Source organism: Trachurus trachurus, assembly GCF_905171665.1.
Source record: "Trachurus trachurus genome assembly, chromosome: 21".
NCBI lineage: Eukaryota > Metazoa > Chordata > Actinopteri > Carangiformes > Carangidae > Trachurus > Trachurus trachurus.
This window is the reverse complement of record NC_139899.1, coordinates 27,504,154-27,619,547: the sequence shown is the minus strand read 5'-3', so window position 1 is coordinate 27,619,547 and position 115,394 is coordinate 27,504,154. Positions and strand designations below refer to the sequence as shown.

Here is a 115,394-nt window from a genome sequence, read left to right as displayed (position 1 = left end):
TCTCTGTGTCCGGTTGCTGTCCCCGACCCCGACCACCAGGGGCAGGAAGTGGACCTCACACAACCCTCCGATGGCCCGCTCCACCAGACGGCTGGCACCGCTAGTGGTAATTGTACCGCCACGCAGCGCCCCACTTGCCAGCCAACTGTGTCCATTACCCATGAGCCTCTCTGGCCCGGCTTGCCGGCGCTTCAGCTGGTTCTGACAACGGCCCTTTAAAGCCAGAGTCAGACACTCGTCACCTGAAGACATAGAGAGGAAGAGTTCAATTTGGACTAATCTGAAAAGGTAAAAATGTCACTGTAATTGTTGTATTGAGTGTCATTAGATTTAGATGTAATGTTGTCATTCAGTTAGGCCCCCTTCTTTTGGGCCACTTCTATGATATGCTTTCATGTTTATTTTACTTATTTAGAACAGATGAAGATACACTTTTAGGTTAGAGTATATGCTTCCATCCCCAAATAAAGATGTATTCAATCAAATCTCCAGAGGCGTACAAAGAGTTTGAAGTCAGGTAGTACCCTTACCACAAGTCCCTGACTTGGGCTTTTATTAGCGGACCAGCAGCTATTGTATTGCTACTGGAAAACAATGTACTAAACATGAATGACCTGAGGACTAAAGTTTTGAATCAGGATAATCTGTAGCTCCACCGTTCTGTGGAAACATACAGTATGTATCATTTATCCTCTTCACTTCTGCTTCCTCTTCACCTCCTCACATCTTCTCCTGTGCACCAAACCTCTTCCCTCCACTTTCTCTTTCCTCTCCAGGTTAAACGGGGTCTGAAGAAGGTTACGCTCTAAAATACGCTGGTTGAAGTCCATCTACAGGAACCCAGCAGGGGGCACAGTGCTCTTTGTGTGTCTGTATGAATAATTGACAGGTGTGTGTTCGTGTAACACGAGGCCAAGTTCACCCCAACATCTGGCCCTAACCTCTCTCACAGCAGGAGGTGAGGAACTTGCACTTTAACACCCGTTGCTTTTACAGAACCTGTGAGGACTGCTGCAAAATACACTCACTTCCTGTCCCCTCAGACCATTTCTACATGAGTGAAGCACTTTGGAAACACTTCGTTTACTCTCCCTTTGGCCATTTACTCACAGTGAGGCTGATGTTTGCCCCCACCAAAAGTGGCACTTCTTATTTCTTTTTTTTTTTTAGAAACACTGTTTGATGGCTAACCCTCTCACAAATGAAAAATCTACTATGGTTGTTGCCTCTACTATTTTTAACTCTGCTCAGTTTGGGAGACTGCAGGGTTCAAGAGAAACCTGAGAACAGGAAACATTAATAGTTATACAACCACACAATGAGCAGCAAAAACATGTTATAACTCATACAGCAAGAAAAATTGGTCAATAAAACTCCAGTTAAAATTGACTGAATGATCAAATTGCCAAATGTGTAAAATTACATTTCAAACATGCAGGGAAATAATCACTTTATCTCAGCTCTGAAAGACTGGGGGCATGTTCAATGAAGATGCTGAAACCATGTTCAGAAAGGTTTCACATCCTTCAAGCACCTCTATAATGAAAATAAATATGACTAGGCTATATGAAAAGAAATAAATATTAATAGGATACAGTTTATGTGTTGGAAAAAGATTATAGATCATAAAAACATTAGATAATAAAGCTTGAAAATCTCTAAGGAAACTAAAAGAAAATAGATTGGTGGCAGTTTATTCAGTTTATGGCATTTGAACCATGAATACAAGCCAAGAAAGTGCATCTGTATCTGTTGGCTCACCCAGGTAAAAGCCATCCAGGTGGGAGCATCTCTTCTTCGTCACGTTCACATCCACGTAGAAGAGGACCACAGGGTGTCCAAAGTTTTCCCCGGGGCTCGGATCCAGCACCAGCACAGCGTCATGGGCTGTGGAGCCGGAGGAGAACGCCTGCTGGTGTCTGAGGGGACCGTCCCCTCGGTTCATCACCTGGCTCACACTGAACCCCGCTCTGGGTTTGGAGCTCACCACCCCACCTGAGGAGTCCGGCAGGATGGCCAGAACTTTGTCCGAGTTACCTAAAGGGTTTAGGAAGAACAGATTTAACTATACAAGGTTAATACTACATGAGACGAACTAGGTTATTACATTTATTATGGTTATTCAAAGGCAATATAACACAGAACCCAACCTCAACACACTTTAGTACCAGAAAGAAAAAGAAGTCCATGTCTACAGTGTCTTCAGGAGTCATTGTGATAAGTCAGTGCCCGTCAAAGATACTCACACTAACTCACAAGTTTTTTAACAATATAAAACCATATTGGGGGAAAACAATTGCTTTAAATACAACTTGGTCTCCGTAATATCGAAAAGCATAAAACTGGTAAAATAAAAACATTTGGACTGATGAATACTGTTTTACATATTCTGAAAAATGGTATGATTGAAATTCTATTTTCATTAGTTTAAAGTCATTTTATTTCATAATTCTGCATTGTCTAATCATTTCAGATTTTAGATTCTGAAGAAATCTTGACCCATATTGTTGTTTATCACATTAATATTGATTCTAATCTACAGACAAACCCACACAAATATGCTCCCTCCTATAAAGTTCATCCAGGTAACAACGCTTTTGAGGATTTCATATGATTCAGTCGAATGTTTAACTCTGTTTGAATGATATGATTCTGAATTTAAAATATCAAAACACTACAAGTTTACAATTTCAGTGTGAAACAGACTCTTTCACTTGTTTTTTAAGGCAGTCGACACAATCTGCACCATTTAATAGCTCATTTTCTTCCATATTAATTCCATCATAATAATTATCATTATACAATAGACTTAGTTGTATTTCCCCCTCCCTATAGATAAACATGTAAACACATCTTGAATCTGTTTTGGCCATTACTGTAAAATACCTAAAACACTGCAGTGATGTGTGACCTTTGCCCCCTCCTCCTCCTCCTCCTCCTCGTACCTGCAGCAGATCGAGGCTCCGACACGTAAACCGCCACGCTGGACAGAGGCAGGTGTGCCAGCTGCCGGCACTCGGCCTCGGAGAGCGAGGACATGCGGAGGCACCGGTCCAGCTGGTCCCACTGCAGCGACTGGAGGCCCGAGCGGACCCAGCGCTCCAGCCGACCCGGGGTCATGCTGCCTGCGGAGGCGGCCGCCAGGACGTGGAGGACGAGGATGGAGAGAGGAACTGCAAGAAGCACCAGCAGCCTCATCGTCCCACCTGCTGTGATCGACCTGCTCAGCTCCTGTGTTTGGCTTCAGTGGTGTTTTTTTTAGGTGTGACTATTCCTCTTTTTTTCTGTTTTTTACTCTTCTTTCTTTCTTTCTTTCTTTCTTTCTTTCTTTCTTTCTTTTGATTTGTTGATATTTCTCTCTTCACCTTTCCTCTTAGTTCATCCTTGTCCCCCTTTTTGCACTTTCCCACTTTATTATTCCTTTTCCTTCTCTTTCTAGTTTTCCCCCCTTTTATCCTCTTCACTTAAGCCACTTTACAATAAACCTGAAGTTGATCCCTCTGTATCCTTTTTGTTCCTTGATTTGACTATTCACTCTTATTATTTATCTGGTTTTCTTTCACTTTTTCTCTGGTTTGCAAACTTTTCTTCCTCCTTCGTCTTTACCAAACTGGAAATTCAGACTGTTTCAGTTATTTTCCTTCTTCTCTTTCCCAATAAGTTATTGAAATATCCAGAAACTTCAAAAAATATATATTTTCTTGGGTTTTTTCTTCTTCTTCGTTTCTTTCTGTATTCCTCTTCCTTCTTTATCTGGTCTTGAGACACTGGAGTTCACACAGACGCTGGTCTACAACATCTTTGTTCGTTAATATGGTGACTGGGAACTCCTCTTCTCTCCTTCACCAGAATCTTGTTACTCTGTCTTTATTTTCATCTTTATATCTCCTCCTTTTATGTGCATCTGCATGGATGCTAGAGAGCCCATCATCTCCTTTGATTGGTTTGATCCAAAAATGAAATCTCTCCTTCTTTTCTTGCTTCACTTTTTCTTCTTTATTCCTTCTCCTTCTGGATTTTAGGGGTGAAATATATCCAACGCTCAGAGGCACCACTTTAGACCTGTTTCACTTCTTGTCTTTTGGAGATGGAGTGACTTTTACTTCCTCTTCTTCTTCTATATCCTTTCCTCTCTCTCTCCGGAGGATGATTTATAGATGGTCCAGGTTTCGTCCTGATGAAGGTTCCTCCTCCTCCTCCTCCGCCTCCTCCTCTTCCTCCTCTGTGGGACCTGGACTCAGTCTCTCAGTGACACTTGAGACCAGATCATCCAAAGCTCTGACGCTCTCCTGCTGCTCAGCTCGCTCACTGCTCAGCTTCAGTCTGCTCACTCTCCCCCGGTCTCTTTATCTGTCTGTCTCTCTCTCTCTCTCTCTCTCTCTCTCTCTCTCTCTCTCTCTCTCTCTCTCTCTCTCTCCCCCCTCTCTTCCTCTTCCTGAAAGCTCTGACATGCCAGAGGGAAAAGAGGGAGGATATACATAAAGAGAGAAAACTCCAGGAAGGAGGAAGGGATGAGTAAATGGAATTGGAAAGGTGTGAGGAAAGGAAATAGGAAATAGGATGAGAGAAGGCGAGGAAAAGAAAGGGGAGAGATAAAGAAGGAAGGAAAGGGAAGATAAATGAAGAAGAAGGGGAGGAGAAAATATGACAGGAGAGAAAAGGAGAAAGGGAGAATAGAAAAGTGTGAGGAAGTGTTGAGAGGAAGAAGAAGAAGGTTAAGGAGGAGAGGATGAGTGAGAGAAAAAACTGAATGAGAGAAGAGGATACGAAACATAGAGGAGGAGGAAAAGTCACAGAAGAAGGAAAAATAGGAGAGGAAAGGAAAGATGGACAGGAATCAAGGTGCAAGAGGGAAGAAGAGGGCGAGGAAGTGAAGAAGAGGCAGAAGAGGACATTGCAGGAAACTGAGGAAATAAGAAAAGAGTGGAAGAGGAGGACAGGAAAAGAAGGGAAGGAGTCAGATAAAAAAAAGGAAAGAAAATGACAGAAAAAGAGAAGAGCAACAAGAAGATGAAGAGAAAGAAAAGACGTGGCATGAGAGAGGAAAGTATAGGAGGGTTGGAGAGGATAGCAGCTCATAGAATCACATAAAGGTAAAAACATGTCTCTGCGTGGTATGTTTTTACCTTTATGTGATTCTATGACCTGCAACCCGAATTGCCCTTTGGGACATGAAATAAACTGAACTGAACTGAATTGAACTGAACTGATAAAAGGATGAATGAAAGAAAGAAAGAAAGGAAACTGAGGAAGTTAGAAAAAAGAAAGAAGAGGAAAAACAGGACAGACAGAATGAGAGGAAGTGAGAGAGGAGAGGCAGGTGGAGGACGGGTTGGTCCTCAGGTCTCCTCCACTGAGCCATCTAGTGATGGAAGGAGAGATGTACAGACTCGGTAAAACACCAGAGAAGCTGAAGTTCAGACTGAAGAATAAAGTGTTGTTGTCGCAACAGATTCGTCAGCGTGAGTGAAGTAAAAGCTGTATTTTTCTCAGGGGCACTCAGGTCGCCAGAGGTTTTGTTTATAGTTCAAGCTGAATAAGTGAAGACAAATAAAGTGCTTTGAAAAAAGCAAGTCAACAACACTGACACATGTCGTCGACTCAGGCCGGACCTGAGCTCTTGTGGTTTTCTATAAAACAGTCACGATGCGTCTTCATTAGTTTCTCCTTTAAAATCAAAGTAGTTGTGGTTCCTTGTTTACAGTATACTGATAAGTTTTCATTTTCCCTGGCAGCTTTTTAAAAAAAAATTGAAATGGGTCTCATAAACAACCACAATACCCTTCAGGATCGGCCAACTAAAAATATGATGCATTTGTAGCAACAGCATTTAATCCACAATGTTTTTGATTTTTTAAGTGGTAGAAACATTATAATACATGTAATAAATTGATATACTAGTGAGAGAACTGTTTTCTTTTCCACATCTTGTGTTGTAGTTTGTAAATGTATCATGCAATTTTATTGTGAGCTTGTAATATGAAAAGTTATGAGTATTTTAAGTTATTAAATAAATGTATAAGAGTAAAGAGTGTCATATTTTCCTTCATGATACAAGGAAAACGTACAGAAAAATATGTATTTAAGAAGAAACACAAAAGAAAACACAAGATATGCACAAGTACAACCTAGATATTTCTAAATGAAATAGAATATGGCTGCACTATGTAGGAATAATTTGGCATAGCAATATACATTCATACAGTGGTTGTGATGTAACAACCGAAGTGACCAAAATGTGACAGTGCTATAATGCTGATCGTGCTGATCTATGACATATGATAAATACTACAAATAGTAGGTACAAATACAATGTACAACTTATGTTAATTATTTAGATAATTTCCACCAATAAAATGTATCAAATAAAGATTAAAAACCAACCAAACAAACACAAATATTTAATATTTAGCACTATTGAGTTGTGGTTAGGTTAAAAAATGAAATAGAAAATGTCACATCCTTTAATAAAGAACACATCCTTTTTTTCAAAGATGATGCCCCCTCAAAAATGTCAAATTTGTTAAAATATAGCATTACTTTTGGGCAAATACCATATACACGGTTGTAAATGGAAAAGTCAATCCCCGTCAAAAATCTGTTTTAAAAATGAACTAAACAAATATCTTAGTACCTTAAATTTACTGGCAGATGGAAATGAAAAAATTAATGGTATGATGGAAATTGCAATACAATGTAATTTGTTTAGTATCCACCTTTTTCCGAACGTCAAAAACGTAGCCTGTTTTGCCGGTTTTGCTCTTCCGGTGGAATTTTATGTTTATGTTTCCATGGTTTCAGTAGTCGCGGTAAATGCATTAATTTTTTTTTTCTTTTTCCAATGAAAATCTGTAAAACGCATGGATCATCACACCAGCTTTTAACAGTGGATATCACACAAATTGACATCCGTGTTAAAAGCCAGCGTTAATAGATCCATGCGTTTACCGCAACTATGACAACGACTGAAAACCATGGAAACGTAACTGTACAATTCCACCAAACCGGCAAAACCGACTTCCGGGTTTGCCCATAGATGACGTTCGGAAACTTGTGGATAGAATAGAATAGAATAGATTTGAATAGAATAGAATAGAATAGAATAAAACTTTATTAATTCACTTTGTCACAGCAGCAACAGATACAAGACAGGCACACAAAAAGGTAACCTATCACTAATAAATAAAATAAGTTGATAAAAAAATAAATAAGGCTTATGAGTTAATAAAGTGCTTCTGTGTGTGTTTGTGCATGTGTGCGTGTGTGCTCACGCTCAAGCACAACAGTCTGATGGCTTTGTGAAGAGTCCCAATTAAGTACAATGCCTTCTTATTTTATTTTATTTTTATTTTTTTTCTCACACATTTAAAATAGAGCTATTTTAAATGTGTGTTCATCATGTGTTCAATTAAATCTACAAGGCTTAGTACTGAATAAGTAAATAGCTCTATTTACTTATTCAGTACTAAGCCTTGTAGATTTAATTTTCTATTTTTATTGTAAGAAAAGTAATGTCTTTGGGGGGAAAAAAAGAATGCAACAGTTTCTTGTTTGAGAATGTATGTACATTTTGAACACAATAAAGTAAGAAGATAAAAAGTTGTGGTGGTGCAGTGCCAGGGTTTGGCCGCTGGGGGGAGCTGTGACTCAGACTCGCCCAGCAGAGGTGGCGGAACATCGGCCCCGATAGACGATCTTCGGCGGCCGTGATGTGTCACTCGGACTTTTCAGTTCGCAGCTACTTCAACGCAAAGAAGGTGGACTAATTAGTAGCGTAGCTGTTCATTAAACCTACGAGACAACATGTTCGGGACATTACGGGACACTAAACTGGTATGAATATACTCTTATAAACTGATATCAAGGCTGTGTTTTTATCGTGGACACTCGACGCTGTCATGATAAAAACGCCGGCGACGCTCGGTGTGGTGTTGTGTTGTGTTTGTCGTTGTTGCTAAGCTAACGCTAGGTGGACGTTACAGCGGTAAACAGAAACAAGTTGGACATGTTAGCCGCGGGTTTCTGCCAACTCATTATAACCGTAAGGACGAGTGTGGTGTTTCCAGGAATACGTTTAAGCCTTTAAGTAGGTGTTTTATAATTTTAAACACTTTGAAGTGACAGACTTGTCAGTTGCTGGTTAGCTGACTAGCTGACATTAAGCTAAAGCAGCATGTGGTGGAAACACACGTGAAACCAGCTGCGGTCTGTGCAGCTGTAACTTACAGACAGGAGCAGGGAAAGAGGACAGAAAGAAGACTAACAACTGGCAACATCTGTGAATACGTCTATGAGTATTAACGTTATATGCTAGATAATTTGCCTGACTGTAAACGGTAAACAACATACAACAAATACTGATTTAACTCGGTAGGGGAGAGACTGTTTTGACACTTCTGTCTGTATCTTTTAAGTCACTGTGTTCAAAATATGATACAAACTAGTTACATGTGTCTACTATTAAATTACGTAGCTGTTATCTCTGCAGCACAAACAGAAAATGCATGGTTCAGTCTAAAACAGTGACATGTTACAGTTCACCACCCCATAGTCTGGGTTGGTTAGTTGTAACACGCCCTGGGGTGAAATATAACAGACAAAATTATGACAAAAACTTGACATGAAGAGCTTTTTATTCAACACTTGAATTACTTTTTCACATTATAGACGTGTGGGTGTCTCAAGTATGTTAGTTACTATCAGCCATAGTCTGATCCTAACCTAAAGCCTAACACATTTGTCATTCTCTTTCATGACATAGGCATACTGAAATTCAAAGAAAGCATAAATGAAATTGAAATTTGGGTTGTAGTAAGTTGTAACATTATTAATTGATGTTACAACTAACCAGACTATTGTTGTTACAACTAACCCAGACCCTTGTAGCCAAGAACTACCTTACAGCTAACAACTAAAACATTAGTACTAACAACTTGCATGAAAGATATCTACATAGACAGACAATAACCATGATTAAAATAAAAAGAAAAATATCAGGTGATTCATAACTTGTTCCTGATTGTAAACTTGGTCAGTTGTAACACTTCCAATTTCCTCAACCATCCCATGTCTCCTCTAGTTGATGAATTAAATGCTTTTATTATGTCTTTTAAGTAGATGACTGATATTTATCTATTTTCCAAACATTCATATTATGAGAATGTGCTATTTTGTGACTTGCTTTCTAAAAAAAAAAAAAGAGAGAGCAGGCTACTTAATGTTGTTTTTTACTACTTACTACTGCTGTGTTAATTAATAATTGTCCCTCATCCTGACTGTGTCTCTCTGTGTAGTTTCAGTGGTGAAATCGGGCAGTTTATTGCCTCCCCTGGGAGTCACTGAGGATGATGAAGAGTACTCGCTGAGCTCGAGGTGTTCCTTCGTGCGAGCCAAGTGTACAGTGTTATGTAGCCCCAGACTCAGATTTCATCTCCAAGGTAGTTGAGAAGCATCAACTAATAACACACACGGCGTCTTCTTGACCCAGCCCTCGCCCCCGCTTCGACTCTTCAGTGTGACTGTTGGGACTAAACCACTTTGCCTCGGATAAATAATAAAAACAAACCCCTATGTGCCTGTCGGAGCCTCAGGTGAAGGCTCACAGGAGCTGACGGCGTCCTGCTGAGCAGCCGCTGCACAGGTGGAAGGACCAAAGTGTTGTACTGCTGCTGTCACTCAGCGGTGGCAGGTATGAGTGCTGTAGGTCAGGATCTGTTAAGAACTCGTAGCTCATCCACAGCGACCGGCGGAAAATTTACAACTTTACTCAGCTGGAGCTGACATTTCAAAAAGTCATTCCTTCTGTCGAGGGGAGGTGGGGGGAGCAGCAGCCAGGAGACCTTCCTTCCTTCCTTCCTTCCTCCATCTCAGGCTCGTCGACTGTTAATTCCTGTCTCACCTATCGAAGTGAACCCAAGCCCCCCCCCCCCCCCCACTGCCCTAAACTCTCAGCCCTTTAGAAATACAACACATCTCTGCCGGGTGGTGCCATGCCCACGAACCAGTCCTCCCCCTGGGGTGGGGGGAGGCTTCGGGCCGATAGTCCCGCCGCCACTACGACTCCTGTCAGCACACACGCCAAGACAGTCGCCGCCACTAAGGTGCCTTTTAGTCAGACGTCCTTAGAGTTATCCAGGCGAAAGGACCAAGCCAAACCTCTCTGCTCTGCCGTCGCCTCCTCTGCCGCCCCGTCGAGGCAGACAACGCTGCTTCCCTCCGGGGCTTCTCTGTGGGAGAATGGGGACGGACGCAAAACCAACAACCAGAGCCAATTCACCGCCGTGCCAGATTGGTCTCCAACCCTGCCACAACAACTTAATGGGATTCAAATCCCCAACCAGGGCCTGGCAGCAGCAGGACTGAGGCAGCAGCAGCAGCAGCAGCAACGGCCTGGCAGCAGCAGCAGCAGCCCCTCGGAGACCAGAGCCCCTTCCTCCTCCTTCCCCAGGAAAGAATGTCAGCAGAGCGGGTTGAATGGCGTCGTGGCGATGGGTCAAGTGCACAACTCCTCCGCGCCTGAAAACGTTTTGGCGATGAAAAGACGTCAGGATGCCACAGGTGACGCACCGCTGGAGTTACAGGCTCTGTTGTCACTTTGTCATGAAGACCTGTTCATCCAAGGACAGTCCGCTGTGCTGCAAACTAACACAGTGGTGGTGAGTACCGACGTTTCATTAGTGTCTGTATTACCTGTTTACTGTCTGATTTTTTTTTTTTCAGTTCCTAAATATTGGTATAAGCACGAGCCTCTGAAATTCATGATTGGTTAGATATATAAATATATAAAAAGCATTGAAAAGTTGGTTGAACTGTGAATATTTTAACTGAAAATTATATAACTGTTACGTATACAGCTGTTGATGTATTAAAACTGTGCTGTATCTGTTTTATTATTGCAATACAAGTCAATTAAAGGTCCAGTGTGTAATAATTAACAAGGTTTATTAGCAAAATTTGAATACTACCCATGAATATATATTAGTATAAGCGTAATTGCTATACAATTAAATGTGTTTGGTTTTCTTAGCCTTATAATTATACTTTTATATGTACATATAGCAAGGGTCTTGCTTTAGAGAGTGTCGCCATCTTGTGCCGCCATGTTTGTACAAGTTTTTTGTCCTCGGAGGCCACCGTCACTGGTAGGGGTGAGTGCAAGTGAGTTAGCGCTGCAAACTAGAATCTGAACACTAGATATCACGTTTTTTTCCCCCTCATTTTACACGCTGGACCTTTAATGCCTGTATTGTGATTTATAAGTGTGAGACAATAAAGATAAATCTCTGATAATATTGTATATTGCAGGGGACAACATTGTTTGCCTTAGGTCAGCTTGTTGAGTCCCACTTGTCTTCACATCTGACCTCTTCCTGTTTTGTCTTCCCAGCTCGAGGCTGCAGACTGTTGCTCTGTGCCGTCAGTGCCTCCTCTGTGCCTTACGCCTGGCGAACATCGGGGGGCAACATTGGGACAGGACGCCCCCGGCGGCGACAGCACAACACCAGAAATAAGAAGCACAGCAAGAGAAGTGTCAACGAAGAGGTGCCAGTCGGCTAAAGCGGCCGCAAAATGCTGCCAGACACAAAACAGTTGCACAATAATAAGTGATTTAAACAATCAGTTGCAAGTCACGGGGGGGCCTCCAGCAGTTCTGGCTGCGACTACAAGCGGCAAAGCCCCAACAATGGCATCACAAGATGTGAGCCACCAGGCCACAGAAAGTCAGTATCCAGCAGGAAGCTCCCTGTCTTCATGTAGAAGAACCGGTCCACCTGAGGTCAGTCTCTGTCCAAGTGGCCCCGTGCCAACTGTGCTCAGTGCCAGTGTCAGTGCCAGTCAACAGCAGCAGCAGCAGCAGCCAGCGCCGCCGGATATCATCCCAGGTAATGGCAATTATGGCTTTACTTCAAATTGATCTGTAGATGAGAGGAAGAGTTAGATTGTCTTGGTCACTGAATTTGTGGCAGCTGCAGAGTTGAGAAACTCAGACATTTAATGAAAATATGGTTGTGCAGTATTCATGAGCAGGTAACAACAGGGATGTCGAGTTACACAATGTTTGTTCAACACAATGTTATGCAAATGAAGGCTGTCGTGTGTCTCTGAGGCTGTCTTTACTACTTTACATGGTTGAAGTGGCCCAATTCTGATTTTTTCCTCTCGAGTGGGCACGTACCGGATCTGTAACACGACAAAAAAACGCATGATATCGGATATTATCAGATCGGATTCAGGCCCCGTTATATGTGGAAATAAACCATTGGTACTCAACCGCGTATATGCATGCGGGTCGCTTTGTGCAAGCAAAGCAGGTGTCAATGCAGATATCAGATATGGGCAACTTCAATAGAACATGTGAACAAACGGACGAAAAAATCGGACATAGGCAACAACAAATCGGAATTGGGCATCGAGGCCTGTAGTGTAATGACAACCTAAGATCTTACCGTGGCTTAGAGAGAACGCCGCTGCTTTGTTGATCATGAATATTTCAGCGTGAGCCACTACAAACACAATCCAGCAACAGTTTCGCTTGGTTTGTTAAGAGAAGCACAGAACTAAAACATGAGGGCAACATGTGAGCTTGGGAGACGGCTGCAAATTATCCTGGATAGGTGTGTAATTCCATCTCTGCAGCACATCTATGGGCTGCTGCCGCTTCTGAGCCTCCCATCAGCCGACATAAAAAATGTATCGTAATGTGTGGTGACAATGGGGAAAAGAAGAGTTTGTGCTTGATGTTTCTTTTGCTTGAAAATCAGAATAAAGTGCAGACAGGAAGCTAGAAATGGTTTTTAAAGCGTACGGATGTGTGACTGCTCCTCCTCTGTTGTAGATGTGAGCTCCCCTCCTGCAGGAACCTCGGTGGGTTCAGTGACCACTCAGATCTCCTCCATCCACCTGACCAAGCAGGGGCAGCCCGCCTCCACGTCGTCTTCATCTTCATCCAACTCTTCACACTCGCCTTTGACGACAGAGGAGCGTCTGGTTGGAGAGACTCAGGCATCAGGGTGAGGAACGAACGGTCGATCGCTTCTGAAGTTTCGCTCATCGGCAATTGTCAAAGTGTTTAACCCTGTTTTTTTATTGTGTCCAGCTCCGAGTGTGTGATGCAGGTGGATGGAGGTGAGGAGGAGCTGCCTGATGAGCTAGAAAATGCCTGTAGTGACGACGGTAAGACGTGAAGACAAACACAAACACTCAGAGTTCTTCAAGCTCCTTTAAACACCTGTTAATCAGCTCTGTTCATTTTCATACTTATTTATTTTTATATCTCTTTTCAGATGATTCAGACTGTTCATCCATCAACGGTGCCTCGTCCACAGCATCCATCAGTCTCCTCTCTGGGTGAGACACCGCACAGCCACACACAGTCCGGTCTTTTATTTCTGTTACAAGAGCATAAACACAGACTGAGGCAAAAATGGATCAGGGAGTATTGGGCTCCATGTGAGAGCATTTATGAATGACATAATAAAGACGGAAGAAGCCTCTGTTCCTCCACTGCTGCCATCTTGGCCAGTGTCTGACCCCGCCCCCTAAGTCCCGGCCTAATACAAAAACACGCAGAGAGACGAAGAGAGGGTGTGTTGAGCTGATGGCAGGCTGATCCCGGCAATCTTGACGTGTTCAGATCACCCACTGGGATATCGCCGTCACCTTGCACCAATCAGCTGAGCCAAAGCACGATGGATGTGGCGCTGCACAGCTGTAGCTTGTGTGTATTGTCCCTTTTCCACCACACAGCTGTACACTCGGCTCAGCTTGGCTCAAATCCTTTTCCATCATAGTTCCTCTACGGCCGCGTTGTCTCGCTCTCTTTTTTCGACCCTCTCGTCAGCTCCAAACTCATTCGTTTGCACCACAATTGGCCTGGTTTTCCACACAGCAGTCATTTAGCTCGGGTGACAGAATAACAACAGTCTCAGTACAGATCGGTGGACGCTGCTGCCGGTTTGTGTTTTTAAAATTAGCAGGTTTGATTTATTTATTTTAGTGTTGTCTTTTTGTGCTCCCCCCCTCCCCTTTCACCTCCTACCAGGCCATTGCCTAAATAAGAATCTTTTCTTAGCACTTTTGCCTGGTTAAATAAAGGTTAATGAATGAATGAATTCTATGTGTTATATAACATCGACAAAAAAAACACCATCGTCGATCGTCCCTCTCAATCGCCGATAAACAATCGGATTGCTGATCGACACAAGTCTATGGCAACCTGTCAGTCAGAGCTGCAGCTTAAGGCCATAATCAAATCTACATATACTGTAAAAATGTGTCATGAAGAAGGAATTAGAAACCAAATTGCTATAAAGACGTTTATTATTTGTGCTGTAAGGTTTGATATTTAAACATGGGAGTCGATGGGAACTGACTCACTGTTGGAGTCGACCTGGAACAAGTGCAGTTTCTCTCATCATCTCAACGTTGGCGGCGTCTTTCAGCTGCTATTTATGCACAATCATTCCTTCTTGTCTTCTTCGTGTCCTTCGTCAAGCAGATACAAATCCAACAGTCATCCTTCTTTCCAGCTCACCTGTCGTTCCCCTTTTGGTTTTATTCAACAAAAAAAACAGACGGATGTAACGTCCTCTAACACCGGTAAGAGTTCATCCCAGTTATGAGCCCGTAAATACAGTTTTAGTCTCTTTTTCTCTTGTCGCTTGGACAACTTGACCCAACAGCTGAAAAGGCCACCGTCCTCTCCTTGAACTGCGTGACACCACCGTCCGGTTTCCTGATCGGTAAGAGTAAAAAATATACATCCATCAAATCCTGCGGACTCTCTCTCTCTCTCTCTTTCTGCCTTTCATTATCTCCCCCTGCTTTGTTGAAAAGGGGCTGAAAGCAGCAGAGCGTGGTGGAAAGGTCCGCTGCATTGTGTGTCACATTGTTCTCCACTGTGATGGCCTCAACAGTAGAACTCCCCACCAAAGACTCGGAGCTGGTTCTCCTCTGAAACAGCCTGGATAAGGGACCGGGCCATTGTCGCGTTTTATGGTTTTTTGTTTTGTTTATGTGTTCATTTACATACATACCTCCGCCCCCCCCCCTGAAACCTGGAGCTGGCGTATGTATAGTATAGTGGTGGTATAGCCGTAATGTCACTGTGTAGCCGTCGGTGGTGGGAGGATTTCATTCGAGGGAAAACATCTGGAAGAGGAGTATATCGTCCTCCGTTCGTCCATCCTCTCGGCGTCTCTCCATCCGTTCTATATGACTGTCATGTGAGTGTTTTCATTTGGATTTTTTGATTTGAGCTTTGCCATTTTTACTTTTTTCTCCTTTTTTTTGCCTCTGCCGGATCACCAATGTTTGATCTTTGTCTTTCCTGACACGTTGATGCTTTGATCATTATTTATCTGGACTCTCGGTGTTTCTTACTCGCTCCCCGTGCGATGTCTCCAACCATAGATTCACACGGGGCATCGCGTTACCACAACACAGCGACTTGTGTTACAAACCCCGGCGACCGGATGTCAGCTCCCGTTATTTAGAAGTCAGGCAACGTAACTCAAGACGCATTACTTTTTAATCTTGTTGTGAGACTTCAATTTGCTTGTTTAATCGTAACAACCTGAGCTGAGCTGAGCTGCGGCGCTGAGGAGGAGAGGAACCGGGAAGTCCTCGCCACAAAACCTCAAGGATCAGCGTGGCCTGAATTTACAACAATGTTCGCAACGTATAGAAAGAAAATCCATGTGGTTGCAGCAGCTGTCCATACAGTGGATCCTTTTGTGTATTGTGTTGGCAGTTCCATCAGCTTCTTGATGCTCCCTCTCTCTCAGCTGACGTGGAGGCCGATCAGAAGCACGTTTTTATTTTGTGACATGAACAGAATTTCACATTGATAATATCAGTTTTTGGATTAAAAGAAAATCTAGATCACCGCTCCACATCCGATCACCTGTGACGAACCATCGTCTGCCTTTTGAAACGAAATATGAGGATCTACATGTATGTGGATGTCTGTTACTCACCCGTCTGTTTCTGTTTCTGTCCGTCAGTGTGGAGGAGCCCATGTCTTTGGAGGCAGAAGATGATCGTGAAGAGCAGCCGGCGCTGGTTCCCAGTCTGTTCCCCTTCATCTCTCCGACGCTCTACTTCAGCACGGCCAACGAGAAAGGTCTGAACGCACGTCTGTCACATCAAACACTGTAGTCTCATATTAGAGGATCAGGAGCTGTCACCTCCAGGTCTTTATGAAACTGTAAAACTAAGCGAAACGGTGTCGACACAAAGATGCTGCTGAGTTATTTGTGATTGTTTGTTAGTGCACATTTATAGGTCAATGCTGATTTTTCTTTGTTCTTCATAGTTTGTGTGATTATCATGTTTTGTCCTATGTCAGATTCAAAATGTGATGATTTTCAAATATGAGCTGAACAGATTGACCCGAGTTTTACCGTTTTATCTTTCCATGGAAGTTATAAACGGCATTGAACTGACTGAGTATTTGCATTGAGGCTCCATGCTATGATTACGATCTGTATAAGAATATAACAATAAAATACACACACTGTTTTGTGTTGTGTGCTGCACAGTGGAGCTGCTGCCTGTGGAACAAAGACGACTGTTAAAATGGAAGATGAGCCCCGTCACCCCGAACGTGGTCAAACACACCGTCGGCAGGTCGCACTTCAAAGCCACCAAGAGTAAGTCATTATACTGAGAGTGTGTGTGTCTTTCCCTGCACCACATGCATCACGACTTTGTTGAGATTCATAATACATGCTTAAATAAACCTCTTATCTGTACAACTACATCTACAACTAGAACTAGTTTTGTATTTAAACATCTAATCTAACATGCTCATGCAGAATATGAAATAAGTTTGTCTCTGTCTTTGTGTAGAGAGTCACGACTGGCTGGGCTGCTGGGGACACCACATGAAGTCTCCAGGCTTCAAGTCCCTCGATGAGCACCAGAAGGTGAGAAACTGCAGATACACAATCAGCTGAAAATATGAAAAAAAAAAAAAAAAAAAAATCATATTTTACATCCTCTGATTTGACATTTAACATGTTTTGTGTTTCCCAGTTGAACCACTTCCCTGGGACATTCCAGATCGGCAGGAAGGACCGGCTGTGGAGGAACCTGTCCAAGATGCAGGCTCGCTACGGGAAACAGGAGTTCAGCTTCTTCCCCCGAACCTTCGTCCTCCCTCAGGACATCAAGCAGCTCCGCAAAGCCTGGGAAGACGGCGGCTCCAGACAGAAGTGGATCATCAAACCCGTGAGTTCTGTTTGGAAATGTTGATTTTTACTGTTAAAGGGGATAGTTCAACATTTTGGCAAATTAGGTTCATACCTTTTATTGTCGGTGCAAGCTATCTTTAGAACAGCGGAGCAGAGCCGTGAGCTGCTCAGAGCTACGCTACAGAGGCTGATGGGATTTCTTGGTTTCCCTCATCAAACTAATCAAATACACAATCCAACAACTCCAAAACGCTCTGGTGGACAAGTTGTGACCTGCACATTCACCACGCTATGAGACAATAACGGAACGTGACGAGACGTAGTTGTTTTCGAGGTAAATTCATGCAAAACTGCTGATGTGTGTTCCCGTTTACCTCGAAAACAACTCCTTCTCGTAACGTGTCGTTATTATCTCATAGACTATAGGGATTATGGCAATGGGTGAATTTGCCAGTGTTGAAATATCCCTTTAACAAACACGAGATGGAAAATCAGTTCAGAAGGTGAGCTGTTGATTTTTGTAAGTTAGTTACTGATGATTATAGGTTCAAGCTACCTTATAAGGTGATTAAGCAAGTATTTTGGTGATTATTGTTCCAGATGAGTCATTCAGGTCAGGATACTGAATAAGATATTGAGGTTTAAGTAAATTTATGTTGTTTTTTTCCGTCTCTAACAGCCTGCGTCAGCAAGAGGAATCGGTATCCAGGTCATCCACAAATGGAGCCAGATGCCCCGTAAAAGACCGCTGCTGGTCCAGAAGTAGGTTAATCCTGACGGAGACCTTGTTCCAGCACCTGACACCTGACCGTTACCCATCAGCCACCGGGGTTAACCGTTACTCTGCTGGTTGTGTTTTTGCAGGTACCTTCACAAGCCCTACCTCATTAGCGGCAACAAGTTTGACCTGAGGATCTACGTCTACGTGACGTCCTACGACCCGCTCAGAATTTACATTTTCACTGACGGACTGGTTCGATTCGCCAGCTGCAAGTTAGTTTTAACGTGTTTTAATGTGTGATGAGAGTGAGAGAGAGTGTATGTGCTGTTAGTCCCTATTGTGCACTTTATGATTTGGCGCTCCTGTTTCCCTGCTTTTATTAGTGCATTCTGTCAATTTTTTAAATATTATGGTTATTATGTCCTATTTCAATTAATCTTAATATTGTATCTGTTTAGCACTTTACCTGCCCAGGGACTACAGGCGGAAATTAGCAATTGTTGCTATAACCTGGCTCAAAGCATCTCTTCTTGTTTTACAAGATTAATGTTTTTTGTGCATTGTCCCTGTTTTAAATAAATAAATTCATTCATTCATTCAACGCTGCTGCGACAACCATGGCAACCAGTGAATAGTAGAACCAGACTAAGAAGGATTGTAAAACGTGTATGAAATGTTTTTTCTCCTCAGATATTCGTCTTCCATGAAGACTCTGGGTAACAAGTTCATGCACCTGACCAACTACAGCGTCAACAAGAAAAACTCTGAGTACCAGACCAACAGCGACGACAAAGCCTGCCAGGGACACAAATGGTGAGAGAATAAGAAAAGAAGAATATGGTTTAATTATTATTAGACTTAATTTATTTGTCTCTTTCCAAATAGTTTGACCAAACCAACAACTACAGTTCTGCTCAACACACTCTCTAATAACTTGTGTATGTGTGTATGTGTGTGTTTCCAGGGCTCTGAAGGCTTTGTGGCAGTACCTCGGTGCCAAGGGAGTGAACACCACTCTATTATGGGAGAAGATCAAAGACATTGTGATCAAAACCATCATTGGGTATGTTTAAGTCCGACACAGTTCTATCTCACTCACTGGTGTCTAAGTATAAAACACTTTAGTCAACAAATATCTTGATATTAATTCTTAATGCGACTCATTTTGTTGGTTCGACACCAGCAGAGCCTCCGGTACCTGAGTAGATTCTCATATTGCAGAAGAAAATGAAACTTGTGCAGAAAGAGTTGGGAACATTAGGTCGGTTCTGCATCTAGCATGAATTTGGAAATTATGAATGTACAGTGATGCATGATCAGGGTTCCTACATGTCCTGGAAAACCTGGAAAATGGTTGACCAATTATCCAGTCATGGAAAACACATGGAAATTGAGAAAAAGGCTCAAATGATTTTTCTGGACAACTCAAGCTTTTCCAGGACATTTATCACATGGTGACATCAGCTACCAGAGGTCTGTTTGTCTTTTTCTGACCCCACCAAGGATTTCTTTTCCAAAGAAGTGTCTATTGAGAAAACTAGAGGCTTTGACTTGATGAGTGTTTCCAGTATGGGACCTGTTGTCTCCTCTGCTGAGTGACAGATAGTGACACAGAGAGCTGTTTTGGGTGTGGTTTGAAAACAAAAACAACATGTTTTCGCATTGTTCTATGAAAAGTTTGTTTTAATTTCTAAGCACGTAAGAAAAATAATTTATAGATGAGTTAGAGCCATAGGTTGCACATCTTTAAATCAAACTTCTGGGAATGAGAGAAAAGAATAAATATAGAAACAAACTGGTTAAATGTACAGAAATAAGGTTACGGTACAACTGTCAAACTACAACTTCTCCAAAGCTTGAATGGGACAGGGGGGATGTATAATGGCCTAATAACATGTCTGTCAGACTGTAGCAGCTAAAAATGTCCTCGAAAATGATTTCAAGAAAGAGTGTGAACCCTGATGATCCACAGTGATGAACGGAGCAGTGTGTGTCTCTGTGTGTCGTCCATCAGGTCAGAACCGTACGTGAACAGTCTGCTGAAGATGCACGTCAAGACGCCGTACAGCTGCCACGAGCTCTTCGGCTTCGACATCATGCTGGACGAGAACCTCAAACCCTGGATCCTGGAGGTGAACATATCACCAAGGTAACACACCAACGCAAACACACAGCCACACACACACGCACACTTGCAGGTTTTCTTAAACTACATCCTGTAACTGTTGTGTTTCTGGTTCAGCCTCCACTCCAACACGGCGCTGGACGTTGCCATCAAAGGTCAGATGATCAGAGACCTCCTGAACTTGGCCGGCTTCCGTATTCCTCAGAGAGAAGAGGTGGTGGCGGCTCCGTGCAGCAGCAGCAGCTCCAGCTCCAGCAGCAGGTGGGGAAGAGGAACTAACTACACCTCTGTGTCCTGTCATTGAAATAAGATGTAATCAACCCTTTGACTGTGTGTGTGTGTGTTTTGTTTCTAGCCTGTGTGGAGGGCACAGAGAGAGGAGCAAACCAGATCTGTCGGCCGATGAGAAAGTTAAACGGGCATTTTACCTCACGCAGCGCTTCGCAGACCAGGTACATATGTACTTTATATATACAGAATCAAAGAAAATGAATTTATATTGAAACGATGCTGAATCGCAGATAAATAATGTTTAACTCTCTTGTTTGATCAAATTGAACCAATCTGTTCCCTTCCTCCATCCTTCCTTCTTTCTTTCCTTCTTTCCTTCCCTTTGTCCTTACTTCTTCCTTCCTCTTTTGATCCAATTCTGTTCCCTCTCCCTCCATCCCTTTCTTCTTTCCTCCCTTCTTTCCCTTCTTCTTCCTCCCTTGAACAAATCTGTTCCCTCCCTCCATCTTTCTTTCCTTCCGTTTTCCCTCCCTCCCTCCCTTCCTTCCTTTTTGACCCAATTAACCCAATCTGTTCCCTCCTTCCTTCTATCTTTCCTTCCTTTTCCCCTTCCTTCTTTCCTCCCATCTTTCCCTTTGTCCTTCCTTCCTTCCTTCCTTCCTTCCTTCCCTCCCTTCGTCCTTCCTTCCTTCCTTGACCCTGGAGGACGACAGGAGGGTTAAAACAAAGTGCATTTGTTTTAACTGGCAACAGAAGCAGCTTTGAAGTCAAAGTTTTTTTTATCAAAAAGGCCACAACAAATGTTTTTCATGTGCTATCACTGTTATGTGCTAATATTGGGTTCATTATTCACAAGAAAACCTAAGTAACTCTGTCTGTTTCCTCTCGCCCCCCTCAGGACTTCCTCTCCTCAGTGTTGGACGTCTTGACTCCAGAGGACGTCCGCGTGCTGGCAGAGACTGAGGACGAGCTGACCCGCCACGGACAGTTTGAGCGGATTTTCCCATCGCCGTCATCGTCTCGCTACCTTCGCTTCTTCGAGTGTCAGAGATACCTCAACATCCTGCTGGATCAGTGGGAACAGAAACACTGGAACAACAGGACAAAGGGTATATATGTCTCTTTTAAGTCCAGCATCCTCCTCTCACTTTAGTTTAAAAGAGGGAGTAGTGAACAGCATGGGAGGAAACACTGACTCTGATTTTATAAATGGTGTTTTCTGTGCAGGTATCAGTCTGCTGACGACTCTGTGTCAGAAAGGAGTCCATCTGGGAACCAGCGACCCTGCTCATATAGTAAGGAGCTGATTAAACATTTAAATGGTCTGAATGAAAGGTGAATGTGATGCTTTTATAATCAGAAAATCAATGGTTTGATATAAAACTTATACACAATTTTTTTCCGTGGTGGTGTTTTTATCTGTTTAGTGGTCCAAGTGCAGCTACGTCTCCAGGTTTGAAAGCCACAAACCAGACCTTGTGAGCCCATCTAGATCCAGGTATACATGCACACACACAAACACACACATTCATGCATGCATAACATTAACATGTCAGGAGTCAGGAAGGACAGATACTACTTTTTATATCCCTAACAGATAATGAGAACAAAATATTAAACTGATTTTGGCCAATACAAGTAGAAAACTTATATTATTCTATTATCTAATATTAAGTTATTTCTAATCTGTATGAATAAATCCATAAATGTGAAAAATCTGTTTCTAAATGAGACAGACTAGTGTTGGATTTTAGAGGAGGTTAGAACAAGTCAGTAAATGTCTCCTGTCTGTGTCTCAAGGGTGGTGGTCAGCCATATTCACCGCCCCTCCCATCACGGTGACAACGAGGACAGCTTGGACAGGGAAGTTGCTTCGGTCTCCAGTTTGCCCGTTTCCCCGAGTCCTGGATCCAGCGTCGCCAGTAGTGCCTGTGGAAGCCCCCAGCCCAGCCCCAGCCCCAGCCAGAGCCTACTGCCACAACAGTTCGCCTCGCTCTGACCATCTGGTTTGCACACATGACGCTCAGCACCCAGGACAGACACCAAGCTCAGGGTCTCATGTAGCCCTGCCCTCTTCCTTAGCACCCCTCTGAGAACCTACGCTAAGCTCAAAGCCAAGTCTTAAGGCAGGAATTTGGTCTTATACAGATTTATACTTATGAGACTGAAGCAGTTCAGTCACAACAGTAAGAAAGGAAGAGTGCTTTAAACGTTGGGCTGACTTAGTGCTAAAATCTAAGCTTTTCCTTTCTAGTCTTAAGATTATTTAAGATCATTCAAAGTATCAGACCTCTTTTTTTAAGTTTAACCCATTTAGTGTAAATCTTGGTACATGCCAACCACTTTCCAGCTCTTTGAGCTGCCGGTGGTTTCAGGTCATTTCTGTGCAGTATGTAAATCATCCTGCAGAGACTTGAGCTACGCTGTAGTTCCGTGTTTAACTGTAAAGCAGCCCGCTTTACATCTGCGTTATATGTTAATGCAATGCAAAAGTTTCCAATCTAACATTAGCATAACGCTAATAAAGCAATGATGCATGTTTGACAACAGTAAAGCAGACGTTATAGTCGTGACATCAGACACAGTATAAACTTTGTATCGTTAACATTATTAGCATGTGAACATGCTTGTTGAGGTCCAGTTTTAAACCTTTATTAAAACAGCATGGAAGCACTTTGAACCGTACCCAGTCGTACAGCAGAAATATTAAAACTGGCTCAGCGTGTCAACTGGCACGGAGCTGCGTCGGCCAATCAAGTACGAGCCAGTTGCATCGCTGATGTACGTACATTATCAGATTTTTATGATGGTTCCAGAGTTAGCTCATAGTATTATAACCCACTGTGCAGTGACTTCAGAGAAGTCTCTGTAGTGAATCTAGATGGTACTTTTCACCTGCTCCATAAGCTGCACGCTACAAGCTGCTACGTACTTGTGCCAATTTTAGTCCAACAAGAGCAAAATCTTCAGATCCCATCAGCCCGTGCGTGTCGATCCTCACTGACCTTTGGTACTAAACCTAAACTGTGAATAAGACATGCTGGGCTTCCTCACAGCTTATACCACAAAGCCATGTTGGCAGAGGTGGTAGATCTGCACACACGAGCACAAAAACTTGCAAAGCCAACATAAACCTTACAGGACGATACAGTGGCCCAAAGCTGAGGTGATGAATGACACAATACTGTGATTTCTCTGATCTCTTAAAATCTTAAAACCGCTGCTGGTTTGGTGTCGAGCAACTGATCGCACAAAAAGTGTCACAGTCTTAGCCTTATGGACCTGTGTGTGTGTTTGTTGTGTGTATGTGTGTGTTTGTGTGAAAATATAGAAGAAAAACATGCTCAGTTTAAAAAAAAAAAAAAAGATAAAGGGAGTAATGGGGAGCTGATGAAAAGGAGCTCTGACCAGATGTTCTGTGATGTTGAGGTTCCTGCAGCTCATTACAAACGGGACTCGTCAGGACTTACTTTTATTTTCACTGGTTGACGGTGGTGTGTTTCACAAAACGTTATCTTGATTCATGATGTTGTTTCACAGCATGTTAGAAATACTTGAAGGTGACACTTATATTCTGCTCTGACATGCATGTTAGTGGGGGAAAAAAGATCATATTAACATCACAATGTGACAGTTAGCAGCAGAATTGATCCTGGTTTGATGTTTGGTGTTAGAATTGGTAGGTTTTGCTATTGCTACCAAACTAGCATTAGCATGAATAGCTGTTGACAAATTCTAGAGGGTGGGGTACAAGTTTGGCTTCAAATGTCATGCCTTTACAGGCCAACAGCTGTTTGCAGCTGGTTTGACTTGTATTTCACACTTCTTTGCAAACTGAAGCTAGCATGCTAACCAGCTAGCTTTTGAACTGCCCAACTGTCTCGTCCTTTTCTGAGAAAGTGCAGCTTCCAGGCCTGACCTGAACAAGTAGCACTTCTCTGAAAGCACATTATGACTTGTTGACTTGCTCTTTCCAAGACTGGTAACTAAGCAAACAGCTGTTTACGCTAATATTAGCTGTGTAGCAATAGCAAAACTTCCAGGAGTTCTTACTGCATCCTCAGGAAAAAAGGAAATACAATACATCCACTGTGAGGACACTCTCCCTTGTGTGAACATATGACATCCTCCAGAGTCACAACAATGCCTGCAACCATGGAGATGATTTGAAGTGTCATTATATTGAGTCATTCCTGCTGTCAGAAGTTAAAGGCGTGTGGAAGCTAACCTGTTTACAGTTAAAAGTTTTAATATGCAATTTACTAACAGACTGCTGTGCAGTGTCAGTATGTAGCGCACATTTATAACTTCAAGGAACTTTTATTAACACCTCATTATTGTATATGGGATAGAAGGGGAAAAAAGAATATAAATGTATTAAAATGCTTATTTAAAAATAATCATTGCATTTATGTGATACAGGTAGTGATGTGGAAGCTAAAGGTGGCGTCTGAAGGTAACCTGATATGTGTGGAGCTACACAAGGCAACACCAGGGGCCCATTCACACAGAGAAGCATCAATCTGAGTTTCAAACAGAGCTGCAACTACTGATCATTCCTGAACAGTTCATTTATTACCATTATATTATAAATTAGTCTCATCACATTATTCATCACTTGTGAACACAACCCTGCATTTCTCTGTCTGAACTGGGCCTCACACAGTATTAGCCTTGCACCGCTAGTCCACCATTAGGAAGCCAACACCAACAGGCCATTACGGGTAGTTTTGTATATTCTTGTTTTATTCATGATTTGAGGAAATAAATATACACCCACAACTAAATCAAAACTTGTCTTATTCTGTAGTCAGTCATCAACATTAAACTTGCAAACTAACCATTTTTCTACAGCAAAGTAGTGATTTGACTACTTCCCTTGGATGAACAACAGTATCAGCTATTCTAAACAAAACCGAAACCTTTCTTTGGAAGTCAAACCATCTCCAAGTTCGCCATTATTGTCGAAATTAACCTTTTAAGTTATTAGAATAACATGGTGAAGGAAGCTTTACTTTCCAAACCTTTTATCAAAATCCCGTTTGACACCTTTTAATATGAAAAAAAAAGTCATGACTCTCATTATCTGAGTCTCTGGTCTGTGGTGTTCCCCATGGTTCTGTCCTGGGTACCCTTCTGTTTGGGTTGTACTTGCTTGCTCTTTAGTAGATATGTTATCGCCCATCGATATTATGCAGACGATGTTCAATTATACATTTCATAGAAGCCCTACATTGTTTCACATCTGTCTTGTTACCTCAGGTCTTTAAAAGACTGGATGGTTGGTGACTGTCTAAGGCTGAGTACTTTTTACCTTTAGTCCAAAAGGGACCTCTTCTGACCTTAATCCAAGTGTTTCTTTACGTTCATAAATATTGCTGAACACAGGAACATTGACCAATGGCTGACACAGCTGTGCAGGTGTGGGGCTCAATTTCTGTAACTCTTTTTCACTTGTTTTTATAAATCGTCCCTGCAAGCTTCTCATTAAGTTCTCAAAAAGTCTTGTTAAACTCCTCTCCAGATTTCTTACCACAAACTCAGTATCCAGTTTTAGATTCCCGTTGAGAGTCTTGCCCCTGCCCTCATTTAAAGAGGCTGGAGCCATGTGAAGCAAGTCAAAGTTCCTCTGATCAGGGATTATTCGTTGTCCCTCGGTCCAGACTAAACTTTGGAGATCTCTTCCTTTGGACACAGAAACCTTTCAAAAAGCATTTTAAAGACCCATTATTTATATTTTTATATCCTCTCACTTTGTGGCATCTGCTCATAGAGGTGCTATATAAATAAAATGTAACTACTGATTGACCATGTTAATTTTCAGCTCTTATCAGTCGTACTTGAGTCTTAATGTTGTAAAAGAAGTGACACTACAACCACCACCGTCATGTTTGTTGGCTGCTTTACAGAGTTTTTTTTTTCCATTATAACATGAGATAATACACTGCATTTGAAGATGTTGTTAATATTATTGAAATGTTCTAAGTAATCGGGAGATATTTTTACTAACATGACTATTATAAGATTTCTATGAGAAAGGGCTGTATAAGTTGCTCAGGATGACTATTTCAAAAAATAAAAGTTATTTGAGGTGCATGTCTCATGTCATGATGGATCGTTGTGTTTTGTCAACAAGATGTTCCTTTACTGCAGACGTTTCACCCAAACGTTTCTATTGATCAGTTATTCATTTCCAGCTAGCCTCTGAAAAGTACAAACGTTGCCATAAAATAACTTTCTCCACGATTGACTGCAATCAAAAAGAGGTTTTAGCTTCTTCAGCTGCTCCTCTGTCATGAAAGTTTTGGAGTGAAGTTGTTACCAAAAATTCTGTGTTTTGACATGAAATATAAAACCTGTCCTGGACTTGAAGTGGAAAAAAAAGCAAGAATTAAATTTTTTTTACTATATGTAAAATAATTTGCCACATGATTGGACCTTGTGTTTGCTTTTATCTGCATTAAAACAAAATATTGTTAAAATCTGGAACTTTATTTACTAGGAAAACTGTGGTGCTTGTCTGTTAACAGCATCAGGCTAATGGCAGTCGTCTAATACAGTCACACATTATTGCTTCATTTAAAACATTTTCACATGTTGCGACACAGTGACATTAAAGTGGTGTAAAAGTTCAAATTTCAGCAGTTCGCCAGGCATGAAGCTACAACTACGGTGGCCCAGAGAGATCAACACACTGCAGCTTAAGAAAACATATTAAAGCAGAAGTAAGCGGAATTTTTGTGTTAATATAATTATTATTATTATAAGTCTTAAATAGTTATATCTTCCGACGGCAATCACTTACATAGAGTGTTTAGTCTGAAACGCGGGTCTGTCAGTCACTCTGCTCTGCTCTGAGCCGAGGAGAAAACTTTCCTTGTATCCTACAAGCTTTATCTAATGAGGAGAGAGAACGGCATAAAGGGGCGGTCCTCTCTGTGTGTGCAGCCAAGGGATGCGCGTGAATGTGGTGACGTAGGGACGAGGACCAATAGATCCATGACGAGGGCGGGGGCTGCTAACTCCATCGGCTGACAAGAAGTTATGGTGCGTTCAAGGCAACCCGTAACTCGTGTTTTTCCGACCTGTGAAGTCGTACTAGTTCGATCTGGTACGAGTTCACGGGTCGGAAAAACACGAGTGGCCGTTATAGTGACTTTCACAGGCAACAGGTCAGAAAAACACGAGTTACGGGTTGCCTGGAACGCTACAAAGTCGTAAGTCGTGACTTGAAGCCGTAACTTACGGTTTCAAAAGCCTGCCTGGAACGCAGCATTAGCCAAAATGACCGGATCGCTTACTTCTGCTTTAAGCAAATAAACAAAAGTGCTGCACATTCAGAAAATATCTTGAAGGCGTAACTCCAGCCGCCCGGTTTCAAAGCCAACCTGTGACCTTTTACATCGTATCACTCTCTCTCCCTGTAAGGGAATTGAGGCCAAAAAGAAAAGTGTGTTGAATCTGCTCAGACAAACTTGTTATCCGATGCCTTCAAAGGTCACCACGCTGAACAAGTGTCTGCAGCTTCCTCACTTGTTACCCTCCCCTGGTAACATGCGTGCTCTCATGCATTGAAGAAGAATTTGCAGCACGTTTGTGTCTTTGCATGTGTTTGGGGCCAATTTATGCAACAACCCACATTGTTCATACACTCACTGTACACTAACACACTCTGCTGTGGACAGACTTGTTGGAAGCTCTGCAGGAGTTTAGACACAGAATCCAGACTGTGCTGCTGCTGTGAATGTGTGTCAGGACTCTAAACTATTAATATCTGAGCTCCCGTCTCTCAGCAGCAGCAGCAGGAACAGGCTTGTTTGGATAACTGCATTTATTATTAGTGCGCTCTCTCCGTCTTCTGGCTTGAGTTGAGGTCAAACATCTGGAAACAGTGAAGAGTTTTGGCCAGAGGTTCTCAGCATCAACAAGAAAGAGGCGACTTAACTGAGATTTGCTCTGTGTAATATTCAAAGCATTTTCATTGTTAATTTGTATTTTTGCACAACTTCGTCTTGACAGAGAATGTCCTGTTGGAGTTAGGTAGTAACACAACTAAACTTAAATATGATGTTTGTTTGTTTGTTTTAAAGGTTTATAAAAGTACATTTTAACCATGTTTTTTTCAAAATGTTATCTGATTGGTATTTTAGTGAATTGCTGCATATGAACTCAGCTGTGAGAAGGAGGGGATCTCTACTAGAGTTCAGTGCCTATAAATAGTTTGACATGTAGCGGCCAATGAAACTTGAACGTCTCCCAGTAGGATTGGCAAACTCTTAAAGCTGCAATGTCTCTCTCTCTTCAATTAACAATGGATCAGAATTAGGTCTATCAATTAAAACTGTGCATGGCTCCGCAGCGCCTCTCGGTATTTTAGCTTATTTCAGATCATTGTTTTGGTTTAATCTCAATCAAATCCAATCTCTGCTTGACAAAGGCCTGAGGACCGAAGCGTGTGTTTTTTTTTCATATTAAAGTTTTTTGCAAGTGTGCGCGGCCAACTTTTTTCTTCCTTACATGGACTCGGTGCTCCAACGCACCTGTCCGCAAAGGCCGCAAAGGTGTGTATCAGTCCCACTTTACTTTTCCTTCAGAAATCGCTGTTTCTGGCCGACAAGAGAATGTTAGCAACTAGCTAGTGAGGCATTTAGCTGCTAAAGTTTCAAAGTTTAAAGGGATAGTTCAACATTTTGGCAAATTGGCCCATCGCCATAATCCCTATACTTTTAGGAGTAGGTTTGTGACCTTTAATTGTTGGTGCAAGCTGTTTTTAGAACGGTGGAGCAGAGCCGCGAGCTGCTCAGAGCTACGCTACGGAGGCTCATGGGATTTCTTGGTTGTTGAAATGTTGAACTATCCCTTTAAGTTTATTAGAGTAAATACTGAGTTTATGTCCTTTGTAGCCTATGTTGAAAAAGACAAATTCAATAATTGATTAATAACAATATTTCCCTCTGTCTGCTGGATGTGTTGCTAATTAGCCACAACAACAATGTGGGATTATTAGATAATTTGTCACATTTTATGTTACAAGTGGCCAAAATAAAAACAAGTTATTGCAAATTTAAAAAGAAAGAGTGGGGTTTTTTGTCGTTGTTTAGCAAAGGTGCAACCAAATATGCATTTTAGTTGGATGTGAACCCACCGTAGCTACTGGATTTATTTTTTCAATATATGTTTTGGACCACACAATGAAATTATTGCTTTTAGTTTAATAAGGTGAGTTAAAGCAGAAGTGAGTGATCCGGTCGTTTTCGCTAATGCTGCGTTCCAGGCAGGCTTTTGAAATCGTAAATTACAGCTTCAAGTCACAACTTACGACTTTGTAGCGTTCCAGGCAACCCACTCGTGTTTTTCCGACCTGTTTTACCGGTGAAAGTCACTATAACGGCCACTCGTAACTTCCGACCGGTGAACTCGTACCAGATCGAACTGGTACGACTTCACGGTCGGAAAAATACGAGTTTCCTTGAACGCACCATAACAGTCCTCGTCGCTACGTCACCACATTCACGGCGTTCCTTGGCTGCACACACAGCCCTGCATGCCGTTCTCTCTCCTCATTGGATAAAAACTGTAGGATACGATAAATGTTTTCTCTTCGGCTCAGAGCAGAGCAGAGGGACTGGGAGACCCGTGTTTCAGTCCAAACACTCTATGTAAGTGATTGCTGTCGGAAGATATAACTATTTAAGACTTATATTAACACAAATATATCACTCACTTCTGCTTTAAATCACCTTTATTTTACCTTGAGTCCAATAGAATAATTTGTAAAGTGTCTTTAGGAATGTTTCAGTGTGTTAGCATATCGTAGCTCATTAACTTCATATCATGCGCATTAAACATCTTACCACTCTCTTATATTTCTTCCAGCTCATACTGTACCTCCGTGATGTGGTGTCTCAAGAAGATATTCTACGTTCTTGTGAATTTGCCACCGTACAAACATACCGGGCCTCTGTCTTGTTTCCAGCCCCCCCCCCCCCCCCCCCCCCCCCCTCACCCACCTCTCAGCTCCCCCACCCCCTGTACATGTTTCCCCTCCCACTCTCCCTCTCTCTGTGAATACCACAGGCCTCTCACCCTTTAGTCCAGATTTAGACCTCAGTCTTTCCCAGACATCCAGACCCAGCTGTCTGGAGCTGGCCGGTGGAGCTTCTCTCCTCTGCCTTTTGTCTCTTTTGTTTCTTCTTCTCTGCGCTTCCACTCCTTCGCCATGCGTGGACTCTTCCATCACTTCTTCCTCTGACATGGTCGCAGGTCTTCACAGATGTTTCAGGCGGACATTGTGCTGGAGCGTCACACTCTTTGGTTTTGATGCCCAGATCTTCTCCGGTTGCTCTGGTCCCACAGAGGCTGACGTCGTGCTCCTCCTCCCCGGCCATGGAGCCTCTTCCTGAGGTAAAAGCTGCAAAAGCTCTGTGCACCTCTGCTCTGCTGGGTGACTAACTTCTCTGTGTTGGGATTTGATTTTGTAACTGAGCAGCTGGAAAGAACGAAACACTCGGTCTACGTTTACAGTTCTTGTCCTGAAGCCCAGCTCTTTGCATCTTTGCATCTTAAGTTCGTCATCTGCTCAGCGTACTAATACTCAACTTCTATAATGAAGCACATTCACAACCTTTTTGCATGTTTACATGAATAAACTGACAGAAAAACAACCAGATCACAATCAGCACTGAGGAAGTTGCACTGATGCTGCAAAGTCAAGCAGGAAAAATTCTGCATGCTGCATGTTGCATTTGTTATAAAACAAATAAAGTAAATAATCACCACACCCCTCTATGTGGATGCTATAAAAATTTAAACCGTTTTATAATCTGTATTTTGTTTTTATAGATTTGGTTATTGTTCACATTAGACTTTGTAACTTATACACAGGAAGATGAAACTTAATCGCCGATGTTATTACCGAGGCTGTGAACATGGAGACTCTGACTCTGATGTCACAGACCTCGAGCTTCAAAAAATAAATAAAAATTGATATTTGCAAATTAAAAGTGAGGTGATGTGAAGCTTAATTATGAAATCCCATTTCTACTCACTCATTGTTGAATTTAAAGTTTAGTAGCTTTAAATCACTAAACTCAACTCTTTGACAATTTTACACTGAACTACAGTAAAAGCCAATAATTTATCATTATAACATGCTATAGTGAGCGTTACCTCATTGATCGGTCATACAGCTCAACCATGTGTGGGTCTGCTGCCTGGATATCAGTGTGTGGCGTCCAAACAAGAGTGTGTGTGGAGGCGCTGATACTAATTCTGTAGCTGTTAAGCTGTGAGTTGTCAACAGAGCCACTGAAACCTAGATTTTCATTTTGTTACTATTTAATCAGCCACTTCTGTTACTGACTTACGTCCAGCTACGCTCATATTTTACGATCTCAAGAAGTTTGTCCTTTGCCAAAAACCAAATGTGAACCTGGATCTGTTTGAAACGCCGTGTTGATAAAGTCTGAGCCCATGCAGGTTTTTATTAGGAGCTACTGTGGAATCTCTGCGGATATATTTTATTGTCCTGCTGCTCATCATATGACTCGATCAAGGACAGAGTTTGAACTTTGAGACGTTTGTTTTTTTCATCCCTAGAAAGAGGCTTCAACTATAGAGCTGCTTCTGTGTGACTGATGGTGACACTTCCAGGTAGTTAGGTCAGCGAATGCAGCCTGCTGGATATAGTAGCTGGGCCGACCTCTGCAAGGTTCAGATTCATGTCAGAAAAGTTGTGATCCACACAGAATGTTCTCACCTCACTCCACGCTTGTGTCGGGTCGTGAGCTCTCTGTGCGCTTCAGGTCAAATTTAACCCACCGTGTGTGAAGTCCAACCATCTCTAACATCTTAATTACTGTTGGTAACCACCCCACTGGCCAGTTCTTGGCCTACACACACACTCCTCGCAGCTGCTTCCACAACAAATGTTGTCAACGCAGCCTGTTCCAGCTCCACGTCCCACGTCTGCCAGAGCACAGGTCACACTTATTTAGCTGCAAGTGCTTTAAATCACAGAGGACAGGTATTCAGTCTCATCCACTTCCTGCCCCAGATCCCGTTATTTGAGATGGACCAGGACGACGATGAGGAGGAAGATGTTCTCTCAATGAAGACCAGAGGTAACGAGGAGCTATACCGACATTTATCCAGATAGTTTCCGATGGTTTCATCTCCTGTCATGTTGTTTTATTGATTATTGTTTGTTTCCAGGTGGCCTTGCACAGGTGACACACGCTCTCACGCCTCCTGCGGGCACCGACCCCGACGCCTTCATATACATGAACTTCATGAAGAGTCACTGCTGCTACGACGCCATCCCCACCAGCTCCAAACTGGTCATCTTTGACACGACGCTGCAGGTGTGCAGCTAACGAACCCTCAAAAAAACACAAATACTTTTGACCAGGGCCGGTTTTAGCTATGGGCAATATGGGCGACCGCCCAGGGCGCAATCTTTGTGAGGGCGCACGAGCGCTCTCCAAAAAAAAAAAAAAAAAAAAAAAGACAAAACAAAACTCGCCGTCAAGTTAGTGGAGTGGTCGCTGGGGCGCCCCTATGTCACGTCAACTTGCTGCTGAGAGTCATAGGCCTACTACAGGTTGTGTGTGTGTCAGGAGAGGAGAGGGGGGACGGGGGCGGGGGGGATCAACTCGCGACTGCTGAGGTCTCACGTCGGATGCTCCGCCGGCCCAGAGGGCTCTCATGCGGGGAAAGAAAGGAGGGTTAAGCGCTAAACTCCTCGCCCTGAAGTTGGCTTCATTTTGGTAATGTTGCTATCGGGATGCCCAGCAATATTCCTCTTCTTCCTCTTCAATGTCCGGTCTCTGGTAAACAACACGAATGAACTGCGACAGGATCATGTGTTAAAAAGGATCCTGGACTGTCATGATGTTTCTAATGAGCAACGTCACGCTGTTTCCAAAACCACACCGACTTCAGCAGAGAAGTGAGTTCTTTATAAAGTTTATGGTTTAAGCACATTTTTAGTTTAGCCTACAGATGGAACAGTGGTTCCTTCCTGTCATTACTTTATATTCAAAATATCATCATGTTGCTGGCCCTACACTCACAAACAAAAACTATTTTAAATTGTGTATTTTTTTAGAGGTTCAGAGGTAGTCAAGCTGCTCAGTTTTAATATAGCCTAAGCCTATACTTTTATGTGATTGGTTATTTTAAAAAATCATTTAAATATGGCTGGATGATCAATAACAAATTAAACTGTGGTTTGACAAATTCAAACACATTTATTGATGATTTAATTTAAAGGAGCCACGGTAGCCTAAGATCATGTGTAAGATCAAATTCAGTGTTAAAGGCGCTCAGGCAGGTGATTTTGAAATACGCTAAAAGTAATCCAGAAAGTACTATTAGTATTAATTTACTTGAGTAATCGAAATGCATTACAGATTACAGATTTTGGGACATGTAATCAGTAATCTGTGGGGGAATACATTTGAAAAGAACCCCCCCCCCAACACTGATTATAATATATTCTTGTGTTTGTTTGTTGGTGGGGTTTTTTTTTTTTTTTTGGGGGGGGGGGGGGGGGGCACCAAGGGATGGTTTTGCCCAGGGCGTAAAACTAGCCAGGACCGCCTCTGCTTTTGACTTTTACACAAACTGCATAAAAACCAACCAAAAACGATGGAAAACTCTGTGTGTGTGTGTTTTGTCAGGTGAAGAAGGCTTTCTTTGCTCTGGTGGCTAACGGCGTGAGGGCGGCACCGTTGTGGGACAACAAGCTGAAGTGTTTTGTTGGTGAGCCATCAACGCCTGTCCACATCTGTGTCTCTTATATGCATACACACTTATCAGATGTTTTTATGTTATGCATGTTACAACAGGTGAATGTAAATGATCTACGGGTGTGGACTCCACAGGGTCAGTGATCATGTAGCTTTTTGCACTGGAGCGCCCCCCACTGGTGACTGGAAGATGTTACATTGGACTGCCTGCTCAGCCCTAATGTTACAGCTTTGTCTGACACATTTTTTTTTATTATTGAAGCAAGAATATTTCATTTGGTTTTAATGTTTTTAAAGGGATAGTTCACCCAGAATTGAAATTTCACTCATTATCTACTCACCCTCATGTCGACTAAGGGCTGGGAGAAGTTTCAGAGTCCTCCATGTTTTTTGGTGTGTCTGTTTGTTACGAAGACAGTTGGTATCCATTTGCAACCGTTATATGGACATGCACTGCTACGCCGAGACCCCCTGTAACTCAGAGAAGCCACGGATAACTCTGAAACTTCTCCCAGCCCTTAGTCGACATGAGGGTGAGTAGATAATGAGTGAAATTTCAATTTTGGGTGAACTATCCCTTTAATCAACAGACTGACTGTACATGTTTTGGACTTCCACTTCCTGGTTCATCTCAAGTTTCTAAGAGCACATGCATCATTCCTGTGATGTGCAATTCTAGAAACCATGAGAAGTATGTTTCAGTATAATCTAAATATAATAATAATATACTCTAAATCAAGCCATGCCTGAATGAGACAGTATTTATTTATTCATTTTAATAATATATTTATTTACAGCTCACTTTTCAAGACAGGTCGTAAAAGGCAACAGAGCTAAAACAAGAAGCCAATAAAACCTTCTTTTGTTTTCTGTTGCAATAACAAATAATGAATGTAATGTGTCAGAATGGATCATTTAGGGCCTGTGAGGTAAATTAAATTTTAGGCTGGATGCCTACAAGAAGAAAATCAACCAGAGAAACATCACCGATCCAAAAATCACTGAAACAACAGTGCAGTATTTTTCTAAAGTGCAGGTAGGTATAAATAAGTGCTTCAACGTAGTCCAATGTGGTCGAGGCAGATGATACGAAAGATGTAAAAGCTGAAAATGTCGCGCTGGGCTCCTTCCTGCTGGAGCTCAGGTCTGAGGGCTCAGGTTTCGTCGCGGTGGACCAGTGGTTTCATATGATGCTGGCCCAGTTTGAGCTCTAACATTTAGATGAAAGCAGCTCGACCACATAACATTAGTGTTGCGTTACAAACACGGTCACTTAACACGCGGAGCTGATCTTCATGACATTTAGACCAGGTCCCTTCATTCTCTGCTCGTCACCAAATAAATCTGCACAACTTACAACCTTTAGAAGCTGCGCACATCTGTCCAGGTGCTGAGTAAAGAAAAAACCTGCAAATGAACCAAAGATCCTGCAAAACCCACACCTGTTCTTCTCCGTTAAATGAAAAACTGTAACAAATCTGAGAACTAATTTTATCTTGATTCAAGCTTCAAGCGAAAACCTTTTCGCGTTATGAAGAAGAACCTTTGTCAGACATGAATAACTCCTCGTCACTGTGTCTGTGTGTCTGCAGGTATGTTGACCATCACTGACTTCATCAACATCCTCCATCGTTACTACAAGTCTCCTCTGGTGAGCTCTGCTTCTGAATCCTACTGTGACCTCTGACCTTTAGATGAAACACTGAGAGCAAGTAGGAAAGCAGCAGTGACACCATCCAGAAAAACAGACAAAAGCATCAAATTAGCAATTAAAAAAATCATATTGCTGAATGTTCACTGATGATGATACTGGATCTGAGATGTTTGCTATGTCCACAGGTTCAGATCTATGAGCTGGAGGAGCACAAGATAGAGACATGGAGAGGTCTGAACAACAAAACATGTCATAATTAAAATCTTAGTAAAACCTCTAAATTTATTTAAATTCATCATTCTTCAATTGATATTATTAGTAAGTTGTGTTTCTCTCTCTTTTTGCAGAGATCTATCTGCAGTATTCCTTCAACAGCCTGATCAGCATCGCTCCTGACTCCAGGTGAAGACACTATAAATAATGCAGTGTTTTATTGTTTATTATCTTTAATTTATTGTGTAATGTCCTGTTTTAAGCAACACAGCAGCTGCAGCTCTTATGAGATCATACAGTGGCTCTGGTTTCCATGAGGGTCATGTCCCATCAGACACTGACACTGTGGTGGATTTAATAACTAGTTGAACCAGTTTTGTGTTTTGTGTTGTGGTCGTCCTGCCAACAGTGGTAACTGCCATATTTCAAACACAACAATCTCTGTTGGGTTTTTAACCCTTTCAAAGCAGCAGATGCCCAAGACTTTGGGTTTTCATTGTTACAATAATAAGTATGCAAACTGTACAAACAATGGCCGTCTTACTTTCATTGCCATAGGTACTATAATGACAGTCAGGTCTTGGTTTGGTGGTTGCAAGAAAACCACTTGGTTATGGTCGAACAGCACTGGAGAATAGAACCAACATAAAGGGGTTAAGGTTTGGTGTTTTATTGAGCCATTCATTCACCCCAACCTCCTTTAACGCTCTGTAGTAAAACAAACCACCACACTTTTACAGTACTTTTGCTCCTGTCCTATCACGGTGACCACCAGATGTCGCCTAACAACAGAGAGTAAGCTGCGAGAGAGCTGCTGCACAAATGACCTAATGGTTGTTTTTTTACAGGACGACAATCTGCCGAACCTGAACAGAGAGTAAGGCAGAACCATTGAAAACCTGTAATGTGTCTTGCTTTTTTCCATGTGACAGTCCTCAGGTGTGACTGTTCCTAATCACAGCTGTTGTCATCTCCTCAGTCTGTTCGATGCCATCTACTCCCTGCTGAAGAATAAGATCCACCGGCTTCCAGTCATCGACCCGGCATCGGGGAACGTCCTCCACATCCTCACTCACAAACGCATCCTCAAGTTCCTCCACATCTTTGTAAATTTAAAGCCAGTTTCTTAATGTTCCGACTCCATCTGAAAAGGATCTTCATTACACAGTTTGAGTTCAATCACATCCTTGTATTTTCTTCTCCTCCAGGGATCCATGATTCCTAAACCCAGGTTTCTTCAGAAGCGGATCAGTGAAGTCGGGATCGGTACCTTTAAACAGATCGCAACAGTCCATGAATCAGCCACTGTATATGACGCTCTGACCGTTTTTGTAGAGAGAAGAGTGTCGGCTCTGCCTGTAGTCAGTGATCAAGGTAGTTCTACATTACGTTGTTATTTGCTGGTTTCAGAGTCCTGTTTGTAAAAGTCCTCTAACTTTAGCCATAAAACCTGAAAGTGAACATTTCACTTTCACTTCATCAGTTAGTGGAGAGTGGATGTCTTTAGATAGACACAATAGTTGACGGTACATACTGTACCTCTAATGTCTGTCCATCTGTATCATCTCTGGTCTGTGCGTCTTTCTCTGTAGGTAAAGTGGTGGCGCTCTACTCCAGGTTTGATGTCATTGTACGTACAATTCACACCAATTTTCTTCACTGTAACAGCAAAATGTAAATGTTGTTATTCTTGTTAAATCTAGCTTAAAAGAGTCATTTGTAAGTTTTGCTATTGCTACAAAACCAACAATAGTGAGAGTGCAATTTTAAATCATCAATCCCTCTGTAAAGTAATTGTTGCCTTCAGTTTTGTGTTTTGGCACAATAACGTCAATATGGCCACTTTGGGTGGCACAGCATAATTGATATCTAGAACTACAGTCAGGAAATACAATATCTGTTTGCACCTATAGAAAAGTGGTCCAGGAAGATCACAGTATGACTAATAACTGTTTGTTTGTTTTTTATCAATGATTCAGAACCTCGCAGCCCAGAAAAACTACAACAACCTAAACATGACAATGCGTGAGGCCATCACCTCCAGAGCTTGCTGTGTGGAAGGAGTCCTCAAGTGTTATCCTTATGAAACTCTGGAGACCATCATTGACCGCATTGCAAAGGCTGAGGTATTACACATGCATTACTGGGATATGTCCTTATGAAGGTTTGGTTTAGGTTAGGATGTTCCCACTGTCTAAAACCTACAGTATGTGATATATTTTGTATATAGTGACGGTTGTTCTGTCGTAAATGCTGTGGTTTTATCTCATCAGGTGCATCGTTTGGTGTTGGTTGACAAGGACGATGTGGTGAGAGGGATTGTTTCTTTATCTGACCTCCTTCAAGCGCTGGTCCTCACTCCTGCAGGTATTGATGCACTGTACTCCTAACTCCAACCCCCCTCCATCCATCCCTTTTTGCTCTTTCTCTCAACCCTCTGGTTATCTGCCTTCAAATCCTCGAAAGCTTCCTGCTGCTTCTGGCGATTCTATGCTCCTCCCTCCACCTGTCACCGCTAATGTTTCCAAAACTCTTCTTCATCCAAGTCTCCATTCTCCTGAAGACAGTGAAGGTCTTTCTTCTCTTCCTGTGACATTGTCTGGTTCCAGTTTTCTCCCTGGTCCTTCCAGCTGCACTTTTTATACCCCTCATCTGAAACCCTCTGCTTCTCCGAGATCAACCTACAACCTTAAGAGCAACTAACCATCTCTTCTAAAATCCTCTGCTCCTTTGTAATAAGCCAAACACATGTTCAGCCACCTCATGTGGAACAGCGGGCTCTTACCAAGGTTCTTACTCCTTCTATAAAACTCTCCTCTGAAGCAAAATTAATCATGCTCCCCTGAGGTACCTCCTGCAGAATCATCAAAGGCTTTCTCTAAAACCATCTGCCCTTTAATAAAGCAAACTGAAACCTTCTCCTAAACCTTCCAGCCAAATGCTTTGGATCGTCCCCTAAAACCTCCTGCTTGTGCCATCTAATCCTCAAACATCCACCCCAGCTTCAGTATCTATCAGTTCCTGTGCCTCTACCAAATTCCTGTCATCCTACCGAACAGCCAAGCAAACCTTCCAAAACCTCGTCTGAACCTCCCACCTATCAGCTCCAACTCTCCACACTTTCTCCAAAACATACACCCTTTCTTCAATCAGCCAATGTCTCCATACTGCAGTACCTTCCTTTGAAACCACCACGCCACCAGCACCTCTTAGTCAACACACCTCAGGTAGGAAACCCAAGATAATTCTGCTGCTGGTTGCCTGTCTGAGCTTGCATCTTCACTTTTCCTTCAAGCCCCAAGGTCTTGTTGCCGCCTGTAGTGGTTCTTCTGTACGTTCTCCAAAGGGGGAACTGGTACCCATGATCACAGCATCTCTATTTATAAGACACCTTTCAAAAATGTCTGTGTGTGTGCCTGGTTTATAATCCCAAAAAAAATCTTGTAACAATACTATACAATCCTTAAAATGGGCTACACTGGCCTCAACAAGCAGTGAATCCAATGTGGTACCATTTCCACCCATCTCTGGTTGTAGAGTCTGTTGACATCAGGAGATATTTGTCCATCAACATGTTAATGATGGCTGAAGACAAAATGTCTTCACTCATCATTAATGTCTGAAGTGATATGCCTTGGGAATAAATGTGATGTCACAGGAGATGATTGTTTTAGTTAAGTTTGTTTAGTTGTTTGTCTAGCTGCTTTGATATTGCTTAGAAAAAAAACTCTTCTAGCCTGACATGTCTGAGTTTGATAATGTCAAATTCAAAAACTTGAAGTTCTTTGACTTTGGAAAACTTCAGTTTTGAGGAAACAACCTCAACACAATGTCCATAAGTAACTCCTGAGCTTTTGATCATTTTACCTGATGTATATGGCCTTAAGGACCAGGAAAACTCAACAGTTACTGTGTAATCCCTAATGACATGTTAGGCTTAAGACCGTGTCCATGGCAGTCCAATAGTGTGAACACCTTTATCGAAGTTTGTCTGGTTCCTCTGATATGATGTGAACATGGCTTTGAGTTTCAGCCTTGATGAAACAGTCTGTAGCTGTAGACTCTGTGTTTTAATGCTTGTCGTCTGTCTGCAAACAGTGTAAATATTGGACAAATTATAGATTTCGTCACCTCTAAAGAACAGGCATCTTGATTTGACATGACGTTGGTTAAAATTAGACTTTAGTCACAATATAGTTAGAGAAGTTCAACCAGGTTTCAGAGTTTCCTCTCTTCATGTTCATTTTCTCATTTCTTCTTTTACAGATATTTTTTAGAGGCCGTCGCTTCAAGACTGAAGGAAACAAGATAACGTAGAACAAGATTGTGAGGTGGCAGGGCAGGATGTGGCAACCCATAACTTCTGGCCAAGAAGTTATGGGTTTCGGTCCCAGAGTAGAGGAAAAATATAAGAAGAAAAAAATGGAAGCAGAAACTCTTTGACCCTCCTCTGTGAGCTCCACTAACGTGCTGTACATGGAGCTCTTTATTCCCAGGTGGTCGCCAATAGAAAACTGCTGGAAAGCTGTGTTGAACTGTATCGTGTGCGTTTGCAAAACAGCAGCAAACTGATGTTGACTTTTAAACTGAATATCTTTTTTTTTTTCCAAGATGTGTTACTTACTAAAAAATACTTGTTCTTAACTCTGTGGTCTTAGAATTATTTCAGGTTAGTCTTTCATATACAGAAAACTGAACCAATTGAAATTATGTTTTTGTAAATGCACTTATGCTTCAGTCACTGTGAAAAAAATAAATGTCATGTTCTCTTTTCAATCGTATTAGAGTCTGATGGTGACTGTTATACTTGGCTTTAGGATTGCAGTTTAAGTCAGTAGAATGTAACTTTAATGTTGTGGTATATTGATTTGTTGATATCACCGCCGACCCAAAGCCCTAACCTTATATACGTTCCTAACTCCAAAACTCCACCTTCTCCAAAGAGAAGAATGTACCTGACCCGGGTGGTCATAAATTAAGACAATATCTAATCTGTACAATTTACCCTCTGGCATTTACCCTCTGGATCAAAGAAAACATGGGTTCAAAGAAAAGTCACATAACCTCTAACCCAAGTGTTTAGCCTTTAGGCCAAAAAAACATTATTTCACGTTATAACGGGTCATTTTTCTTAGCAAAGAAAAGAACACACATGAAGAAGAAAGTAAGATAATTCAGAACATAAAAGTAAAGAGTTTCAGGTGGATAATATACTACAACGTAATTAATAGAGTATAACCTGTAGGATAAATATGAGAGCACTTTATAATATATTTGTAATATCATGGTAATTATTGTAAAGTAAAGATAAGGTAATCAATTTGCATAATATGTGACAAATGACAGATAAAAGATAATAATGGCATAATAAGCTTCAAGTAATATGAATTTCATGTTTTCACAATACAAACGTAAACATGTTATTAGTGCACAGCTACATGAAGATTAGTTAATGACTGATTGACTGACTGACTGATTAATTCTTTAAACTATATCACAAAGGCCAGAGGTCATTTCCTAGAAACACAAGATAACACATATCAGGAATAGGAAGTTTATCACTATGTGATCGTTTTTTGACACTAAAACTAATTAAAATGTGTTAAATTTGCTTTAGTTTGATCAGAAATGAGGTTGGACATGTATTAATGTGACCCTGGTCATGTTGATCAGTGACAGTAAGTGACAGGCCACTCTGTCGGCTGATTCGACAGCAGGAGAGTGTGTCTGACTGACACAACTGGGGCGTGAGCTGCTCTGTTTACCAGGGGTGGATTTGTTAACTCTGCCAGTTTCATACATCCTGGTCACATGATTAGCAGTTTCCAGGTATATACACACACACACACAGACATTAGGTAAACAGCTTCAGAGTCAGCGGCATGTTATCTAACCAGTTACCACAGAAAAATGGATTATTGGACAACAAGTGATAAGAAAGAAAAACAGATCCATTACTAATATCGTAATGAATACTTTACATACAGTGTTGCAAAAAAAGAAAAGAAAAAAGCAATTTCTGCAATGTCTGCTATCACTGAAGACAAAAATATATGTATATATACAATCAATACAAGAATCTGTAAAATCAGCAGAAACACAAACTATAACAAACTAAAACAGGGAAGTTGAGTTTTTAGAGACTCTTTGGCTCTTGAAATCTCAAGCAGATCATCAGGGGCGAATGAAGAGGGTCTCTCTGCTTTACTACTTCATCCTCTGAACAAACACTTCAACCACCAATCACTTGAGACAGCTGTTCAACATTTTGCCTTAACGTCTGGCTGACTCTCTCTGGCAACACACAGATACACAAATATACACACAGACAGACAGACAGAGGGGATGCAGCTGAGCATGTCCAGACACTGGAGCCGATGAGCAACGTGACCTGACTGCAAGGATGGATCCCAAACTGAGGTAGGACACCTGCTCACAGCACTGATGCTTAGAGTTCAGTCAACAGACTCCTTCTTTACTTACTGTGTTTTTTTTTTCATTTTATAAAGCTTCTTTCACAAACTGACAGTATGTTCAGTCTCACACATGTAGTTTAGTTGCTCCTCATTCATTTCATTGAGACCACAATTGCAAATTTCTTGCAAAAAGATTATATAATTAACATTTTTAGCTGCTGTAGTCTTTGCTGCAAATTCAGCATCACCTGAAAGTGCAAAACCTTTATCAAATGCAGGCAAAAACACATTCCAACACACACTAACTTAGCTGATGCTAGTGTATTGAATACATATTAATCCATGGCAAAATAAGTCCCCAATGAATGCACTAAACCCTCCTTCCTGTTGACATCACTGAGCCTTTTTTTGTGTCATCATTAGAGCCACAGACTGACAGATAAAATCAGACTGGAGACACAATAATTAAATAATTTTAGTCTTTTGTGGGATTTTTTTTATCATCAGATGGAGAATCTGATATTTTATTGATCCCAGAGAAGAAATTTGTGAGTTATAGTTTCTTCACCAGAAAGGAAAAGAGAAAATGTTGTCGATAGGGAAAATGTGATATGAATAACGTGAATCCCTATGAACTCCAGTTATACACAAAAGGTCTAAGTCAAAGACAAAAGAGAGTTGGATTTGAAGTTTTCTTTGGATTAAGATCCACACTGAACATCCAAGGATTCATTTTTTTCAAAACGTCTAAATATAAAACATGAGCTTCCTACATTCTTGGGTAACTATCATTATTCTGCTGGACTCACAGTGTCAGTGAACTTTAGAAAAAAAGTGGTGTGAACTCTTTGATTCGTGAGTACAGTTGTGAAAAGGAGCAGGGAGGGCAGGTCACTTTTTATTTAAACCACAAACTAACACAACACTGTAAAGAAAGTGAAGCAGTGGAACCGCAGCTGGTTAAACATGGAGAGAGATAGGCTGAGAATATTTTCTTTGGTACGAGGGGGAAGGAGCTGAGCTCAGCGGTCGGGTTTTAATCCTCGAGTGCACATGTATTAAAAGCCCAGACTGGGCACGAAGTGGGGAAGAGAGTGAGGCTGTTGGTGAGGATGAGCTGAAAGATGTTTGGATAAGTCTTTATTTACAATCCTATCAAGATGATGAAGGGACTTCGGGAGAAGGAAAGGCTGTAAAAGTCTGAGCAAACTGGGAAGATCATTTGACCCTGGAAATAAGCCAGGGCCGTTTATACCAAAACCAGCTGATGGTAGAAGAGAAGTGTCATTCAGCTTTGGCTGGGAGAGGAATCATGTCGTAGCGTCGGCAAAGAGAGGAGAAGCTGAAGAATCAGAGAGACTGTGAGATCTGAGTCACTGAGGTGGAAGTGAGGGTCCTGAACCTTCCTGGTGACTCTTGGTGAGAAAAGGAAACTTCTCTGGACCCGAGCAGGATGGATGAGCCTGAGAGTCCAGTGACTCAGCCGCGGTGAGGAGCTCCACTTCAATTTGTAAACTTTTTTCAGTGTAATTTTTGGGAATTTGAGGCATTTTTAATTGATAGGATAGGAACCTTGTATAGGCCTAAAAGAAGCCTGTGTTGTGTTTGGAAATCTCAATATTTATCCTGGAGATTTTAGTCACTTCTGGACGTTCGTTTCCTGTAGCAACAGACTGAGAAAAATCTGGTTTCTCAACTGTTCCTGAACAAATTTATCTCCACAACTTGCATAATTACATGATCACACAGTCACATCTTATATTTTATTTATTTATTCATTCATTTTTCTTATTTACTGCAAAAGAAGATTTGCAATAGTTTGTACAATTCAAAGACTAAATACCCCAAGAATTTGAACGCTATTTATTTTTCTTAGGATTATCTAAACTCACAGTGTTCATTAAAGGGACAACGAGGAGTTTCTCCATCGACAGAACGAAAAATTCCGCGACAATAAAAAAGTCTTGTATTAAAGCAGAAGTGAGTGATCCGGTCGTTTTCGCTAATGCTGCGTTCCAGGCAGGCTTTTGAAATCGTAAATTACAGCTTCAAGTCACAACTTACGACTTTGTAGCGTTCCAGGCAACCCACTCGTGTTTTTCCGACCTGTTTTACCGGTGAAAGTCACTATAACGGCCACTCGTAACTTCCGACCGGTGAACTCGTACCAGATCAAACTGGTACCACTTCACGGTCGGAAAAATACGAGTTTCCTTGAACGCACCATAACAGTCCTCGTCGCTACGTCACCACATTCACGGCGTTCCTTGGCTGCACACACAGCCCTGCATGCCGTTCTCTCTCCTCATTGGATAAAGGTTGTAGGATACGATAAATGTTTTCTCCTCGGCTCAGAGCAGAGCAGAGTGACTGAGAGACCCGTGTTTCAGTCCAAACACTCTATGTAAGTGATTGCTGTCGGAAGATATAACTATTTAAGACTTATATTAACACAAATATATCACTCACTTCTGCTTTAATGTGGATGAATCTACGTCACCCACACTTGTTAATGGGCCCATTTTCGATAAATATATAGTTTTGTCTCTATCATTATTTTGTTATCATTAGTGGTGGCGGTTTACTTACTTTCGGTTTTGCGGCGAGTCATGAGAATAACGCCGCCGAATCGGCGTTTATGGTCGGGACTACGGCGGTATGTGATCGTCTTCGAACCTCTGACTTTAATTCTTGATGAATGAAAACATTCCGGTCAAAGAATTTCACGGTGCGCTGAGGCTCATAAATGTAGTGTGAAAACGCTTTGCTTTTCCAAAACTCCTCGTTGTCCCTTTAAAACAGCTCCTATATCTAACTCGACATATTACGTTTTCTCATTCTAATGACTTTTAGTTTTACAGTAAAATAGATTTATGAATTTGCTCATTCAAGCTGCAGAGATTGGTTGATTGTTTTTAGCAACAAATGTGGAAATGTTCCATATGTGGGATTTTTAATCACAAACAGACATGGCTTTTCACCAATGATGTGCAAGAATCACACATCACAACAACATGTGTGTGTGTGTGTGTGTTTAATTATTATCATCATCATCTACAGAGAAAATTTGGTTTTGATCTATATGAAAGTGAACTGTGCTACATTTAAAATACTGAGAGCAGTGAACTTCTCCGATGAGTTAGCTAACAGGGCAGGTATCGTGGAGTTACCCACAACACTGGGTGTGTGTTCAGTTTGTTATTTTATGGAGAATTAAAACAAACATCATCATCATACTCAATATTTGGCCTGAGTTGACTCACTGTACTGAACTCTCTGACTCACCAACATCAGCTGACACTTCAGTGTCTTCTGACAATGAACCACAAGGTTTGGACTGCAGCCTTCTTTACCTTTCAGGGAGGGGGTGGGGGATTAATGATCATGCTACATTTAACTGAGGCCAACATGGATGTGTAAAACCTTAAATACAGTGTAATATAATCCATCTTTCTGTGTAGCTATACTAATATTTGCTGGTCATTTACTTGGAAGATGTCTGTAGGCAGACCGGGGTTGAAAGTTGAGTCGACTAACTGAAAGTCTTCCTCTTCGTCCTCTGAGCAGGAGGGCCAAGATGATATTTGGCCTGAAAATGAAGAAGAAGAAAAAGAAGAAAGACACAGACCTGGTCCTGGCAAATAAAGGAGCTGTGGGTGAGGCCTGGAAAACAAACAAAGACACACACACACACACATTTATCCTTGTCTGACTATTAGTGGGGACCAGAGGCGGTCCTGGCTAGTTTTACGCCCTGGGCAAAACCATCCCTTGGTGCCCCCCCCCCCCCCCCCCCCCCCAAAAAAAAAAAAAAAACCCCACCAACAAACAAACACAAGAATATATTATAATCAGTGTTGGGGGGGGGGTTCTTTTCAAATGTATTCCCCCACAGATTACTGATTACATGTCCCAAAATCTGTAATCTGTAATGCATTTCGATTACTCAAGTAAATTAATACTAATAGTACTTTCTGGATTACTTTTAGCGTATTTCAAAATCACCTGCCTGAGCGCCTTTAACACTGAATTTGATCTTACACATGATCTTAGGCTACCGTGGCTCCTTTAAATTAAATCATCAATAAATGTGTTTGAATTTGTCAAACCACAGTTTAATTTGTTATTGATCATCCAGCCATATTTAAATGATTTTTTAAAATAACCAATCACATAAAAGTATAGGCTTAGGCTATATTAAAACTGAGCAGCTTGACTACCTCTGAACCTCTAAAAAAATACACAATTTAAAATAGTTTTTGTTTGTGAGTGTAGGGCCAGCAACATGATGATATTTTGAATATAAAGTAATGACAGGAAGGAACCACTGTTCCATCTGTAGGCTAAACTAAAAATGTGCTTAAACCATAAACTTTATAAAGAACTCACTTCTCTGCTGAAGTCGGTGTGGTTTTGGAAACAGCGTGACGTTGCTCATTAGAAACATCATGACAGTCCAGGATCCTTTTTAACACATGATCCTGTCGCAGTTCATTCGTGTTGTTTACCAGAGACCGGACATTGAAGAGGAAGAAGAGGAATATTGCTGGGCATCCCGATAGCAACATTACCAAAATGAAGCCAACTTCAGGGCGAGGAGTTTAGCGCTTAACCCTCCTTTCTTTCCCCGCATGAGAGCCCTCTGGGCCGGCGGAGCATCCGACGTGAGACCTCAGCAGTCGCGAGTTGATCCCCCCCCCCCCCCTCCCCCCTCTCCTCTCCTGACACACACACAACCTGTAGTAGGCCTATGACTCTCAGCAGCAAGTTGACGTGACATAGGGGCGCCCCAGCGACCACTCCACTAACTTGACGGCGAGTTTTGTTTTGTCTTTTTTTTTTTTTTTTTTTTTTTGGAGAGCGCTCGTGCGCCCTCACAAAGATTGCGCCCTGGGCGGTCGCCCATATTGCCCATAGCTAAAACCGGCCCTGGTGGGGACCGATTATTGACATAATGCATTCACAGCTCCTTAAACTAAAAAGAGGCCTAACAGCTGGAGGGACATCCATAGCTATACTCATTACTCCTCAAACGGACATTAGACTTACAGGGTCCATTATTTTAGTCCCCACAAACCTGCTGGACCCCAGAAGTCCAGTAAAACAAGTACACACACACACACACACACACACACACACACACACACACACACACACACACACACACACACACACACACACACACATACCCATGAATCCCTCAGTCTTGGCTATACAACAGAGTATGTAATGTATCCCTGTCATATCATTGTGGATGAGACTAACCCTTGTCAAACAGTCATATATGAAACACTGGAGTGAGAGTGTTACAGTCACGATTGTTTACACAGAACATCATGGGGCATCAGAGTATTTAATTGTCTGTGTAACTAGTGCAATAATCAAGGTGTTCTAGTATTTTCTTAAAGCCTAAAGCACCAAACTCCGTCATGACATTAACATGTGTGTTTTATTTGATAATCTTGAGTAATTTCACAACCGGAGCATCTTTTATATTCAAATCTGTTGATCACCCTTTTATGTTATGTTACTGTTGTTAGTACCGTTGGTTTGCAACATGAGGTCAGTCCACTCGTGTGTGTGTGTTCCTCTATATCTGCAGACAGTGAGGCCGAAGCATCTGAAGCATCTACACTACTGGAAGGAGAAGGCACAGAGGATCAACCGGGACCCTCTGAAGTACGAACCAGAATAATACCAAACAACAAGAGGTGGGAAATATTTTATACACACTATAAAATGGTTGTATACAGTATTAAATATATGCACTGACAAAAAAAAGTGTATAACATGAAAGATCCTGTGGGATTCAGTCAATTGAGATTGTGGGAATGTGGCAAATGGTAATCCAGTTTGGCTGTATGTTATAACAAAATTTGATACTCTGATCTAGAATCCCGTAGAGAGATGAAATTGCATTCACTTTTGGCAGTTTTTGAAAGTACAACCACAGGGGGAAAAAAATCATATTTATCTATATCTATTAATATACATTGTATTTTTCGTATTTGTTTGCATCCCAGGCAGCGACAAACAAAACTTTACACCTTAACCTTATACATTCACAGCTATGAAGTTATATAGCTATATAGGATGAACTGAGTTTATTGTTTATTTACAACAGGTAACAGATCATAAATTGCTGTTCATTATTAAAACCTTTACATGCACATTTCTCTGTATAGTAACTGTCAGATTTTGAGTCTGACCTGTGCAGTAAAACTTCCACAGGTCCAAACTGAAAACTCGCATCCAGGACAGTGAAGGGAAACCACAGAGCTTCCAGGTAACAACACACAGATCACAATACAAAAAGAAATAACCAAGCTAGAGAAGTATAAAGATGTAATTCTTTTTGTTGGTCTTGTAGATTGCCATTAACATCACAGAGGCGAGGCAGCTGGTGGGGGAAAACATCGACCCCAGTGTAGTGATTGAGATTGGTGACGAGAAGAAACAGACGTCCGTCAAAGAGGCAACCAATGCTCCCTTTTACAATGAGGTCGGAATAAACTGAGATGATGAAATAATTTAACAAACTTTCTTAGTGTGTGTGTGTGTGTGTGTGTGTTTTCTAACTGTCCTCCCGCTCTCTCTCCATTAGTATTTCGTGTTTGACTTCTTTGCCCACAAAGAGGTCTTCTTCGACAAAGTCATCAAGCTCTCGGTGAGGAAGAAGAGCAGATGAGTGGATTCTTCCATCAAATTTAATCTTTTTTTCATCTTGACTTCAGGTATCTTGTGTTTTTAATGTCCATGTTTTTAAACTCTCCAGGTGATGCACTCTAAGATGCTGAGGAGTTTCTGTGTCGGCTCCTTTAAGCTGGACGTGTGGACAGTCTACAAACAACCAGGTAACGACCGCCGTCCACGTCACGGTGCATCAGTCCCCTGTGAGTTCAGTCTGTTGTGATGGAGTGATGACTCTCTCTCTTTCTCTGTGTCTCAGGTCATCAGTTCATGAATAAATGGGCCATGCTGACCAATCCTGCTGACATCAGCACCGGGGTCAAAGGTTATGTTAAGTGCGACATCAGCGTCACAGCAAAGGGAGATGCTGTGAAACCAGGTCCAAAAGCGAGTGATGCTGACGAGCAGATAGACAAGTACGAAAGCCAGCTTTTTTCCTAAGTGTTGTTTTTCTTTAAAGATAAACATCTTTTTAAATATTTTGCTCATGTGTAAAAAGAACTCATTATAATTTAGATATAGAGGGTCCACATAAGGATCTAACGTACATGTGGCAATTATTTGAGATCATGTCATATACGTATAATATCATATACCGTGGAGTTGCCATATTACCTGGAAAAATCTACTTTATTGTTATTTAATGATTTCAAGTAGACAGGCACACATACACATTTTATTCTCTTGGCATATTGTTGCACCTGCATGTACAACTAATACATCCTCCCTAATTTCAGTCATAGCAATGAACGTAGGATCTCTTTATATGCAGACGATACTCTACTGTTTGAAAGTTTTGGGCATTTTCATTCTTCTCTGTAACTGAATTAGATATATTGTGATTCACTTTGCTGCACAAGTTTGTCTCATAATTTCATGTGGTAAATAGTTGTTACCATCACTCTGATATACCTGGTTGTTTAAAGGCTCATCGTCTTAATCTTTGTGTTTTGCTGTGATGTTCCTCCTCAGGAACCTGCTGATACCAGAAGGTTTCCCCTCTGAACGGCCGTGGGCTCGTTTCTGTGTGAAGGTGTATCGAGCTGAAGGCCTCCCCCGGAACAACTCCGGCATCATGGCCAACGTCACCAAGGCCTTTATAGGAGACAACACAGCACTCGTAGACCCATATGTAGTGGTCAGCTTCTTCAAACTAGCGGTGGGTGAAATAAAGGTTACCTTAGACGACTTTATCGTCAAGAAGAGGCTCAGAGTTTTATATTATTCCAAATTCAGAGATGTTTTTGTCTTTTAAGGCGACAAAAAAAAAAAGATTCTATCTCCATACTTTCACCTCTCAGGGTCGTACATCCACTCAGAAGTCCACAGCAGACCCGGTGTGGAATGAGCAGATTGTCTTCACAGAGATGTTTCCTCCTCTGTGTCAGAGACTGAAGCTCCAGGTCCAGATACACACCATTTTAATCTCAAAAATACATTATCTTTAAATGTTTAATGATACTATAAAAATATCATTGTGACAGGATTTTGGCTTCTTTCTTTTCCTCTCAGGTCTGGGATGAGGGAAGCATGAGTGATGTTGCCATAGGAACCCATTACTTTGACCTGAGACGTATCGCCAACGAACAGGATGGTGACAGAGGTAAAGAGAGATGAAGAGATGGGTTTATCTCATGGTGATTGTCCATCTTCTCCGTCTTATTCCCCCTTTCTTTATTTCCTTCTTGCTTTCTCCAGGATTTTTACCAACTTTTGGTCCAGCGTGGATCAACCTGTACGGCTCCGCACGCAACTCTTCATTGGGTGACGACACTGTGGAGCTGAATGAGGGCATTGGAGAGGGCGTGTCTTACAGGTCAGTGTTAAAAGATGAACATTAATCAAACATTTTGATGTAAAGAAACATAGATCAATGACTAACAAATCCCTCCCTGTCCAAATCCTGCTGGTATCAGGGGGCGGGTCTACATGGAGCTGGCGGTGGAGATCCTGTCAGGAGGCAGTGGTTCAGAGTCCAAACTCACTCGAATGGTGAAACCAGCGAAGGATGCTAAAGCGGGAAAGGCCGGAGGGAAGGATGGTAAGACGGCAGCTGGAGGAGCAGCGGGAGCAGCAGCAGGAGGAGCACCTGAGGACGACAAAGGGAAAACCGTGGCAGCAGAGGTCCTGCCCGTGGAATCTCCACCTGTGGTAAGAGCTGATATCCTCAGTGGTTCCAATATAGAAACTATACTGCACTGCACATACGCCGGTACCCATAAACCTTTGCTGTTTCCGTGTCCAGCTGGATGCTGACAACAAGGAGAACTTCCTGCTGTTTGGTGTTTTGTTTGAAGCCTCCATGATCGACAGAAAGATTGGAGACAAGCCAATCAGCTTTGAGTTTTCACTGGGTGAGTCATCAAATCAAACATTGAAGTGATCAAACTACCGCTGCAGGAGTCAAACCCTCCTTTATTTACATCTTCTCTCTCAGGTAACTATGGCAACACCTTAGAGCCCAGCCTCAGTGCCAGTCCCGTGGTCCCTCGGAGGAGGAAAGCTCTGGAAGTCCCAGACAGCGGTGACTTCTTCAGCACCTCCCCTCGAAGTTCCCCCCCGATGTCCCCCTCCTCCCCTCTGCTACCCAGAGACCCTCAGGAGACTCACCTGCTCTATAAGTCCACCACGCCTCCAGAGAAACCGGTCATTGTCGAAGGGAACAGGTGAAGCCACATTAACATTTGATAATAGACTTAGCTTATTTCAATCAATCAATCACCAGCTAAACCAGCTGGGAGTCATGAAGAGGCTAAATGACTAATGGATTAGCTATAGGAAAAGGAAAAGCAACTGGAAAGAATAATGTGTGTGTGTGTTCTTGTACTTACTACGTTGTGAGGACCGGCAAATCATAACCAACAGAGTGAGAACATTTTTCGGAAGTGAGGACATTTTGGCCGGTCCTCACTTTTTCCAAGGGCTGTTTGAGGGTTAAGACTTTAGGCTATAATTAGGTTTAAGTTAGTTTAAGAGTAATGGTTTGGGTTAGGCATTTGTTTTGGTTGGTTAAGATTAGGGTAAGACTAGGGAATACATTATATCAATGAGTGTCCTCACAAAGATAGCCTTACAAGGGTGTGTGTGTGTGTGTGTGTGTGTGTGTGTAGGTACTACATGCATCTTCCCCTGGAGAAGCAAAAGCCGTGTGTTAATGTGCTGAGCCAATGGGAGGACAGAACCCACCGACTCTACAACTCAAACATGCTGGAGAATATAGCTGTTCTGTTTGTATGTCCACACACACATACACACACACACCATGAAAGTGTAATTGAACCTAAACACTGACGACACTCTTTGAGTAAAATATTTCTGTCCTCTCAGGAAGGAGGCGTGGCCAGTGCTGCAGAGCTGCACAAGAAGTCCGACCCCGGGGCCGAGGACATGCTGAAAATCGTCCTCAAAGAATTCTGCATGGACGCAAGGTGTGATCAGATATCACAAGAGCACGTGTAGTTAACTGCATTGTTTCTTTATTGAATTAAAATGTCAAACAAGGACAATTTTCTAGCGTTTAATAGAAATTATACTTCCAGTTCCATCCACACTGTGTTCAATGTGTGTTTGTTTTCTACAGGAGTTTCATAGCAGGAGCAGAGGCCAAGCTGAAAGCAGAGCTGAAGTCCACCAACCTGACACAGCTGGACAAGAAACGCCTGACCTTGTGCACACAGGAGCTGGTGGGGAAATAGTTTTTGATTTGAACATTGTATAAACTACAGACACTGTCTTAGGTGGCAAATGTGGGGTGTTTAACAAAAAAATATTCCATATACATGACCTTTAAATGTATGTGTGTGTGTTGCAGGATGGTATGATAGAAGAGGCCCAGTCTTTGGGAGGAAGGAAGAGAAAAGCTGGTGGTATGAAAGAGATGCTGCAGGATGCAACAAAACTCACACAGAGAGTTCGCTTCCTGGTGCAAGAGGTACAGGACTTTTGTGTGTGTGTTTGTGTGCATGCATGTGTGTTATACGTGTGCATGTTTTTTTCTTATTTACCCTGTGCATCCTTACCTTTCTTACCCCACACGCTGCAGCCCCAGCACACAATACCAGACATGTTTGTGTGGTTGCTGAGCAACAACAAGCGTGTTGCGTGCGCTCGGGTCAAAGCCAGAGACCTGCTGTTCTCCAGCAACCAGGAGGCCCGAGGAGTTCACTGTGGCAAGATAATCACTCTGTTCCTGAAGGTAGATGCACTGCAAAAACTCTTTCCAGGAATATTTGTCTCATTTCTAGTCAAAACTAAACTCTTTTCACTCAAAATAAGATTCATCACCTAACAATGAACTTGTTTTTAGATCATTTTCATTTGTTTCAAACACATTTTCACTTGAAATAAGTATAAAGTTTAAAGTGAAATTGCATAGATCCAAGTGTGCGGAGATCTTTTTCTTCAGTTTGGACACTTTTGATACCTCCAGCACCTTAGCAGAGAACCAGCTGGGTGAAGCGGCAGCCCCTTTTTTGCATATACTTGAAATAAGTAGAAAAATCTGCCAGTGAAAGCAAGTTTTTTGTGCTTGTAATAAGAATGAAAAACTTGATCCACTGTCAGATTCTTCTACTTATTTCAAGTGAAAATCTGCTTTAAAGAAGTAAAAAAGTGTCTAAAAACAAGCTACTTTTTATGTGATGAGTCTTATTTTAAGTAGAATGAGATTTGTTTTGACTAGAAACAACATTTTGACTAGAAATCAGACAAATATTCTTCGTAAGATTTTGAGGTTTTGCAGTGTGCTCACACACAAGTTAAAAACTATTGTTGCAACACAGGCAGGCATGCACAGAACAAACATGTGTGTGTTGTTTTGCAGCCTCCAGGGAAGCGATTTGCAGGCCTGTCGGTCCAAGCGAAGCTGGATGTGTATCTGTGGTTTGGCACCTGCTCAGACTCCATCCACATGATGGACGACCTGCCTGCAGGATTCACTCCGGCCAGAGGGGGTGCTGACCCCAACAATCCACCAACACACCTGGTCGGTGCAGGTGAGCAGGAAACTACAAATACAAGTTTATTTTTCAGTCAACACAAAACATGTGGTCAGAGGGATGTTTGTTATACATTTAAATTAGTTCTCCGACCCTAAAATACATCCCACGTTTTGTGTTGTTTGTCTCCAGAACAGCATCACTTCCAGCTCAGGTGTCACATGTATCAGGCTCGTGGTCTGATCGCTGCCGACAGCTCCGGCCTGTCTGACCCTTTCGCTCGCGTCACCTTTCTCTCAAACTGCCAAACCACCAATGTGAGTGTGTGTGTGTGTGTGTGTGTTAGAAGTGTTCATTGTATGTGTAGACATCACTAGATTTTAGCTCCATACAGTATAAAGGTAGATGTTTGTATTAAAGCTCCATACAGTATAAAGGTAGATGTTTGTGTTAAAGCTCCATACAGTATAAAGGTAGATGTTTGTATTAAAGCTCCATACAGTATAAAGGTAGATGTCCATGTGTAGTGTGATTATAAAGCAGCTCTAGGTTCTGTATTAATACTGTGAAAGTATCAAAATCTCTGGAAATGCACACAGCCTGTATTCAGAAACTGAGCCTTAAAACCAGCCGTCAGGACTTCCTGTCACTTTGTGATGTCACAACAAAGCAGTTACAAAGCCCCATCCACCTGACCCAGTGTGTTTTACCTGATTTTACCTCAGGGTTTTACCTCTGATTTTTTTTTTTTTAGATCACTCAGAAAACAATCAGCCAGTCATAAGAGAGGCTCAGATCCTCCTCTCTTCTGATTGGCTGACACAGACTTGTTGTTACTAGAGCCCCAAAGCTGTTATCTTCATTTGTGGACACAATCAAGTGACCTGAGTTGGTGTGTCCAGGTTTAAGGTTTTTATTTGTGTTTGTGTTGTTGTCAGATCATCAGTCAGACTCTCAGTCCTACGTGGAATCAGTGTTTGCCGATGCACCGCCTGCTGCTGAGTGGAGACCTGGAGCTCATCCAGCAGGAGCCTCCACGAATCATCATCGAGGTTTACGATGATGACGCTCTGGTACAGAGATGAACAGATCAATTTAGTCATGGTTTAGTCATTATCACCTCCTCTCTCTGTCTGACCTCCTCCTGTCTGCTGCCATGTGCAGGGTAAGGCTGAGTACCTGGGGGCCACAGTTGCCGTCCCGGAGGTGAGGTTATCCTCGGAAAGCTACAAACCTCCAACCCTGCAATACAGCCCGCTGCACTGTGGCAGTCAGCCAGGAGGAGACCTGCTGGCCGCGTTTGAGCTGCTGCAGGTCGGTCACACGGTGTTTCTGTTGTGTAACCTCCAGTTTCCATCATAATAATGCAGAATGAATCATAACAAAATATCACTGTGATGACTGTGAAGATCACAGAGTCTGGAGACCAGAGTTTGCCGCCATTAGAGGAACAAGACGGAGGCATCTACGCAGTTCCTGAAAACATCCGACCTGTTCTCAGCACCTACAGACTGGAGGTTTGATCACCTGAGAGTCTGGACTCAGTGTTTGTTGTCTGATGTAAAGGATGAATCTGGTGTTGGTTTAAATCTTTATATTTGTCTCCGCCAGGTTTTATTCTGGGGTCTTAGGGAGTTGAAGAAGGTTCAGCTCTTGTCCGTCGATCGACCACAGGTACAAAAACAAACACGAATGAACAAGTTCTGTCTGATTTTAGGGTTTTGGTTTAAGTGTTTCTTATCTTATCACATTTAGATGCTTTTATTTGGGCATTTAGGGGTTAAAGGGATAGTTCAACATTTTGGCAAATTGGCCCATTGCCATAATCCTTATAGTTTTAAACTCATCAAATACACAATCAAACAACTCCAAAATGCTCTTGTGACCTGCACATTCACCGCACTATGAGATGAATACAGAACGTTATGAGACGAGTTGTTTTAGAGGTCAATTCATGCAAAACTGCTGATGCGTATTCCCGACAGGGAACGCAGTCTCTGCATTTCCCTCTAAAACAACTCTGTCTGGTAACGTTCTGTAATTATCTCATAGCGTGGTGAATGTGCAGGTCACAACTTGTCCACCAGAGCGTTGTGGAGTTGTTGGATTGTGTATCTGATGAGTTTGATGAGGGAAACCAAAAAATCCCATTAGCCTCCGTAGCGTAGCTCTAAGCAGCTCGCGGCTCTGCTCCGCCTTTCTAAAAACAGCTTGCACCGACAATTAGAGGTAATTAACCTACTCCTAAAACTATAGGAATTATGGCAATGGGCCAATTTGCCAAAATGTTGAACTATCCCTTCAGGGTGTTATGCTTTTGGAAGTGTTGTGTTAGCTGGTGGTACAACTTCTATGTGTATGGATCCACTTTTGTGTTATGTTGTGTCTTTTGTCTTCTTTCATCATTTCTATTCTATGTGTAACAGATCTGAATCTTGATTCACATATGTGATATGTACACAAGAAAAATGTGCTGCCTCCCACAAGAGGGAAAGAGATAAACCGTGCAACAGGACGGAACCTTTACAGAAGGAAATACAGATGGTGAATCACTCTTTTTTTTCACTCTCTCACTCTCCAGGTCTTCATAGAGTGTGCAGGTAAAACTTTGCGTTCCTCCGTCATCCAGAAGTACAAGTCCAACCCAAACTTCTCTGTGTTGGTTGATGTCATAGAGCTGGTGAGACCTACACACCTAATAAAACATGTTTACAAAAAGTACGAGATGTTACGCAATCATACCTGGGTCTAAAGTTATTTTGGTTATCATTGAGAACCTGACATGTTTTTCATCGTTCTGCAGGAGCTACCAGAGAACGAGCTCCTTCACCCTCCTCTCAGTATCACTGTCGTTGACTGGCGGGCGTTCGGTCGCAGCACGTTGGTCGGAAACCACATCATCAACAACCTCAAGGCCTTCAATTACATCGCTCCTCCAGCCCCGCCTGCTCCCATACAGACACACAAACTACCCAAAATCACGTACGGCCCCGAACCTGGAACCTCAGCAGATCCACAGAGCGCCGAGGGTAAGAACAGCTGCACAGGGATATTAACGTTAACATATATCAACAACATCAAAATATGGCGGTAAAATAAACTTGGGTCTTTGAATTTGTGGAAATTTGTCTTTGAAAGTTCTTGAGAAGTCAGTGAGCGTCATGTTTTTTTTGTTGTTTTTTTTTAAGTATATTTTTTGGGCGTTTTTGCCTTTATTTGATAGCACATAGTGAGATAGACAGGAAAGGGGGAGGCAGAGAGAGGGGGAACGACATGCAGGAAAGGTCTGCCCGACGCGGGATTCGAACCGGAGACGCCTGCGTTGAGGACTGTAGCCTCTACATGGGGCGGCCGCTTTAACCACTGCGCCACGCACCGCCCCAGTGAGCGTCATGTTTAACCGTCCTGTTGTCCTCCTTGGTCAAGGAAGGAAAGAAGGAAGGACGAAGGGAAAGAAGGAAGGGGAAAAGGAAGGAAAGATAGATGGAGGGAGGGAACAGATTGGGTCAATTGGGTCAAAAAGGAAGGAAGGGAGGAAAAAAGGATTGTGGAAAGAAGGAAGGGACAAAGGACGGAAAGAAAGATGGAGGGAGGGAACAGATTCATTCAAGGAAGGAAAAAGAAGGAAGGGAAAAAGGAAGGATAGAAAGATGGAGGGAGGGAACAGATTGGGTCAAGAAGGAAGGAAGGAAGGAAGGAAGGAAGGAAGGAAGGAAGGAAGGAAGGAAAGAAAGAAGGGAGGAAAAAGGATTGTGGAAAGAAGGAAGGGAAAAAGGAAGGATAGAAAGATGGAGGGAGGGAACAGATTGGGTCAATTGGGTCAAAAAGGAAGGAAGGAAGGAAGGAAGGAAGGAAGGAAGGAAGGAAGGAAGGAAGGAAGGAAGGAAGGAAGGAAAGAAGGGAGGAAAAGGGATTGTGGAAAGAAGGAAGGGAAAAAGGAAGGATAGAACGATGGAGGGAGGGAACAGATTGGGTCAATTGGATCAAAAGAGGAAGGAAGAAGAAGTAAGGACGACGGGAAGGAAGAGAGGGAAAAAGGAAGGAAGGATGGAGGAAGGGAACATATTGGGTCAGTTTGACCCAGAAGGACAACAGGAGGGTTAAGAAGTTGTGTGATCAGTCTTAACCATGAGATGTTCTGTCTGTGGTCCATCAGGACCGTCACATCCCACTGGAGAGACCAGTTCTGTTGCTGCTCTAACCAATGAGGAGTTTCTCGTCACTATTGATGACGACGCTCCGCGACCAGCCCCGCCCACCCCTAAGGAAGAAACCAAGAAGAAAAAGGTAAAAGTTACTGGATTTATCGCTGTGATAATAATGTAGATCACATGCAGTGGTGTCTGATTCTTTCATGTTTAAAATCCAGAGCTCGAGGAGCACCAAGAGGAGGAAACGAACCATCGCTGACGAATCAGCAGAGAGCGTCATCGACTGGTGGTCCAAATACTACGCCTCTGTGGAGAAACAGGTGGAGTTCTGTTGCAAAAAAAGACCTTTTCAAAAAGATAATGTGTGATCATCTGCATATGTGTTTGTGTTGCAGGACAAACAGAAGGACAGCGCCCAGCTGCCCCAGGTCTTTGAAAAAGGTCAGAACTCCTCTGTTGTATCTGACATTGTGTGGTGATCATAGAGAGCAGGAGGCAACAGGTGGAGGTGTGAGCAGGTCATGTGTCTGTGTCATGTGACTCTTTGTCTCATACACACATACACACACACACATTGTTGTGTGTTGCAGCTTCTCAGTTCCACAGCTTGCTCAGCGCTGGACTGGATTCTCTGGGTAAGAACTCAGACGACTGAACCCTGAGTGAATCTCCCTGGTTTCTGTGGACAGATGTTTGCAGCTGTTTATGGATAATTTAGGATGTCATACTGGATGTTTGGTTCTGTCACTGCATGATCTCCCCTGCAGCCGCCACTCCGGCTTCTGCTTCTATAGATACATAAGTTGTGGTGGTCACTTGTTGTTGTGCAGGGATCAGCTCAGTGTGTTGTTGTTGAGGTGGTGTGAGGTCATAACTGAGAGGAAAGGTCAACAACAGGCTTTTTCTTGTCTCCTCTGGCGAAGATGAAGGGAACATCACGTGTAGGTTTCTGATTGACACTTGTATGGTGGCCCGGAAAGTTCAACACACTGCAACTTAGGAAAACACATGAATATTTCCAAACGTGCTGCAAACTCACTAAACATAACAAAAGTGTTTCCAGGTGAATATTTCCCTTTTGGGTGTGCATGTGTCCTCCCCTGGTAACTTCTCTAACTTTCATTGCTTTGTAAACTATGTTTTTAGGTGGTTTATAGATAAGTTTACAATTAAAGTAACAATTTTAATTCCATTAGCGCGAGAGAGTGAACTCAACTTGTCTCTGCTGGAAACACTCTTGTTGTAGAGTTGGATTTGCAGTTTCTTTCTGTGCATGTTTTTTTATTTTTTTTTATTTTTGCAGTGCTTCCTTTTCCCAGTTGAGGATGTTCTTCTAAATTTGCAGTGTGTTTGTGTCTTTGCACATTGCAGTGTGTTGAGCTCTCAGGGCCACCGTACGTTACTGAAACCAACGAGTGAATTTTGTCTGTTCCTGCTGTCGACGCCCCTGTCATCACTGTGCGAGTAAATGTTTTAGTGTTTGAGCCAGAATGTGTTTGTGTGAGTGTCTCCACTGACCTCAGTCTGGTTCTGGTTCTGGTTCTGGTTCTGCTCCATCAGTCTCCTCCCAGTCCGACGCAGACAAGAAGAAGAAGCAGAAAGGAAAAGGAACCCTGGAGCAGAGCCTCGGTCCGTCTTCTAAACTGGCCACACTCCAGGTGATTAGTCACTCACACTGCCTGACCAATAAGATCACAGCTCTCCATACCCTACCGAGAGTGATGCTGACGACTTCCTGCTTCCTGCAGCTCTACAACAAGGAGCTGGAGTCAGAGTTCGGCCCGTTCGATGACTGGGTGAACACGTACGAGCTGTTCAGAGGGAAGGCCAGCGACGAGGACGGGTCGACCGACGAGAGATTTGTCGGCAAGTTTAAGGTTAGAAAGTTCTTTTTCATGTCACTTCTCCAGTTGGAAACAACTAACTAACTTAGTGTTGAACTCTGTCCAGGGCCGGTTCTGCCTGTATAGATTCACAGAGGACGAGGACGAGGACTTGGATGAAACCGCAGACACTGGATACTACAGAGTCTGCAGAGGAATCCCTTCCAACGGCTCAGTCCAAGTCCTCATACGGGTTTATATCGTCTCTGTGAGTCCCGCTTGTTTTAAAACAACCCTCTCTCGGGTTTCAGTTGTTTTCTCAGTGGGTTTCTGATTATCCTGGATACACCCACACAGGCGTCCAACCTGCACCCGGCTGACCCAGACGGGAAGGCCGACCCGTACATTGTCCTCCGTGTTGGCAAGAACGAAATCAAAGACAGAGACAACTACATTCCTAAGCAGCTCAACCCAGTGTTTGGACGGTAAATAAATAACTGTGTTGACTGTGCTACCTGACTGTAAAAAAAGGACATCACCTCCTCTGGATTCTTAGAGTTTAGATCTAGTGTGACTTTAACCAGTTCGTCTCCTTCTTCTTTTTCCTTCTCCAGGTCTTTTGAGCTCCAGGCAACCTTTCCTCAGGAGTCTCTGCTCACAGTTTTGATCTATGACTACGACTTGGTCGGAGGAGACGACCTGATCGGAGAGACCCGTATCGACCTGGAGAACCGCTTCTACAGTCGACACAGAGCCACATGTGGACTCCCCGCTGAGTACAGTCTGTACGTCGCACTGAAGACACACTGCTCCTATTTGGCTTCATGTGGGAACCATGCTGCTTTTATTTTGAAAGCCTAAAACCCTGTGTCTCCTCTTCCCGTCTGTCAGTGATGGGTATAATGCCTGGAGAGACTGTCTGAAGCCGTCAGAGCTGCTGTCCAAGCTGTGCAGAGAGAACGCAGTGGACGGGCCTCATTTCAGACCAGGACGCATCACCGTGGCAGATAAAGTCTTCACAGGAAAAACACTCTTCATGCACGAAGGTAGAGTCAACACAATAAAACAACCACACATTACAACTGTATTCTATCCACAAGTTTCCGAACGTCATCTATGGTCAAAACCGGCTTCCGGTTTTGCCGGTTTGGTGTTGTCGTCATAGTTGTGATAAACGCATGGATCTATTAACGCTGGCTTTTAACACGGATGTCAATTTGTGTGATATCCACTGTTAAAAGCTGGTTTGATGATCCATGCGTTTTACAGATTTTCATTGAAAAAAAAAAGAAAAGAAATCCATGCATTTACCGCGACTACCGAAACCATGGAAACGTAAACATAAAATTCCACCGGAAGAGCAAAACCGGCAAAACAGGCTTACGTTTTTGACGTTCGGAAAAAGGTGGATACTTCCACAAATCGAGTTCCAATAAAATGTAGCATATAAAAATATCTGAACTGGCGCATCTTGATTGACGGCCGCGGGTTCGCCAGAAGTTTGTGATGTCAAAATGGGATCACGAGCCAAAAAAGGTTGGGAACCACTGCTCTACAGAATATTATTTTTTTGCAATGTATTTCACAAAAAACTGCGAAAAATTTCCAATAGAAATAATTGTGGGGAGGTCAAAAAATGAAGAAATTATTAGACTTTTTCAAATGTCTACTACTCTGGTATACTTTCAGCTAGGGACTCCATTTAAACTTTAAAATGTGGACACAAGTCTTGTCTGTTGATGAAGAATTATGTGTTTTGATGTGTAGTTTTTGATCAATCACTGTCCAATGACCATGATTGTTTTTGGAGAAATTTTTAAGATTTTAATGGGTGTGTATTGCGTGGAATGTTCGGGATAGAGTGGGTGACATCATCGGCTAGAGTGGGAGAAGTTGTCTGAAACTTTTCTTTTTCCACGTTGCTTGCGCCCACAAATTACACTCTACACATAGGATTTTTTCCAAAGTTGTAGACAAACTTGTCCTTTCTCTCACAATGTGCTCAAAAAAGCAGAGAGACTTACAGAATTTAAACTGTGAGCTTCTGAGTGGGGCATGATCCCTCCCTGCTGCCCATTGACTCCAGTACAAGGATTTTCTGAGACAAGCACATGGTACTCCTGTTTTTAACTCGCAAGGGTTTCCAAAATACATACTATAAATTTATATGAAGTCTCTGTCAAACACAACCACATACACTCACACACATATACTAGATATGACATCACTGACACTACTGATACTGTTGTGTTCACATGTCCCAGATCAGCCGGTGGAGTCCTATGAACACTTGTCTCTGAAGATCCTGCACCGCTGGGCTGAGATCCCAGCTGTGGGATGTAAATTGGTACCTGAACACATTGAGACCAGAACCCTGTTCCACAAGTCACGGCCCGGTATGGACCAGGTAGGAAAACCCAGCAGCAGCATGTGGCTCGGATCAGGAAAAACACGTTTTTATTCTTAATCAACAGCAAGATGACTCACAGAAACCCCTTCAGAATAACAGTCTTTAGATGTCTGACAATTTTTTTTTATATTTGACAGTGTCAAGAGTTAGAGTACATTTATCAGACTGTACTGAGCTCACAGCAGAAAATTAGGATGTGGATATTTTTCATTAGGTGCCAAGTTGTGATAATATGACTAATGTAACAGCAGCTAATATCAGAAGACAGGAAATAATCCTTCATGTTTCTTCCATGTGTGTGTGTGTTTAGGGTCAGGTTCAGATGTGGATCGACATGTTTCCCATGGACTTACCTCACCCTGGACCTTCAGTGGACATCTCACCTCGAAAGCCTAAAGGGTGAAGAGATCAGTCTTTATGAAACAAAATACATACAAATGTTTTTTTTTTTTTTTTTTTTTTAAAGCATTGTGTGTATGTGTGTGTTCAGATACGAGTTGCGGATCGTCATCTGGAACACAGAGGATGTGATTCTGACCGACAGCAGCTTCCTGACTGGTCAACAGTCCAGTGACATTTACATCAAAGGGTAAAAACAAACTCTTTTTTTTTTTTTTTTCCATCAAACCCAAAGTTATTATTTAATTAATTACAGTAATGTGATACTAAGAATGATTTTTTAAATAGTGCAAACCTTTAACTGGCTTCTCCATGATGAAACATGGTGACACAAAATATATCTTTTAAATACAAACAAAACATTTTAAGGTAAATGCAAAAGTCAAATCATGATAAAATATAAAAGTAGGATTTTTTATACACAATCTCTCTCTCCCTCTCTCAGCTGGCTGAAGGGTCTGGAGGACGACCGACAGGAGACAGACGTCCACTACAACTCTCTGACCGGAGAAGGAAACTTCAACTGGCGCTTCGTCTACCCCTTCAGCTACCTGCCTGCTGAGAAGGTTCCCTGGCTGCATTCGATTCTTTCAAATAACTTTATTAGTACTTACAATGTTATATGTGCATTTATATTTTTTCTTCCTCTCTCAGGTGATTGTGGTGAGTAAGAGAGAACACATTTTCTCTCTGGATAAAACGGAGCAGAAGATTCCCGCCATCCTCATGCTGCAGGTCTGGGACTTTGAGACGCTCTCGTCTGACGACTTCCTAGGTGTGTGTGTGTGTGTGTGTGTGTGTGTGTGTGTGTGTGTGTGTGTTACTGCTTCTCCATATGTGTTTTTATATTTGCATATCTGGCTGATTAAAGGGATAGTTCACCCAAAATTGGAATTTCACTCATTATCTACTCACCCTCATGTCGACTAAGGGCTGGGAGAAGTTTCAGAGTTATCCGTGGCTTCTCTGAGTTACAGGGGGTCTCGGCGTAGCAGTGCATCTCCATATAACGGTTGCAAATGGATACCAACTGTCTTTGTAACAAAAAGACACACCAAAAAACATCCAAATACCTCTATGCTGCTCGTATGTAATGTCCGTCTTGTATTGAAGCCCCAAAATGCGAAATTGTCCCGAAAAAAATTAAATAAGTCTATATTTCAAGCTTGTTTGTAGCGGAAGCTCCTCTTCCCAGTTCGTCAAATTTGGACGAACCGGGAAGAGGAGCTTTGAGGAGCTTCCGCTACAAAACAAGCTTGAAATGTAGACTTATAAAAAAAATTTCAGGACAATATTGCATTTCGGGGCTTCAATACAAGACGTTACGAAGACAGTTGGTATCCATTTGCAACCGTTATATGGACATACACTGCTACGCCGAGACCCCCTGTAACTCAGAGAAGCCACGGAGGACTCTGAAACTTCTCCCAGCCCTTAGTCGACATGAGGGTGAGTAGATAATGAGTGAAATTTCAATTTTGGGTGAACTATCCCTTCAAGGCTGTGTATGTGTGTATGTGTGTGTGTGTGTGTGTTTAGGCACTGTGGAGTTGGACCTCCATAGTTTCCCTCGGGGGGCCAAGACAGCCAAGTCGTGTAAGGCCGACATGATCGAGGACAGGACGGAGAGAATCTCCATCTTCCAGCAGAAGAGAGCGAGAGGCTGGTGGCCTTTAGCCAAATCTGGAGAGCTGACGGTACAAACACACACACACATACACACTGACTTATTCAGAGAGTTTGCCAGGTTTTCCAGGACTGACAGGTGTGGTCTGACTCCAACAGGGGAAGGTGGAGGCCGAGTTTCACCTGGTGACGTCTGAGGAGGCCGAGAAGAATCCGGTGGGAAAAGCTCGAAAGGAGCCGGAGCCGCTGCCAAAACCAAAGTGAGTGACTCTGGTTGAGTTTAAGGAGCTGTTTTTTTACTTTAGCAGCAGTAAGTTCATTATAACATGACGGGTTTCAAAATCTCTGACAAGAATATACTGGCTGCTATAAGTAGTTTTTATGAAAGATTTGACTCATTGAGGCTCTGGAGCTAAATTTGGACTGAGGTCCGACTTTGGATACAAACTAAATGGTTTAATGTAAATAACTAACACACAACTATGTATATAATATGAAAGCTGTACCAACGTGTCAGTCATGGATATAGTATTGTTTTACCATTACGCCATTTAGAAAGTGACATATAACTCTATATGTTGGACTATAACAAATAATAAATTAAATCATCTGCAATCATTAAAAGAAAAAAAAAATAGTTTGAAACTTTTGAGACTGGAAGTTAAGAACCTGCCCAGTTTAACCCTTCAGAAAACCATGTATTGTTATTTTTAGTTTTTTTTTTAAACTTTTGGCTGGTAGTCTTCATGCTAAGTTAACCACCTGTGAGCTTATGATGTATCTGACCTTTTTGTGATGCTCTTGACAAAAAAATTGATAATTATATTTAGTAAAATGTCAAAATATTCTTATATTCAAGTATTTTTATAATATTATAAGCTGCAATCAGGAAGTAGTTTCTCTCCCACAGCCTCCATCTATCTGTGTTTTTATGTTATACAAGAACTTTTTAATGACCAACTTGAGCTAAGTTTCTGGTCTTGAACTATAATAAAAAAAGTTTAAAAAAATAATTAAAAAAATCCCCTAAATGCCTCACAGAGTGAAACACCTTCACCCTCTCCCCTCTCTCTCCTCCTGCAGTCGTCCTGACACGTCCTTCTCCTGGTTCGTCAACCCCTTCAAATGTTTCTTCCACCTGGTTTGGAGAAGCTACAAGAAGTACATCATCATCGCTCTGCTGCTGCTCATCACGCTGCTGTTCCTCGCCCTGCTCTTCTACACTCTGCCAGGAGCCATCTCCAACAGGATCGTTATGGGATAACACACACAAACACACACGCACACACTAGTCTCTGTTCAAAACTATAGCTTATACCTTTTACATGATATAAACCTGTTGAAAACCACTGTTAGCATCATTAGCCGCCTCGGCTACATGAGTTAGGGTTAAAGGAGAGTTCAACACTGACTGAACATCAGTTTGCTGTTTTTTATTCAGCACTATCACTGTAGCTCAGTACATTGTATAGTGTCCGCATGGCAACACCAAGGTTGTGGGTTCAAATCTTGGAGAAAAAAAAAAAAAATCCACAGTTCGGCCCAACAACAAAAGCTCTATAGTTTGAAAAAAAAAAGGTCACACACGGAAAAAAGAGAAACAACATTGAATCAAATCAAGTTCACATTGTTAAATACATCAAAGTTGAACATGAACAAGAGACACAGCAAATTTACACATGTGCATTTAAAGCCGAAATACTGACTTAAAATAATTAATGTCTCCTGTCCACAGGAGAAACAGTTGATACAAGTGTTTTTACTGGAATGCATTGTAGTTAATGTGTGAATTAACTGTCACTGTACTGATGTACTGGTTGTGGATGTTCGGTATAACTGATGTAAAGTGAACGTAAAGGATTCAGTGTATAAGTATGTAACAGTAATAACAAGGTGCTCTGATTCTTGAATGAAATGAAGATCTTTCACCGTTTGAAACTTTGTCGTCTAGTAAAGTTTTACTGAACCAGTCCAGCTCTGCTTTTATTTTGTAGTTCAAGATGTAGCTGCAGCTCTCACCATCTTTGTTATCTCCCGTCGCCAAGGTTACACTTGTCTAAAGTGAGGTCAGTGGAGAAGGCACTGTTCGCTTAGAGTCTGCTACACACGATCGCTTCCATTCACATCAAATCACAAAAAGGAACTAAAATATAATTTGACGTTTTTTTTAAACAAATATTATTTAAATAAATATTGTCTCCTGTCTTCTACACTTAAACCTGAAATAACACTCGACTCCAGTCTGTTTAAATTAGCAGCTAATGCAAAGCAGGACTTTTGTAATTAGCTACACACACGTCTTTGCAGTTAAATATGAATCTGCAGCAGATGCTCATCACTCAGAGCTGCAGGGGAATTTCAAAATAAAGGTGCATCCTATGAATGTTGATATGTATCGATGTCGAATTGATGTTTTTTTCCTAATTATTGAATGTATCGACATTACACCTCTTTTAAAATACGTGTACGTAGAAAACATAGTTCGATTGCAACACTTACCTGATAGCTCCACAACACGTGAATAATTTACATTAGCTTCAATTTTTTTACACAAATGACAGCGACATGTTTCCCATAAACGTGTTGCTGCTTCTTCTCGTCTCTACCTCAGCGAACCGTGGTTGAATTTATCTTTTTCAATCTATTTCCTCCATGATCATCAGATAACGTGAGGGTCGTCAAGTCCTGCTACTATTCAACCTTATCAAGATTGTATTTATATTTGTTTATTCCACAGTATTTATCTTCAAAAGTTACATTTCATTGAATTGAATCGTGTTTTTGTCTCGAGTGTCGACCACATTCAGTCCGTTCTGACGCCCTCGATGCGCCGCCATGTTTGACACATTCTTCCGAGTCTCAGCTGTGACTCACTGCAACATGTCAGTGTCTGTCAGGGAAATGCTCTGCTGTGATAGGCTGACGCTGACCTGGGAGTAGGAGGAGGAGGAGGTCGACGTCACGGCGTGCTGATGCGTGGCCATGCTGTGGCCTCGCAGGAGCAGAGAGGAGGAAGAGGAGGAGGAGGAGTTGATGAAGGGCATGTTGTTGTTGTTGTTGTTTCTGTTGTTGTTGAGGAAGTCACCGGGCGGAAGCAGCGTGGAGCTCTGTCTCTGACGACCACCGGAGGCCGACGCTGTGACACAACGTGACAGTTAACGGGTTAAAACATTCACACTCAGTCTTTACATCATTGTGTGTCTTCCTGTGTGTGATTCAGCATCGAGAACGTAGTTTAACCCTCCGGTTGTCCACCTGGGCCAAGGAAGGAAGGAAGGCAGGAAGGCAAGAAGGAAGGACAGAGGAAAAGAAGGAAGGAAAGAAGGAAGGAAGGCAGAAAGGATGAAGAGAAAGAAGGAAGGAAGGACCAAAGGGAAAGAAGGAAGGGAAAAAGGATTGTGGAAAGAAGGAAGGGAGAAAGGAAGGAAAGAATGAGCGGTGGAGGGAGGGAACGGATTAGGTCAATTGGATCAAAAAGGAAGGAAGAAGTAAGGATGAAGGGAAGGAAGGAAGGAACGGAGGGAAGGACAAAGGATTGTGGAAAGAAGGAAAGGAAAAAGGAAGGAAAGAAAGATGGAGAGAGGTAGGGGGGGGGACAGATTCGTTCAAGGAAGGAAGAAGGGAAAGAAGGGAGGAAAGAAGGAAGGGGAAAAGGAAGGAAAGAAAGATGGAGAGTCAATTGGATCAAAAGAGGAAGGAAGAATGAGTAAGTACGAAGGGAAGGAAGGAAGGAAGGGAAAAAGGATTGTGGAAAGAAGGAAAGGAAAAAGGAAGGAAAGAAAGATGGAGGGAGGGAACAGATTCGTTCAAGGAAGGAAGGAAGGGGAAAAGGAAGGAAAGAAAGATGGAGAGTCAATTGGATCAAAAGAGGAAGGAAGAATGAGTAAGGACGAAAGGAAGGAAGGAAGGGAAAAAGGATTGTGGAAAGAAGGAAAGGAAAAAGGAAGGAAAGACAGATGGAGGGAGGGAACATATTCGTTCAAGGAAGGAAGAAGGGAAAGAAGGGAGGAAAGAAGGAAGGGGAAAAGGAAGGAAAGAAAGATGGAGAGTCAATTGGATCAAAAGAGGAAGGAAGAAGGAGTAAGGACGAAGGGAAGGAAGGAAGGGAAAAAGGATTGTGGAAAGAAGGAAGGGAAAAATGAAGGAAAGAAGGAGGGGTGGAGGAAGGGAACAATTTGGGCTCATTTTAACTCAGAAGGAGAACAGGAGGGTTAAAAGTGTCCGGTGTGTGTGAACTCACAAGCTGCTGCTGCTCTGAGCTGCTCCTGGCTGCTGATGGGAAAACCAGTTGGAGAAAGATCTGCAGCGCCACCTTGAGCCTGACAGGGAGCAGGACACAAACAACAGGTTTCACAGGGAGGTTCACTCTGAGTGGGGAAACGATACTCGTCCTAATTAGTTGCTGTGTTAATTATTCAGAGGTGAAGTCATGTCGAGCAGGTCAGGAACTGAGGATCTGCTGCTGTTACATCACTGATGATGTCACCCACTGGCCTCGGTGCAGCCACTCGGGTCAAGTTGATGATGAGTTCATGTTCAACTCACAGACTCAACAGAACAAAGCAAATCAGTCACTGAGTTTGTCACTGAAAAGCAGCCAGAAGAAAATAAAATCCTACGACGTCCAACCTGAATGAGACGGAGCTCGAATCAGCTCAGTTTCACTTTACATCCTTGTTATTTATGGAGTTTTACTCAGATCTTACGTTGCTTTTAGGAACTTTTAGGATATAGCTTTAAGAATTTTATCTTAGCTTTTTTAAATTTTTTATTTCTTTTAGTCTCTTTCCAGCTATTCTTAACTACTTTTAAAGGTGTACAGAAATGGCCGTTTGTCCTGTTTGTCGCGCCGAGTTGTCACGAGCTGCAACACGAGTTTACCCGAGTAAGGAAAACGAATTTGATTGGTCGTTATCGAGCGGGTGGGATATTCAAAGCTTGGGGCGAGCCCGAGCTCCGTGTGTGTGTGTGCGTGTCTCAGACGTTTGAATGACGGATTACGGATCCAATATCAGTGGCTGGTGAATCGTGTACAGGCTGACGTATAATCCGTGCGCCTGCATTATCCAATGCGAAAAAAAAAATACACAATTTCATCCCGGATTTACTCAAAAATAGAATTTTGCACAAAGTTTGGACTACATCGTCTGAAAGATGAGTTATCACATTAATTTTATGATCCAGAGTGGGCTCAAATTCAGTTTTCTTTTCTGTACACCTTTAACTTTTTTCAATGTTGATTTTATCCTGTTTTCTGTTGCGGATGTGTGTGCATGCCTGACTGAGTGAGTAGGTACAAGTACTACTACTGCATGTGTGTGTGTTCGTGTGTGTGTGTGGGGGGGGTGTCGGGTCTTTTAACTTGTAAAGCACTTTGTGTTGCAGTTTCTATATATGAAAGGTGCTAAATAAATTAATGAAGCTTGAAGTTTAAAATGTATCCAGAGTGATAGAAAATATTAATTATGGCTGATGGCTAGAGAGTGTTTCCTGAGGTCACAGTGTCTGATCCGTGCCAAATTGGAAGGGATTTACTTGAAGAGTTCACAAAGCTTCACATTACTTCACAAAGTAATTTTGTGATAAATGTTTTTACCAAATTTGAAGAAACTCTCTCAAGGCCTCAGGGAGATATTAAGTTCACTAGGCCAAAACTGGTGTGTGTGATGTCACTGTGACCCTGACCTTTGACCTTTGAACTTTGAACGACCAAAATCACATCAGATGATCCTTGAGTCACAGTCAACGTTTGTGCCAAATCTGAAGATGTTTCAAGACGTTCTTACTGAGATATCTTGTCCAAGAATGTGAACATGTGGACATGAGTGCAGCCCAAACACAACCAAGACGGGGGGGGGTCTTTGTTCCATCTTGGTTGTCACGGAGACAAACAGTTGTCCTGACTGACCTGAGCCTGGTTCAGACAGGCCTGGAGCTTCCTCTTCGCCCTCCACCTGGCCACCCTCAGTCTGGTCTTCTCCCGACGCACTCGCACCTTCAACACAACGTCATCATAATCATCACCACATTTTACATTAAAGGGATAGTTCACCCAAAATTGAAATTTCACTCATTATCTACTCACCCTCATGTCGACTAAGGGCTGGGAGAAGTTTTACCAAAAAACATCCAAATACCTCCATGCTGCTCGTATGTAATGTCCGTCTTGTATTGAAGCCCCGAAATGCGAAATTGTCCCGAAAAAAATGTAATAAGTCTATATTTCAAGCTTCTTTTGTAGTGGAAGCTTCTCGAAGCTGCTCTTCCTGGTTCGTCAAATTTGGTTTGGTTCGTACGAACCGGGAAGAGGAGCAGCATGGAGGTATTTGGATGTTTTTTGGTGTGTCTTTTTGTTACGAAGACAGTTGGTATCCATTTGCAACCGTTATATGGACATGCACTGCTACGCCGAGACCCCCTGTAACTCAGAGAAGCCACGGAGGACTCTGAAACTTCTCCCAGCCCTTAGTCGACATGAGGGTGAGTAGATAATGAGTGAAATTTCAATTTTGGGTGAACTATCCCTTAAATAAATTCCACTGCAACAAAAGACACTCAGACTGTGCGTGTGACTGACCAGATCAGCGAGCAGCGGCTGAGGCAGCGACTTCTCCAGCTCTCTGCGCCGGCTCAGGCTTCTCCGGCGGAGCTCGTTCCTGCGCAGCTTGTACTCTTCATACAGACTCAGGTCTTTGGTCCAGGGCCGGGGGGGGTCCCAGGAGGGCAGGGCCACCATGGGCTGCATGGAGGCCGTCGGCTGAAGCATCAGGTCTGAGAGACAAGTCGTATAACAATTGACCTATGGCTAAGCCACGCCCCCAAACGCGATGAGCCAATCACAGTGCGCATAGCTAGCCCATACACTCGGACATTCTCTGCTTCCACGTCCATTGAAATGCATTGCAGTTAGTCAGTTTTCGTTCGTTTTTATATGTTTTTTCTTGACATTTTAAGTTTAAAATGGTCAAACGGTGTGCATGGGGTACATGCAACTCCGACACTCGGTATCCTGAGAGGCTGGGCGACGGGGTAGATTTTTTTTTTACCTTTTCCCAAGTGTCTGCTCTGGATAAAGTTATGCGGTAGACCACAACACCAACTAAACGTGGATAAACTTAACAGGGATGTCTACATCTGTTCTAAGTTAAGTCAACAACGTATTTGAGGCAACATATTGTCAGAGTTGTTTAGATGTTAGCCAGTATCACAACTAAGCATAAAGTCCGCTAGCTTAATGCTAACGTATAATGTAAAACTCCATAGACAGGCTAACAGAAATTAGCCCGTCGCTATCTGCGTTTCGCGGCAACTGACAGCCATAGCAGTAAAGTTACGTTAAGTTTTGGTGACTTCGAGGTGATATTTAATCTTTCTGTCTCCAAAAATCATCAATTTCCTCCTGTGAAATGTCTCCTATGTTGACTGTTTGTCCGAGTGAGTGGAGGGGGCGGGGCTTAGCCATAGGTCAATTATAACTTCAGTGAGGAGTGAAGTCACATCAGATCAGATCTACTCACAGGCGTTTGGTGAGGCCGAGCTGAAGGACGAGCTGTGACCTCTCTGACCCGCAGGAAGTCCTGACCACTCTGCTGCCGAACTCTGGGCCTGGAAGAACAAACCAGGAAGTTTTTGTTTGTTGGAGGAGATGAGGTCTTGAAAACTGTATCTTCTCTCAGTATCAGACAGCGGTGACCTCACCTCTGTCTCTGACGGCGGACTCTGCTCCACCTGACAGTCCAGCAGTAAAGTGGCCATCACCTCCTGCTCCTCCTCTGGCTCCTCTTTGATACAGATCACCTCCTCCTGCTCCTCCTCCTCCTGAGGCTCCTGCTTCACCTGCACCACAACAGGAGACATTTAGTTTTTCTATACAAACCTGAACAGAGACCCAATAATATTTTGGTCTTGAAAGGTCAAAAGTCAGGGTAACAGTGATCTCATAAAACACATACTTTGATATGAAGGAATATGTTTGAATTTGGTTTGAAAAAAAATCATCTGGACTCAAAGCTGCAGAGAAAATTGTGTTTAATAATCAATAGACATCTATTGATTATTAAATAGTTATTTAGTTAAATGACTGAGCTCAGATTGTGAACATAACACTGTCTTTTGTTTTCATGTTTGTTCTTGTTTTTTTCTTCATGCATGTTAATTTCATGTATTTAGTTGTTTTTGTATCAGAACCGCTGAGTTTCTTCAGGACAATTCACAGTAATATTATTAAATTCTACCATATGAACATGTTGAATAAAAATGTAAAGGTATATCAGGGAATTATTGGTATTTGTGGTCATTAAAAGCATTTATTTACTTGAAGATGTATCAACCCACCGTGAGCAGGTGTGGGGCAGAGAGGGGCAGCGTGGAGCTGTCGGCCTGGGTCGAACCGTCTGGAGACATCGGACCACCGACCAACGGCTTCAATGGATCCAGAGTCAGGACCTGGACCGGAGGAGGAGCCACAGCAGCGTCCACGCTCTCGTCTCGCTCTGCGGCACAAAACAAAACTGGACAAACACAGAGATCCGATGAGTCTGCTTTTTCTCTGCAACATGTTGGTTTATCCTTTAATCTGTTTCATCTGCCTGGACAATTTGCAGCTTCTTTTAATGAAGAGATAACCTTCAAAAAATAAACTTGTACATATTTAAAACAGCTGTGATTCAGTGGAGGTGCAGATGTTGTTTCTGCCTTGTCTTTAGGCAATGGCTTGATTTTTCTTTTTCTTTTTTTTTGATTGATTCTTAGGGATGGGCAAAGATTTTCAAATATTCGAATAGTCGTTCAATTAAAAAAGAAAATCGAATAGTTAATGAGACTATAGTCTTGTCTTAAGGCGAATATTCAAAGAATAGTCGATTAGTTCCTGGCGATTATCAAATAGTGCTTTTGCTTGGAATGCCCATCCGTTATTACTGTGCCCAGCCCACATGGGCTTACAAGATACTAGACAATATAAATACATTCACCAATGGCTGATAGGTCTACTCATAAATATTTGTCCATAGACTCTTGCAACAAAAAATTGTGCATTAACAAGCTGTTTTTTTGGTAAGTTTTCTGTCTTATGTAGGATATAATGTTTTCTCTCTCAGAGTTTTTCAATAAATCTGGCTCGGACATGGATCTCCTCCTTGAAAAACCAGCTCAACATCAAACTCAGACAGTTCCGGCTTCTTCACCTGAACTTTCTCAAACATGGATTTCCTCAGAGGGCACCGAAACAGAAAGTGAGATTCATCCTCCACAATACCAAGGTGCTTGAAATCTCATTTGATTTAGAAGAACATGCATCAGTACATGCACACACACACACACACACACACTGGACCACCTCGGCCCTCGGCTCTGTTACCTGCGCTGCTCTCCAGAGACTCTGCGGGTTCGTTCACAGACAGCGAGACAGGCAGCAGCAGCTCGGTCGACCCGGCTACTACCACATCGGAGTGACGGCGCGCTCTGACGCCATGCGTGCTGGTGCTGGTGCTCTGTGGAGAGGTGCATTCTGGGAGAAACAAGCATAAAAATGAGTGAGAGTCACTGGGCCTGTCCCAATATGCACACTCGATCACACTTACACACTTGGGCACTTGGCGTGCACGTTCATGGGCTTAGTGTCAGTGCTCAGTGTGTCCCATTTCTCCGACGACCGAAAGTGCAGCGCGCTTGACTTGCACTTTACCCACACTTATGGTAAGACCGCATCCGAGCGGTATTTGACCAAGTATAAATCCCACAATGCACCACGGTGAAGTCCGCCATCACCGGGAGCCACAAGCCACGTTTAGGAAATGCGATTGAATTAATTTCAATAAAATGAAATTAAAGCAGAAGTAAGTGATATATTTGTGTTAATATAAGTCTTAAATAGTTATATCTTCCGACAGCAATCACTTACTTAGAGTGTTTGGACCGAAACACGGGTCTCTCAGTCCCTCTGCTCTGCTCTGAGCCGAGGAGAAAACTTTTCTCGTATCCTACAGTTTTTATCCAATGAGGAGAGAGAACGGCATGCAGGGCTGTGTGTGCAGCCAAGGGATGCGCATGAATGTGGTGACGTAGGGACGAGGACTGTTATGGTGCGTTCAAGGCAGCCCGTAACTCGTGTTTTTCCGACCTGTGTGAAGTCGTACCAGTTCGATCTGGTACGACTTCACAGGTCGGAAGTTACGAGTGGCCGTTATAGTGACTTTCACAGGTAAAACAGGTCGGAAAAACACGAGTGGGTTGCCTGGAACGCTACAGAGTCGTAAGTTGTGACATGAAGCTGTAATTTACGGTTTCAAAAGCCTGCCTGGAACGCAGCATTAGCCAAAACGACCGGATCGCTTACTTCTGCTTTAACTTTCTATCTCATAAGTATGAGTTAATGTCATATTTTATATTCATCATGCTCTTTTCATGTTTTAATTTTATTTTTTTCGTTTTTCTTGTTTGTTTTATTTACTTACAGAGTTGGGCTTACATATTTATGATTAGAATCTTGCGCATAGAGACACTTTAGGATGTTTAATGTTTATTAAAACTGTTGCTGTGCTGTGTGTGTGTGTGTGTGTGTGTGTCGCAGTTGTGCTGGTGTGTGCAATGGCACAGGCTGCACTTGTCAAGTATGTCCCGATTGCTTTTAAATATCTCCCCACGCTCTTGGCCACTTAATCCAAGCTTGCACACTATATGCAAATATACGTTCCGCCGGCAGTGCGTAACCAAGCGCTCTCAGCCAAGTGTGGAGGAATGGGACAGCGCCACTGGAAGGGGGAAGGGGAGATGAGTGATCTCAGAGGGAGCTACCTTGACCGGTCCTGGTCGGGGTCTCAGCGCCGCCCCTCTGTGTCTGGGGGTGGAGGCAGACCATGGTGGAGGTGGAGGCTCTCTGCTGCAGCTCCTCCTCCACGCCCTGCCTGTAGTACTTGAGCTTCAGCTCGGTGTAGCGCAGCTTGGCTCGGATGTTGTCGTTCTCCTTCTCCTTCAGGGCCTTCTCCCGCTGCAGAGCCGTGACGTCTCTCTTCATCAGCGCCACCTGCGACTTCAGCTCCTCGAACTTGACCCCGACCACCTTGAGCATCTCGGCCAGCACCGTCTCCACCGCTCCGTTCACCGCGCGCTCCACCACGGTGCCCATCTGACCCCGGATCAGCGACACGGCGATGCTCACGTCCATTTTTTCACCTGAAAGCAGTTTAAAAAAGACAATTATCATGGTCCACTGTTCTCTCTGGCAACACAGCAGAGAAAACACCTCTTTCAAGCATTCAAGGTCGCTCCGGCATTTAAGATGGAAGAGTTTGTTGCCAAAAAAAGACACAAACAATAATAATCTACAGCAAAAAAGAAACAAATAACAAGAGACAGCGGCTGTGAACTTTTTTGGAAATGATTGTGTCAAAAAAGTCCAACCCGTTCTTTTGTCAAATGATTAATTGATTAATCGCACGCACAACAATCAATTATGAAATTAATCGTCAACTATTTTTGATAATCGAATAACCAGTTTGAGTAGTTTTTTAAGAAAAAAAGAAAAAGTCAAACTTCTCTGATTTCAGCTTCTTAAATGTGAATATTTCTGGTTTCTTTGTTCCTTTATGAACTGAGTATCTCTTAGGTTTGTGGACAAAACAAGACATTTGAGGACATCATCTTGTGGTTTGAGAAACACTGATTGATAGGCTATTATTTTTAACATTTTATTGACCAAACAACTAATCAATTAATCGTGTAAATAATCGACCGATTAATCAGTAATGAAAATAATTAGTTGCAGCCCTAACTGTACTACTGATCTATTGCTACAATTCAAAATCATAAAGGTTTGTTTGGGGAACAAACACAGTTTATAGTTTATTTTAACTTCATTTATTATTGAAACCAGACCAGAAAAGCAGCCCCATGTGATGGACTGTACATTTGTGCAATGGGCACTGTGCAATGTAACTAACACACCAGTATGTGCAATAGGGAAGTGTGCAATTCAGTATCGCAACAACATCAGCACTGAGCACTTCAGCTAGCACCAGTAGCACATTAGGACCTTCAACATTTTACTACTAACTCCTCAACAACATGGAAGATGTCTGGCCTGTCTTTGTGTTTGTTGTCTTTTTCTATGACCACCAACCTGCCAGTAACTGACTCCAAGACATCCACTTTCACGCAGACTTACTACACACTGACATTGCCACATATTGCCTGCTGTAGCCTAAATATTGTGTTGTAATCTATCCAGCATTTATTAGCCTATTTGTTTTCATGGCACTGCTTCATTGTCTATTTGCACTGCATGTGCCTGTACAGTAAAATCTAGCCACTTTACTTTATTTTATATAGCATGTTTTGTATTATTCTTAATTCATTGTTCAGTTGTTGTTGTTGTACGTCTTTTATGTGAACTAAGTTATAAGAGAGCTATGCAAACCGGGGTCATGCATCAAACTTGGCCAATATAGCCTATCTAATTCTGAAAACAGGTCTGTTTACAGTTTTAGTTTATTAGCTAACATCTTTCTCTCCGTTCTTTAAAAAGTCCACGTTTTGTCGTTTGAATCTTATTTAAATCTGGATTTAGGTGACAGAGAAAACATTTCACTTACCGTGTTGTTTATGTCTCAACAGCTGGTTTGCAGCTGGAAAACTTAGCTGCTAGCTTAGCTTAGCACGGGATGTTACAGTTATCTTTGTGACGTTAACTTTGTACTTTAACGACCGTTGGACGTTGGACGTGTTTTTTCATCTCACAAACTCACAACAAGGTTTTAAAAAACTGAAGCAGAGCCGATTAAATACGTTTCTTTACACATAACAGACTTGTTGGGGTAAGTCACCTAGCAACAATGGCGTACACTCTGCCATCGCAACAACGGTCAACTGTTTCCGGGTTCAAAAGTGAAGCGACACCAAAGATCGTCAACTGAAGAAAGATGATCACTCTGCTTTAAGATTATTTATATTCTTCGACTGGCAACTGCAGTTTAGTACATTACCAGTACCTCTACATATACTCCAATGTGGTTTAGATATTAAAACATATTCATTATTCACTATTAAGTAACAAATTTAACCAGCTATTAACACATGTAGCTACTTCCAACAGCACAGGTTCACCATTAGCCTACATTTATATTGCTATGTTGGATTCCAGATCCTTGTGTTATTTTTTATTTCATTTCCTTTACTAAAATAACACAGCTGGTTGTAAGTCAAACTCTCACTGTGCACCAGCTACAGGCCTATGAGATCCTGCTGAGGATTCACATCGTTAGTAGTAGTTTAATATTTAACTAATGTTGCATAACAATGTACAGTAGCACTGTAATCTTTAGCAAACTTCACTCAAACTGGAGTAAACTGTGTATTTGTTAGGGGCTATTTTCATCAGTGGATAAATACAGCAATGTACAATGTGTATGGGACTGGATTTAACAAAAATCCTGCATGATGAACCGAAGGTGTCAATCAGTCCATAACACCTTTTTCCAGTCTTCTGTTGTCCATTAATTGGTGGTGGCACAGCCTCTTTCTTTTTAATTCTTATTTTCCATTATTTTTCAGTTTTGGGTAACGCTACCTTTTTTAAACCTCTGGCAGTTCACCACTTACATTTGTACCATTTCAAGCTATCCATTGGACTTGAACTGCTTGAATTTCAGTAAAAAAACTGGAAAAATTAGAGTGTGTTAAAACTTTTGCCAAGTAGTGTATGTGTTTGTTTTATGTAAGTCATCATAAGTAGTCTTGTGAACTTTCAGATCTACAGATCTGATGTTTTCATCCTAGAGATGCTTCATCACAGTTCTTTCCATTTTACTTTTTGTATTCCACTGTTAACTTAACATACAATTTATAATTTGTTTGTTTAAAAGTTTTTTTTTCAAATTGACAAGACAACACATAAAAACAGGTGAAGGAAGTAGACTTTGTTGTTTACTTTATTAGTTGCAGGCTCGTTCTCCACTGTGGCTCAGGTGGTTTAATTGCTCTCACAGGATAATGCAGGTAATCACACACTGACCAATTCAACTGAATGAGCAAACATTATAAGAAAATCCCTTCAAAGCAAATAACCATTTTCTTAGACAGGACCATAAATATGCTATCTGACCATCAAAAGACTTTGACTATATAGGCTAATATTAAAAATCATTGTCTTTCTTTGGTGAAATTACAGATGTATTATGTATTTGCTTCCAGGACGACCCCATGAGGCCGACGTACAGTAGCCATTGAGACAGTAATTAGCTGTATGAGGTGTCTCTGCTCCCTGAGGCCTGAATCACCACTGAGGACCAGACGACCTAATGACTCTAGTTACAGTAACCTTACATCATCTCTGGGCTGGTGTGTATCGACCTGTGAGCCTGAAGGTCACTTACATCACAGCCAGAGGAAAAAGTAAAAAAAAAAGAAGTCAAAGTCAAAACAGTCCCTCACATTATGTTTAGGATGCATTGTAAGGTTTATTGTTCATTTATGTAGAAGAAAAAAGAGAAAGAAACAAGCACATAAATGTTATATACACAGTGTTGATTTACTGTCTCTCTTGAAATTAAGCTATTGGCCAAATAAATTATATAAAAAGAAACATATGTCCATGAAATGCACTAAAATGCAATCACCTGTAGGCCATCACACATCCCAATACAGACTGTGTGAATGTTGTTCTTTTTTTGCACTTTTTCCTCTTGAAAATGCTCCTTCCTTATTATCTTATTATTATGATAAGTTATTTATTCTTTTTTCATTTTCCACTCTGAAATCCTCATATAGTCTAGTTTCAAATGACTGAGTTAAAATCATCCACAATTGTAGTGAACGACTTCACGATAACAGGGTCAACAATGTTAAAGTGAGTGAAGCTTATATGTATTGCTTAAATACAAAATAGTAACATTACACTATAAGTATATTATCATTATCATTATTATTATTATTATTATTATTATTACTACTATTATCATCTGTACTTAATCTGGACTCACAGAGTGAAACAGTCTGGACTCAAGATTTCATCATCAAAGCTGAAATCAGAGGAATCTCCTTGGTATGGTCAAGTGCTTGAGTCCACTATAAAGTTCAGCAGCTGCTTGTGTTTGTCTCAGTAGGGGGGAGGAGGAGGAGGAGGAGGAGGTGGACATCCAAGACCTTAACACAACTAACGCCTTTATTGCAGCATTCATGTTTCTTAAACTGTATCGATGGAAAACGACTCAGAGATTGTGTCCTTTGTTTTGTCTATGTATGGAAACATAGGAAACTTTCAGGTCCTCTATTTCACCCTGGCTCTGTTGTTATATGTATCTGTCATTGTTGCCAACACTGTTCTTATTGTTGTTATTTACTTGGAGCAGAGTCTGCACGAGCCCATGTATCTGTTCCTGTGCAGTTTATTCATCAATGAAATATGCGGCAGCACGTCTCTGCTGCCGTGTTTAATGGCACAAATTTTATCAGACACTCATGAGATTTCACTCCTTTTCTGCTTCCTTCAGATATTTAACATCCACTCATATGTATCAATGCAGTTTGGGACATTATCAGTAATGGCCTATGACAGATATGTGTGTATTTGTAAGCCTTTGCATTACAACGTCATAGTGACTTAAGTCAGAGTCCAGGTCGTCATTGTTGTGATGTGGATCACTTCTTTTGTAGTAGTTGGAGGTTTATTGTCCTTTACGATCCATCTGAAGTTCTGTGGGAATGTGGTCCACAAGACTGTCTGTGTCAATCATCTGTTGATTGAACTCTCTTGCTCCCCAGACAGACTCATGTCTTATATCCATGATCTGGTCCTTGGCCTGACGTTCGCTGTGGCTGTTCCTCTCACCTTCATCTCCTTCACATACGTGAGGATCTTATACGTCTGTTTAAAATCCTCTTCTGAGACCAAGAGGAAGGCGTTTGACACCTGCACTCCGCACTTAGTTTCTCTCCTCAGCTTCGTCTTTGCCTGTTTTTATAACCACATAAGTGAAAGGTTCGAGATGAGTTTTGTTCCTCTCGAGCTGCGTGTAATTTTATCCTTGAACGGTCTCATTATTCAGCCTCTTCTTAACCCACTCATCTACGGCCTCAAGCTGTCAAAGGTTAGAAATGCCTGTCAAAAGTTCCTCATATTTAAAAAAATCATGATAGCTCCATAGGCAGTGGCATGTTTGTTTCGATAGGTATGTAATTTTTTACATGATTTTTGTAATTAATGTGTTTGTTGAAAGGTTGTTCACATCTTTAAAATATTTTATAACCTTTAATTTTAGAAAATGACATAATTAATTCACTTTACAGTCCTCTGACAAGGCTGCACATCTAATTTATTCATGTTTTAGGTTTCAAACATTATCATTATTATTATTATTTGATTTAAATACCAATATTATTAAAATTTTAATACCATGGGCCGCAGGATTTTACTTTTATTTCATTTTTAATTGGATGTTTTGTTATTTGTAACCATTATCTCCTTTTTTCTATGTGTCTTAAATTATGTTTTTTTTTTTTTAAATCTTTACCACACCTTTTAAGAAAGGTGTTATATAAAGAAAGTTTATGATTATATTATTATTGTTTGTTTGTGCAGATGAAACAGCTTGAGAACATTAAGACATTGTTCTCTCCATGCAGAAAGACTCATGATGCTGGAAGTGACAGTGAAGCCAAACAAAGGATCAGAGACCAGTGTGATTTTAACTCATTGAGTGCCAACAACTTAATTTTATGTTTTGTAATTTAATTTTTTTTTTTTTTTACAAAAATAGACACTCTAACACACCTGTGAATGTGGGAACTCTATGATGAACAGAACTGAAGATGATAAAGATTTTTTTGCAACTCCATAGATGTGTGTATGTGAGCAAATTATTTGAAATTACATAAATCATCACACAGCTTTTTTAGACTATTTAACAGTAGCAAGCAGTGTGTGGGAGCTAACAGGGTAATAAATAATAAAACATTTGAAATGATCTGTCTTTTATTTTGAAATATTTTAAAGGGATAGTTAAGCTTTTGTGAAGTGCGGTTGTATGAGGTACAAATGGCCATTAAGTACACTAATGTGTAATGTCTGACTGAAGGTCTGAAGGTCAGTTACATCACAGCCAGTGGAAAAACTCACAAAACAAAACAATCCCTCATATCATGTTAAGGATGCACGATATGGATAATAAGGATGATAAGGATGCATAAAAACCAAGCCTATTTTCTAGGCCATTTCTCGAAAATTGCATATCCATAATAATGAGTATATCTCTGCAACCACAAGGTCTATTTGAATACTTTTGGTGTCATAGTAAAGGGAAAAAATTTAGAAATTGTTGAGATGTGTAAATTTCAGTATACTGTATGTGTTACTGGTGAAGAGTAAATGCAGATGACACACAGCAAAAATGAAATACATTTAATGTTTGCCTAAATAAAAATAATATTTTCTATGACTTCAGAATGATGCTGCTAAAGCTCAAAACCTCTATCAAATGATTGTACAATGTATGAACATTATCTGCACTGAGAGCAGCTTATTTGGGTGCAGTTACGCCTGGCTCTATATCTGCAGCGGATTGGTTGATTCGAGTGATTGACAGCTCATTCGAACTCTTAGAGCCAATAGAATGAGGCTATACCCACGTTGATGTGATTGACAGTACTGGGAGCCAATCAGAATCAGAATTCTTCTCATGAGCCAATCAGAATCAGCAGAATCCTGAAATGTGTGACGTGCAGGCTGTTGTGTGCGGCGCTCGTAAAGGTTCCCCGGCTCCTAAAGCCCGTCCAGACCGATTTAGATGTAACACCGGTCAAAGTTCAACTGGAAATATTGTGGATTTACCCATAAAACAACGGCAAAACAGCAAATGTAAGAGGAAATTTACAACCATGTTTTGGCCAAGCAGTGTCTGTGTTTGCTTGACTTTGCTCGTTTTTGGCTTCTCTCTCTGCCGTGCTTCTGTGTAGCCACGGGTGCTATGTAACGTCCCAATCTTTGTAGTCAGCGGCTCTTTCATATGAGCGGTAGCTGATGTGGTTTGCATAATGTACAGTAGTATACGGGCCAGAAATGTGGCGAGTGGGTCCACACAGAGGTGCTTCATGAAGTATGATGTTTACCTGTTTTTTGAGCCTAGTGTTTGGGCTTTGTTTGGGTCATAAAAACATGGTTTTCACAGGCTGTGGGCCAGCTTCTGCTGTTTAATTTGACATACAGTATAATATGACTATATTCTTTCATAATTAGTGCAGTGGTGGCTCTGTGATTGTTCTGCATGTCTTCAAGTTCTCCATATGGGGGATTTTGATTTTGGTTTTTAGCAGGTTGGTTTATTGTTCATTTATGTAGAGGAAGAAAACAAGGACTGTCTCTCCTGAAATTAAGCTATTGGCCAAATAAATTATATAAAAAGTAACATGATATGTCCATGAAATGCACTGAAATCCAGCAATCACCTGTAGGCCATCACACATCCTAATACAGACTGTGATTGGTGTTTAGTGTTGTGAAATAAGGAGGCTTGTTGTATCCACTGGGCTAGCTTTAATGTAGCACACAACAATACAGTCAACGCATCTCTGCCATCCGCTTGACAACAATACTTCTTCTAGTTCCTGTAATACTACCGTATGTGTCCAGCCTCTAGCACCATCTGCTGGCCGAGTGTTCTCGTAACATCTCTCATTACATAACAAATGAAGATGTCTAACAAAATTATAAATGTATCTCAGGTTATTACTGGAACGCGCCTGGTTAATATGAAAATGTAATCTGAAACTCACATTCATAATATAACAAGTCATGTGTATTTTACATTGGTGTAACCTGTCAACTTGTCATAAAAGGATACTGGTACATTCCATTTACTGAACAACTTTTCAACACTCAACCTTCATCTCTCAGTGTCCAAACGATTCCCTGTCATTCTCAGGGCACGTAGTCCTTGTATCTTGACGGTTTCAGTATATTCGATCTGGTCCTAGTGTGCAGTCCTTCTGTGTCCTGTGAACTTTCAGTTGCGGCCGTCCCTTCCATGATTTGTTGTTCTGTTTCAGCGGCAGGTTCTGGATACCAATCACTGTCCAGTGTGTCATGTTCTCCCGTTGGAGATATCTCAAGCTTTTCTGGCACTGGACGAATGTCCCTTCGGTTCCTACGATATGTCTTTCCATTGACCAGAATTACATAGGAACGATCACTGAGTTGGTCAATGCACATTCCCAGGGACCACCGTATGTCTTGGTCCTTGGGGTGTAGAAGGACTCTCACTGTCTGTCCTTGGATGATAGTAGGCATGTTCTTTGCCCGAGCATCATAGTGCTGTTTTACGGTCTGCCCCCTTGCCAACTTCCTTTCAGTGACATCCTGTATCACTTTGGGCTTTAGTTGTGTGTCTCTGATGGGCAGTAGTGTGCGTGTCCGTCGGGACATGAGCCTTTGCACTGGGGAGCTATCAAGTCCTCCTGTTGGAGTGTTCCTCCATGCCAGAACAGCTTTCCATGGATCACTTCCCTCCAGAGAAGCCTTTTTGAGCAGCGTTTTGGCGATTTTGATGGCCGACTCAATTTTTCCATTGCTCTGGCTATGGTAGGGGGATGACGTGTCATGCTTGAAATCCCAGTCCTTGGCAAAGAGCTGAAAGTCCATTCCTGAAAATGGTGGGCCATTGTCAGTGAAGATAATGTGCGGAGTTCCATGTCTACTGAACTGTCTCTTGCAACATTCAATAACGGTGGGTGCGGTGTAGTCTTTCAGTTCTACTAGCTCCCAATAGTCAGAATAATAATCAACCATGATGAGGTATGTGCTTCTGTGTAGAGAGAACAAATCCATTCCCACTTTAGACCATGGGATGCGAGGAACTTGATGTGGCATCAGTGTTTCTTTCTGTTGTCGTCGCTGAACTGAGTTACACGTGGAACAGCTGCTGATGAAGTCCCTTATATCCTTTGTCATGCCTGGCCAGAATATAGTCTCGCGAGTTTTCCGGAGGCTGGCCTCTATTCCTGAATGTCCTGTGTGAATCCTTGTCAAGAACTCAGAGTGCAGTGTTGTAGGGATGAGCACTCTGTTCCCTTTGAAAATGAGGCCCTTATCTATCGTGAGTTCTTCTCTGTATGTTCAGAAAGGCTGTAGTGCATGTCCTATGTCTTTCTTATTCTCAGGCCAGCCTCTCTTGATGTTTGCCTGAAGTGTTTGAAGTACTGGGTCTTGTGTCGTGTGCGCCTTGACAGTCTCTAACGTCTGAGTGGTGAAGTTTATGTTATAGGCATGACTCACTTGTTCCAGTTCTGGTTGCAGGCACGTGCACACATAGGGCCCAAAGGGTGCTTGAGCCCCTGCCCTTTTTGCCTCGTATTAAAAAGTGCCCTTTTTTAATGTTTTTTTTTCTTTCTTCAATAAATGCATTCCTGTTGTGCATGAGGATGTAAATAACCGCGCTGTAAAAATGCCACGGTTATCTACCGTACGCATTTCCTGTTAATACACACAGTATTGTGTATGTACGTTGGTGTGTGTGTTGTCCGCTGCTGCTCCGCTGTCTCTCACTGAGGGGCGGGGGGGGGGGGGGGGGGGGGGGGCTGCCCCGCGGTGCGCACTCCCTCACATGCACGTCCAGAGAGAGAGAGAGATACTAGCTGCTGCCTCATCGATAACTCTGTGTGCCGCACATAGATGAGACGTGACAGTGGAGCGACTTGTGTCGAATCTTGTGAGTTATAAATCCACCAACATCACTTCCTTGTCGGTTCTGACAAGTCGCCGTCCACTTATTCAACAAGCTTAATATGAGTCATATTTCAGAAAAGCGCCCATTTGTGTTTGTTTAGCTGACTGCTTGTTAAGAGTTAAGCCCCACCCGTCCTCTGTCTAACATCACCTGAATGTAGTGAACAGCAGCAGCAACAGGAGGAATCACTCACTCAGCTTGATTTCACTGACTATTTGAATATGTTTCCAGATGTTGAGTTACTGGTAATTGTGACTTTGCTGTGGTAAATATTGCTGCTGTTCTGAAATATGCACAGTAGCAGTCACAGTAGTCATTTCTTGGTTTTGTGTGTGTAGCCTGTAGGCTTAGCCTACTTCTATTTTGCACTTGCACTCTTTTTTTTCTGCAAGCCATGTTAATGTGCACCCAATACCATATTAGCCTTAGCCTACCAGTTCAGAAGTCATGACTCTGTTTCGGGAAGTTGGGAAATTGGTCCAGCGTGTTGACTGCGGTCCTGAAGGCGTGCAGGCTTTCTCTACCAACTAAATAGTAACTGTAATTTATTTTTATTTATTTATTTTGATATTAAGGCTTGAAAAAAATTGTACATAGGTACTGCCCTTTTCTGATGTTGAGCCCCTGCCCCTCTATAGTCATGTGCACGTCCCTGTCTGGTTGGGTGAGGCCCATGGCATACACTGTGGTTGGCGTTTGCATTTGGGCGTGTTCAGTACTTGCTAGAGGTGCTCTGGACAGGAAGTCTGCAATGTGTAGCTCCTTGCCCGGCTTGTAGATCACTCGGAGCTGGTATCTTTGTAGCCTGAGCATCATCCGCTGTAGCCTCTTTGGTGCTGAGAACAAAGATTTTTTAAAGATAGTTTCCAGTGGCTTATGGCCTGTATGTACTGTCACATATTCTCTGCCATGTAAGTATTGGTCAAATTTATCACAGGCAAAAACAATGGCTAGGCATTCTTTTTCAATTTGTGCGTACCTTTGTTCTGTGTCCGTTCGTGTTCTTATTTGTGTGAAACTTTGGAAGTCATGGGACGCAAGACAAATTTCAGAGTGATCTGACAATAAAGTGTTATCTTATCTTATCTTATCTTAGATGCGTATGCCACTGGTTGTCCGTTCTGTAGAAGCACCACTCCCAAGCCTGTCTCACTAGCATCACCTTGCAGCGTGACCTCTTCATGGAGGTTGTAGTATTTTAGGTCTGGGTGGTGTGTGGTTAAGCGTTTAATGGTCTCCAGCGCTGCGTCGTGTGTCGGCAGCCATTTCCAGTCTGTTTCCTTATCGGTCAGACGTCTGAGAGGTTCACACACATCTGATAGGCTAGGGAGAAACTTTGATAAATAATTCACAAATCCTAGCAGGCTCTGGAGAGACTTAACATCTGTCGGTGTCTGCATGTTCTGTATTGCTGTAATCTTGTCAGGATCTGGACATAGGCCTTCTGATGTGAGGCGATGACCCATGTATGTGACACTCGGAAGTTTCAGCTTCAGCTTCAGTCTGCCATGGCTTCTTCGTTGGTGTCTCCACATCCATACACCAATCACGCTCACACCCTTCAGGCCCTGAAGTGCCTCGTGTTGTCGCCTCTGATATTCCTCTGCAGCTGGCTTTATGCCGAATGGCATTCTAACCCATCTGTATCGTCCCCAGGGGTCCAGAATGTGGTCAAATAACTGCTTGCTTGATCTAGTCGCACCTGCCAGTAGCCATCTTTTGCATCTAATACTGAGAACACCTTGGCCTTTGCTAAGTCCGGCAGAATTTCTTCTACTGTGGGCATCTGGTAGTATGATCTCAGCAGGGCCTTGTTTAGTGGATCCGGGTCCAGACATATCCGTAGCTTGTCTTTCTTTTCCGTCACCACCATGTTGCTGATCCATGGTGTCGGCTCTGTCACCTTGGCTATGATCCCTTTCTGTTCCATTTCCTTTATGGCTGTGATTGCTTTGTCTTTTATTGGGATTGGTGTCCTCCGTGGCAACTGTTGTATAGGCCTCACATTGGGATCTATCTCAAGATGCAATTCTCCTTTGAGGCATCCCAGTCCGTCAAATACATCTTCATATGCAGAGATGATTTTTTCTGCTGTTTTGGATATAACTGTGTCTGGGGGCTCTTGGGTGTTGACACTGTGTAGACATGCTTGGGGTCTACGTGAATTAGGTCTAGCCTCTGGCAGGTGTCAGCTGAGAGTAGGGGTACCTGTGATGTCTCCATTATCTGAAATTTGAGGATGTGTGTTGTGCCATTATGTTCTGCTGTGAGATCATATTCTCCTCTGGGTCTATTGGGAATGTTGTTCTTTTTTTGCATTTTTGCACTTTTTCCTATTGTAAATGTTCCTTCCTTATTATCTTATTATGCTAAGTTATTTATTCTTTTTTTCATTTTCCACTCTGAAATCCTCATATAGTCTAGTTTCAAATGACTGAGTTAGAATCATCCACAATTGTAGTGAACCACTTCGCGATAACAGGGTCAACAATATGTTAAAGTCAGTGAAGCCAGTTTTGCTTTTAATACAAAACAGTAACATTACACTAAAGTACATTATAATTATTATCATTATTATCATTATTATTATTATCTGTACTTAACTTTTGGAAACCTCTGACTTTTTCTCCACCACATTTAAAAGACAACTATTGTACTTTTGCCTTTTAAGTGTTCTTACTTTGAAGCAGATTTTAGTCGGTGGGGGAAAAAAATAATTTGTAAAGTGTAATAGACCATATGCTATGATCCCCAGAGTATAAACCAGCAAAATCCTCCATTGCCACTTGTGAATTTTTGAGCACCTCAGTTTCAACTGGGCAGTAACAGGTTTGATCATATTTGAGGTTTTAGAAAAAAAGAAATTTTCCATATTAAGTGTTTGTTGTGTTTCCAATCAAAATTTCATCATCAAAGCTGAAATCAGAGGAATCTCATTGGTATGTTCAAGTGCTTGAGTCCACTATAAAGTTCAGCAGCTGCTTGTGTTTGTCTCAGTAGTGGGGGGGGAGGAGGAGGAGGAGGACATCCAAGACCTTAACACAACTAACGAATCCCTTGCACAATCCAACGCCTTTATTGCAGCATTCATGTTTCTCAGACTGTATCGATGGAAAACGACTCCGAGATTGTGTCCTTTGTTTTGTCTATGTATGGAAACATAGGAAACTTTAAGGTCCTCTATTTCACCCTGGCTCTGTTGTTATATGTATCCGTCATTGTTGCCAACACTGTTCTTATTGTTGTTATTTACTTGGAGCAGAGTCTGCATGAGCCCATGTATCTGTTCCTGTGCTGTCTATTTATCAGTGAAATATACGGCAGCACATCTCTGCTGCCGTGTTTAATGGCACAAATTTTATCAGACACTCATGAGATTTCACTCTTTTTCTGCTTCCTTCAGATATTTAACATCCACTCATATGTAGCAGTTCAGTTTGGGACATTAACAATTATGGCCTATGACAGATATGTGTGTATTTGTAAGCCTTTGCATTATAACGTCATAATGACTAAAGTCAGAGTCCGGGTCGTCATCATCATGATCTGGATCACTGCTTTTGTAGAAGTTGGAGTTTTATTGTCTTTTACGATCCGTCTGAAGTTCTGTGGGAATGTGGTCCACAAGATTGCCTGTGCCAATCATCTGGTGGTTGAACTTTCTTGCTCCCCAGACAGACTCATTTCTTACCTCCATGATCTGGTCTTTGGCCTGACATTCAATGTGGCTGTTCCTCTCACCTTCATCTCCTTCACATACGTGAGGATCTTATATGTCTGTTTAAAATCCTCTTCTGAGACCAAGAGGAAGGCGTTTGACACCTGCACTCCGCACTTAGTTTCTCTCCTCAGCTTCGTCTTTGCCTGTTTTTATAACATGATCAGTGAAAGGTTCGAGATGAGTTTTGTTCCTCTCGAGCTGCGTGTGATTTTATCCTTATACGGTCTCATTATTCCACCTCTTCTTAACCCACTCATCTACGGCCTCAAGCTGTCAAAGGTTAGAAATGCCTGTCAAAAGTTCCTCATATTGAAAAAGTTCACGGTCGCTCCATAGGCAGTATGTTTGTTATAATTTTTACATAATTTTTTGTAATTAATGTTTGTTGAAAGGTTGTTTTCTTCTTTAAAATATTTTATAACCTTTAGTTTTTAGAAAATGACGTTTACAGTCCTCTGACAAGGCTAATTTATTCATGTTTTAGGTTTCAATCATTATCATTATTAGTATTTGTCGTTTAATGCCATGGGCCATAGGATTTTACTTTTATTTTATTTTTCATTGAATGGGTTGTTATATGTAACCGTTCTCTCCTTGTTAAATCAGTGGTTCCCAACCTTTTTTTCCCCCATCCACAACCCCTGCATACACAGACGCATCAAAAGAATAATGTGATACAAACTTTTATTTACTTAAGAAGATACTTAAGATAAACAGTGAAAAAGTAGAGCCCTGCCATGGGTATGTTATTACAACGAGGAGCCCCAACATTTTGAATCTATTCTTAATTATTAATCTGACCTTATTTTGTTTTATTTTATCTTTCTGTCCATTCTCCTTGTTGTTATCATGTCCCTAGGATGTAGGTTTTTGTTCCTATTGTCTTTGTTTATACATGATTATGATTATCCAGTTGGCTGTGTTATTGGGATTTAAAATTTCAATATGCACAAATATAATTTTGAAAACCTCACAACCTCAGAACAGACAAAGCTCTGTGGACCCCCTGAAATCTCTGATGCCCCCCCCAATGTCTTAAATTATTATGATACAGTAGCTTGATAACTTTATTCTCTCCATGCAGAAAGACTTATGATGCTGGAAGTGACAGTGAAGCCAAACAAAGGATCATGACTTTAAACTTTACACAGGAAGTGCTCCGGGTCATTTCACATGTGTGACTCCCCCTCCGTCAGGTGGAGGTCTCGGCTTTAGGTGGGTTTATTCCCAGCAGCTGTAACAGGGTGAAGTAAGAGTAGATCCACGGTCTGGAGATCCCCTGAGTCTTCTCAAGACCTCCAGCCTCCACAGCGAGACCTCTTTTAAAGGCCAGCTGCTGCTGCAACAGCGCCATCTCTCTGCAGGGAGGACAGGCAGAGACAGCAGCCGTGTCATTTCACAATAAAAGCTTTTACCAGCCTTCAGAATCGGTAACCAGGGCCGTTGTATAGGGGAGAAAGGTGATGATAACTCTAGGGGCCCAGCGCCCAGTAGGCCCCACAAAACACCCCAGTGGTCTAATCTTTGTATGACTGAATTATTCTGCATAAGACCCTGACTAATACTCATAGTAATGCTGCATTAGCATCAAAATAAAGTAGGCTAAATAAAAAATGATAATAGCCTACCTACGTAGTCTAAGAAAAAAAGTGGAAAAGTCAGGGGCCCACTTTGGTATTCTTTCAGGGGGCCCAGAATTCCTAGCAACGGCCCTGTCGGTAACATATGCATTCAGGAGACAGACTCAATATTTACCTGGCGAGCAGCTCCGCTCGCAGCCTCTCCTCCTCTGCAGCCAACAGGGCGGCCTCCTCTTTTCTCCTCCTTTGCTCCTCTTCCTCCTTCCTCCTGGCCTCCTCCTCCTGCTGCTTCCTGCGGAGGTAGTCCATCCTCTCGCTCTCATCCATCTCCTGCAGCTTCTTGTTCTCCTCCTCCTGCCTCTTTCGCTCTTCCAGCTGCAAATGCTCCAGCTCAGCTGAAACATGATGATATTAACTGGATTATTAAAAAAAAAAAAAAACAAGAAAGAAAGAAAGAAAGAAACTAAAATCGCTACGGGACAAAACTAATCAACAGCCGACTCACAAACTCAGTATTGGTGCATTTGCAATTTATGATAAAAATAAGAATAAATCTGATAAAGATTTTTTTTTTCATCTCCATATAGATTATTTAACAGTAGCAACCAGTGTGTGGGAGCTAACGGGGTAATAAATAATAAAACATTTGAAATTATCCGTCTTTTATTTTGAAATATTTTAGAGGGATAGTTCAGCTTTTTTGAAGTGGGGTTGTATGAGGTACAAATGGCCATTAAAGCACATTAATGTGTAATGTCTGACTTAATGAAACACAATGAAGCCAACAGCACATCCTCTTCCTCTCCTCTCACCTCTCCTCCTCTGCTCCTCCTCCTCTCTCCTCCTCTGGAGTCTCTCCATCTGCCTCCTCCTCTCCTCCTGCCTCCTCCTCTCCCTCTCTCTCTGCTCCTGCTCCCGTCTCGCTCGCTGCTGCTCCTCCTCCTCGCGCCTCCCCCTCTCCTCCTCCTCCGCCAGCTTCTTCAGCCTGGAGGTGATGGCAGCACCGGTTCTCAAAATGATCGTTGAGTTAAATTAAAAAAACTACCCACTTGCAAAGAAGGGAGTTTTTTTTTCTATACATCTGTGTTTTACCTGTTTATTTTAGTGAGTTACATCATGGGAAATATCCAGATCTGGCTATTTGGGGGTTGAAGCATCTCTCTCAGTCTGATGCTTCAGTTTTTACTCTTTTCTAAGTGTATTTTACAAGTACTCACATCTGTTGAAGTTAAATACTATATAGTTAGTGTAACTTTTTAAATCCTAATATAAAAGATGAGACTGTGACCTGTCATCCAGCAGCACAAGAGGATAAATATTACAGGGTCATGTTTTGTGATCTCTGTATTAAAGGAGAGGATCACAGTTTTTCAAGCTTGACATCGGAGACATTACTGACAAATCATGTCCATGAAAATGGGACATAAAGACGGACGGACCTGAAAAGATGGCCGTCACAGGAGTTGAGCATTAAAGGGATAGTTCACCCAAAATTCAAGTTTCAGAATCCTTCTCTGAGTTACAGGGGGGCTCGGCGCAGCACTGCATGTCCATATAACGGTTGCAAATGGGCCTCACTTTTCTTCGTCCAAAAAGACACACCAAAAAACATCCAAATACCTCCATACTGCTCCGTCTGTAATGTCCCTCTTGTATTGAAGCCCCGACATGAGAAATTGTTGCGAAAAATTTGTAAATAAGTCTATATTTTAAGCTTGTTTGTAGCGGAAGCTCCCAGTGTTTCAGTTCACTGCTCTTCCTGTGTCAGTGCACTGACTGGCGGAACAATTTCTCATGTCGGGGCTTCAATACAAGAGGGACATTACAGACGGAGCAGTATGGAGGTATTTGGATGTTTTTTGGTGTGTCTTTTTGGACGAAGAAAAGTGAGCACCATTCACAACCATTATATGGACAAATACTGCTGCGCCGAGCCCCCCCCCCCCCCCCCCCCGTAACTCAGAGAAGGCACGGAGGACTCTGAAACTTCTCCCAGCCCTTAGTTGACATGAGGGTGAGTAGACAATGAGTGAAATTTCAATTTTGGGTGAACTATCCCTTTAAACTGTTTCTGTTTTTAGTGCAGTGACGTGAGATGACCACTGGAGGTCAGCAAAGATCAGATAAAATAAATTAATTAATTAAAACAGCTATGAGTTTAAAATTAAAAGATAAGTAGAGAGTTTATAGGACCTGATCTCCTCGGCTCTCCTCCTCCTCTCCTCCTCCAGCTCGTCCTTCATCCTCTCCTCCCTCTGCTCCTTCTCCTGCTGCTTCCTCTCCTGCTCCTCCCTCTCCCTCCTCTTCCTCTCCACCTCCTGCCTCCGTTTCTCCGCCCGTTGGGCCAGACGCAGAGCGGCGGCCTCCTCCTGCTGCTGCTGCTGCTGCTGCTGCCTCCCGCTGGGTGTGGACGACTAGATCACCAACACACACATCAATCAAACATGTGAAACAACACTGTGAATGAATGAATTGAATTTATATTTATTTACGTGTCGTGCACCAATTAAGGCGCCCAGCCTATAAGGGCTTACAAGACACATTTCATATTTAGACACCAAACAAAATCATCAGAGCACAGACAAAACAAAACAAAAACCACATGGAATTCACATAAATAATTCACTTTTTCGTTTTAACCAGGCCCTTCTTTTCTGAAGAACCATTCCAACTTTACCTCATCATCAACCCAAAACAACTCAACAAGGTTTCACATTTTGCATTTTCTGAAACAAAAACTGCCTGGCTTCGTCATATAACGGACAATGAAACACAAAATGCAGTTCATCCTCAATTACATTTAGATTACATAATGTGCATAGTCTTTCATCCTCAGGCACTGAGTTAAACCTACCAACTTCTATTGCCAGAGGGAGAATCCCAGCCCTCAGCTGGGCACATAAAGATCTCTTGGATCTATCCAATGGCAAAGTCACATAGGGTTCTGAACAATATACATTTTTCAACTGGCAATAGGGCCTGAGCTTTGGTTTGAACCAGATATCATTAGCCCATTTTTCTTTATACTCAAGAAATAACTTATGCTTCACAAAATTAACATTACAACGCAAACCATTAGTGAAAATATGCTGTTGATCAGCCTCGCTAAAAATAGCTTTCATGTCACGATGCCAAGGATAGTTATGTGTTTTATCCCAGTTAAAGACTTGTTTGGCTATTCTATCCTCTGGCATAGAAGACAAGCGATTCCAAAGCCTAAGCATTTCCCCTTTCTGTTTAATCAAACAGGATTCCCAGCTGTGTTTTAAAACCTGTGTGTGTTTCTTACAAACCTCCGGCGGCTTTACTGGGTTCAACATCAGCTGTTCCTCCGTTACCATGACAGTTGAACACGATGACAGGCGGCCACGCGACGAGGCGAGCCCCATGGCGCTGGCTGGCCCCGCCCCCTCGCAGTGGGAGGAGTCAGACTTCCTGGAGCTGCTCTGATCGACGTGTGACGAGGCGTGAGAGGAGCTGAGTGAACTCGCTGATCGGACGCCGCCGGTGGAGCGACGACCCGCCTCTGAACTTGTGTTTGCGTCGTTGTTGTCGTGTTTCTGTGTCGCCGATCCTGGATTGTTGTTGGATTTTAGTTGAGACCCCTCCTCCGTCTCCTGCTCCATCTCCACAGGCTCCGAGTCGTTTCCTGTGAGAAAAGTAAAGTAAAAGAAAACTAAAATCAACCTCCTCCACTCAGAGCAGCTTCCTGTTATATCCTTGTTTCTACAGAGTCATGTATAATATGAACCATGAAATTCTGTCAGATTTTCTGTGTGAGGTCTTGAGTTATGGTTAGAAAGTGTCTTCTGAGGTGACCTTTGACCTCTGCGCACCAAAATGTCACCAAATAAGCTGATTAGATACGTCCCCTCAGGGTGGGAAGGTGCTACAGAGTTATTGTGTTAACAAGGCCAAAAGCATGTTTTTTTTAAGGTCACTACTCTTGACCTTTGATGCCTTTGACAGCAAACACCTTATCAGTTCAGACCTCATCTTTTCACCCACAAATCTTTAAATTAATCTTCACTGGCTTTAAAATGTTGGTTCACCCTCTTTCCTCTTTCAGCTCTGACGTTGTCTTATTATTAAGGTTTCAGATTTCCAAAAGTAGTGGCGAGAATGAAGGATTTTGTCTGTTTGAGGTAAATATATAATTGAAATTGCTACAAAATATATGAAAAAATTGTGTTTAAATTCTTGTACTTTTTGTATTTATGATTTATGTGAATATGCATGTCTTGAATAATTATAATATTTCTCACCAGCCACTATCTCTTTAATCTTCAGCCCCCTCCTCCTCCTCTTCTTCCCTCTCCCACTCCCGGGAGACACCTCGTTGTGCTTCGCCTCCCCTCTCTCCTCCGTCATCTGCTCTCCTCTCTCTCCATCTCTCTTTTTCTTTTCCTGAATAATAATAATAATAATAATAATAATAATAATAATAATAATAATAATAATAATAATAATAATAATAATAATAATAATAATAATAATAATAATAATAATAATAATAATAATAATACATTTTATTTGTTGGCGCCTTTCGTAACACCCAAGAAAAAAAAAACAGATATGAAATACAGTAGCACATATAAATACATACACATAATGTCAGACAGAAAATCAATAATAAAGAAGAATTTCATCACATATTTTCCATCTGTGTTTACATTCATAACATTTAACTTAACTTTTTAGACACTTTATAAACATGTTAGACTGAATTTAATGTTTTTAGACACGCTGCATTAAAAGTCCTACAATCCTATTACTCTGAATGATTGACAGCTCAGCTGAAACAGGCTGGAGACAGACACTCACCACAGACTGAGGATCAGGACGGCCCTCAGTCTCTACAGCCTCTCTATTGGTTCTCTCCTCTTGTTTCTGCCTCCTGATTGGTTGAGAGTTGCCTCTTGTTTTTTGTCTCTGCTGTTCTCCGACTTTGCTCTTCCTCTTCAGTCCGTCTGATTCTTTGGTTTTCATTGTTTTTATTTCCTTTTTCCTGAGAACACAATTGAAAGAATCAAAGGACTAACAGATGAAAAAGTCTTTTGGTTGTTACTGCTAGTTTACCCAGTCGTTACTGCAGCTCCCTCTGAATCCGTCCTCCTCATGTTCTTCCTGCTTCTGTCCACAGCTTCTTCTGTTGGTGCGTCACTCGACTTGATGTCCTGCTCACTGTGAAACAAATCACCTTTGTACTGATGTTTCTCTTTGGATGAACTAGAGGGACTTAAAATGTTTCCTATAACAATTTTTTTTGGTCCCAAACAAGCAGCAAACTGTGAAGCCAACACAGAGGAACCAAAAGCTGCAGTTCCTCCAATGGTCAATGGACGCTGGCTCCAGAAGTGAGGCAATATCCATAGGCTGTAATGTAAAATGCCAAACTTCACAGCAGAAATGGGGTTGGAAATTTCCCACAAAACCTGTATTATTGTGCAGATTTAAAGGGATACTTTACCCCAAATTGATAATTCACCAATTTTCTACTCACCGTCATGCCAAGGAAGGGTTTGGAGAACTTTTGGAGGCATCAAAACGCTTTTGGAGTTCCAAGGGGGGTCCGGCTGGCAACGGATTTTCATATAATGGCGGTGGATAGAGCTCACTTTTGAATCGTCCAAAACACACTCTATGAAACATCTAAATACCTCCATAATAAGAGACTTGCTGCTAGATGTTCTTCCGTGTTTACATCATACATCCAATTGGTTTTACAACGAACAAACATCTCGCAGCAAATCTCGCGCATGCGCACAAACATCAACAGAGCCACTGGGAGCTACTGCTACTACAAGGCTAAAAACAGACATCACATGAATTTTTTCCAAACAACTTTTTCATGTGGCGGCTTCAGGACACTTGGGTCAGTACGGACGAGCAGTATGGAGGTACTTGGATGTTTCATAGTGTGTGTTTTGGACGATTCAAAAGTGAACTCTATCTCCCGCCATTATATGAATATCCGTTGGCAGTCGGACCCCCCCTGGAACTCCAAAAAAGTGTTTTGATGACTCCAAAAGTTTTTCAAACCCTTCCTTGGCATGGCAGTGAGTAGAAAATTGGTGAAGTATCAATTTTGGGTGAAGTATCCCTTTAATGATGCATTTGGAAACAGGTCCAAGGTACCAAAGAGTTGTTGGGGAGCTCATCTCTAGCTAAACACAAACAAATGAAACAAGGCCGAAAGCTGAGAGCCACTGCTCACTTTCACTCACTGTCTCTAAAAAACCAAAGGTCATAAATCTTGGTGAAATCACCAACACAATGAAATCAGTATTTCTAAATAAAAACAGTCAAGAGTCAAGGAATGACTCAAACAAACAAAGCTACACTTAGCATAAGAAATCAAGTTAAGAATCAGAAACACAAACCCTGGTGGCTGTGATCCTGACAGGTGGTTTGTCTGTGCTGTCATGTCCAGATCTTCTTCATCCCCCCCCTCCTCCTCCTCCTCCTCCTCCTCCTCTTCTTCTCCCTGTGAGTCGCCTCCTTTCCTCTCCTCTCTCCTCACAACCTCCCTCAGTGGAGGAAGTTTCATGTTGTGTTTTGTTGCCTTCTTTGCTTTCCTCCAGGTTTCTATTCCTGCCCCTGCACTGGCTTTAGTTTTGCTCTGCAGGGTCACAGCTGCCGGAGCAACAAACAGGAAGTTTGGACAGAATTCAAATAAAAAGTCAAACAATGATAGAGAATAAGAAGCAGTTTTACCTGCGTCAGGGAGGTCGGTAGGTGAACTACGAAAATCTATGAGCTGGTTGGAGAAAATAACAAAGTCAGTTTATATAATACAAAAAGGCTTGCTCCTGCTGCTAGCTCTTGTGTTAGCTGTGTTGAGTCTTGACTTATGATATAACTATGCAAGAATTTTCCTACTACCTCTCAAGGCTTTGCGCTAAACTAAGCTAGGCTAAAACATGCACTTTCACAAGGTCAGTCGAAAAAAACTGCTCAGAACCCACCTGGTGAACGGATGGAGGGTGCTGGGTGTTACCCATGAGGTCATCTGACTTCAGCCCCGCCCCTCCGTCTGAACACACAATGAGCAGACAATAGTTAGAGCCAGGAAACAACCATGGACGGAGTTGTTGACGGTAATTTACTTAAAGCAGAAGTAAGCAGAATGTTTGTGTTAATATAAGTCTTAAATAGTTATATCTTCCGACGGCAATCACTTAAAGGGACAACGAGGAGTTTTGGAAAGTGAAGTACTTCTCATACTACATTTAGTACCATGAGCCTCTGAAATTCTTGGACCGGCGCAAGACGGACGTCTAGAATGTTTTCATTCATCAACAATGAAAGTCGGAGGTTCGAAGACGATCACATACCGTCGTAGTTTCGACCATCAACGGCAATTCGGCGGCGTTATTCTCATGACCCGCTGGGCAGCATCCGCGAAACCGAAAGTAAGGAAACACTGGTCGGCTCCGCCACTAATTAAAATAACAAAATAACGATAGAGACAAAACAACATATTTATCTAAACTGGAGCCATAAACAAGCGTGGGTAGCGTAGATTCATTCACATTAATGTGAGACTTTTTTATAACCAAATAGAAACTCCTCGTTGTCCCTTTAAATAGAGTGTTTGGTCTGAAACACGGGTCTGTCAGTCACTCTGCTCTGCTGTAAGCCAAGGAGAAAACTTTCCTTGTATCCTACAACCTTTATCCAATGAGGAGAGAGAACGGCATAAAGGGGCGGTCCTCTCTGTGTGTGCAGGCAAGGGATGCGCGTGAATGTGGTGACGTAGGGACGAGGGCGGGGACTGCTAACTCCATCTGCTGACAAGAAGTTAGCCAAAACGACCGGATCGCTTACTTCTGCTTTAATCATAAATTACATGTGCTGACCTGTGTGTGTGTTCTCAGGCTGCAGCACAATGACCCAGGGTAACGTTTCTCCCTCTGTCGACAAAACCTGCAAAGCTGAGAAACAAAAACAGTGAGTTACTGATCATTAATTTAAATCTTCACCTCTCCTTCATGCAGATTCTGACTTCAGCTACAACACAACGTTCATATCATCACACCGTGCTGCTGTGGTCCATCATCATCACCCTGCGACGGGTCCTGGACGCTGTCGAACAGCGACAGCTGAATGATTTCTCCGTCGGGACCGAGGATCAGGCTGCCAACAGATTCACCGTTCTGCAAATCTGTCGCCACAGCAGAGACACGAAGCCTTTAATATTTTAATGTATCACCATGACTTCATGTAATTATCAACCTAGATCTTCAACTTCAACTTCAACTTTCAACTTTCAACTTTATTGTCCCCAAAGGGAAATTCATGTTGCAGAAGGGCAAAAAACACAGAACATATAGAGCACATCCACACAAACTCTACACAACATTGAACAACATTGAATGGCAGTACCCCAGAGGGCAAACTGGGAGCTGTTCCATACAATCGAGGTAAAAAATTTATTAAATAAATAAGAGTGTATCATAACTGTTTAGTATTTGAATTAAGTTGGATAATGGCTTGTGTTATGAATGAGTTTTTCAGTCTATTTGATTTGACTTTTGGCAATCTAAGTCTCCTGCCGGAGGGAAGGCGCTCGAACTCAGAGTGTAGTGGATGGTCAGGACACTGAATAATGTCCTGAAACTTGGAAATTATCCTCCTGTGAGAGATTATGGACAGATCGGGTAATGTGACCCCGATGATTTTACTGGCTACTTTGACAATATGTTCAAGCCTCTTTTTGTCTCCAAGTTTGAGACTGCCAAACCAAGAGATGATGGCAAAGGTCAGGACCGAGATAAGATGCATATCTGTCTCCATTGGCCAGATTACAAATATAATGGTGATATGTTTTGGTTTTTGGACGGCTCCCCCTCAGTCCTAAGAACAAAACAGCCAAAAATGTATATGACTCCACCAGTTTCGCTAGCATTAGCTCGCTAACCGCTATATATGAAACCAATAGACGGGTGAATTAGTTGACTAAAACAAGCGGGAGAAAAATCTGAATGTCTCACACTAATCTATAACTGTTTAAGTCATTTTATACCTGTACCCAGTGTTCACCGATCTGGACAAAGAGGTTCTTGGACAGGATCTGTTATGGATGCTGTTACAGCTGCTCAACATCTGCATTCAGTGGGTCTCATTCATGAAACGTGAGTAAATCTGTGTGTAGATTTGCACATAAAAGCTCACTCTACTAAAACTCTACTCCGGATTCATGAACGGTGCGGGAAACTCAGATTTGATCGTAAACACCTGTGTAACTTCATGAATGCCAACCCATCGTAAACTAACAACACGCCCCCAGTGATCAGCAATTAGCATAGATCTCCATACATGAATAGCCATATAAGGAGATCCTGCCACCATATTAAGAGGTAGGTGCATCCTGCTCACCTGCGGCCATGACGCAAACGAGGAAAGAGGGAGAGAGAGAAAAAAAAGAGAGATCACGGATCGAAGTAATTTTGGGTGAAGCGGAGTCCAGAAAAAACATTTAATTCTCTTCTGTTGGTAGTGATGTGACTTGGACAGGTTAAAGGCTGGAGGGAAGAAACAGATTTTGTGAATTAAGTAGGCCTATCCTTGGTCGATTAAAGAACTGTTTAAGAAGTAAAGCCAGAATAGTTCGATATGAAACATGAAAAAAAATAAAAAATAAAAATACACACAACTACAGAGCTACAGCAGCGACGGGAGGAGGAGGCTCTTCACAGCCTCAGCTGTAGAGGAGCATGGTTGTATCAACACATGAAGTTATATAGGCAGGTTATATTGTTACAGAAGCACCAGCCGTCTGTCACAGCTCCATCCAAACCGGTGCTGACTGCGATGCTGCGCAGGGTGAAGTGTGCGTCCACCAAGCATGTAGCAACACAAAAAAGTTTTTTCCGGTTTTATATCAGATTATTATCATCATAAGATGGAGCCTTGACGTGTTTGTGCATGTCCGATCCCTAAAACGTCTCTCTCTCCAAATATTTCTAATTGTTTGTCATGTTTAAATTATGTGTTTCAAAGGCGTCGGCATATTTTGAACATGAGAGAGAGTAATACGGATTAAAATTGTAATTTTCAACAGTGACAAGCAGTATTTATGTGCATTCCTACATTTACACAAGCGCTACACACAGTCCGGAGCAGGTGTAGATTTTGTGAGTAGCTACGAAAAAATCAGCACTACTAAAAGATTGATGAATGCGGAAATCCACGTAAATTTGCGCTGCTCAGGGTTTACACACAAATCCGTGCTGCTCACGTTTCATGAATGAGACCCAGTGTATTTCAAAAACCAGATCCAGATTCAAGCCCATCCCTTCCCTATATAACCTTCACACCTTTAGAGCATCATGTTCTGGTCTCTGTGGTGTATCTGCCATCACCTCTGAGCTCCAGCGGCAGGACGCCCCGGACCACTCCTCTGTCCGCCTCACTGTTGACCCCACCACTGGGGTCCTGGAGGTCAAGCAGTCGGTTCTGTATGAAGGCCAGAGAGCTCTGCCGGCCCGGACCTCTCCATGCTGCAACCCAACCCAACGCTGCTGCTGCTGCTGGAGGAGGAAGAGGCTCTGAAGGAGACGACACAGAGAACATCAGAATGAGCTGCCTTGACATCTAAAACTGTGCAGTTTGTACAATATAATGTGTCGACTGTACCTCCCCCTGACTCCAGAAGAATTATAGAGCCTCTCTCTGAGGGCAGCCTTCCTCCTCCTCCTCCTCCTCCTCCTCCTCCTCCTCCTCCTCCTCCTCCTCCTCCTCCTCCTCCTCCTCCTCCCACTGCTGCTGTCTGTTTTTTAAACAGCTCTCTCTCTGTTTTTTCTCTTCCTCGTCTCTGTTTCCCACTCATCTCTTCTAAAAAACAGGAAGACAGCATTGAGGAGTTCAGATTGTAACAGAGTTCAAGTTATCATTTTAAATTCACAGCAGAAGGAAATAACGTCCGTGTTGCAAATGAAAAGCAACAAATCATAACAAACATGATCTCAAAACACAAGTTAAGGTCATATGAAGGTCTTTTAAACCATAAGAAACTTCAAAATGTCAAAATAAATAGAAGTTAATAAACCTCCTCAAGTGAGGAGACAATCATTCCACCCTGAAGCAGCTAAGCTGATGATGTTTGCATTTCAGTTTGGAGGATTTCTTGACATTTCAAGTCCTATTCTTCAAATATCATTGTTATTAATAAACACAGATCATGAATGAAACTGAATGTGTTACCCTCCCTCTCAGGAAAAAGCAGAGGTAGAATCAGAGGCTGCCGTCGGAGTCTGTTCACCCTTTCTCCAGACTGAAACTCGTCTCTTTCTGTTGCTGCTGGAGTTAAAGGGTCCTGATGGGTCGGCGAGGCGGCGACGGTGCAGCTTGTTGCGATGGGAGGTAGTTTAACTCCAAGGTGTTCAACACAGTCCGAGTCCTCCCATCTTACCTGGAACTGTCAATATACAAGCGTTTGTTGAATGCTATTATCAAGATAACATATTATCTGGGCCACAGATGAGTCTCACCCCGTCTGTCTCTGGTCCATGATCTACTGAGCGTCCCATGTCCAGAGGAGGAAGGACGAGGCCTGTGTGACGGAGGTCATCAAGGTCAAAGTTCAGGTTAATGTTGCTGCTGTACTTCTTCTACTTTTTCCTGGTACTGTGACTGTGGACGGTAGCCTACCTGAGGTGGAGTTTTTCTCAGGCTGCTGCTCTGCTCCGCACAGTCGCACTAGAGACAAAATGACATCTTTACTCTGATGCACTGAACAGGAAGTAGGGTTAATGCATGTTTTTCAACCTTGGGGTCGGGACCCCATGTGGGGTCACCTGGAATTCAAATGGGATCGCCTGAAATGTTTAGAAATTGATAAAAAAAAAAAGCACTGATAAAATATTTTAACTAATTATTATTCTTTTTAAAGGGACAACGAGGAGTTTCTCCATCAGTAGAACGAAAAATTCCGCGACAATAAAAAAGTCTCATATTAATGTGGATGAATCTGCGCGACCCACACTTATTAATGGGCCCATTTTTGATAAATATATCGTTTTGTCTCTATCGTTATTTTGTTATTATTAGTGGTGGCAGAAACGCTGGTCGAGCCGACCGACCAGCGTTTCCTTACTTTCGGTTTCGCTGCGAGTCATGAGAATAACATCGCAGAATCGCCGTTTATGGTCAGACGGTATCTGATCGTCTTTGAACCTCTGACTTTAATTATTGATGAATGAAAACATGAGTCCGTCTCATCAAAGAATTTCACGGTGCCCGCGGAGGCTCAAAAATGTAGTGTGAAAACGCTTTGCTTTTCCAAAACTCCTCGTTGTCCCTTTAAAATTACAATTAAAAACATCACACACAATGTTAAACAACTGTATTCTATACTTTCACTTTATCAAATATAAATTGAGTTCAAATAAAATGCTGCATATAAAAATATCTGAGCGAACGCATTTTTATTGACAGGGTCACCCGAAATTTGTGATGTCAAAATGGGGTCACAAGCCAAAAAAGGTTGGGAACCACTGGGTTAACGACTCAGATTTACAAATTTACCTGCGACCTTGTGTCTGTTCCCACTTCTGGATCTGGATCTGCTGCCTCGATCATCCACCACGTCATGGACACGGTTCCTGTCTGGATAATGGAGCTCTGCACTTCCTGTGCTGTTGTTGTTTCTCTCAGTATAATGTGAACTTTCAGAAGGCTGTGGATTCAGGTCTAAACAAATCTGCAACAACACAATCATTAATACGTTTAAAAAGATAAAGGAGATCCGACAATGGTCTTTAGATTCAGTCACCTGAGGTTCCTCTGGTTCTTCAGGGGTGGTTGCTACATAGTGTATCCAGGGCTGAGGCTCCGTATGTGGGGTCGGACTCCTGGAGTCACACGGCATCTGGAGGAACAGATCGAGTCTGACTCTGTTCCTGCTGCTCGGCTCCTCTTCATCTGCAGACAAGTCAAACATACTTGATTGTTTTCATTTGATGTTGTTGAATTAAATATATTCGCCTACTCAGTATTCATTTTTTCTACCTTCTGCATGATTCTCCAGATGTTTGGTAGTTTTCTCTGCAGGAAGCCACTGTGGGTTTAAATTAGGAGGGTGTTCTGGACTAGGTTCTGCTTGTTTGGGACGAATAGACAGAGGACGGTCCGGAACTGGAGGGAAGTATAGAGGAGGAAAGAGAGGAGGACCGAGTTGGGACGAGGGGAACTGGAGGACAGAGACACATTAAAAGTCATTGGAAGTCAGAAGATTATAATGGTTTTGTAGATCACAAATTAAGAAACTATTTCCATATCCAAATCACAGAGAGCAACATAATCATCCTGTAGGATAAAGGGACCATAAAATTTGATATGATTTGCGCCGGCGTCAGTGCGGTTACTGCGAATCACGCGAGATTTGGACGGACCAGGAAGAGGAGCTTCGAGAAGCTTCCGCTACAAACAAGCTTAAAATATAGACTTATTTAATTTTTTTCGGGACAATTACGCAATTTGGGGCTTCAGCACAAGACGGACATTACATACGAGCATCATGGAGGTATTTGGATGTTTTTTTGTGTGTGTTTTTTTACGAAGAGCTCCGGTGTCCCTTTGCAACCGTTGCATTGAAATGCACTGCTACGCCGAGACCCCCTGTAACTCAGAGAAGCCACGGATAACCCCGAAAATTCTTCCAGCCCTGAGTCAACATGAGGGTGAGTAGATAATGAGCAAAATATCATTCTAGGGTGAACTATCCCTTTAACAACCAGCAGATTTCCCGAGAGAGCAGACTGTACATCTTGACAGAGACGTGGCTAACTCGCCTGATACCGGATTATAATCATGCTACCCGGACTCCACCTTGGCTGCCTCTCATCAGGCTGTGGACTGTCCCACGAAGAACAACAGGACAACTGATCGACTGTACACCAATGTGAGGGATACAGAGCCACCCCTCTTCCTCCTCTTGGGAAGTTTCTGTATTATACGCCCCATCAATCAGCCAGTGGTTTATAAACAGTCAAGAGCTCTCATAAGACCCTTTATAAGTCATTATAAACTAGATAGTTATTCATAACTGTTGATATAGTGCATTATGTGTGCTATGAGTATAGTCATAATGCATTATGATTGATTATGATGAGCGTTATAATTCACTCTGAATGCGTTCATAATGCACTATAGATGTGGTCTTCATAGAAAGTGTTACCGTAAGTTTTTTTTTCATGTTTGTTTCCACCTGCCTGGCTGTTGGCGTAGTTCAAGATGGCTGCTGTCAGCTCCCTCAAAGTGCTCAGTTGCTGCTCAACGTGTGGAGCGTACGGCCGGACAAACCTCCTCCTCTTCCTGTTACCAGTATCTGGCCCACAGTTGGTTTCGATGGTAACCAGGTCCTAGAGACGGGATGAAAGGATGAAATAAAATCAACCGCAAAAGTCAGTCTTTGGTTTCTGTGTGGGCAAGCTCGATGTACACACACACACACACAGACACACACACCTGCGAGTACAGCAGTAGTGGCCCTTTACGAGTGCTGTAGGTCTTTGGCAGCGTTGACTCTTCTTCCACAAGCAGACGTCCGCTGCTGGACAGACGCAGCAGAGACTCCCTGGACTTCCAGATATAATAATCCTATTGGTAGATTGATGGTCGATATTGATTATAATCGGAATGGACTGACTAATAAATGAATAGAAGGTGTGTGTAGGTGTATGTTAACCTCTGGCGTGAAGCAGACGTCCAGCCGTCCATCACGTCTCCCTGTCTTTCGGTTGGACGAGACCAATCGACCACACCCCCGACTCAGCCGGGACAGAGACAGATCTTTCATGATGTCATGTTGCCTGGAAACACCTGAGTCAGAGATGAATGATTGGGTAATTTTGCATACATTTACTGAGTTGATCTGGCAGGTAAAGTTGTATCTACACTCGTGGCTCCATGACAACACTGTTTGTTTGATTGATTTGTGATTAGTCATGTGGTAATCAGTTAGCCTGCATATGAAACTAAAAGTACTGTTCATGTGACAAAGCATGGAATAAACCTACACTCAATCAGGGTCAGTGTCATGTATTTAAGTCTGACCTTTCTAAATTTGGCATGAACACAGGCTCTCACAGACACATCACAGCTCCATTTATAGACTGTGTAAATTCATTTAGTGTAGTGTTTATTTGTATAGTTGTTATTGTATTTTTGCACTTGTAAGTACTCTTCCTTGTTCCTTGCAAGCCAATTCCTTGTAAGTGCAATGCAATCTATTCTGATTCTAAATTGTATTGAGTCTGTGATGAGATATATGATTTTGATTTATTTTAATGGTGGCCTCCGAGGACAACAAAAACTCCCCAAATTTGCAAATTTACAAAACACACTGTAATTTGCAGGCTCACTAGGTTGAAATCCGTGTGTTTACGATCTATTCCCTCAGTTGTCTTATAATGATGTCATTAATTTTCGACTCACACGTGAGAGTCAAGTTGACGTGCCCAGTAGAATAAACAATAGCCAGATTTACTCTGAAAATGTGCCTCCGAATTGATATATCTTTGTTGATAAAACAAAGGGGAACGCTTCAGACGACCTGTAAGCATATGAGCCTTCAACTTGACTCTTGACTTTTGTGGGATGTAAATAGTCTGAACAGCCTAAGATCCATCCACTCCCATTATACGCTGCTGTGGCGATGCAGGGACAGACAGGACTACAGTACATGCATAACAGGAGTAATTAAAAAGAAAATCCTCAGATTCTTCCCCTCAACTATACCCTCAGGTTGAATTTGCCTGGAACGGTCCTTTAAGTCACATTGCAGCAGATAACACAGAAAGTTAGAAGTTAAATGAGTACTATAACATCACTGCTGCAAAATGTAATAAAGCAGAACTGAGAGTGAAACTCACAGCTTCCAGTGAAAATCATGACTCATCAAGCTTTCATTTTAGCTGGTTCTCCTCATTGGGTGAGTTAATATCACAGCAGAATACACTGCTAAAGGAAGTATTTTACATACATTGTTTAATTTATCAGTTCAAGATCTCACCACATCTGACTTGTATCATGTTTAAGCAGAAATTATCAATAAAAGACAAAAAACTGGACGTACCTGCAGCTTTTCAATCACCTTCTCTCTTCCTTTATTTGTGAGAGCAAGTGTGAAACAGCACTAACACCTACTAACACTGGGCTGGCAGAGTTTGACCACACAGACACAGACACAGACACAGTCCTGTCTTGACAACAGAGGACTGTGCATTTTGTGTTTGTCCCTTTGTAGTTTACCTCTACACTCTAAATTCATCAATCCCATATAAAAATAAATCAGAAGTTGAAACTTGTCCTCTCCTCTCCTCTTATCTATTTGATTAAATGTGTGCTTGTTTCATCCCGGGAAAAGAATTGAAGTGTCCTTGTAATGCACAAAAACTTGTGTGTGTGTGTGTGTGTGTGTGTGTGTTTACATGCCTTTGTGTTACTGTGTCCAACTCCTGTTGCTAGGTTTTCCACAGTTGGTGCTCTGTGTTTCTGTTGCTGTGGCTGCAGGGACAAAAAGTGAAACACACACACACACACACACACACACACACACACACACACACACATACACACACACGCACACACGCACACACACACTTGAAATGTCATTAAACCTGCTCCCAGCCCAGGTTTCAATCTTACCTTGTATCAATTGTGATGGCTGTCAGACAGATGGGATTAATAAATCTTCCATTGTGAACCCTAAAAACCTTCTCAGTCAGGTCTCCAAGGCTGCCTTCAATGTAAAAGTGCAGTAGGTTCAACAGGCCGGTCGGCTAAGGAACACCTTTATGGCCACCTGTATCCATTATCTCACAAGACAAAGCTCATACCTCAGTCTGCTCTGTTCTCCTAAAGGGGGCAGAGTCGTGGTCTGCTGGTCTCCTAAATGTGACAGTTGAGGTTCCTGTCACTATGCCTCCAATTGATCATGTGCCCTGGCTACTTGGCCAAAGGGACGTCCCTTTGGGTGACTGGCAAGCGCGCATGACTCTTACCAGGGAGGTGTGGGTTGAATCCCCGCCCGGGCCCTCTTCACCTTGCCACATTCTGGCGTTGTCCTTGTCCCAGTTCGGGTCCTTATCCTGGTTCCAGTTCCAGTTCTGGTTTTCATTCTTGTCCTGGTCCTAATCGCAGCAACGCACTTCCATCAGGCCAGACTAGAGTAGGGTTAATGATGAGGAGAGAAACAGATCAGGAGTCATGGAAACCTGGACAAAACAATCTGAGCCTCAGCCCTGGCAAAGATCCTCTCTATGACGAGACGACTTTTTTTTCTTCTTCTTTTAAAAAAAAATAAAACACTCTTGCTGGTTGCGCTGTGTGAAATGCATTGAATCGGCGCTGACGTTGTGTTTTTTTCTTTACTTTGCCGGGTTCAGGCAGCTTCTCTGCTCCACTTTGTGCCACTTTGAGTTCTCCAACTCCAATTTCAGTTGGACAGAGCTGTTTACATGCACTTCAGTTGTCCAGTTATAGTCGGATTAAGGCAATAATTCATTTTTTTCAAGTGTCATGTAAACGTACTGAGTGTCACTGGTGCATGATCTGGTGTTTGGCCTTATCGTCACAGTTGCTGGTCCTGTTGGTTATATCACATACACTTATGTACAGATTTTGCAAGTGTGTTTAAAAGGGTCCAAAGAGACCAGGATGAAGGCCTTTGATACCTGCACCCCACATTTAGGGCCCTAGTTTCGTCGACCAGGTGAAGTCTAACGTCAGCGCAGCTTCGCCACGCCAACGGGGTGTGGCCCAGGTCCATTTCGCAAGTTTGGTGGGCCGCGCAGTCAGACTTACGCCAGCGCAATCCCTCCCCTCGTCCCTCCCACCGGCGCAAACGGCAAAGAGGGAGGAGAGAGGGCGGAAGGGAGACAGGAGGAGGAGAGAAAGGCGTGGAGTGGGTTTGACACAGCCGAGTCAGATCTTCACCAATCAAAGGAGCTCCTCTCCTCACCTTTAACTGCGCGGCGGGTGATGCGCGCTGCAAGTTTGTCATTTTATACTTTGACATGGACGGAGGAAACAGCGACGCCAGAGGCCGAACCTCTCCCCGGAGGAAACAGCTGTTTCCCCGGAGGTCCGAGCTCAGAGTGACCAACAATGAGTTTACTAATAATAATACAAATATCCTTAATCAGGTTTGATCTGATACACTGAGAACCCCTGCCCAATAGTATAAGAAACAACAACTAATGAACTAATAAAGAAACTCACATTTATTCAAACCCTGTGCAAGATGATGAGACAAAGATAAACAAACACCATGCGTAACGGATGAAATCCGCGTAAAGGACGCTCTCTCTCTCCCTCTCTCTCTCTCTGTCCGTCTCTTTTTTTCTCTTTTTTTTCTGTGATAGAGAGTATACTGTAGTAGGCTATATACTGACTATCTGATACCGAGGCAGTGGTGGTGGACTAAGAGAGATGAAGATTTGTGTTTTGTTTTTCATTACGGCTGCCTGATGCGGTCGCTGGCGTTAATAAATTAATAAGTAAATAAATAAATAAATAAAGCGATCATCACAAGGGCAGAGTGGTATCTCAACACGGCAGCGACATGCAGTCATCCACCCTCAGTCCTGCTTGGGACATCCACAGCTGCTTTTCAGTGCCAGTTCGTCCCTGCTGTGTTAATTCAGGTGGAGTTTCCATTACGCGTGCCACAGCCTTTGATCTCTGCTTTGATCTGACGTCAGATGTGACGGGACAATCTATATAGATATAAATTCACGTGTTGATTCCATTAGTTGCATTAAATAGTGGTTATTGTGGATATTTATTGCATTGAAATGTGTCTGGAACTGTGGAGATCTGCCTGTGAGGTCTTGGTGACGTGTGTGCACTGCAGGTCAGTCAGCCAAACTTGCACTGCACCTGCTGCGCTCCGCCCTGCGCTGAGACTAGACCTGGTTGGAGGTGGCGAGCTTTCAGCGCAACTTCGGCGGGACATTTTCGGACGAAACTTCCACTGCACCAAGCTGAATCTGTGACGCCTCCCCCTGCTGCGCGGCCACGCCTATCTCAGTGCAGCGCGATCTGCCAATCTTCCAATCTGACTTTGCGCTAGGCTGCGCTGGTCGAAACTTGCATTAGACCGGCTGCGCTACCTTGCGCCACCTGCGCTGCGCCAGCAAACTAGGGCCCTTTGTGTCAATCATCAGCTTTGTCTTTGCCTGTTTTTACAGTTTGATCACTCAGAGGTTCGACATGCTGTCGGTGCCATATCCTCTCTGTGTTTTCCTTTCAATGTATGTGGTAATTATTCAGCCGCTTCAAAACCCACTCATGTACGGTCTGAAACTGTCAAAGATCAAACAGGCTTGTAAAAATCTGTTGACATTAAAAACATCTCAACTCTACATTTTTCATGGAGCATATTTACATTCTACACTTTAGGTACAAAACACTCATAACAAGTTTGTTGAACATCTGATCCACTGTAAAAAAAAAAAAAAAAAAAAAAAATTGAAACTGCTTGAAATACAAAACTTGAATCTTCTTGGGTCGCTGTCGCTGACCTGTAGCAGGTTTAGTGATTTCACAAAGAGCAAGAAATATTATAGCTGCTGCGGGTCGGGTCGGGTCCGGGCTATTTGTGGCAAATTTAGGCAATTCTGAGAAACAAACAGGACCAGTTGAGGATTGAACCCACATCTTCAGGAACCAAAGCCCTTTGTCTATCAGTCTAAGCTAGTTGACAAGTGGCAATTCAATAAGTGAATCCATAAGTGAATAACTGATGTTTAAATATGCCATTCTTGCATTGACTCCAATTGTTCACATGAGAGAAAAATTCAGGAATTTGCAGGTACATGTTTACAGTGACGTTTACACTCAAACATGTTGATGCACTGTAGGCTCAATTTTTGATAAATAAAAAATCTGGCCTTCATCCTTCCATTTAATGCAATGAATTGCACAGAATCCTCTGATTAGGCCTTTTACTCTGTATATCCTGATCCTACAAGGCCAAACTAGTTGAGTCTCAGTTGGCATTACGTGATGTTTCTACCTGGGCAACAGTATAAATGTTTAGCAGCGACTTCTGTTTGTCTCAGTGGGGAGGGAGAGGTTACAGCACTGTTGAGTTTGCTGTTGATCACACATCAGTTTGACTATTTGGTGAAGTTTGATGTTACTCATATTGCAGAATGTTTTTCTAAAATTACGATTACATAGTTCAAAAGGTTTAATGCTGTTTTGGAAGCAACTCTTACAGATGTTCCTTCATCATGTCTCATTTTTAATGATTCTGCCTTTCTTTTTATTTTAATCCACAATGCTTTTTAAAGTATTATGTTTATCAATGGGCAAATTCTTAAAATAGAAATGAATGAAATCATAAAATAGAGCAATACATAAAAGACAAATATATTCCTCAATCATGAATACATTACTATGTTAGCTCAGGATTGGAAATAATATTTTAATAAGATACAAGTCTCAGTAATGTCCTTAATTTAAATATTAGTCAATCTCATTGATATTGACTTTTTGAATATTTGAATGTATGCTTGTGTTTTATTGTTAGGCCAATGGAGAACTCAACAGAGGTGGTGTCATTTGTGTTGGCTATGTATGGAGACATGGGGCAGTTTAAGTACCTGTACTTCACTCTGGCTCTGTTGTTTTACATATCAGTCATTTTTGCCAACACTGTTGTTATTATTATTATTTACTTGGACGAAGGTTTGCATGAGCCCATGTATCTGTTCCTGTGCTGTCTATTTATCAATGAAATTTACGGCAGCACGTCTCTTCTGCCCTGTTTCATGGCACAAATCTTATCAGACACTCATGAAATTCCTGCCTTTTACTGCTTCCTTCAGATATTTAATATCCACTCATATGTGGGGATTGAATTTGGGACATTAACAATAATGGCCTATGACAGATATGTGTGTATTTGCAAGCCTTTGCATTACAACACAATAATGACTAAAAGAAAAGTCCAGGTTGTTATACTTGTCATCTGGATTGTTTCTTTTGTTGAGGTTGGAACTTTATTGTCTTTTACTATTCGCATGAAACGTTGTCGGACTGTGATTAACAAAGTTTTCTGTGCACATCACCTGGTGGTTGAACTTTCTTGTTCACCAGACAGAACAGTGTCACTGGTGCATGATCTGGTGTTTGGCCTTATTGTCACAGTTGCTGGTCCTGTGGTTTATATCACGTACACGTATGTACAGATTTTGCAAGTGTGTTTAAAAGGGTCCAAAGAGACCAGGATGAAGGCCTTTGATACCTGCACCCCACATTTAGTGTCAATCATCAGCTTTGTCTTTGCCTGTTTTTACAGTTTGATCACTCAGAGGTTCGACATGCTGTCGGTGCCATATCCTCTCTGTGTTTTCCTGTCAATGTATGTGGTAATTATTCAGCCGCTTCAAAACCCACTCATGTACGGTCTGAAACTGTCAAAGATCAAACAGGCTTGTAAAAATCTGTTGACATTAAAAACATCTCAACTCTACATTTTTCATGGGGCATATTTACATTCTACACTTTAGGTACAAAACACTCATAACAAGTTTGTTGAACATCTGATCCACTGTCAATAAAATCTGAAACTGCTTTAATACAAAACTTGAATCTTCTTGGGTCGCTGACCTGTAGCAGGTTTCGTGATTTCACAAAGAGCAAGAAATATACTGTGAGTGTGATGTTTAAAATGCTATTTTGCTATTTTTTATTATTATTAGCCTATTTCTAGTGTTGTTGGAGCACAATGTGAAGATAGAAAAAATGAGGCCTATATTTAACTTGAAATTTCAAATCTTCTCTTCAAAAATACTGCAGGATAAACACATAATCAGAGTATTCAAATTAGCTTCTGAGTCTTTAAGTGCCAAAGCCAAGGTGACTGGACTTCTTTATCAGTTTCATAAAGACTTTTCAGTTCCAAGTATTTAATCTCAGCTGGGTTAAATTCATTTACTCCCCAACCAGTCTTTGTAACTGAAAACACCTTTTTAGTTACAGTCGAGGTGAAATATCTTAAAGAAACAAGAAGTCCAGTTGCCTTTGCTTTGGCACTTAAAGGTGTTCGAAAATAAATGGCAGTTTGTCCTGTTTGTCGCGCCTCCTTCCACGAGTTACTGCACAAGTTTACCCGAGTAAGGAAAACAAATTTGATTGGTCGTTATCGAGTGGGCGGGATATTCAATGTTTGGGGCGGGACTGAGCGCTGTGTCTGTGTGTTTAGCTAACGTGGCTAACTGTTAGCTTGTAGGCTTGCTACGTTATAGCTTGCTAAATTAGCTAGCAAGGCTATATGGGCTGTAGGGATCTGGAGGAGAGTGGAGTAGGGACGGAGGATCGTTTGTGTCGGTGGCGGTATCCCTCGTTTTTCTCAGACGTTTGATTGATGGATGACGGATCCAATATTATTGGCTGATGAATTGTGAGTAACGTGACGCCTGCATTATCCAATGTGAAAAAAAACTACCCCACTTTCATCCCGGATTTACTCTAAGAACTCTAGAATTTTGCACAATGTTTGGGCTACATCGTCTGATAGATGAGTGATTACACTAATTTTAAGATCCATAGTGGCCTCAAATTAAATTTTCCTTTCTGAATACCTTTAAGGACTGTGGTGATAACGTACATATTATAAACACAACTACTACAACACCAAGAGTCCTAGTCTAGTTACAGTTTCTGAACCCTGAAGTTTGACGGCTGCAAAGTGGGAGTGAATGGTACGAGCCTGACGCAGCCACCCTCATACACAGAACTATGATGGCAATGACAGAAGTAAAGAAGGACAAAATCAGATCAGTGAATCCAGAAACGTAGTTACCAATGACCACACACTTAAAGAACAGGAAACATAAAAACATATTAGATATAAATTAACTGTTGTGCTAAAGATTCAGTCCTACAACACAACAACAATGTTTCCATGGGTGCTACTAAAGCTGTTTTCCCACTAAAAATGCCGATTGTTAGCAGGTCGACCCGCGTTTAAAAAACCCGCATCGACATTTGGCCCCTTTCCCATTGACCAAAATGAGCCGAGGCTGACCCCCCGCTGGGGGACCAGACAGAGCATAAACCAGTCGCCCCGCTCTCATCCGCGGTGCAAGAAACACAGTGACATGCCACAGCCACCCGCCACGGAGTGTGTGAGGTTCGTCGGCTCTGAGGCAGACGAGGCTTCTGGCCGACCTGCACCAGGACCGCGGAGGACGGCGAGTCTGGCGCAGCTGTATGACAGACGTCCGCGGCACAACATGTCAGTTAAACAGACAGTCGCTTCTTTTGTTTTTCAATCGTTTTTGGTCAGTGTTGTTTGATCTTATGATCCCAGTCTCGAATGAGAGCAGAGCGGAGCAGAGCTTTGTTTTGGTACGTGATATGAGACACGACCGGCGCGATGACGTGGCGGCACGTAACGCTCAGCGTCATCACGTAAATTAGCGCGTTGACCCGAGTCTGGCGTTCCCACTGCAAGCTGATCGCAGCCGAGCCGATTAAGCCGATTTTAACCCGCGTCGACGTGGCTCGGTGCGCCTTTCCCACTGACCAGTGGGAAAGGCAATAAAGTTCCAAAGGGGTATATAAGACAAACCAGTGCAAGCCCTATTCTAACTTTTAATACTAAAAGCATTGGACAACAACTATCATTTTTCTTTTTAAGTTATTTATTTTGCCTTAATGCTAATAGACAGAGGGGAGATATAATATGATACAGAGGACCACAGGTTGAACTCAAACCAAGGCTGCTACCAACATTAGGGTTGCATCTTAACCTGGAAACACTTCCTTTGTATTTCAGGACTGAATTTGGAGTGTGTTTGTATCTTTCCATGTGTTCTCTTAAGCTGCAGTACATTAAGCTCTCAGGGCCACTGCAGTTTAACTGTTAAACAGTTATTAGGTTCATCAGGAAGTGACGTTAGGTCTTTTAACCCTAACCATGATGAACCAAACCTCAACCACAGTGGTTACAAACCAGTAAAACAGATTGCATTAATTTCTTCTCTGATTACGGATGTTTTGTTTAATCATTGTGTAGACAATTTGTTGGAAAATAAATGACCTATGACCTCCTCTGGGAGGGAACTGGGCCTTTCTGAAGTATGCAGCTGACTTTGTTGTTAGGCTCGTTTGTTTGGGTCATTGCTCAAACAGTGAGCAGTCTGTGGCCTTGGGGACTTTGCAGATGTTGACCATTTAGATTGTACTGACCATATAGTGCATCCATCCATCCTCCTTGGTGGTGTGTGGGGTCAAAGGTTACGATAAGTGATGGGATATGAGTTGGAGGTGTTTGCCTGGTCCCCATGAGATGACTCACAGCAGACCTAAGGTCAGTAATTGGCTCTATAAGAGTTAACTTGGAGTCAGTGCTGCTCCCTGAGGCCTGTTCACCACTGTAGAGGTGGAGCACCAGGGAGGCAACCTAATGACTCTCATTAGTTTGGTTACATCATCTCAGGGCTTGTTGTTGCTGTTTCTAAAATGACAGTAGCCATGGGGCAAGACCAGCGTATGAGTGCATTTCTCATTCAAACTTATCACATATTTTCCAGCTGGAGGTTGAGCTAGTTCTGCTTCTAGTTTGCTTTGTGGTAGTGAGGAGGAATCACTATGAGAGTGTGTTGATGAGATAAGAGACGCTGCTGAACTGAGGAACATGGTGGTCAGACGATCGGAAACACTGATATGATTTGAGGTATAAAAAAAAACACTGTCCAAAACGTGTGTATTTTTGTGAAAGCAGCTAATTTCTTTTTAATTATGATGTTGCCGGAACCTGAATCTGACTTTATGTAATTGTAATTATCTGAAATGGTTTGAATACATTTGTGATTTAGACATAAATAAAAGACAATCATGTTGATATTCATTATATCACTTTTTTTTATTAAGCTCATTTCAAAACAATAGAAGTTCATTAAAGTACAAGTTTCAGAACAAGAAGAACATTTTATTTCACTGAAACAACAGCTTCGCAGCAGCACGCTACAGTAGCTAATCACCTCAAGATAACAAAATAGCAACATAACAGACAG

General features: G+C 42.2%; 4 protein-coding genes across 5 annotated transcripts; 3 read left to right on the top strand and 1 right to left on the bottom strand.

The window, feature by feature from the left end:
- Window positions 1-7,658: 7,658 nt before the first annotated feature.
- On the top strand, window positions 7,659-23,658 carry ttll4 (tubulin tyrosine ligase-like family, member 4). 2 transcript variants are annotated; one of them, XM_083997426.1, is made up of 21 exons: window positions 7,659-7,833; window positions 9,294-10,655; window positions 11,387-11,882; window positions 12,836-13,010; window positions 13,097-13,173; window positions 13,284-13,347; window positions 16,005-16,123; window positions 16,542-16,652; window positions 16,852-16,928; window positions 17,038-17,232; window positions 17,875-17,957; window positions 18,060-18,188; window positions 18,607-18,729; window positions 18,881-18,979; window positions 19,931-20,065; window positions 20,159-20,302; window positions 20,397-20,493; window positions 21,171-21,381; window positions 21,500-21,567; window positions 21,700-21,770; window positions 22,073-23,658. In XM_083997426.1, exons 2-21 carry the CDS (start codon window positions 9,990-9,992, stop codon window positions 22,269-22,271), a joined length of 3,339 nt encoding a protein of 1,112 aa, XP_083853552.1. In that variant the 5' UTR covers window positions 7,659-7,833; window positions 9,294-9,989; the 3' UTR covers window positions 22,272-23,658. The 2 variants fall into 2 exon arrangements, with proteins under 2 accessions (XP_083853552.1, XP_083853553.1); XM_083997427.1 differs by lacking the exon at window positions 7,659-7,833 and having other exon boundaries at window positions 10,454-10,557.
- Window positions 23,659-30,355: 6,697 nt separating this feature from the next.
- prkag3b (protein kinase, AMP-activated, gamma 3b non-catalytic subunit) lies at window positions 30,356-40,679 on the top strand. The gene is given in 14 exon segments (XM_083997076.1): window positions 30,356-30,555; window positions 30,557-30,676; window positions 32,328-32,394; window positions 32,486-32,634; window positions 33,955-34,036; window positions 35,616-35,674; window positions 35,863-35,908; window positions 36,025-36,079; window positions 36,870-36,996; window positions 37,099-37,264; window positions 37,483-37,520; window positions 37,870-38,016; window positions 38,164-39,117; window positions 40,157-40,679. Coding segments are annotated over 13 exon segments (1,203 nt in total). The 5' UTR covers window positions 30,356-30,525; the 3' UTR covers window positions 38,281-39,117; window positions 40,157-40,679.
- A 5,094-nt stretch (window positions 40,680-45,773) lies between these two features.
- On the top strand, window positions 45,774-65,698 carry fer1l6 (fer-1 like family member 6). Its single transcript, XM_083996023.1, has 45 exons — window positions 45,774-45,962; window positions 47,909-48,017; window positions 48,538-48,592; window positions 48,677-48,808; window positions 48,911-48,973; window positions 49,082-49,160; window positions 49,256-49,412; window positions 49,969-50,155; window positions 50,298-50,399; window positions 50,509-50,599; window positions 50,695-50,812; window positions 50,913-51,147; window positions 51,242-51,350; window positions 51,434-51,662; window positions 52,107-52,227; window positions 52,324-52,424; window positions 52,577-52,679; window positions 52,808-52,927; window positions 53,039-53,191; window positions 53,819-53,990; window positions 54,126-54,250; window positions 54,872-55,006; window positions 55,098-55,247; window positions 55,343-55,450; window positions 55,545-55,607; window positions 56,515-56,613; window positions 56,737-56,962; window positions 58,090-58,220; window positions 58,303-58,404; window positions 58,480-58,525; window positions 58,675-58,719; window positions 59,645-59,742; window positions 59,833-59,961; window positions 60,035-60,175; window positions 60,265-60,392; window positions 60,522-60,692; window positions 60,799-60,953; window positions 62,172-62,314; window positions 62,628-62,716; window positions 62,808-62,906; window positions 63,162-63,282; window positions 63,371-63,491; window positions 64,256-64,413; window positions 64,502-64,602; window positions 65,426-65,698. The coding sequence occupies exons 1-45, from the start codon at window positions 45,884-45,886 to the stop codon at window positions 65,604-65,606; spliced, it is 5,580 nt and encodes a 1,859-aa protein (XP_083852149.1). The 5' UTR covers window positions 45,774-45,883; the 3' UTR covers window positions 65,607-65,698.
- Window positions 65,699-66,085: 387 nt separating this feature from the next.
- Window positions 66,086-77,192, bottom strand: LOC311004454 (uncharacterized protein). The gene is made up of 10 exons (XM_083996527.1): window positions 76,933-77,192; window positions 75,137-75,514; window positions 73,701-73,850; window positions 72,677-72,852; window positions 72,041-72,178; window positions 71,860-71,947; window positions 70,920-71,113; window positions 70,251-70,337; window positions 68,583-68,661; window positions 66,086-67,478 (listed from the first exon to the last, which is right to left on the bottom strand). The coding sequence occupies exons 2-10, from the start codon at window positions 75,504-75,506 to the stop codon at window positions 67,213-67,215; spliced, it is 1,548 nt and encodes a 515-aa protein (XP_083852653.1). The 5' UTR covers window positions 75,507-75,514; window positions 76,933-77,192; the 3' UTR covers window positions 66,086-67,212.
- Between the last annotated feature and the right edge of the window lie 38,202 nt (window positions 77,193-115,394).

Bases quoted from the DNA above. Each gene is read 5' to 3' on its own strand.
- ttll4 (XM_083997426.1), top strand. From the start codon at position 9,990: ATGCCCACGAACCAGTCCTCCCCCTGGGGTGGGGGGAGGCTTCGGGCC. The intron at 13,348-16,004 runs GTGAGACACCGC...TCTGTCCGTCAG, and splicing joins TCCATCAGTCTCCTCTCTGG to TGTGGAGGAGCCCATGTCTT. The intron at 20,066-20,158 runs GTAACACACCAA...TTTCTGGTTCAG, and splicing joins GAGGTGAACATATCACCAAG to CCTCCACTCCAACACGGCGC.
- LOC311004454 (XM_083996527.1), bottom strand. From the start codon at position 75,506: ATGGACGTGAGCATCGCCGTGTCGCTGATCCGGGGTCAGATGGGCACC. The intron at 73,851-75,136 runs GTAGCTCCCTCT...TGTTTCTCCCAG, and splicing joins CCCGACCAGGACCGGTCAAG to AATGCACCTCTCCACAGAGC. The intron at 71,948-72,040 runs GTGAGGTCACCG...TTGTTCTTCCAG, and splicing joins GTCCGCCGTCAGAGACAGAG to GCCCAGAGTTCGGCAGCAGA.
- fer1l6 (XM_083996023.1), top strand. From the start codon at position 45,884: ATGATATTTGGCCTGAAAATGAAGAAGAAGAAAAAGAAGAAAGACACA. The intron at 48,018-48,537 runs GTGGGAAATATT...AAACTTCCACAG, and splicing joins ATAATACCAAACAACAAGAG to GTCCAAACTGAAAACTCGCA. The intron at 60,954-62,171 runs GTAGAGTCAACA...CACATGTCCCAG, and splicing joins AACACTCTTCATGCACGAAG to ATCAGCCGGTGGAGTCCTAT.